General features: G+C 39.1%; 5 protein-coding genes across 13 annotated transcripts in view; 3 read left to right on the top strand and 2 right to left on the bottom strand.

Annotated features, from left to right (window-relative positions):
* Window positions 1-2,449, bottom strand: part of tspan5a (tetraspanin 5a) — an 8,497-nt gene extending 6,048 nt beyond the window's left edge. Inside the window, exons 1-4 of one of the 2 annotated variants that reach the window (XR_004542645.2) lie at window positions 2,074-2,445; window positions 1,107-1,157; window positions 792-938; window positions 542-712 (exon numbers count right to left, since the gene is read on the bottom strand). Coding sequence is in view for 1 of the 2 variants with exons in the window: in XM_033983501.2 (XP_033839392.1) it covers window positions 542-712; window positions 792-938; window positions 1,107-1,157; window positions 2,074-2,154 (450 nt within the window). In the remaining variant the exon portion in view is untranslated. Of the gene's footprint in view, window positions 1-541; window positions 713-791; window positions 939-1,106; window positions 1,158-2,073 lie in introns of both variants that reach the window. The other variant, XM_033983501.2, reaches the window with a different exon arrangement.
* A 2,047-nt stretch (window positions 2,450-4,496) lies between these two features.
* Window positions 4,497-35,200, top strand: frem1a (Fras1 related extracellular matrix 1a). 2 transcript variants are annotated; one of them, XM_055228994.1, is made up of 37 exons: window positions 4,497-4,567; window positions 14,428-14,777; window positions 18,149-18,243; window positions 18,330-18,640; window positions 19,186-19,421; window positions 19,950-20,273; window positions 20,743-20,851; window positions 20,937-21,068; window positions 21,474-21,818; window positions 22,685-22,827; window positions 22,978-23,174; window positions 23,250-23,340; window positions 23,477-23,644; window positions 23,718-23,926; window positions 24,296-24,389; window positions 24,472-24,724; window positions 24,790-24,984; window positions 25,798-25,983; window positions 26,072-26,268; window positions 26,346-26,565; window positions 27,245-27,389; window positions 27,478-27,619; window positions 27,867-28,062; window positions 28,537-28,801; window positions 29,518-29,935; window positions 30,318-30,519; window positions 31,302-31,446; window positions 31,524-31,653; window positions 31,742-31,814; window positions 32,251-32,400; window positions 32,478-32,683; window positions 33,023-33,070; window positions 33,146-33,316; window positions 33,510-33,641; window positions 34,054-34,166; window positions 34,244-34,329; window positions 34,753-35,200. In XM_055228994.1, exons 2-37 carry the CDS (start codon window positions 14,535-14,537, stop codon window positions 34,959-34,961), a joined length of 6,579 nt encoding a protein of 2,192 aa, XP_055084969.1. In that variant the 5' UTR covers window positions 4,497-4,567; window positions 14,428-14,534; the 3' UTR covers window positions 34,962-35,200. The 2 variants fall into 2 exon arrangements, with proteins under 2 accessions (XP_055084969.1, XP_055084970.1); XM_055228995.1 differs by having other exon boundaries at window positions 19,186-19,382; window positions 34,753-35,000.
* Window positions 35,201-35,821: 621 nt separating this feature from the next.
* LOC117386186 (leucine-rich repeat-containing protein 72) lies at window positions 35,822-39,458 on the top strand. The gene is made up of 5 exons (XM_033983514.2): window positions 35,822-35,881; window positions 36,636-36,850; window positions 37,416-37,607; window positions 37,825-37,902; window positions 39,237-39,458. Exons 2-5 carry the CDS (start codon window positions 36,690-36,692, stop codon window positions 39,412-39,414), a joined length of 609 nt encoding a protein of 202 aa, XP_033839405.1. The 5' UTR covers window positions 35,822-35,881; window positions 36,636-36,689; the 3' UTR covers window positions 39,415-39,458.
* A 13,377-nt stretch (window positions 39,459-52,835) lies between these two features.
* Window positions 52,836-54,813, top strand: paqr9 (progestin and adipoQ receptor family member 9). Its single transcript, XM_033983497.2, has one exon. The coding sequence runs from the start codon at window positions 53,651-53,653 to the stop codon at window positions 54,800-54,802; it is 1,152 nt and encodes a 383-aa protein (XP_033839388.1). The 5' UTR covers window positions 52,836-53,650; the 3' UTR covers window positions 54,803-54,813.
* Window positions 54,814-61,110: 6,297 nt separating this feature from the next.
* LOC117386160 (ankyrin-2-like) lies at window positions 61,111-135,678 on the bottom strand. Of its 7 annotated transcripts, none has more exons than XM_055228991.1 (46): window positions 135,594-135,678; window positions 129,752-129,850; window positions 128,154-128,252; window positions 127,957-128,055; window positions 126,952-127,137; window positions 122,831-122,929; window positions 121,068-121,166; window positions 120,877-120,975; window positions 120,195-120,392; window positions 119,568-119,666; window positions 119,255-119,353; window positions 119,068-119,166; window positions 118,808-119,005; window positions 117,269-117,367; window positions 116,857-116,955; window positions 116,262-116,459; window positions 115,634-115,732; window positions 115,435-115,533; window positions 114,722-114,820; window positions 114,549-114,647; window positions 114,392-114,464; window positions 114,175-114,225; window positions 113,161-113,302; window positions 112,860-112,871; window positions 112,549-112,636; window positions 112,363-112,466; window positions 111,832-111,867; window positions 109,232-109,456; window positions 106,871-107,025; window positions 106,249-106,460; window positions 105,465-105,669; window positions 104,955-105,051; window positions 104,656-104,884; window positions 88,427-88,552; window positions 88,238-88,360; window positions 87,327-87,348; window positions 81,044-81,121; window positions 80,843-80,974; window positions 80,594-80,740; window positions 80,295-80,508; window positions 80,109-80,172; window positions 66,296-66,385; window positions 65,780-65,863; window positions 65,521-65,685; window positions 64,957-65,145; window positions 61,111-63,017 (listed from the first exon to the last, which is right to left on the bottom strand). In XM_055228991.1, exons 2-46 carry the CDS (start codon window positions 129,806-129,808, stop codon window positions 63,003-63,005), a joined length of 5,301 nt encoding a protein of 1,766 aa, XP_055084966.1. In that variant the 5' UTR covers window positions 129,809-129,850; window positions 135,594-135,678; the 3' UTR covers window positions 61,111-63,002. The 7 variants fall into 7 exon arrangements, with proteins under 7 accessions (XP_055084966.1, XP_055084965.1, XP_055084963.1 ...); XM_055228990.1 differs by lacking the exon at window positions 66,296-66,385 and adding an exon at window positions 64,411-64,502; XM_055228988.1 differs by lacking the exon at window positions 111,832-111,867 and adding an exon at window positions 64,411-64,502.
* Window positions 135,679-144,179: the final 8,501 nt, after the last annotated feature.

Below are 144,179 nucleotides of genomic sequence, written 5' to 3'. Positions count from 1 at the left end.
TAATGTTATTTATAAAGACAAAAACAATAACCAAGCCAACCTATTCTGGATAGTCTGTCAAGCTGTCATATTCTTTCATTTGTACTTTAACTGTGTTTTAAATAGATGTCTTGGCATATACAGGGACTTGGAAAAGGCATTTCCCAGAATACACACAAAACTATTCTTCTATAACTCCCTGGTTAAAAATCCAAAAAAAAAAAAAAATTAATTAAATAAAGAAACGAAAGACTGCTGAATGCAATTTAATTCTTAAAAATGTACCATATAACACACAGTATAAAAGCTATACTACTGTACGTAATCTATTTAATATAATATCATTCATTAATATTGTATTTTAAGAGCTGTCAAAAGTGTCAGAAATCACAAGTGAATTCCTCCACTGTGAAAATATAAACAGTTTGTATAGTTTCTTAAAGCCAACTCAATTAAATTTATCACGTGAAACAATTATATATAGACTGGCAGTTTGGAGAGTTTATAGCACAAATTGCTGAGCTCTAAGAATAAATAACTACTGAATGTTTCCCAGACTTACATATTCCTGAGTGAAGTCGATGAGGTTCTGTAGGTCTATGTCATCTCGATAGGCGCGGATGTTGTTGTTGATAAAGAGATTGAGCTGATCTTTAATCCAATCCTTAAAGACGAAGGCTAGAACTCCCGTGGTCAACTCCAAGAAGAAGATGATTCCCAGGAACACGGAAAACTACAACCACAAGTAACGTTTTCTATCAGACTGTTATTAGATCCTTTAAAATTTGCTCCAGACAATAATTTGAACGTACAAACTTGAGTAAGAAAGTATTCTCCCGCAGTGCACCGATGCAACCAGCAAAGCCCAAAATGAACATGACCCCTCCCACTACCATGAAGAGCCAGACTGGGTCCAGGCCTCCCAGGTCAGTGATGGAGGAGATGTTGGACAGAACACCCTAAAGCAGACAACAAAATATGGAGTCTTAATTCAGCCTGACCGCTTAAATATCATACAATTATATATATATATATATATATATATATATATATATATATATATATATATATATATTACATAATACAAGAGTTATAATGCAGTAATTGTTCTGAGTATTTCTGCTTACCTTCTCACTCCATGCCCACAGTCCAATTCCAACCAAGGCCATGCCCAGGAGCTGTAAAACACACATAATCAGATCATACATGTGACACATATGTTGATGTGAAATGACATGAAGAGAGTGGCATTGTTCCAACAAGGGCACTGTCTCTTAGGTCAAGGTACGGTTGCTTGTAATTTTCCAGTAATGTTTTAATGTGGTGAAAAATGAAAGACATCATTATATTAAATAAGTTATACAATAGGTAGATTAGAATAATTAGGTTACTGCTTATACTTGTTTTCCCAAGCATGTTTTTTCAAGGGCTTATGTCGCTCTTTCCAAACAGAAGGCAATTTCCTTTGTTTACGCACAGAAAAAAACAGACTGATCCTGACCCTTTCAGCCCAAACATATATTGGCACTGGCATTAAATGTTATACAAAAACATACAAATCAAAACATTAAAACTATATTTCCCCTGTCATTATATCACATCTGGCATTTCATTTGTTTATTCTTTTCTCCTATTTTGTTCATATCAGGAGTGCGTAATGACGCATTTCAGACGCATCTCTTTCCCACGCTCATGTTCCTTTAAGATAAGTTATCTCGGGTCTGTCTACTTGTGTTTGGACGATAGTCTGTCTATCCTTCGGTGTCTCTATCTGTACACTGCTCAATATATTATTTTGTATACAATATGAATGCAGCAGCTGATAGTGAGACGCTGAGCTGTCATTAGTTCACTACAAAAAGCCGATTAGCTCTCAGCTGAGAGGCGGCCGCAGCTGTTTCCGTTCCTCCGCGTTATTCCCACGCAAATATATCTGTGTAAGTCTGTAGAATTGTAAGAAACGTACAGGAGAGGAGAAACAAATAAACTTGGAACGAAAGATAACGGGCCACTGGTTAGGGCCTCCCCCTCCCTTTTGGAAAACGGACGCGTAATTGTAGACGAGGCGCAGTGAATAGAGCGGAAAGGCCTTACCCAGAAAAGGATGTTGAATCCAAAAATAAAGTACTTGATGCAGCAGCTGACTTCGTGGCCCTTGTAGTGGTTCCCCGACATGTTTGCTCATCGTCAGCGCGCTGGACCAAGGAGGAAAACACGGCCTGCTTCACAGGCTTTGTGCGGTGGATGGAACAGGTTCAACGTCCCGGGGATGCATTTCACTCCCGATCCTGTGCCGCCTCGACCCCACAGCGGGTGGACCGCCGTTAAAACACATACACCAAGCCCTATGGACGAGGAGAGCCGACGTCCGCTCAAGAAAAATGTATAATTACTCAATATTGCGAAGAAATTGCGCCCACTGAAGAAGAGGTATCTGCTGCCCCCGAAGCTCGTCTGCGATTGGTTGTTGAAAGACTTGAAAGACTGAAAGAACGGCCAATCAGATGGAAGAGAGGATGGGTCACTTCCGCTCTGCTCTTTTTACAAATACAATCTTCAAGTTGTAATTTTAAACCCTCTCCACCAGATGACGCCATACATTTCTCAGTAAACAACTTGAATTGGTCTGTGCAAGACGTGCTTTAGTGCGAAGAGTTTGTGTTTCATCTAGATCTATACCTAAGCCTATTTCACGAGATATTAAATAGGGCACATGCACGATTCATGCATTTTTGGGTCCTGTATTGTTCTGCATTCAAGGCCTGAGCGCACAGAAAATGTCTGTTTTCACCTTCCCCCTATCCCTGCCCACATATCTATGAAAAAAATATTAAGGCATTTTAAATCAGTACTGAATGTAAAACGGACGCTGGTAGAACGATATGAAGCATAAAGCCTTTGTTTTGCTTGTCTCCCTCTTGCCTCGGAATAGAGTAGCAACAAGTTAAACAACAGATGCAAAAATTATCGTGGTTAGTGCAAAGGCATTGTTAGTGCAAAAAGAGGTTTTAGAAGTGCGGCTGTTTCGTAGACAGTAAAGCACCTTTTGCGTGAAGAGCCCCGGAACTGTCAGAGCATATAGAGAAGCACGCCATTCTGAAGCACGAAGAGCCTTCTATTGACAAAAAGTTCCTAAAAAACAGCAATGAGCCACGTCCTGAGCTGACCCGGTCCAAGGACACAAACAGTCCGATACTGAGTATGAACCGAACGATATGCGTGACGTCACATTCCTACAGTCAATCTATATGTGCCCGAGGGACGCACGAGGTGTGGCAGCTGAGGAAGTGCCAAAAGGATGCCAGTGTTTGAGGATTTTGTGAAATATGACGTTTATTCCGTTTGAATAAGGTACATTTTTCTGGTTGTTTTGTCATGTTAAATAGTTTGCTAAACTTGTGACCATGTGCAAGTCTTTTTTGTAGGCTGATTATTAAGCCAGTCAAGTGTGGAGTGGATGCGCAGCATGTTCTTATTAAATCGTTCTATATGTATTTTCCCCCACATTAAGTGATACAGGCCTACATTTAAGAGCGTTCATTTAACTTTTGCTGCCTATTTCTTTTCCATAGTTCTGACACATGGGCATCATTTAGGCCTACATCAAGACATGTAACAAGTCTGTCTGAATAAAATGCCAGTTAAAAAAATAGAACAATATTGAGCCTGACTCAATATCACAACTGAAGAGGAGAAACAGATATTATGTAGGAGTGTTAAAAACACAATAAAGTGCACTGTACTGTTTCCTTATTTGCAAGAAAATAATCATTTACAAATATTGCATTTAATGTTTAAACCAGTTGACGTGGCTCGGGCATCTGCTCAGGATGCCTCCTGGACGCCTCCCTAGGGAGGTGTTCTGGGCATGTCCCACCGGGAGGAGGCCCCGGGGAAGACCCAGGACACGCTGGAGGGACTATGTCTCTCGGCTGGCCTGGGAACACCTTGGGGTCCCACCGGAGGAGCTGGAGGACGTGTCTGGGGTGAGGGAAGTTTGAGAGTCCCTGCTTAGACTGCTGCCCCCGCGACCCGGCCCCGGATAAGCGGAAGGAAATGGATGGATGGATGTTTAAACCTTTAGGCCCAAAGACCTATATTAGTGATAGAAGTTTGATCATGTAGCCTAGTGTGCTTGGAAATTCTGTTAGTTGTTTGTAACAGAGTGGTGTGGAGCACAGTGGCCTATGTCAGAAGCATTTTAAACAGAAATAGATAAAGTCTGCTTTCCTCCTTGTCTTTTCTTTATACTACTGCACCTTTAGCCTTTTATCTTGTGTTCAATAATGACAAAGCTGCTACTAAAAACACCAGGCACTTTGGTCCAGACTTTGATCTTCCAGCCCTGTGTTTGTCTTAGGATTTTTGAGCTTTTTTCCTCCGTCCAATCCCAGAACAGAAACAAGCAAAGGAAGGCGTCCCGTGTCCTGTCTCCCTGCTGCTCCGCTCTTATACTAGGCTTATGGGAGGAGTCACTGAGAGGGAATCCATGCACAAACTTTGTCAATGAGCTAGTTGGCTTTTGAAAGCTGAGGAGAGTGGACAGGTAGAGGAAAGTCAACAGCCAGTCCAGATGTGAGTGAATCAGGTAAGGGCATGTAAACCTATACACAAGCTGTTTTGTTGTTTGCACTATAGCTTTTAAACAAAAAGTTCATTCTGTCCGCTGTGTTTTTGTTCACTAACTTCAATGTTCTGTAATCCCAATGTTAAAGATGCACGAGTGGAGGGTCTGCCATCATCTGTTTGTCTCCATGGACATGTTATTTGCCTGTAATGTTCCACAATATGGCTTTAAAACATATATATATATATATCCATATAGACAAGCAGTTGACTCCACATGGTCAAGTTACAGGTCAGACCTGTGGAGAGGAGCACAGCACAGCATAAATGCATTTTAAAAGTATTTCTGAACAAAGGAAAACAGGTCTAATTATTAAGATATTTATGTTTAATGTGCAACTTTAGGTAAAGCAATTGCATATCCATGGAGGCAAGCTGATAACACACCAGAAAAGTTGCATAGTACATCTTTAACAGCTAATAATTATGCTTGATTTTAGTATTAACATTGGCTGTGTTTACTGTTAGCTTTAGCATAATTTCGCAACACACTTTTCTTAAATTAACTTGGGTGCCCTTTGGAGTAGTAAGACATATTGAAATACTGTTTCCCATCCAAAACAAGGCCTCTGGACCTTAGCCAACAGCATGTCATGGTCTTTCCTGTTGCCTCTTCCCTTGTTGAAAATTGCTGGCTGAAGACCCTATCATTATTAAGATTAGAAGAGGAGGCCGCGCTGTGAGTGGATGGTGCAGGAATTCCCAGCTGTGGAGCAACTATAGGCACTTGTTACATGACACATCGCATTTTCCTCACCGCCAACAGTACATGGACGCACACTGATTTGTGGTTTGAGTTTTGGGAACGTATATGATGAAGAGAGAGTGCAGAGTCAACCCGTAACCAGATGTGTAACTATCATCAGGCTAAACAGTAATTAACTAACCTTGAAATCTACAAAACAAAAAAAAAAACCTTTGAAAGATGTTTAGAGCTATAAAATAATGTCATATGCAAAATAAAATTGCTTACTAAGTAACCTTTTTGAGGGTCCTAAGTAACCTGGTGGAGGGTCTTGCACCTTTTGGTTACTGTGGAGGTGTTTATGCTTTGTCTGGAATGTTTACATTACATAAACAGTCTTTCTAACTTTGAGTAGTAACTTGGCATGGATAAGTTTTAATGCCATATTGGGCAGCATTTCTGGCAAAGCAGTGACATCTCCAATAATGTATAACTTGTTAACTTGAGAATGCCTCACATTAGTTGAGAATAGGATTATACAGCAATGCATGTTTATATTTTTATTTGTGTGTACTAGTACCTCTGGCTTGTTTGTAGAAATTTGAGGGCAGCCTGCTGGCTCTCACCCAACAGATGTTAAAGCTCCAGGTGAATGACATGTCAGGAAGATATGTAAAACTTCTGTGGGCAGCAAAGGTTAATTTGAGATGTGGTTGTTCTCTTTGAGCTAAATGTGAAAAAATGTAATAATAGAAGTAGTAGTAGTTGGCTGTAACCTGAAACTAAAGCAAAATAGGAAGATGATCTACAAATATTGACAGAACCCCAGAGCGCTCCAGGCAACATAATCAGAGGGCTTTGTTATGGTACCTCTCTGCTGTTTCTCCTAATCTACTCTGGAACGTCTGTATCCCATAAACTGACCTGCTTGAAGGTAGTATTATCTATTGTCAAATGAACAGTTTAAAACTTGTAGGGTGGAGATGTTATTGCTTTGCCTGGAATGTTCCACAGTATAATATTAAACACATCTATCTAGCTTTTATTTCATTATGAGTGTTAAAAAACACATTGAAAAACACACATTCTTATTGAGAGCAAAGTCACCTCTCCACAGAGATCACCGGTAACTTGGCCTGGTAGCACCACCTGTTTTTCTCCATGGAGATAGAAAGTAGTTTATTGCCATCCTCTGTGGGCCATTCTAGGCTAGCACAAATAATAGTTAAATAATACAAAGAAAAGAGTATATTTTTTACCTTGAGAAGAAACAAGGTAAAGTGAATACAAAAGCAACTGATATAAGCTCTTAATTAAAGCGTAGTAAGTACTTCACTTCTTGATCCTTTACTAAAGTTATGGCATAGTTATATTTCCATGTCTGGACTGTGCATTATATTCTACTGCTGCCCAACTGTGAGGCCAAGACAAAGCTTGACCTAGCTTGGACAACTTTGCTAGCAGAGTCTACCCATTGTTTTGACAGGTTAATGAGCTTCTCAACATGTCCCAGGACAGGTTTGAAGCACTCCCAGCTACCACCCTGACCATTAGGTTCCTGTTTTTGCTCCTTGAACATGATCTCCGGATCTCCTGGTACACAGGCATTGTTCACCACGACAAGCTAAAACACGCTCTACCCTATCCGCACACAACCTGATTATAAGGTACTTTCTGTGAGGTCTCACCTAGTTGTCCACAATTTTGGGAAAAAAAACTGTTAATTGCTATTTTTCTGACAAGTACTGCATTAATATTTGCAATATATGGATACTACAATATATAATACTGGTATTGAAACTAGACACTCATTTAAGCAAGACTAAATACTAAAAAACACATTCACATTCATAGGACAGAAATGAACCTTTCCTGAATAGCTTTAGAATGATCTTGAGCTGTATCAGAACAAGTACAAGACCACATAGATTAGTATACGCCCATGGACTAGCATGTTCCATGGACCTGGATGACTGAGACAAATATAGCACCACCTGATAATATAAAAGAAAGTGCTATATTTATTGTTGAAAATGTCATTCTATTGTCTAAAAAAGAGTCTTGTTGATTATCATTGTGATATCTGGATTGGTATTGAGTATCAAGTCAAGTCAATTTTGTTGTGATATATTGTGGAGCTCTAATATATGCCCTGCAGGTTTGTTATCAATCACAAAAGTAGACACTAAAATACTTCCGCACTACCAGCAGACATGATTGGAGTGAGTCTATAAAGTCAGAGGTCACTGGAAAGCCGCATGTTGCAACCACAGAGCTTTTTTTGCTTCAGGGAAAGGTCCGCATTTGTTTTTCATAAGCAGATTTCCTGACAAGCTGAGAGGAGAGCAAATTCTCTTTCCCCCATGAGGTCTCCAACGCCTCAAGCCACTTCAAAACTCCAATTAATTCCTCTTGTGCCGTTTAATGACACTCTAATGAAGTGCTTTACCGGCTGGCGGTCGTCATAAACTACCAATGTGGCCCTGGTCCGGCTTTAACTGAGACTTTATGCATCTGTTGATATAGATGTTCATTCTTGTGGTTTTTCATTACAGTTTAACCACAATGACAACAACTGCAAACAGCTGGAGAGTGAAACAATAATGTGTTCTGTATTTTTTCAATTACTCCGTTGAATTTATAGGAATACAGCAAAAACACAGACAACTTAACAAGCTGTTTTATTAAGTCAGTTTTAGTATTTAATATTCCTTTTGTTGAACAGTAGAGCTGAAACAGTATCTAACATCCAAGAGACTGAAAACTAGAACATGAACTGTTAAACGAAAGAATCACATGTCTTTCACAACATGTCTGTGGAGTTCTAAATTATTAGGCCTGAGCCCCTACAGGGCGTAGGGCCTATTGCTTCAACAGCGTCAACATCGAGTCAATGGGCGAAGCCCATTGACTCGATGTTGACGCTGACATGCGTTAACAGGAGTCAATAGGAGGAGTCGTCCCCCTTCGCCCCCTTGCACAGACTCCTGTATCCTAGCAACCCATGCCGTAGGCATGGGACATGCATATTTGTTCTTGCTAGCTAGTGTGTTTGGGGACATGAGCGAAGCGCTCATGTCCCCAAACACACTCCTGGCATCGAACCCTATCCAAGCCCCCATGCCGCAGGCATGGGCCATACTTGTTACTGCTAAAATGAATGGAAGTCAATGGAAGGTCAATGGCGGACCCCGACGCCATGGCGAATGACGAGCGCGTTAGCGCTCGTCATTCGCCATTGACCCCACGGTCAGGAAAGTTGAGAGCTTTCAAAAACGTATAATATGTCATTGTAATGTTATCAGATATATTGTTTTTGCTAAAAAAAAAAATATATATTATTATTATTTTTTAGGCCCGAGCCCCTACAGGGCGTAGGGCCTATTGCTTCCGCAACGATGAGTGCATGGGCTTCGCGAAGTTGCGCACGAAGCGCGCAACTTCGTGGCAGCACCGCCCCCTGCACAGACTCCTGTATTCTAGCAACCCATGCCGTAGGCATGGGACATGCATAATTGTTTTTGCTAGCTTCGCCCATTGACTCAATGTTGACGCTGACGCAGCGCGAAGCGCTCATGTTCCCAAACACACTCCTGGCATCGAGCCCTATCCAAGCCCCCATGCCGCAGGCATGGGCCATACTTGTTACTGCTAAAATGAATGGAAGTCAATGGGAGGTCAATGGTGGACCCCGACGTCATGGCGAATGACGAGCGCTAACACGCTCGTCATTCGCCATTGACCCCACGGTGACGTGAAAATTGAAAATTAAGTTTTCCCAAATTTGACACAAAATTCCACTGGGTCATCCCAATCAATAAAGTCAATCAGACCTATGTCGTCGTTTGCACCGTGTTGCCATGGCAATGCGCCAAACTGCCAATGTTATCCTAATGGGAATCCTCACAATTTTTCCCATTCATGGGAATAATATTAGTTTCATGGAATAATGTGAAATTTGGCACCATGACTCTTCATGTCATCCTGATCCAAAAAAGTCAATCAGACCCAAGTCATATTTTTCACTGGGTTGCCATGGCGATGCGCGAAAGCGCCCATGTTATCCTAATGGGAAAATTTCCAAATTTTCGTACATTTCAAAATCTTATAACGACTTATTACCATCAACGACGAACATAAAATTTGGCACAGTGATTCTTCAGGTAGTCCCCGACAAAAAAGTCCAAGGGGCCAAGTTTGTATTTTACACGGTGTTGCCATGGCGATGCCTTGAAAACCCATGTTTTTGCATTTTGTGCATCAGCACTTCCAATGTGTTTTGACTTGTTAGGTGACAAGTGCAGCCCAAAGCCGCTATAAAAAAGGGAGAAGTGGCGCGTCAGCGCCACCCACAGGGAGTGCCGGGTCGGCCGAGTGCGAAGCACGGCCCACGAGGGCCGTTCGATGCCGCTTGCGGCTTTAATATTATATTTCAAGCCTTATTTAAAGCATGAAGTCAAAACTGTTACTGTCGCCTTCTGTGTCAAATATTTTTAAGATATGGGCCTCAGTGAAGACTTTGTGCCCTGCTTCATAAGATCTCAAAATCAGCTAAACAATTTTACTTTTTACTCTTTAAATACACTTTTAAACAGGTACTTTAATACTTTTACTTGAGTATCTTTTGGAATTTTACTTTTACTTCAGAATTCACCAGTGTCTTTCATAATAGTGACCAGTTATAGGTTTGGACTGTAAAACAATAAAACACAAATAACAGATATTTAAAAGTTTTATTAAGTCTTAATGCAGGGGTCAAAGGTCATGTGTGGAGCCGCCTTAGCGCTGGTAACGCCGAGGCCCCTCCTCTGCTTCTCCACTCCTCATTAGTCGAGCGGGTCGCTGTGCCTTTTGCTCCAGAGCAGATTTAAGTTTGATCTTCTCCTTTTTTAGGGAGCTCACCTCCTCCTTGGACGACCGCAGCTGTGATGTCGAGCGTTCTTCTTTCTCGACTTCAGTAGCATCTCCGGTAGTGTTGATGCTTGCTCGGTTGTCCGTTGTTAGAGGGGTTTTGTCGTCCCTCTGCTCCTTGGTTTTGACGCTCGTGCTCTGGACTGTCTCGCGGCTGCAGGCCTCTGGATCAGTCCAGTGTCGGTGTTTCAGGGCAGAGATCTCAGTGTCTTGTTCTTTCAGTGTCCTGCTCATCACCTCCATGTTCCTCTGTGCAAAGGTCAGTGCGAGCTGTGTTTTCTCCCTCAGTGCACTGTGAAACTGCTCTCTGATATTGTTCTGTGCACTGGTGACACTATCCAGCTCTTTCTCCTTCTTCTGGAGCTTCTCCTTGACTTTATAGAACTCCAGCTCCATTTGAGCTGTAAAGTTGTTGGTGTTGTGAAGCTCCTGTTTCAGACGCATGTTCTCGTGCCCTGCCATGATGTAGAGGTTTCTCAGCTGTTTATGGGCGCTGACGTGGGAAACCATCTCCTTCTCTTTTTCTTGGAGCAACGCAGTGACTTTTTCTAACTCCAAGTCTGTGTTTGCTGTGGCCTTTTTGAGCTTGTGGAGCTCCCTTTTCACCCCCATCATCTCCTGCACTGACCCGAGATGCTTGATCCTTCTCTGCCGATGGTCCTCAGCCTCTTGACGCAGCTCTTTGTCCTTCTGTTGGAGGGCCTCAGTGAGGTTTTGGATCTCCAAGTCTTTCTCTTCATCAATCCTCTCCTGAGTCTTGAGCCTCAGGTCCAGTGATCGGTTCATTTGGACCTGATTTGCGAGCTCAGCCCTCGTTCGCTCCAACTCTTGGCGGAGCGCCCTGACCAGAGCGCTCTCGTCCAGGGGTACCTTATCCAGGGGTACCTCGTCCACTGGTACCTCGTCCAGGGGTACCTCGAGCAATGGTACCTCGTCCACTGGTACCTCGTCCAGGGGTGCCTGGGCCGGACCTCTCGCCTCTGGGTGTGAGGAGTCCTGGATGGTGGGAGACTCCAGGTGGGTCTCCTCTGGCTCTTTACCGTCCCCTGTTGTTGTGGGACAGAGCAGAGCGTCCAGGTTGAAGTCCTCATCATAGAGGTGAGTGTCGTCCTCAGGCGTGTACAGGTACCAAGGCTTCATGGTGAAAGTCGTGGAGCGATCGTTTTCTGCGTGTGTTTCCATCGGTGTCTGAGAAGTTATGAGCCAAAGCTGCGCGGGAACTTACACCTACAACAAACCTCTGATTCCCATTGATGACCATGTGAGTGAAGGTCTGTTAAATATGTGAAAATGAAAGAAAACACAAGTGCAGTTTGTAATGAAGAAACAACAACAGATCAGAAAACAGAGTAAAATGGAACTTTCATATCAGTCGTTTCTAAAGATGATTGTTGCTCGATCTGTTTGTTCCTGCTTCCTCCATGACCGGCCCCTCACTCTGGAACATTCAGCCCACCTGAGTCTCATGTTACCTGGGTTAAACCTGACTGGCCTCTCCCTCTCTCTGAAGGAGCACCAGAGACAGAGAGAAGGAGAAGGAGAGAAAGAAAGAGAGAAGGAGACAGAGAGACAGAGAGAGAAAAGGAGACAGAAAGAAACAGGAAAAGAGAGGGGGAGACAACAAGACAGAGAGCGAAAGAGAGAGAGAGGAGAAGGAGATGGAGACAGAGAGAAGGAGAAAGATAGAGAGAAAAAGACAGAGAGAGAAAGGAGACAAAGAGACAGAAAGAGAGAGGGAGAGACAACAAGATAGAGACAGAAAGAGAGAAAGGAGAGGGAGATAGAGGCAGAGAGAAGGAGGAAGATAGAGAGAAAGAGACAGAGAGAGAAAGGAGACAAAGAGACAGAAAGAGAGAGGGAGAGACAACAATATAGAGACAGAAAGAGAGAAAGGAGAGGGAGATGGAGGAAGATAGAGAGAAAGAGACAGAGAGAGAAAGGAGACAAAGAGACAGAAAGAGAGAGGGAGAGACAACAAGATAGAGACAGAAATAGAGAAAGGAGAGGGAGATAGAGGCAGCGAGAAGGAAAAAGATAGAGAGAAAGAGAGAAGGAGACATAGAGACAGAAAGAGAGAGGGAGAGACAACATGACAGAGAGCGAAAGAGAGAAAGGAGAAGGAGATAGAGGCAGAGAGAATGAGGAAGATAGAGAGAAAGAGACAGAGAGAGAAAAGAGACAAAGAAGGAGAAAGATAGAGAGAAAGAGAAAAGGAGACAGAGAGACAGAAAGAGAGAGGGAGAGACAACATGACAGAGACAGAAAGAGAGAAAGGAGAGGGAGATAGAGGCAGAGAGAAGGAGAAAGATAGAGAAAAGGAGACAAAGAGACAGAAAGAGAGAGAGCGACAGGGAGAGAGAAGGAGAAGAAGACAGAGAGAGAGACAGAAAGAGAGAGAGAAGGAGAGAGACAGAGAAAGAAAGAGAGGGGGATGAGACAGAGAGAAGGAGAAAGAGAGAGAGAGACAGAAAGAGACAGACAGAGAGAGGGGAGAAGGAGAGAGAGAAGGAGAAAGTGACATTAGATAACACTGGAGAAAGAGAGAGAGACAGAGAGAGAGAGGAAGAGAGAGAGGGAAGAAGAGAGGCGAGAGAGAAGGAGAAAGTGATATTAGATAACACTGAAGAAAGAGAGAGAGAGAAGGAGAAAGAGAAGAAGAGAGGCGAGAGAAGGAGAAAGTGACATTAGATAACACTGGAGAAAGAGAGAGAGGGAGAGGAAAAGAGAGAAGAAGAGAGAGAGAGGAAGAGAGAGTGAAGAAGAGAGGGGAGAGAGAAGGAGAAAGTGACATTAGATAACACTGGAGAGAGAGAGGAAGAAAAGGAGACTGAGGGGGAGAGAGAGAGAGAGGGACAGAGAGAAGGAATGAGAGAGAAAAAGAGAGTGAGGGAGGGAGACAGGGAGACCGAGAGAGAAAGAGAGAAAAAGAGAGAGAGTGAAGAAGAGAGAGAGAGGGGAGCGGGAGGGAGCAAGTGAGGAAGAAAGAAGGAGATACAGAGGGTCAATGGTGAACCCCGACGTCATTGACCCACGGTGACGTGGGGAAAGTCGAGAGCTTTCAAAAAACGTATAATATGTCATTCTAATGTTATCGGATATATTGTTTTTGCTAAAAATATTATTATTAGGCCCGAGCCCAAGGGCCTATTGCTTCCGCAACGATGAGTGCATGGACGAAGCCCATGTTTTTGCATTTTGTGCATCAGCACTTCCAATGTGTTTTGACTTGTTTGGTGACAAGTGCAGCCCAAAGCTGCAATATAAAAGGGACAAGTGGCACGTTAGCGCCACCCACAGGGAGTGCCGGGACGGCCGAGTGTGAAGCCCGTGAGGGCCGTTCGATGCCGCTTGCGGCTTTAATTTATTATTATTATTTATTAAAGGTGCTCTACCTGATTTTTACTCTCTTAAAAATGTAAAAACAAAACTAGTCTATTTTAAATGTTTTCCAACCGTCCAAAGTTATTGCCCACTTTCTCAACACATTCCTAGCATCCTAATTTACAGTGATGACCTTCTAAGAGCTAGGGATGGGATGAAACATAATTTCCACAAAACAAGAGACGAGACACAATTTCCACAAGACAAGACTAGACATGAAATTGGGTTCACAAGAATGACAAGGTGAGATTTTGACATAATTTGTAATAAATAAATTGCCAGGTTCAGATCACATTTTTCTCGTCACCTTTTTTATTTACTTAATTTTATATTTTGTAGTCATTGTAAAATTGCTTTTTGGAACCACAGCTTCACAAGATATGGAACTTGCTGGCACTTAACCTCTTTTTTGTCCAATCCAAATGTGAAACAATTCTTAAATCTCTTTTCACTACTTTAAGAGCAGAGTTTTGCCATCACGGTAAAGTTAAAAACAACAAGCAAACTAAAAACATATTTCTTGGTTCTCAAACAATAAAACACTTAACACAATTATATAGCTGTACACACTAAAGAGACTTTAATACAAAATACTGTATTACAAAGATTGTAATTTGCTATCATTTGTCTGTGATGTAGTGAGGTAAAGCATTGCACAAATCTGGTTTTGTGGCTTTGCCTCCTTGCTTCGCCCATGTGCCGAATGTCTCTACCCACTCTCTCTGCCCCCATTTCACACATGTCCAAGAAAGTCTGACGAGTTTGCCATTATGATTTGATTGTAATGTTGTACGGTTCAGTGCTTACTGCATTCTGAACAATTTCAATGATTGTGTTTTTTATAGGGTTTCATGTGAAGAGTACAAACCAAAGGCAGAAGAACATATGTACTACTTAGAGCTCCACCATTTCTCACTGACAAGATCTGTGTCACTCTTTGAAACTTTTGAAGATGCACTCACTGGGACAAATATTAGCCTGGACTCTGCTTCCAGTTCTTCTCCCTGGACTAACCTCCTCAGCTCTGGGCTCTCTCGTCAAAACCAACAAGGGACTAAAGGTCAAACGGGGTCAGTCAGCCTACCTGCAGGACGGAGACCTGCAGTTCCACATCCCCCGTCACAGAGATACATGCAAGGTGGAGGTGGTGCTAAATGAGCCCATAACTCAACGCGTGGGAAAGCTGCAGCCTCAGGTCAGACTATAACTTTCCTCTCACAGAACACACAACATGTTTCAGACCATTTACTCACGCTATACAACAAGCTGTTGACTTTAAAGGCCCCCATTACACCCCATAATAAACATTAATGTGGTGCAAGGCATCCAATGTGTCATTAGCCTAGTGCTATAGAACTTTAGCTCTAGTTTTTGTTTTGTTTTGATTCTGTGAATTCCCGTTACACATTAAAATGAGAGCACATTTCACAAAGACAATATTTAACTAAAACAGATAGGGTTTTTAAGGTTAACCAAAAGTTCCACTGGATAACATAATGTAAATCTGGTGACCAGTTAGTGATAAAGGTAGAGGAGTTATAGCTCTCTATTACTTGTAATAGATATTTGAGAATACAAAGCAAACATCTGGATAATGCATTAAGATTTAATTGTATTTGTTCAGTAACAACTGAACAAATTGGCTTATTGACCAGAAAAGTTGATATCACCTCTTCTGCATTGTACTTAAATCAGTTTGGTCTATTTTAATAATGATAAAATAAGTTAAGAGACTAGCTTTTTTGTCAACCTCCTTTTGTAGTATCTTATCGTAGGTGCATATCTAGAGTTCCCTTTGTTTTCCTGCCAGACCACTGTCTCCTTCCTAATGGCTTAGTGTTGACAGATATTGCCTCTTGCTAAATTTCCAGATGACGTGAATAGTAAATCAGAATGTAATAGGTGTTGTGATTTAGTAATGACAAATATAGTACAAGTTTTAGACTTACAATAGGGAAATACTGCCTTTACTACATCCACAGAAAACATACATGAAACAGATCTCCTTTATCATGTCATGCAGGGCAAACATTCCAATAATAAAATAACTAACCATGTAGATTACCGTTTGTTGGCATGTTCTATGCTGCAGTACCCTCTGGTGTTAGTTGCCAAACAAAACGTTGAACAATAATCGGCACTAATCATGTACTAGTCACTATGCAATGTCCTATATGTGTGTGTTGATAAGACCAGGGCTTATTTTGAGCTGGAAGAGAATCCAGAGAAACTGTTTTTTCTCTGATACAGAAAATTACATTGTCTGATTGTCTGATGAAGAATTTATTTGCAAATTATTGTGGAAAATAAGTATTTGCTCAATAACAAAAGTTCATCTCAATACTTTGTTATATGCCCTTTGTTGGCAATGACAGAGATCAAATGTTTTCTGTAAGTCTCAAGGTTTTCACTCAATGTCGCTGGTAGTTTGGCCCATTCCTCCCTGCAGATCTCCTCTAGAACAGTGATGTTTTGGGGCTGTTGCTGGGCAACACGGACTTTCCACTCCCTCCAAAGATTTTCTATGGGGTTGAGATCTGGAGACTGGCTAGTCCACTCCAGGACCTTGAAATGCTTCTTACAAAGCCACTCGGGCGGTGTGTTTGGGATCATTGTCATGCTGAAAGACCCAGCCACGGTTCATCTTCAATGCCCTTGATGATGGAAGGAGGTTTTCACTCAAAATCTCATGATACATGGCCCCATTCATTCTTTCCTTTACACGGATCAGTCATCCTGGTCCCTTTGCAGAAAAACAGCCCAAAACATGACGTTTTCACCCACATGCGTCACAGTACGTATGGTGTTCTTGGGATACAACTCAGCATTCTTTCTCCCCCAAATACGACAAGTTGAGGTTTTACTTCTGACCATATGACATTCTCCCAATTCTCTTCTGGATCATCCAAATGCTCTCTAGCAAAATTCAAACGGGCCTGGACATGTACTGGCTTAAGCAGGGGGACACGTCTGGCACTGCAGGATTTGAGTCCCTGGCGGCATAGTGTGTTACTGATGGTAGCCTTTGTTACCTCCGTGTGGTTCTGGGATTTTGCTTTTGTTCTTGTGATCATTTTGACCCCACAGGGTGAGATTTTGTGTGGAGCCCCAAATCGAGGGAGATAATCAGTGGTCTTGTATGTCTTCCATTTTTTTTATAATTGCTCCCACAGTTGATTTCTTCACACCAAGCTACTTACCTATTGCAGATTTTGTCTTCCCAGTCTGGTGCAGGTCTATAATTTTGTTTGTGGTGTCCTTTGATGGCTCTTTGGTCTTGGCCATAGTGGAGTTTGAAGTCTAACTATCTGAGGTTGTGCACGGATGTCTTTTATACTGATAAGTTCAAACAGATACCATTAATACAGGTAACGTGTAGATCAAACAGGAGCCTCTTAAAGAAGACGTTACAGGTCTGTGATAGCCAGAAATCTTGCTTGTTTGTAGGTAACCAAATACTTATTTTACCGAGGAATTTACTCAATTAATACTTAATTAAAAATCCTACCATGTGATTCCCTGGATTCTTTCCCCCCATTCCATCTCTCATAGTTGAAGTGAACCTATGATAAAAAAATTACAGGCCTCTGTCATCTTTTTAAGTGGGAGAACTTGCACAATTGGTGGCTGACTAAATACTTTTTTGCCCCACTGTATAGCCAATACAAGGAGCACATGAAGGGAGGGCTGCACTCTCATGCGGGGTTGAGGTGGGACCATGTGGTAGGGCATCCATCAGACTTAGAGTTGTAAAGACTTTTGTATGAATGAGGTGCTTTTGCACCAATCCAGATTTGTTCCAAACTGTAGCAACGTCAGACTGAGTCAAAACAGGGTGCTGCCCTCTAGTGCGGGGAGCGAGCACCTGGGAGGGCATCCGCATGATGTGTTTACAGAGGCAAGTACCGCTGTGACTTCAATCAGAATGAATGAACATCTCGGTGTGATACATGTATAAAAACGTACCCTGACAAATAAAACAACCTTTTATATAGTAAGAGTGTTGTGATGTTCAGTTGCATTGTAGTTTGGCATTTCTGAGTGTCTATTGTGTGTGCTCCATTAACGTTTTGATCTTGTATGTACCCTGGTACCAAAGCCACTTTCTGTTCTGGAAACATCTGATTTACAAATTACACTGGATAAGACTTAACAGGTTTATTGTGTACTTTGTAGAACAGTTTTTTCAAGTGGTTATGCTTATATGCACAGCAAAAATCATTCAGTCATTATTGGAGTTCTAGAGTTATCAGATTATTCAAATGTCATGTAAAAAGTGACATTTGATGTGAGTAATCTGATGTCTTTCTGATTGTTCACACCTGTGCAGGCTTTGACATTCACAGTAAGTGGAAAAGAAAATGTTAAAGATGTTGATTTAAAATTAATTACGCTATGTCTTCCACACACAACCTTTCCTCTAAAAATTCATTTTAACCAACACATGTCACCATGTGTTTTTGACATTTCCCTCACCCCAAAATCAGATCAAATTATTGGGTTATCTGATTATTGTAGTTAACTAATGGTTTTTTTATGTGAATGTATCCATTGCTCCTCCGCTAGGTGTTTGATTGTCACTATCTCGCTGATGAGGTGAAGTATGTTCACAACGGCTGTCCACTATTGCAAGAGGACACTGTTAATTTGCGACTATACAGGTATTCAAACTGCAAACCACTGAATAGCTTTTTATTGTGTCTTTTTGGTTGTATTTATGTTTAACCAATTCATCATTTCGTTGTAGGTTCACAGACAAGCACACGTACACTGAGATCTTCACTCTCCACGTGGACATCATAGAACCTGATTGCAGCATTATCCGACTGGGCCCCAAGTCTCTGGAGGTCCCAGAATTCTACAGCCTTTCTAACACTATAGATGGGAATGTGGTGTCCTTCCATTATGAGAGGAAATCCAGTCTGGAGTGCACTGTCCACCTGAGTAACCATGACAACCAACTGCCCACTCATGGACAACTGGTCACCGGTGAACCACAAGAGGCTACCAAGAGAGGGGACGAGCCAGAGAGCTTCATTCACCTCCGCCAGCAACTAGGTCAGGACAAATTTAAATAATACTTTGTGTGAAGTTAGTAATGCTATTGTTGTCCACCTGTTCGATAGGTTGTGTTCACATGACATAACCTTAACCCTATTGTTTCCAACTGAGCAGGTCAGGTTCAGGACAGGTCAGAATTCTATACTAGAATTTGCTGTTTAACTGTCAAATTGCAGATTGACCTGGTTTATGGTTAATATCTCTGTAATTATAGAGGCTATTCATACAAACCAAAAATGTGTTCATCATCTTCTTTGTTAGCATAAATAAACAAAAGGGAAATACTTTTTTTTCAATAGCTTCAGAAAGAGGTGCCATTTTTCAGCCGCAAAGATGTGATTGAAAGGACTTTTAACACAAGAGGTTTGTTGAGCAAATCGCAAATAATGAGAAAGTTCAGCATTTGTGGATCACAAGTTTGTATATTTCTTTCAAAAACAGTGAATGTCCCATATAGTTATATAGGCCCTCCATCTGAGAAATCACCAAATTCTAGAACCTGAATGCAACCTATTATGTGCTGTGCTGTGTTTGGTGTTTAGATAACAAAGAGCGGGCTATTTGTAAATCTGAAGACTGCCTGAGGGGTCTGAAGCTGGTAAAATTCTCAAAAGTTCCTTGTGATGACTTCCTGGTTATGGGCCTAAAGTACCAGCACATTGATCCACCATCCCCCGACATAGACTACATCCAAATCAGACTGGACCTCAAGGACACACGAAGTGGCAGCATATACAAAGTATGTTACTATGACTTTTGTAATTTGATGGTCTTTACGGTAAGTTTTACTGTTGTCTGTAGACATATATGGGCATCATCAGAGAGTTAAATAGAAACAAATGAGCAACAATGCTAAATAGATAGCTGTATTTTTATACAGCTGTCAAAAATGCAACACATTTTATTACATCCTGATTAATACATTTGTCTTTATCTTTACAAAAGGAAAAGTAATTTGTAAACTTCACTACAACTACTATAATTTGTGGACCTGGCTTTAGGTTTTAAAATATTGACAAATAGACCTATACATTCATGTCATCACACCTTAGCATTTTCAGTTAGCCTAATGTTAAATCAATGGAGATTTAAAGATGCAAGATGCAAGTGATAATTCTATGTCTCGTCAGTGACTCAAGACCTTATTGGGATTGTCCATGGTTTACGTTTTCATATTGTTTTGGCTAGTACATTTCTATGGACTTTTTATCTTTTTCCAAGCTATGTAGTGTCTATGTAAAAAATCTTTATTTATCATATTTTGTTGATAATATTTCAAAAACGTGTATATTGTAACTTGTTGTAGATGGAGCACGCCTGGATTCCAGTGCGGATTCTTGGAGCGATGCCAAACCAACCTCCCAAAGCCGCCTTTATGTCCATGTTCATCTTGGAGGTGGACCAGTTCATCCTGACCCCCCTCTCTACGGGCACCCTGGACGCAGAGGACGAAGAGACCCCCAAACAGCTCCTTGTTTTCAACATCACCTCCCCTCCCTCTGAAGGCTTCATCACCCACCTGTCCGACCACACCCAGCCCATCTCTTCCTTCACCTGGCTGGATCTCAATGACATGCTAATCGGCTATCAACCTCCAAACTCCTCCCACAGCCAGCGTAGGAATTACGAGGCCAGTGTTTATTTTATTACATTAGTGTAGTCTAGTTCTAGTTTTAGTTTACAAAAATGTCATTCTACATTAGTCAGCAAAAGGTAATAATTTGTAGTCAACCATAAAATATATATTTTATTTGCGCTATGATCAGTTGTATTGCATTGCTTTATTAATGGTCTGGTTTGGGGATCTGGAATTAAAAAGTGAAACTTGGATCTAGTCTTCGTAATTCATTTGTATTAGTTTTAATTATTTAATGAAAAGATTAGTACTTTTAGTCAGAAAAACTCTACTTCATAATTTTAGTCATAGTTTTAGTCATGGTAACTTTTTATTTAGTTTTACTCAGTGAAAGTTTGACATTGACAAAAACTATAACAAAAATATTTTACTCAACAAAATGAACACTGTGCATGGTGTTTTTGTTGGTATTTGCTCTTATTTATTTATTGCTATGTTAAAAGGTTAATATTGTTGTCTGCAGGTGGAATTTGAAGTTCATGATTTTTACTTTGAGAGGAGCTCATCCATTACAGTCCACATGTCTGTTAGGAATGCAGACACCAACGCACCTAGAGTATCCTGGAACATGGGTAATCAATGTTTGATTAAAAAAATGTAAAAATGTAAATACATATTGAAGCATGATTTCTTTTTTGTGTGTGAATGCATTTGCAGGCCTAAGTTTGCTGGAGGGTCAGTCTCGTCCAATAACGTGGGAGCAGCTACAGATTGTGGATAACAACAACCTGAATGCTGTCCGTATTATTACTGTGGATGGCCTGCTGCACGGACATCTAACTGTCAGAGGTAGTGGAACAACTAACAGTGTACAATTTTGAATGTTTTGTACATATTTTCTGCAAATCATTACCTAAATATTTCCAAGTACATAGTAGGCTGCAAGATGAGTAAATCACAAAAATTATGTTATTTAAAGGTCTATTTTGTTACTTTTTTTGGTAGGTTTGGGGTGACGGTGTTATTCCTTTGCCTTTACTTTGCATTTATTCAAATAGAGATGTTTTATTGCAGAAGAAATGCTTTGAATAACATGAGTTCTTACCACACATCTGACCTGTAGCTATGCCTGCTGGCATCACTTGCTTGTTTCCATGGAGATTTAGAAGTTTATTGCCTTACTGTCGAACATTCACTGGGCATGTTTAAAATGCACACTCCAAACATAATAAATACAATGATTACTTTTTTCAGGTGGAAAGGGCTTCATGTTTACAGTGCAAGATATAAAAGACAGCGTGGTTTGCTATCACCATGACGACAGCGACTCCACCAAAGACTTCATCATTTTCCGGATCACGGACGGCCTACACCAGACCCGCCACAAGTTCCCAATCAAGATCCTGCCCAAAGACGACAGCCCCCCCTTCCTCATCACCAACATGCTCTTGGAGGTGTCAGAAGGACAGACAGCTCTGCTCCCAGGCTCCACCCTCCAGGCCTCAGATATGGACTCCAGCCATGACTACATCCTCTTCAACATCACCAGACCCCCACACGCAGGGGAGCTCATGAAGATACCAGGACCCGGGGTCACAGGTACATTTTAGATACTGTATGTAAAGTTTGCACTGCACTATAAGTCCTATATTTTGGGGAAATTTATTTTAGAAAATCTGAGTCCAAGTACAGACATTTTATCTTTAAAGGCAAGTTATAATAATAACAATAAAATAAAGAACAAGAAGCTGAATGGCAGTAAATCATGCTAATGTAACACATTTATATTTATTCAGCTACATGAAGCACAGACAACAAACTGAATACGTATCCGGTATGGTAATGTAAGATATTAACAGTTAATCAGATAACTAAATTATGAAAAACAAGTTTCCTCTTGATCTCACTCCAAATCGCTAAATCCATTGAACTCTTTATCCTCGGTGTCGCTGAACTTCTCCAGAAGTAGATGAAGTGCCGCTTCCGTGTGGCTGTCATACTGGTACACTAGCCAAATGTGACAATAATGAAGATGTGAAATTATATATTTTAATAATTTCACATATAAGTTGCATCTAAGTATAAGACGTACCCGTGGCCAAACTATGAAAAAAGTGTGACTTATAGTCAAGAAAAAACAGTAATTCAGTTGTCTGGTATGTTTCACAGCATGACATTAAATATACCAATTTGCATTTATTGAATTTCAGGTTTCAAAACCTTGCATTCTTACAGTGAGGGGGCTTGCCTCTGCATAAATCTGACCTGTAATTTGACCTGGTGGCGTCACTATCTTGTCTCCATAAAATATAACTTTAATGCTATGCAGTGAAACATTCCAGGCTAAGCAATAATATCTGCATGGAGGCAAATATACGGTGGACTCTCCAGCAGAAAAGTTACATATTGCTCCTTTAAGTTCAACACATATTGGTGATACCAGTGTTCTTCTCTGTTGAGTTTAGGATATCCTGTCAGCCATTTTCTGCAGAAGGACCTGTCCCAGTCCCTGGTTTACTACAGACACCGGGGACACGAAGTGTTTGATGACTCATTTGAGGTGGTGCTGTCTGATTTTCATGACCCCCCAAACCTGTCAGAGCCTCAAGTAGGTAACATTAAATTGCTTATTATATGTACATTATCTGTAAGGAAACTTTAAAAACTGCTTTCTTTTGCATGTTTTGTTAATTATGATTTCAGATTTGTTTTGTCTAATTTTATCTTTAGTTTTTTGAAGAATGCTATGGTTTTACAGGTTGTGATGGTCCACGTTGAGCGTGTGCCCAACCAGCCCCCTAAAGAGGTTCCTGGCACCAGCCGCTGTCTGGTCGTCAAGGAGACAGACGTCGTCCATATCACGCGACAACAGCTCCATTTTATCGACCAGGACTCCTCTGACAGTGAGCTGACATTTACTGTCACCACCCCTCCCTTCTACACTGGCCCACACAAGTAAGTGGCAGCCTTTTCAGACAGTGTGCTCACATAAAAGATTTCCACTGATCTGATTTGTGTTGTGATATGAAGTAGTGTGGATGCTGGACGCTTGTTTCTAGTGGACAGCATTCCCAAGTTTACCAAAGATGCCAATGCACCAGTGCTCAGGCTTTTCACACAGGTGACGTTGAACACTTTCAGTAAACATAAATCTTTACCTAAAAAAACATAGATAAATCCGTAAAAAGTGTATAGTATTGATTGTAAATATAAATTTGTACTTCTCAAGGGTAAAGCCATTTTTCTTTCATTTCCAGCATGCGGTCAACTTCATGAAAGTGGCCTACATGCCTCCAATTGTGGACATTGGTCCATACCCTCAATATATCCAGTTCATTCTGTCTGTAACCAACCATTTGGGAAAAACAGTGACTGGAATCTGCTTTAATGTCACAATTTTACCACTGGACAACCAGCCGCCACAGGTGAACAAAAGTATGCGTAACATGACATCAGCACATTGACTCTAGTGTGACTTTAGACATGTCTCTATTGCAGGTTGTCACAGCGACCCTGTCTGTGGATGAGGGAGGGGAGAGCTGGCTGGGCCCTGAACATGTGATGCTGTCAGACATTGACTCAAAGATAGAGGCTTTAACACTGAAGCTCCAGAAGGATCCACAGCATGGGTTTTTGCAGCTCTCTGGCACCCCCCTCAAACCAGGCCAAAGCTTCTCTTTGCAGGACCTGAAAAACATCAAAATCAGGTTGGACATGCACTTTGTTATCCAAGGAAATTATTTCTTGGATTACTTTTCCCACATATCATAGACTGGCTTTTTATGACAAGTAATATACAGGGTCCTTCACAGTTTGATACAATACGTGGCTCGCAATACAATCATTTCACGATGCTTCTGATCGATATATTGGGCATGATTGTAGTGCCATCACAAAATAAGTGTTTAATTTATACTAAAAATAGTCATGACATTGTAGTGATACAGCAGCCCACAATATCAATATTTAACACCAAATTTGTTATTACAATACATCGATATTCATTGTGTTTTGCTACTGGCCTATTACTTGTCAATTAAAGCAGTTTAGCATTAAAAATGTGTTTGTTGTTTAAGGTACATTCATGATGGCTCAGAAACTTTAGAGGACAGCATTGAACTGATTGCCACAGATGGCACAAATCCAGTCAGTTTTGTTCTGCCTGTTAAGGTTAGTAAAATATAAGACCCTATAGACCCTATATGCTTTAATTAAAGTGAAAAAAATCCTGTTTCTCGTCTGTTCCCTCCAGGTGACCCCTATTAATGACGAGGTCCCAGTGCTGGCTGCAGGTTTGAAGCCTCTGCTGAGCTGTGCAGAGGGAGAGGAGGCTGTGATCACTGCAGAGTACATCTATGCCACAGACATAGACAGTGACAACAGCAGCCTGGCCTTTCTCATTGCACGGCAACCCTATCACGGGGTAGTGCTGCGGAGTGGGGTGGTGGTGGACCGGTTCACTCAGGCAGATATCACTGCTGGCATTATTACATACAAGCATACCGGTTAGTTAGAAAAATGTACAGATTGAAAAAATATATATATCACCAAGTTTATGTTTTTGATTTAGGACTTGAAATTGGACTTACACCTCGCCAAGACACCATCACCTTTGTGATTTCTGATGGAGAAACAGAGAGCTCTATGTGCTGTGGTGGGAGGAGCAGGTCAAGTGGTTCTTCTCTGATCCGGGACAGTCTGCCTGTGTATGACCTGCACATCACTGTGTTCCCTGTGGACAACCAGCCTCCTGCGCTGACTACAGGTGTTCTCTCACTGTCACTTTTTATACCAAATAATGTTAGATTAGGTCAGAGGTGTCCAAAATATGATCCAGAGATCAAATGCAGCCCAATGTTCACTGGCCCTCAGCCCCAGTAAACAAAATTACCATTGTAACTTGTTGGCCAATTGAGAGGTTTTTTTGCAAGTTTAAAATTCCTTTATCTTCATTAAAAGCACAATGACATTTTTTGTATGAGACAGACAGACAGACCAAATATGAAGATCTCAAGTCAAATCTCCATTACCTATCTGAAAGGTGTCACCATCACTGAGACATCTATGATGCAAAATGTTGCTAGTTAAAGAAACCAATGCACATTGTAACAAAAAATACATTTTAACAAAACAAAATGTGTACTGTATGTCTGCTAAACATTGAAAAAGTATGCATAGTTTAACAAACACACACACTAAACATACACATTAAAATGAATCATGTCTCTCCAGCAAAGTTCTAGGTTTCCTGAAAAAGAAAATACTAAAGAATTATGCAAGGAATTTGTGTATGTGATTACTTTATTAATACTGTTTAATGTAGAGTCTTTTCAGTTGCTACATTTACAGCTGAAAGGAGGTTCTTTATGGATCCATTAACAACAAGCAGCATATGTCACAATATCAAATATGGTTATCCCAAATCCAGTTGATGTGTCCTGCTAACTTCTTGACCAGTTGAGATTTAAATCTCAATCTCTTCAATCTCTTGAAATTTCAATCTTAACTGATGTTTTTTTCTACTTAAATGAAGGTTGAAATAAAAAAAAAAGCAAATCCCTGTGTTATGTGTTTGCAGGGGGCATCTTTGTGGTGGATGAAGGTGGGACAGCATCCATTTCTGCCTCTCATTTGAAAGCATCTGATGAGGACACGCCTCTGGATGAGCTAGTCGTCAGCCTCGTTTCCTCTCCTCAGTTTGGATACATAGAAAATGTCCTTCCCAGCCCTGGCTTTGAGAAGAGCAACATGGGCATCAGCATAGGTAATTATGCTTTAAAATCTAAAATGATACTACTTTTGAGACTGACTACTGAACCAACACACTTTTAATGTCCAGTTTGTGTCCCCAGCTTCTTTTTTGTACAAAGATATAATCACGGGCCATGTGAACTACGTACAGTCAAGACATGAAAGGATGGAGCCTACAGCTGACCAGTTCATGCTAAGTGTATCTGATGGCAAACATACCTCCGCTCACGTGCCTTTTTACATAATTATTAACCCCACAAATGATGAAGCCCCTGAGTTCATGGCCTTTAATATCACTGTAGGTAGATTAAAATGTAAAATATTATGTTATCTATTGCTACGGTTACATTTGTTGATTCATGTTTCTGTTTCCAGGTAACCGAAGGGGAAATGAAGCCGTTGGACTTGTCTGTGTTAAATGCAGTGGATATGGATGTACCAAAGAATTCTCTGCAGTTTAGTGTTGTCTCTCCTCCTTTGCATGGAAACATTATGCAGCATTTCAGTGACAGAGCAGCCCATGGGAGAGGGGACACCTACCACTCTTACCCCCAAACTCAAGTGTTTGACTTTACCATGGCTGAGCTAACAAATGGTACTTAACTTAAATAACTACTTTATTTATATGTGTTGTAGAACAAAATGTAGTAGCTTGAGAGTTCAAGAGAAGTGGCATGATGCTGGAGTTCTAACAAAGGAGAAGTTTATTTACCATATCACTTTCAAGACATTGTAATAGTGTTATCCATTCCAGTCTAATACAGTCCAGACTGCCTATGCTTCCGATATAGGGTGTACTAAACCTCTAATGACGTAGGCCAACATAACAAGGGTGAGCTGACAGTGTGTGCCTTCAGTACAGCACTGAAATAGAATTTTTCTAACAATATACATAGCTACATTTAAACATACTGTCTTCACTGCTAGATGGTATAGGAATTTTGAAGATCAACAAAAATCTTGACCATGAGATTCCTTTCGTTTGCTAGTTTACTACATCAGTGGTTCCCAACCTTTTAAGCACTTCCTAAACTTTGTCTGACACTCACACCCAATCCCCCAACTCACGTACTAGGCAATCAATTTCTTTGTACTACTATATTGTCAGTTATTACTATTAATTTTTTATTACATTCAGTTTCACTTTCTTTTAAAATCTGAAACCATCGTCCGTACCTCTGTTGGAAACACTGTATTACACTTTTAAAAGGCTTATTACAAGGGTAATTCTCTCACAGTGTTACATAGATTTGTTTTTATTTAATCATTTACAGGCTTAGAGCTGATGTACATGCATGATGACTCCGAAAACATGGAGGACAGTTTCACCATACAGTTGACAGATGGGAAGCACAAGCTACAGAGACAAGTGATGGTTAAAGTGCTGCCAGTCAATGATCAAATGCCTCAAGTCATAAGGTACGCATAATATTACTCTATAATAACTGTATGTCCTTTATATTCATCTTTTGTAGGTAAACATAATGCAATGAACCTTTACTTTTAGGAACAACGGTCTTGAAGTGGAGGCAGGGGAGACCAGGCTAATATCCAGCATTGTACTGTTTGCTCAGGACAGTGATACCCCCTCTTCAGAAGTCATGTACATTTTTGAAAGTACTCCGGATCAAGGATTACTTCAATTTAAGGTTTGTCCAAACTTAAAAGTTTTAGTTGTCCAAACACTAAAAATACTGTACTAATCTCAAATTAAGGCACATTTCTAGTTTATGTATGGATTTACTTTGATCTTTACACTGTGTTAAACTTCTTTTTCCACAGTTATGGCAAATCAAAGCTTGCTAATGCTTATTTAGTCATAGCACAGTTAATACACATGCATATGCAGTTCTTTATCTTGAACCTATTTAAAGTATATTTGACCATATTCTCCAGGAAGGACATGACTGGGTGACAATGACAGTTGGAAGAAACTGCACCCAGGAAATGATCAATATGAACCTATTACGCTACGTGCACACAGGCATGCATAAGGAGGAGTTACATGACCACTTTGTCTTCTACTTGTTGGACGGAAAGAATCGATCACCATTGCAGCATTTTCACATCTCCATCAGGGATCTCGAAAAGGGTATTGGTATTTTTGGCCTGGCGTGCTCGATTAGATATAGTTTTCACATTTATCCCGTGACTTAAAGAGGACATATTATGCTGTATGGGATATTTAGTATTAGTATATTAGTATTAGTATTTAGACACTATAACATATGTAAACTGAAATATTGAGCTAAAATAGGTTAAAAATAAGAATTCAAAATCTCAGAACTGATAGGCTTGACACTGACATTATTGTAAAATAGCTTCATTTTTACCTGGAATCTGAATTCTGTGTCTGAAGAGAAGTCCATGGGGATAGAGGGTAGGTGAAAACATTTATTTTAGCCTTCATGTCTCAATTGCACAACAATACAGATTACTCAAACATGCATGAATCAATTAAAATACAACTTTGAGTAAGCCAATGAAAACTGAAAGTTGATTTTGTATAATATGTCTCCTTTAAGAAATGTTTTACTTGTCTTGTAACATCTCCTTTGACTTTTAGGAAACATAGCTATCTTTGTGAAGCCAGTGAACGTGACCCGCGGGGACCGGGTGGTCCTCACTACAGATGCACTCTTGGCCACAGACGGGACAGACATGCCCGAGGAACTTCTCTATGTGATCATGGCCCATCCGACCCATGGGCACATAGAGTACATCAGGCACCCCGGGCTGTCCATCTCCACCTTCAGTCAAATGGATATAGCTGCTAATATTGTAGCTTATGTCCATGATAATCGGGCAAGTGCGGCAAAAGAGACGTTTGAGTGAGTCCGCAGTTTATATAGTGTGTATTTGCTTATAGATAGTTAAATCTTGTTATGTCGAAATAATATGCATCATTTCACAAATATTTAACACTGTAAATGAAGTGTGTGAGTTTTGATTAGATAAATATATAGGAGTATATATATAGTATATATATTGACCTACCACATAACCAATTACATTGAAATATTAAATATAGGATACTATGTGACTTTTCTGGTGGATGGTCTACCAACTGCTTGTCTCCATAGAGATGTCATTGCTTTGCCTGGAATTTTCCACAGTATAGCTTAAATGTTTCTCTATGGAAAAGTCTGCAAGTCCCTGCTTAGACTGCTGCCCTGCGACCCGGCCCTGGATAAGCGGAAGAAAATGGATGGATGGATGGGTTTCTCTATGGAGACAATCATTTTATCATACCAGGCCAAGTTACAGGTTACTGGAAAGTGACCCTACTTACATTAAGAATGCTGGTCTTTCGTTTTTTTAGTAATTAAAATACTTGCAATTGAATAAATATTTAATGCCATACTGTGGAATATTCTAGGTAAAGCAATAACATCTGCATGGAGACATGCAGGAGGCGGACTCTCCACCAGAAAATACATTGTGCACCTGTCAGATGTTCTAGGATTAGGTTTATGTATTTCTATTTCTCTGTAGAGAGTATAAGTTGCCTCTGCATTATTGCCATTACTCCTTTGCATGTTCCCAGGTTTGTTGTAAGCAATGGTAAAACCAGCAGAAATGGAAGCTTTGAGATCTCCGTGGAGATGGTAGACCGCATTCTGCCCTCTCTGTTCAATAACAAAGGCCTGATAGTCCCCCGCGGGTCCTCCATGATCCTCGGTCCGGACAGTCTCTCCATGTCTGACCCAGACACCCCACCCAGCGATGTGACTTTTTCTCTCCTGCAACCTCCCCAATATGGCCGCCTACTGTTGGATAGTGTAACCCTCAGTACAGGATCAAACTTCACACAGAGGAACATCCAGGACTTGGAGCTGATGTACAAACATGATGGAGGTCCTGCTCTGATCGATCGATTTGCATTCACTGCCTCTGACAGCACCCACCGAGGTTTCCTATTAGATGGAAAATTACAAACTCAACCGGAATTCTTCACTATTCAGGTGAGACATACAGAACTTTGATTCCGATGTTTTCATTAATGCTGCACAATTTATTTCACTTTTTTTTTATTATGATATTAGCTGACAAAAATATTAAAGTATTCCATTTCACCAATAGCTTAAAATGAAACAAAGTTCTGTTAAGTTAAGAATTTTAGTTTTAAATTATTGCTATAACAATAATAACAATCACAATAATTTGTTATACAAATATTGCTATTCATGGCTTTCAGTGTGATGAAAATGTTTCCCAATTGCCATAGTAATTAGCAATTCAAACCAAAATATCTTTTGAATGATAAAATGTTGCCTATTTGCTATTAAATAATAAGGCCTGTGCAATTTTGTTGTGTCACCTAAAATATTTTATCCTCATATGCAGATACAATCGTTGGACCAGTCATCTCCTGAGGTAGTGAAGCTGCTTCCCCTATGGAAGGTGGAGGTGTTAGTAGATGGTCGCTATGGGATCTTTCTGTCCTCTCGAGAGCTGAAGGCCCAGGATGACCACAGCAGAGAGGAGGAGCTGTTGTTCTCCATTGTCCGACAGCCGTACTTTGGATACCTGGAAAACATTACGACAGGTTTGTTTTGATTTTACTTTATTTGTTGAAGCAAGCATCAATATATATACAGTTATTATTCCAATGTGTGAAAAGATATATCAGAATATAAAATCACATGAATAACTTTTCAAACAATAAAGATAAAAAATAAATAATATCATAATTAGAGGATTTCAACATTTAGGAGTAGCTATTGATATTAGAAGATTCCCAAAATGTTCTTTTTACTCAAACTACATTTTGTTGTGTGACAGAATAATTTACAGAATATGTTTTTTCTGCTACTTACTGTTAAACTATAACATAGGTATGTAGATTATATTATATTTTGAATGTTGTACATTATAAACTGCAATATTGATCTAAAATGGCTTAAGAATATATATAGGTACATTGACTTCCTATTTAAAACTGCAGAACTTCAGAGGGGAACGTAGTAAGCAGCAGATTTTTATTTACATTTTTATATTTTAAAAAAAAAAAGGATGCAACATTTTTTTAACACTGTGTATGCCATTTTTGTAATAATTGCAACAAAGTACAAAGCAGTGAGCGGAGATATGGGTTAGGTGAAAACTAAATTTTCTTAGCACTCAAGTATAGGCAGGAGAATACAGGATTTCTCAAACATGTATGAATCAATCAAAATACAACTGTGAGTAAGTTCATGTGTAGGGAACAGCATTATGAAATAGCTAAAATATCATAAATGTCAATTTCACATAATATATTCCTTTTAAGGATCTTTTATTTGAGTTAAATTCAACATTAACTTGTATTTCGGTTTTATGCCTTGTCAGGGGGCTTTTTACCTCCACGTTTTGCCCAGACGGAGCTGAACAAGAGGAACATTGTGTACATTATAAACCCAGACATGGAGTCTCTATCAGACAGCCTGGACTTCAGCGTGTCTGATCCTCTGGGGAACACTGGGCCCTCTCACACGTAAGGACTAAAGCCTGACCTGCCTCTGATAATATTCTAATAATGTGTGTCACTATAGGATCTACTTTTTGTTACAGACTTCAATTGAGCTGGGCCCGGCTAGAGCTCTCTGAGGAGCGTTTTTCTGTCTGTGAGCAGCAGGGGGCAGTCTCTCTGGACATCATACGAAAGGGGAACCTAGCAGAGTCTTCATATGTCACAATCAAAGTGAGAAACTGTTATGGCTTCTCTTTGAAACAATATAAATACAGTGGAATTATGTATGTAGTTTTCATTATACCTTTCTTTATTAAAGGTGAAGGATGTGACAACCACCACTGGGAAAGATTTCATTATAAGCCCTTCATCCCTAATTCAGTTTGATCCAGGTATATATCAATCAGACTTAAAAAATATGATGCTTTTTTCTGGTACTTAATTTGCAAAGTAGATTCATTCATGGTGATGAAAATGGTCTTAATAATAGAAATGAGACCAATGACTTTGACCGAAAAGCCAAAGTGGGCTGAGAAGCCAAAATGGGATTTCAATGCTGCAGGCAGCATATTTTCAATTATGGGATTTTGTTTTTGAAGAATGGCTTAACATTTCTGAACCATCTGAGCACTCAAACCTCAAATGCAGGACAATGCAGGATTTTGATTAAAAGATTTTACATAACATGTCCCCTTGAACAATAAGGCTGATGAGATACAATGCCAAATTGGATAAATTCTATTAAGGCCACCAGATTAAATAAGAAGAGGACAAAAACAGGTGTGTAATGTTGAAATGACTGAGTAAATAAAAGGGTTTTATTTGCAGGAGTTTCAAAGAGGACTTGGCAGATAAAGGTAGTCCAGGATCATCTTGAAGAGGCTGAGGAGGTGTTTGAGGTGCATCTCGTGGCCCCAGAGAGCTGCGTCATCGGCAGAGTCAACAAAGCCCAGGTCACCATCAGAGATTCAGGAAGAGGCAAGAATGAAAAATGAAAAAAACATAAAATCATAACGCCCCAATTATATATTTTACATGTGATTGTGTTTTGATAGGATGTACTGGAAAACAGCCCCATGAAACCCCTGCTTTAGGAGGTAGAGAGGTGGGGCCCAAGCCGTACCCTGAACATGGGACCATCACGGTGGAGAAGCTGCCTCTCGATCCCGAGTCTGTGGTCTGGACTCGCGGTGACAGCCTCAGGAAACCTCAGTCTATTCAACACAAGAAGAAAATTAGAGTGACGGGGAATCCCAAATCTGTAAGGAAACAATTTGCATTAAACATTAAAGGTGCACTATGTAACTTTTCTGGTTAAGGGTCCATCACCTGTTTGTCTCCATGCCTTGTCTGGAGTGTTTCGCAGTATGGTATTAAACATCTCTGTCATCACATTGCAGATTTGTGGAGAGAGTCAGTTCACAATAAAAATGCATGTTTTTAATGAATAAATGTTTAGTTTAATGTCATGCTGTGGAACATATCAGACAAAATAGGAACATCTCCATAGAGACTAGCAGATGGCACAAGTTACATAGTGCATCTTTTCTAATATAATGTCATAAATTCCTGGTTTTGAGTTTTTTTCTTTGACTTTCAGATTGCACCATCTTCAGTTTTTCACAATGGGACAGATACAATCTACACTGTAAGTAGACAGTCACATATATCATAATCAAATCATAATAAACCACCAAAATATTACAATCTCAATGTTCTTCAGTATCATGGCATAATGACAATGCAAGTGGAAGATGATTCAACCCCATCCAGAAAAGGCAGGAAAGCGAGTATCCAGGTGATCAACCAAGGAGCACACCTACAGGCTCTGACCAAGAAATCTAAGAACAGTGTTAGGAAGAGCAGCAGTGTAGTCAAACCAGTCAATAATCAAGTGAGTACAAAATATGTTATACTGTTTGTTTTGTGCTGTAACTTCACAGTCATTCAAATTTCATTCAAACATTTTTTCATTTGGACATTTTTCAAATCTTATTATTATTATTATATTTTTTTTCAAATCTTATCTTATTATTATATTTTCCCATGAATTGCTACATGTAGTTTTAATATTTTTTTGCCTCCAGAATGAAACTGAAATCTCCGTTCCTAAAGTGTGTGTGCCTGAACTGATGGGACTCCTGCATTTTAACCAGAGCACAGGCAAGCTGTATCACTGCAATGGGGTGTCATGGAAACTCTGGGCTCCTTCTGAAGCGGTATTTACTGTAACTTTCCATATGGTGTAACAAATTTTAGATGTACTAAAACTATGTAACTTTCCACGTGCTTATTTCCATGGAGGTGTTAGTACTCTGTCGAGAATGTCCCACTGTATGGCCTTATACATACCTATCTTGTATTTCTTCAGTTACAGGTGTTTTTTATTGCTAAGGCTAACTTGCTTACTGTAATATTGCTCGCCTCTCCATGGATCTGATCTGGATTGGAGACAGATATGTTTAATGCCATACCTTGGAACATTTCAGACAAAGCCATAACATCTACATGGAGAAAAACAGGTGGCAGGCCCTCCACTAGAAAACTTACATATTATGTAAAACTTGCAAATTTAACATAAAAGGTAGGGTGACAATTAAATAAACAAATTATCTCGTTTGCTTGTTTCAGACGGTGAGTGCTCAAAAGTGCGCTCGAGGTTGGACATTTCATGGTGGATACTGTTACCTGAACTTGGAGCAAAGAGCTACATGGTTCACAGCCAACAGGGCCTGCAAGGAGAGGTGTCTATTCTTGTCTATTCTTTTTGCAGCATAACATTGAATTTCTGTCATTTAACCATTTACAATTATAATTTTAGACATAAAGGAACGCTAGCAAGTGTGCTCTCCAAAGTAGACATGTACTGGTTGTGGGATTTCAGTGGACGCAAGCCATTTTGGATCGGTAGGATATTACTTTTTCTGTTGATATTATATTATGTGAATATTGTTAGGGATGTACAATATATTACAAAAATATATTTTTTTTGTTATGTATATATTTTTAGCACACTAATCAATATTGCAATAAAGATAACACTCAAAACAATATCAAGTCAACTGGATTTTGTAAAATTTAAATAAATATATCACAATACAACAACACAAAGTTCTTCTTATGACAGAAATTGTCCTACTTTAGCCCTGTTTAGTCTTGAATAAGTCTCTGTTAAGTTTTTGCTTTGTTGTTTGTCCAGTAAATTAAATAGATTTGTATCAAAAAGTAAATTAAATTGTTCATAGCTATCAAATATTATCTTTATATGATATTGTGCAATCTTATAATGTAGGTATGTAGTTTAATGAGTCTTATGTGATTGTGCAACAGGTCTGAATGACAGGGAGGGGAGGGGCCGTTGGGAGTGGAGCGGTGGGGAGCCTGTGACCTACACCAACTGGAGGAAGACGCCTCCGAGATCCAAGATGAAGAGTGACAAAAAGTGTGTTCTTGTGTGGAAACGAGCAAAGTGGCAGATCAGGGACTGCAAGACAAGCAGAAACCACCGCTATATATGCTCTATAAAGACATCAACATAATATCTACAATAATGGCAGAGCAAAAGTTACAGAAGAGAAGGACCCTAAGGATTGTGGGGGAGTTTGAATGAGTTTGATATGCATGTTGGACTTGGCGATTTTGCAAGAATGAATGAATTACTACTCCTGTAAATATAATAATATAATTTTTTTTCAATGTTTGTGTAATAATGGTCATATAATGATGTCTTTAAGTAATATTTGCTCCGTTTTATCTATTTTTTTGTTCTTTGTGGGTAGTTGCTTAGTTAAAATAATTGATGATGTAACGATTTTACACCATTTAGATCTGGAATACTCCTATTATAGACCTGGTTTATATATTGTGGGTTCTGAAAGCCATTTTTTTCTTAGGTGGTACTTGGTGTGAAAAGTTTGAGAACCACTGCACTGCTCTGTTGATATTATCTTGCTGCTTTGTTTTTAAAGAATGCAGGCTTTTCATAGGTTTCAGTTTCCTTTTGGAAGACAGCTAGAACATACAATGGGTAATAAAACACTGGACAACTATCAACAGGCTACCAACAATTACAAATCTGCACTTCTTAGTCAAATTAAAATCAGTTAGTTGTATGTAAAAACTTGTCTGTAGACTTAACCAAAATGTCTGCCAGGCATCAGTGGGAGGGAGCTGTAACTGGGCCAGACTACTGTCCCTCTGTAATATTTTCCATAAGCTTATTATCATGTTTATTTCTCCCACAAATTGGAGTTAAAATGTATTTCCTGTTGCCTCTTTTAGCTAGCCTTCTTCAGGGCAGAGCTGTTGTTCAAATGTGGGCCAGGAGATCCACAGGGTTACGTAGCAATGCGATTATCCCCATCATGTGATCTACAGCAAGTATGAAAGAGGGCTTTTTATTTAGTCTGTACGCAGTCGTTGTGGTTTGCAGGGAGACATGCAACTTCTCTTCAGCTCGGTAAGTCATGCTAAAATTTGGATTAACAACCTCAACTGAACAAAATGTAATATTTGGGTTTAGTAGTTTTATCTAAATTATTACATAAAATTAGGTTTTATTAAAGCAAATTAGATTCAGTATTATATAAAAAATAGATATTGAATTTAGAATTTTGGTTTTTTTGGTACTTCTGTTGCCCTTTGTGTCAAGCTGCTTTCAATATTTTGTACAGTTTATGATTTTCTTCCATTAAATATGTTACTTGACAGGTTGTTTTGTTTCTTGTTTTTTATGTTAAAATTGTTTATGTTTATGTTTTATGTTTTAAATATAATTTCACAGACAATATTACAACATTTTAGTATTAAATCTTTTTAGATTTAATACTACTTTAGTATCAGTATTAAAGTATTTAAATATTTAGTATGCATTAAATCTTTTACTTTTTTTCAAATATGCAACCTTTATAGCTACTATTTGTGCTACAATATAAGCTATGCCCTATACTTAGACTGCACCAATGCTTGCTGCTGCAACTGCTAGTTTTACGTCATGCTGTACTACTATGTAGTATGTAACTTGTCTGGTGGAGATCCACCACCTGCTTGTCGACATGGAGATATGATTGCTTTGATATTATTGCTTAAAAACTAATTCTTACAGTGAGCGGACTCACCTTTCCAGAGATATGACCTATAAAGTGGGTTGGTGGCGTAAAATGCTTTTCTCCGGTTTCTCAGGTTTTATAAAACTTTCGTTATATTTTTTACAGAGTTGGATCATGCCATAATCATCTGACTGGGAGGTGGGCAGGAGAAGTGACTGGATGTCAGACATGGACCAGAACAACTCAGGGCCACAGGCTCAGCCCAATTATCAGTGGCTTTCTTTTGCCTACCAAAGCCTCACAGAGATCCCCTATGACTCCATCCTAATGCAGACTGAGACGCTAGAGGTCCTGGACTTAAGCTACAACTTGCTCCAGGAGTATCCTTTGAAATTACTACTCATTACTACTACATTTAAGTACAGTGCTGACATTTATATCTCTTTCAAATATCGACATTATAAACATATTTGCGTAATTGCTTTCTACTTTCATGTTACTGTATTAATCTGTTACATATTGTAGTTAGTGTGCTACTGTATTACAAGCCAAAAGTATGATAAAGCAATGATAATATTTTTGAAAATGTTATCCTGCTGTATCAAACAGGTTGAATTTTGCAAGGAGCCATTCAAACAAAACTGTCAAATGAGAACATTTACTAATTTATATTTCCAAATATATTATATAATATTTATTTTGTGAACTTAAAGTGAATTATTTAACTTTTCCTGTGGGGCGTTCCCTACCTGTTTGCTTCCATGTTATTGCTTTGCCTGGAATGTTCTACACAGATGGTATGAAATGGCATATTAATACTGTGGAGCATTCTAGGCAAAGCAATAACATCTCCATGGAGAAAAATTACATAATGCACCACTAACTCTGAAGACAGAGCTCAAATTCAATGTGAGAAACTATATGAAAAAGTTGTCCTTCACCGAGTCCCTATTGGAACCCGGCTCTCCTGGGTCATCTGGAGAAGCTCAGTACTTTGATCCTGGATTGTAACAACTACACGTCCCACGTCAAGTTCCCCTACATGGACACACTCACCACCCTGTGCATCAACAAGAACAAGATCAACAACTTGCCTGTGTTTGTGGAGGAGGTCAGGAAGAAGTTCCCAAACATTAAGTAAGAATCAATTGTTGTTGATAGTAACTCAGAAATGGCATTAAAATGTATAAATAACAACTCTTAATTGTATTAATAATTGTAGAAATGTATTTAAAAAAAAAGGAAAATATCTACAAATGTTACAGGACACAAAATCTACAAAAATATATCTAATATATTAAGTATACAATATTTTATTATTTTATTTTTATTGTATGTGTTTTTATAAATGTAGAATTCTGAGTATGATGAACAATGAGGCTGCCCCAAGTTATTTCAACGGGGGAAGTCTGACACAGTACAAAGACTACAGGTGAGGAAGAGTGCTGTTTATGTGAGCGAGTACTGTTTGTGTTATGTCGCCTTCATGTGGGTAAACACAGTATTACAACATCTTTCAGAAAAGCAAATATTTAGGATATGTACTGTATGTGGGCTGTAATACAGGCGGGACACTTGGACACACTTGGAAAATCCACAAGAAGATAGCAAAGAAAATACAGTACAGACTAACTGTATCTATTATATTACAAAAAATAGTGCCTTTTTTTTTTATTTCAACTAAACTATGCACATATGAGTATTCATCCTATGCGATTAAATAGCTTTTTCTTTTACCATTATTAAGATACATTTATTTATAGATTTTTCACATTGTTTTCGCCCAGGAGGGAAACAACAGGCATGTCTATCTGGAAACATGTCTGGTGTATTTTTTCAAGTATATTTAACCTCTTAACTCTAGTGGTTAAGTGGTTAAATATACTTGCTCATTCAAGAACATTAAAGGTCCTATATCACACAAAACAGATTCCTGTGAGCTTTAAGCCATGTTTGAATGTTGTTACCTCATCAAAAACATACCTGGAGTTCTGTTTTGTTGCATCCACACATGTTTGACTTATCCTTTATTATTAGTCTGTCTACATCTTCAAAGCTCAAAATGCTCAGTTCCACCTTGTGATGTCATGAAGCAGTAGTTTTCAAGTTAACAGCTATCTTTTATCTTAAGTTTGGCAGAGGTTGGCTATTTCAGAGATAAAAATATCCAAAAGACTCCAGTGAAGGTGTATAGAGTTTAAACAGTGGAGCACTTCCTGTATTACCACACGACATCACAAGAACAGTGTTTTCCGTAATGAAAGAAAAACTCAGCCTCAATATGCAGGGTTTGTGTGTTAAACATGTGTGAATGAAACAAAACATCACTCAAGATATGTTTCTGATGAGGAAAAAACATTATGACATAGATTAGAAAATAGCGTTCTATGGGCCCTTTAATGTTAGTCTTGATTAAACATTGCATTTTCCAGTTTGGAGACATTATTATAGTGGCTTGGCAGAGGTATCAGAGCTCATTAGTTCTCTCTGCTTTTCAAACCCTAATTAAACAAAGCCACAACAGGTGCAACTGTGTACATTTGTCATAATATCCCTTTCCATTGTGTTATTGAGTATTATTTGTTCAGCTAATGAAATGCTTTCCAATTGCTTTGTGGAAAACTAATTATGGTCAGTTATGCTGCGTACAAAGCATGTTCTACAGGTCTTTCCCATCTCCAATTTCTCAGGCAAGATATCAAGAGGCAATGTGCTCTTACACACACATGTGCTACTACTTTAATCTTGTATTTGAATGTTCCACAGGTTATATGTCATCAGTCAAATTCCAGGGTTGGAGATCTTGGATGACACAGAGGTAATGGAGAAGGAGAGAATTCAGGCCAGAAAAACGTATCGACTTCACCGAGTGAGCTATAGCAGCAAGAGGAGGAAGGAGGAACTGTCAAAGAAACACATCAAGAAATCAAATTCTGTCATCTGATATACTGCATGAACAAATGTTTTCAGTTTTTACAGTATGGGAGAGTGCTTGAATATTTAGTATGGTTTATTTATGAACATAAAAAGTAAAGTACTATTAAGCTACATTAGTTGAATTCAGATTAGCTCTAGTTTTATTCTATGTATTAAAATAAAAACTCCACAAAGCAGTCATTTTGTATTATTTTGCAATTAGGTATGATTAAACCAGAGAGATTGTGTATAATGCCTTATCTAGACCAAAATGTGAATTACAGGAAATTAATCTATTAAGTAAAACTGATTTATGTTATATTTTTGGTCCTAATAATGTAGGTTCTGCAGATGTCTCTGTCAAGATGTATTTACATTTTATTATGTTGAACTTATTATGCATAATACTTAATATTGACCATAATCAGTAGAGCTTATCAATCACTTCAAATATCTCAGCCTCATACTCAGGGCTGCTGAGTATGAGTATATATGTGTATATATATATATATATATATATATATATATATATATATATATATATATAGTATATATATAGTAGCAACATATTTGCTGCCTACATTTGTTTTTGAGCCAGGCATAAGTGTTTACACCCCCAAGGTGCGCTGAAGTCGCTGAGATACTTTTGAATGGTTTTTCCAATTACATTAAAACATTTCAGTCTTTATACATAGTCATATAAATAGAAACACACATGGACAAGGTGATGAGAGCCTGATCATAATGTTGTCAAATGTGAGTCACCAATAGCTAAGCCCAGGTACAGTCACTGCCAAGGGGCCCAGAGACAACTTCTGCTTAGAGCCCCGTGAAAGCTAGGGCCGGCCCTGCTCATACTAGACCATACCTTCGACCAACATCTCACTGATATCTAACAGATATCAGTGACATATTGTTCAAAGGTATGGTGTTTTACATCCTCTGCATGTTTTACATCCTCTGCAAGCTCCGTGGCCTCTCTGTCACCCCACACCTTCTGTTACTGTTGTACACCATCATTATTCAACCCAGTCAATAAACTCCCCAAAGGTCACGCATACAGCATCCAAAATGATCAGTTTGCCCATCACGGATCGCTCTCACCTCAACAATAAAGTCTGAACATGAATGTCCCGGACAGTCAGGAGGGACTCTGTTACCATGACGATTATTTCTCTAGTTTTCTTTGAGATTACTATTGTTGCCATGGATAATTTTGAAAAATAACTAATAATAATTTTAAATTTATTTGGCCTGCTGTTAATCATCCTGCAGTGGTGTTGCGGTTAAAGAAAAAAGATAATTAAGGTAAGGTTCAATTGATAACTTTTTTAACCATCATTTAGGTTCATTATAATGGCATTTATAATATTCTGCTTGTAGTTACTAGGCTATCACCTACTTTTACACATGGATGAGAGAGAAGTTATCTCGGGTAACCGTGACCCCCTGGTGGAGTTTTCAGACACCATGTTTCAGTGGTATCTCAGTTATCATAGCGCACGGACTGCTCCCAAGGGACCCAACGGCCCCAGCGCGGAGAGACCGGAGAGCCAGACCCCGCTGGACAGCTCCCCCTACTGGATCATACATGTACTGGACAGCACCGAGCATCTGCCTGGAGCGAGAAGACTGCAAAGAGCGAACATCAGGCCCTTAAAAACAGGTGAGGGCGAAGGAGAGCAGGGTCACACTTTTACAATCTATTTCTATCCACGAAGTAACATTTAAGATGCGGGAAACGCTTACGAAAGTCAACATTTCTTGTTTGTAAACGCTGTGAACGTACCAGCTAACTTTAAGCCAACTGTATTTGCAAAACAAAAGAGATCAAATTATTTATTCATATTAATATGGTTGAACATCAACATTAGACAAATGTCTCTTGCAAAAAAGTCATTTGTTATAAAATGTGCTACATAGGCCTATAAATTAAATGAAAAGGCTCTGCGAAAAGTTGTCATGTGTTATGTTGTGAGATATTTTTAATGTGATATTTTGGATATTTTTTTTTAGAATTAATTGACTTATAGTTTCAGGATTTTATTCATCCAGGCTATTAAACAGTCCATGAAATAGTCTACTGCAACTGGTGTAGGTCTAGGTCTCTTTTTTCCTCTAAGCTAGTTTGTGTAATTTGTAGTGCAGTTTCTCTAAACCAAAATGACCTACTTTTAAATGTGATCATACATGACTGTCCATCACATTATAAGAATCTTGTTTTTTTTTCCTTTCCTGACCAGATGAACACATAGGAAAAAGTATAGTCATGGTAACAGACGCATCAGGACTGCCTCTTGGGTTTGGAGTATTGCCTCGGGACTGGCACTGGTACTGGTACAAGGCGAGCAAGGAGTCCAAGAAGTCCACCCAAATCATCTGTACTATTCTCAAAGTGCTACAGAGATGCACTGAAGCCCCCATGTATGGTGGTCCGCCCCGCAGACCTAACAGACTAAAGACTACTGACAGGTTAATTCACAGGTGAGACACACATATTAATATAATTAGAATAAACTCATTAGCAAACCATTAACTTTCGCTTTCCCATTCATTTGTAGACTGTTTTCAATCTTCAGTGACAATTGTAAGGACCTTCAGAGGTCTTTGCCCACCCCTGCCTTTGATCAACTCAACCCAAAGCTGAACCAGAAGTGGGCCCGAGGCTTAGGTCTGCACTGGCCTCCTGTTTACTACTGCAACGCCTGTAAAACTAAGTCCTTTCCCACACAACTCAAGGGATGGTATGAACCCAGGGCTCTCATCCTTTATCCTCTCAGTGATTACGATAGTTCACTGCAGGTTAATGTTTTAGTTTTGACAATATTACTTAGGATTTGGCAATGCTAGTGTTTGTAGGTAACATTTGTGTATAAAAATCCTATGATATCAACATATGGTTACATTTTTGTGTTAATTTTTACTCGTCTTTAGTTCATAAATAATTTCAGATAAAGCTCTATGATACCCTTAAAAAGAATTTGACATTCAAGTCAGCATATAGTTTTCAAACTGTATGTTGCATGGTGGGATCATTTGTCACCAAAAACAGTCAAGAATTTTCTCAACTATTGTCAAAGCTTACATCTTTTTTAGAGCATATAAAAGCAAAACAAATAATATACACCTAACTAATAACTTATTAACTTACTAACCACTATAGAAATTATTTTTCAGTGTAACATGCACCTTTACAAAAAAAATAAAAACAACACTTTGTAATTATTTCTCTGTAAAAAGTATAATTTAAATTAAAAAACAATTATACCTAACTGACTTAATGCTGTCATATAGAAGTACTATCAGGTCAAAAGTTCTCCATTCTCCCTCACAAAAAAGTCAATTGCAAAAGCCCAGATACAGAAGCTTTATCTTGCTTATGAAATGTCAGCCATTTCCTCATATTGTTTGCCAGTGTTTTGTTCTCCTTTCTGTGCCTCCTAATGGCTCAGAGTAGACTCATATGACTCCCTGGCTGTTCTGTATGCCCTCCTAGCCCTCAGTGCACTGCAGTGTACTTCTGTGAAGAGGGGTGCGCTCCGAAGGAAGAGCATAAAGCCTGGTGTCATAGACTGGGCCTGTACATGAGGAGAGAGGCCCAGCTGGCAGACATGCCATTCAGCTACACCCCAGGTACACACACACACACACACACACACACTCACACACCTCCACCCCCTGCTGAGAGCGCATGGGTTATTCAGGAGAGCCATGTGACTATTAGCAGTCCCTAGTGTCATTGAAGTGGATTGTTGTAATTACACACATGGGTCTGCAGAACTACTCAAGAAAATAATGCACAAAATTAAAGTTACAAAATTAACTGCATCCAAAAGTGCACAAGAATATAAACTTTTACATTGACTTGAATTCACGGTTCTGAATTTTGAACATTCATTGAATAGTTTTGACTAGATTAATTTGCTGAACATTAGGAGGGTAGAAAATTGTACTTGAAAGAGGAAACGTTGCATTGCTCATACCTGTTTTGACTAACATTAAAAAAGCGTCAGTAATGTGCTCACTGGCGGTATACCACTTCGGCATTGTGGGTTTGTCTCCCCAGCACAACCGTTTGCTAAATGTCTCTACCCTCTCTCCCGATTTCATTCTACATCTGCCCTTTCCAATAAAGCATCAGGGCCAGAAAATCTCCAAAAAATCATAAATGTCATGAAACAAGTTAATAGTAAAGAGTCTATGGTACTTGTAAACCTTTATAGTGATAATTCAAAATAAAGACAAATCATGTCTTTTAATCTATTGTTCTCATCTTTGTGCAGAGGTGACATCCAGAAACTTCAGTTTGGAGGATTTCTTGTCAGCTCATAGACTGGACAGAGGCTACTGGCTTCACTGGAGCATGCTCTTACGCCTCCAGCCTCAGGTCATAACAGCAGAGGAGGAGGAGATCGGACAAGAACTAAAGTGGATGCAAAGTAGTAGCATAGGATCAAAGTCTTAAACCTGCACTATGTAACTTTTCTTGTCAAGGGTCCTCTAAATTGCTTTCTTTAAAGATAGAAGTTTAATGCCCTACTGTGGAGAACTGGGGCTGCAATATTAATCACAATTGAATGAAATTCTCAATATCAGATCGCAAAAGCTGCAATTTTTGAAGTACCATAATCTCTTCCACAAACCATAAAATCTCCTGTCTTATTCTGCATAAAAATGACTAACCCTGTGGTTTAGATCCGTACAAACATTTTCTGAAATGTAATTCTTGTATTAGTTTTGTCAGTTCGTATTTAATTTGATCAATTCTTCTGGACATGTTTAAAATGTGAACTTTGAACAGTATTCTATCATTAAAACAAAAATCACAGATCTAATCAATAGACTTCATAGAGAAAGCAGGTGACAGACCCTTCACCAGAAGTATTGAAATCAAATGAAATTGAATAGAATACAGAGGATAAGAATACAAAAATGTCTTGCTAAAACTATCTGTATTGGCTGTCTATCTCATTTTTATACCTTGTAAAGGTCATAGTGAAGCATACGGACCACTAAAAAATGAAGAAGCCATTTTAATGTCAATTACCAATTCAAACAGCCTCAAGGAACCTCTAGGTGAAGTATTTATACTTTTCCTACACAAAAATATATAATATAGATATAAACATTAATTTGTTTTACAGTGTCATGGTGTAAATACTTCGAATGGAGAAGACTCAGTCTGTCATCTGTGGTTGCTCCTCTGCTCAGCTCTGCCCTCTCAATCTACTACATTATCACTTCACTGGTGCCAAAACATTGTAAGAACTTTATTCATAACCTGCTATAAATATATGTATTATATGTAGTTTAATTGACCTATCTTAGTTCCAGATTGTAATATTTTGACTAAGCAGTTCTTGAAGATACACCTCATTGAGTCATACAGGGAATTGCACACCATAGCCACTCTCTGGGTATGTTAATTATTCATGTTTTTTATAGGCTAGTAGGTAACAAAGCTACTGTTTGATCCTTAACCTTTGTGTCCTGTGTTTTTCCGACAGGAACTGACTGTGCTCCTGCCACATATAACCTTTGACTTGGTGTTTGTGGGTGCATATCTTCCGTCATGGTTTCACAACATGAAACTCTACATGCACAAAATGGTAAATAAGATGCATCACTGGAAATGCATTATTTCTTAAATATGTGGGACTTTCATTTTACTGTTTTTATGCAAATTACTCCTGAACAACCACATCAATCCTGATCAACCAAAGTTGCTTGCTATTGAAATGCACATTTGTCATACTAAGTCTCTCATTCTATCCATTAGGAATAGACTTGATACTCAATACTGATTCCGATGCCACACTGATAATAAAAAAACACTCTTTATTTAGACAGTAGAATGTCATTTTCACCATTAAATTGTAGTACTTTCTTTTACATTACCATATGGTGTTAAATCCGTATAATCCCTCAGTCATCCAGGTAGTTTCCATAGTGGTCTATGGACATATACTCTATGTATGTAAAGCCATTTTCACATGTCACCACTGGACAGTGCAGAGAATTCTAGCCCGACAATTTAATTCACACACACTGCCATAGCAACGAAAACATCAAAATAACCAAACAAAACAAAATAACTACATAAGTCCATATGAAACATAAAAACAGGTGCAGGTGTGAGTATAAATGTTTATCACCACATTATTAAATTGCATTTGTGGCACCAATGTATCCAGTTTTGCTTGTCCTTGAAATATATTAATTTTTTTGGGAGGCAAAATAACCAAAAGCTTTTTTCTCCCCATTTCAGGCTGGTGTGGCCAATTTTTAGACCAGTTTTAATCCAGTACAGAAAGAAAGATTGCTCGAACAGTTTCTTTTCTGTGATTCAATGGGAAACAGTTACATAATTCCAAGATATCTGTTTTAAAGGATACATTTTTGTCAATGGAAAACCCAAGATATTTTTAAAACAAATCATATACTTAGTTTTATTTGCATTCAGTGATTGCAGAAATAATTTAAGATTTTTGAGGGAATTTAAAATTTCATTAAAATCTTGTTGCAGTTTTAAAATCATCTGATCAGCAGGGAGGGAGCACTTGCATACAAAACAGCATTATCTGTATAAAAATATATGACTTGGCTTTCTCTTAAATTGCAGTCAATCGAATTAATAAATATAGTAAAAAGTAGTGGACCCAAAATTGAGCCTTGGGGCATTCTTTTGCTTAAAGTTAAAAAGATTTGTATGGATGAGGTTGTTATTGAGCTGAGGCTTTTGATGCGCCAGTTACCACGTAAACTGAACCATAAAGTTACGCAGTGAATGGTGCATCAAAAGACAGCAGGAGATAATACGATGTTGTCACACGCTGAACATGCAGGCTCCTGCATAAAAAGATTGTAGCCTTCTAGCACTGGTAGTAAAAACACACTTTACTTGCATTTCACAGCAGGCTCCTGTGCAGTGCTGCTTCCAGTGTACCATCCATGCACGCATTGTGTCTTAGTTCGTATCCTGTTATTCCACCTTGAATTCTTCTAATTCTGCTTCAAGTAGTTCATAGTCTGTCCTGGACTCGGCAGCACTCATGCCTTCACTGAGCAGAGTGATTTAACAATGGTCTGTGAACTAGTTTCATGGTAGGTCTGTTAAATAAATGAAATTGAAATGATCAAAATATTAGGTCTTTTTTGTCTCGCATAGCAGTGCAGTAAGAAATAAATTAGGACACTGGTCACAACTTTCAATCACCCCTTAAACAGGCTAAATATACACGAATGTACACGTACAAATCACGTACACGACACAGCAAACACTGCAACTTTTCTGGCTATTATGTGCGTCAGGCAGCTGTGCAGCACATCCACGTAGGTTTGACACTGGACCATAAACCTGCCTTTATGCACTGCTCACTGGATATCTGTATAGCGCCATCAACGCCAGGGTGGTAATTTGTCCACTTGTTGGTCAGAGTTCATCTTGGTTGCCTTTGTCTTTGTATGTGCGCCTCTTGTTGACATGCCTGTTGAACTGATTAGCACACCTGATGCACACCACTGTTAAACCTTGTATCATGACTTTTTTAGTATATTAGTATTTTAGTACAAATGAGTATTTAGTTTCAATACTAGTTTTGGTATTGATCAGTATCTGTAGTATAGGTTGCAATATGTTTTAATGCAATTTCTAATAAACAGTGGCCTGCAAAAGTATTCATCCCCCTGGAACTTTTTCATATATTGTCATATCACAATCACAAATTTAAATACATTTTCTTAGCACTTTATGTGAATGAGCAACACAAAATGGCACACAAGTGTGAAGCAGAAGGAAATATTTTACAAGATTTCCATTTTTTTTTTTTTTAATAAAAAAACTTAAAAGTGCAGCCTGATGATTTTGGAAAGATTGAATGTTGCAGAGATCCACAGCTCAGGTGGGGGAATCTGTTCACAGGACAACTATTAGTTGTGCAGTACACAAATCTGGTTCTCTGGAAGAGTGGCAAGAAGAAAGCCATTGGTGAAAACCATCCATAAGAAGTGTTGTTTACAGACACAGCAAACATGTGGTAGAAGGTGCTCTGATCTGATGAGACCAAAATTGAACTTTTTGGCTTAAAAGCAAAACGCTACGTGTGGAGGAAAACTAACGCTGCACATCACTCTGAACACACTATCCCCACAGTCAAACACGGTGGTGGCAGCATCATGCTGAGGGGGGCTTTTCTTCAGCTGGAACAGGGAAGCTGGTCAGAGTTGATGGGAAGATGGATGGAGCTAAATACAGGGCAATCTTGGAAGAAAACCTGTTGGAGTCCACAAAAGACTCCAGCAGGACAACGATCCTAAACATAAAGGCAGAGCGATAATGGAATGATTTAAAGCAAAACATATTCATGTGTTAGAATGGCCCAGTCAGTGTCTGTACCTAAATCCATTTGAGAATCTGTGGCAAGATCTGAAAACTGCAGGTCACAAACGGTCTCCATCAAATCTGACAGAGCTTGAACTGTGTTGCCAGGAAGAATGGGCAAAAAATTCAGTCTGTAGGTGTACAAAGCTGGTGAAGACATACCCCAAAAGACTTGCAGCTGTAATTGCACCAAAAGGCGGTTCTGCAAAGTACTGACTTAGGGGGTGGAATACATTTGCACGCTGCACTTTTCAGTTTTGTATTTTTATTTTAAATCTGGAAATGATGTATACTTTTCTTTCTACTTTTTTTACATTCACTAGTCTGTTTTTTGTGTGAGGCTGACAACAGTTTGCTGTTTTAGGATGAACAAGGCAGTGTCACCATAGCAGCAAAGCAGCCAGAGAACAGTGGCATGAAGACGATTGGGGTCAAAGTTCACTGTGGGGAGTACGAGTCTCTGCAGGACCACGAGCCTGACCTCCTCATTGGTGCGTGCTAATGCTAAAAACACTGAGAGGAAGCAGGATTTCCTCTTTCCAGCAAACGGTATATTGTGAGACCTTACCTTTAATCATTTCCTCATTGTGTATGTGTTCATTCACAGGATTCAGGCCAAGTTTTGTGAGAAATGCTTCAACATGGAGCAGCATTCTACCCAAACTCCAGGTACAGCTAAAGGTCACATTCAGGATTTATTTTTAGAAAAGTTTTTAAAATTCCTTAAAATTAGCTCCTCTCTCCTCATCTATTAGAATGTTTTATTATTGAGGATTGTTAGCCTCTTAAATTTACACTGTTGTGATTTTCCCATTTACAACATTTTAGTGGTTGTGAGAAACTGAGGCAACATTTCAAACTAATTATAACATAGTGCCTGTATTCTTATTTACTACAGATAAGATGTTCACAGTCTGTACATATCAAAACACTTGGGTAGTCTGTGAAGTGTAAAGTGCCACAAATGTGTATTTTGGCAGTTAGTTACAATAAGGTGGCTCATATTGGTTGTTCTCAGACATTTGATGATGTTGTACTCCCAGATATGGATGGCTGCATTTTTGCAGTTGATTACATTGCAGTTTGATATGAAATATTCAAAGGGTACATCCACAGAAATCTGCATTTTAACAATATGAATTTTAGCTGCGCCCATTTGTATTAAATATTATTGGCCTAAAAAATGTTGTGAAGTCATCTGAAACGCAGCAATATATGGTGACATCTGAGGCCTTTTATACAAATCACAATTTATTTGTGTAATGTAGAATGTATTTTTCCAAGTTTTGTTAATATTTAGAGTGTATTTTAAAACAATACAAATAACTTCAAGCTGTCTTCTCTGCTTACATCTGTCCCGAATCCTTTATCCTTGTTATGTTGTGTCCAGTCTGTGGGTGTGCCGACATACTTCTGTGACATCAGTGAGTACAGGTGTACCAACAGTGAGGGGGTGGTAAGCACTGCCATCAGAGGAACTGTGTCTAAACCAACCCTCAACCCATTCCACTGCCCTCTGCGCATCACAGGAGGGGACAACAAACTGCCAAAGTGAGTGACTGCCACAACATCTCACCAAATCTGGGAATATGGTTTTGCACTGTATCGGGATGGCAAGATGTAAATATTTTTGTTACTTAGAGTAGAATTTGCAGTTTATTTAAAGGGCCAATATTACGCTATTTTCTGATCTATATTATAATGTTTCCTCATCAAAACTATACCTGGAGTTGTGTTTTGTTTTATTCACACATGTTTAATACTCAAATCCTGCATATTTAGGCTGAGTTCCTCTCTCTGTCAGAAAGCACGTGCAATGTCAAGTACAAGACATACAAGAAGTGTATTACCACTGTGTTTTTAAACTCCATACACATTCACTAGAATCATTTGGTTAATTTCAGTCTTGGAATTTCCGAACTCTACTAAACAAAATTGTAAAAGGTAACTTTTAACTTGAAAACTGCTGCTTCATAAGATCACAAGGTGGAACAGAGCATTTTGAGTTTTGGAGATGTAGACAGACTAATAATAAAGGGTTACATTTGTGATATGATGATACGATGAAATGGAGGTGGCTGGAACATACTCAGGATGGAGACTGTATCTTAAACTGTGTTGATGGGATAGGCCAGTAAAAATAGGCTTCTGGTTAATTAGAGGTGTGACTGAGGTGAGCTGTGGTTCGCTGAAGAGGAGGAGAGGGGGATTGAGGCATGGTCCTGCTCCCGAATCTCAGTTAATCATATTAAAATTTCCGAAGGAAGTACGAAATGTATCTAATACAACTGGTTAACTCCTTTATTTTCTTATTAGTTGCTGCACATTGTGTGTGGATGTGTGTGTACTTTCTGTTTATTTATATACTAAATATATATTCATAGTACTTGTTTTTCTTTTAGGTACAACAATGCCTTTATCTTCCATCTCATCTTTACGCCAAATCAAGAGAAAGTATTTCCTGTATTGTTGGGAGAGAAAGGATGTGAAAAGAAAAAATAAAAGATTAAAATGGTTCCACTTCGTCAAAGCGTGTATGGTTATGTGAGAGAATTCAAAATGGCAAGTGAGGACCAGAGCCACTGACCTAATGCACGTTATTAGCCATAAGGAACATCTATAATTTAATAAATGCATATTAAATAAGTTTAATGTCATACATACAGTTCAGACCAAGCAACACTTCTATGGAGACAAGCAGGTGCAGGGCCTTCCATTATAAAAGTCACATAGTGTACCTTTTATGTTGGGTGGTGTCTTTGTACTGTAGATTGACCCTATCTTGCAATTGTCCGTAATGCTTTAAAAACCTGTTAACATACCAATCAAACACTACCACCTGTAGATAGAGGTAGTTATAGTGACCAAATTCTGCACCACTTTTAATTACTACACCTTAATTAGCCTTCATAAAACATGAGTAAGAAGAAGTACAAGAGAAACTCATAATAAACTTAAGGTTTATGTAAAAATATTCAATAACTACATAATTAAGGGGTTAGGTTAGTTATAAGCGTTATCATTTTCAGTAAATAATTTGTTCATTATGACTTAAGCCTTTGTCCATGCTTTATTAAGGCTAATTAAAGTGTGTTATAAAGTGTTACCTAAAATCATAGTAGATTAACCCAATTATAGATGATTTCCCATCCTGTTTGCACATCTAACCACTGTCCATTATGTCACTGTAACAGCAGCGTGCTTGACTGCTCACATCTATTAAATCTCCAGTGCTTGTCTGCCACTAATGAAAAAGGCCTGTTGCCGCTCTCCTGCATCGAGCATTACTGCCTGCTTGTTATTCCTCAGGGAGACATGGGAAGTGCCCCACCGCCACCAGCCCTATCCTGCCAAGAGGAACCCGGCCTTCAAAGACTTCCTGACATCTGGCCACAAGAGCCATCCTGGAAGCTAAATGCTTGCAATACAAGGGCTGGGTCACCTCTTGCCCAGGCCTGCTCTGGTCTCATGCACAATATGAAAAACCCACAAATGAGCAGCTGGCTTGTTGGTAAGTAGTTCACGTCCCCTATCTTAGAACAGAACTCTCATTGCATTTCTGGATGACTATTAGTACCAGCAATATATGTATAGATTGCTTGAGGCTATTAAATATAACCCACAGTACCCTATAACCCAGAAGCAACCCTGGTAACCCTGACCCAGTCCTGTTTCATTCTGATTCAGCAAGTCAACAAACCAGGCTTGTGATTTATTTTGCATGTACTTATTTTTGACGTAGGTCTACTTTAAGTTCCTCATTTTCATACCTCTGCTCTGGTAAGATATTAGTGGCTAAACTGAAAGTAGAAAATGACTGAGCATTACTACAGTCTGTGCACGCAAAGCTCAAGTAGAGGCTGTTATTCAAGGCCTTACAATTCAAACGTAGCACAATTGGTCCACGGCTGTGTGGAGTATAGCACTGAGGAGCGAGAACACGGACTGCAGTTCTGACCAATGACACGGCCAGAAAGCCCGGTGCGTACGCGCATCTTAAACTGTTCACGTGAGAGTTACGTAGGTCTGCGGCTCTGACTGGTGATGTGCCAGGACCGAGCACTGCCAGCCAGGACAAAGTGCACTTCTTACCGGAGGGTCATTCTTGAACGAGAACAGAGTCCGCGGCTTAAAGCGCGCGAGCCACGCAGTTATCGGCAGCCACAACGGAAGTGCATTCAAACCACTTCAAAATAAAAGTAAATTTGTAGAAAAAGATTTATGTGCCATTATTACGCAATACGTCTTCAGTTCGTTATATAACCTTAATAATATGACACTGCATGCTTAATTATTATGTGCACCCATAGACGTGTGTGTATATATATATTTATGTATGTATATATGGAGTTTATGTTTGCATTGGCTTATGGTTTATTCTACTGTTTATTCCAATTCTATATACAATATTAATGTTTATATATATATATATATATATATATATATATATATATATATATATATATATATATATATATATATATATATATATATATATATATATATATATACTATACTATACTATACTATACTATACTATACTATACTATACTATACTATACTATGCTGCAAAAGAGAGGACAGTTGATGAAAATGTTTTAATCAACAAGATGGGCATCTCTTATAAGGGATAGGCCTAGGCCCTATATGTGGTGTTATTACATTGCCTGGAATGTTCCATATATGACATTTATCTATAGGCCTATATCTATGCATTCTAGCTTTTGACCTGTCCACATTACAGGGCAAATCTGTAGAGCGGTGACCATAAAAATGTACGTTTTACAAGGTATTTTTAAACCCACGTGTAGAGAGCCACATGAAGATAGATACGATTATATTGCACTTTAAGTCTGAAGAGTAAGTGACTCCACTGGTTTCTTTTTATTCTAAAAACACAAAATGACGCTCATCTTATTATAAAGCCAAATAAGCGTGAGAATAGAGGGCCAGTGTTACGTCACAGTGCTCTGGCTTTGTTTTGTAGCCCTTGGCCGGAAATGGCTGCGTCTGCACATGTAGCTTTTCTGTGGTACCTGTCAAACACTCCGCTGCTCGTCAGTGCTTGAGCCGCAGCTCACGCAGCTCATAGCGGACACCAAACTCTAAAGCAAAATGCGTCTGCTCTTTGCTGTCTTCTGGTAAAGACGGCACGGCGTGAGAGGACATCACTGTGAGCGCACGGTGTTCTCGTGCTTGAGAGCTCCGTCCTGCGGCACAGCGGAATGGAAGCCGGTAGAATTTAAGTAGACCCTTGATATGGACCCGGGACAACGGCACCCGCGAAAGACACCGGCTGCAGCGTGGACAAAATGGGCACAAGAGCAGCATGACCTACTTCACGCGGCGCCTCGTGGACACGTCTTCGGGACATGGATACGTTCCTGTCAACTACCGCGCTGTCAAAGCTCGTAACGGGAACAACTGACCTTCAATCGGAGTTCGTGGTGCAGGACTATGCACAGCGAGCCGTGAGAATGCGCTGAGGACTCAACCATTCATTTATGCTCTCTATGTCCTATGCAAAGACAAGAATTGAAACCTGAAGGCAGCTGACCTTTACGGACTCTTCAGGGTAAAAGAAGAAACCAAATGAAACAATTTAGCCAATTTTATTTGAGTTTTTATTTTATGTAACGCATAATAGCCATTCTGTGATCTCCTCCACTGGATTATAGACCAGCTAAGCTCTTTGGATTATAGCCTGTGCAGCACAAAAAACATGTGCTAAAAGCCAGATATAAGAAGTCTGATTTTTTTCTTTTTCTGAGCCTAAATGCCTTATTCGTGAATGGATGTGCAGTGGTCAGCAATAAAGCCAACAAGCAAATAATACAATTTAAATTCACCAATGCCTGTCGCACTCTAGCTTTAGTTAATCATCATGCTTCTCAATTGTGGCCAGCCCCTTCCCCTTCTGAGACACACAGATGTTCCACCTCGGGTCATCGAGAACTTCATCCTGACCGGCTACCGTTTTCCTAACTATAGCCTAAAAGACTGCCTCTTGTCTGCTTTTAGACCCACCAACGAAACTGGCAACTTCTGGACGCACTTCCTCCCAGTTTTTGTCTTTTTCTACCACTTCGTTGAGGTGTTCGGTTGGGAGAGCACACCCAATGGTGACGATCCCTTTTTCTACCCACTATGGAACTACTTCATTGGGGTGTTCTGTCTACTCATGGCTAGCAGTTTGGCCCATCTCCTAAATTCAATGTCTATAGTGGTTAGAGAAGTGTGTTTCTTTGTGGACTATGGGACAATAAGTGCGTACACTGTTGGATCATCTCTTGCTTACTATTACTATATCCATCCCCAAGCTGGGTTGGGTGAAATGCGAGAACAAAATGGCTCCCTGATGGATATAAAACAAGAAAATTTGAAGTCTTCCTATGCAACGTCAGATTTGAGTATTTTCTTTGATACCTTCTACATTCCGAGTGCGTGTGTGGTTGCCATTTTTTGCGTCATGTCCTGTTGCAATACTCGTCAAAGATGGAGACAATACCGCTATGTTATTCGAACCTTGGTTTTTCTTCTGCCTTTCTTCATCTCCTCAACACCAGTATTCTACCGACTTCTCACCAAATCGCCATATTCGGTGAAGTCATCCTCATTTGCATCATCGAGCACCATGGCGATCTACTTTTACCGACATTGCTTCTGGTTACTGCTATCAGCCGTTGTCAACATCAGTAAAATACCAGAACGCCTGGCCCCTGGTCGGTTTGATATTTGGGGGCACAGTCATCAATGGTTTCACTGCTTTACCTTTCTGTCTATTTTGGATGAACTCCACATGATCAAGGCAGAGGTGAAGGCCATCATCCTCAGTCCATCTCTGCTCCTTCCCCCTGGCATCCCTCCACGACTCCCTGGTCCCACCATAGTCTCGACCTATGGCGTGATGCTCCTGCTCCAGACAACCATAGTCTCCATTATTGTGTGGTTCTCATGGAAGGCCAACTGCATCTATGGACCTCAGAAAGACCAATTAGAAAAGGAACATATGAAGAAACATGCAAAATGTCACTGATTGGCAAAAGTACTTTGCGATAAAAATCAAATCGTGATTTTGACTATAAGCTATATCGTCATATTCTAATTAATAAATTCTTGATTTAATACTGCTTATAGGCTCAATATGTGGGTTTAATTAATCAGAACAGTGACAACTCAAGAGCAGAAGATGATTAAAGTTAGGTCTTGGAGCAATAAAAACATGAACATGAATTGTGATAGAATCAAAATCGAAATCATTCTATACATTTTTTGCCCACCAATAAATAGGGCTAATATTCAAAGTGAAACATGCATTTCTTTAAGAGCTACCCAAGACCAACTTCTAGATTCTAAGAGCAGCATACTAATTGAAAAAACACAAGTAAGCAGTAATAATCAAGAATTTACTTAGAAGCAAATTTCTAGCATGATTCAATTCAAAACTATAATTTGCATATATTTTGAACTAAAATCTTTATTCAAGGTAATTCATTAAAAATATTAAGTAGCCTATATAAGCAAGCTATGCCACAGAACGTCCTTCCTTTCTGACGCTAGAGAGCAAATTGTAATGTCAAAGAGGAAATTGTGGACCCTTGTGATAGATAAAAAGATCTAGATAGATCAGATAATTGGAATACCATAGAAATACTGTTCCCTACACTGCTGATGCATGTTGGAACAGGGAGATAATGGCTACCTTCAATGTCTGAGATGTTGGAAAGGGAATGTTCCTTTTCTAAGAATTTTGGTAATCTCACAAATGTTAGCAAAACCACTCTGATCTGCTAGCATGCTTTCACACCATACTTCTTCTTTCACTTCCACTTTCTGCGACCTTGTTCATAGTAATTCTTTATCTTGTCTGTTTAACCTACATTAGCCTTTGACACACAAACTTGTAACCCTTGTTTTGTTTTGTTAAGTGGTGCACAGGAAGTGTGGCGGCTTGCGGTGGCCGTGTGGAGCTCTATCAGTAAATGTGAAGCAGTTTTAGGAGCCCACTGGACCTCCCCTGCTGTTTAGAAGCCATCTTGCTCTCAAAGTTTGTTTTTGTAGACTAAAATGATGTCTTTGCTATCCATAGACTAAAGATTATCAATGTATCCATGCTGCAGTTATTATAAGTGCTCTATTATCATTGCCTAGTACTGTATTTGAACTACATAGTCAGCTGTTTTCTACGGAGACATAGGCAGATCACAAAAAGCTCCGGGCCTGATGCTCTTAGATTCTCACTGGTTCTTCTTTTTGCCATTTAAAGGTGCATGATATAACTTTTTAGGTGGGGGGGTTTGACACCTGACATCTCCATGGAGATATCATTGACTTGCCTGGAGTGTTCCACAGTACAGGATTAAACGTATCTATCTCCACAGAGACACGCAGAGGACACTACCAGACTAAGTTACAAGTCAGATCAACGGAGAGGCGACACTGCTCACAGAAAGAATGTGCGTTTTTCAAGGTATTTTTAAGCAATAAGAACACTTGTAAAATTTTAATGCGAGATGATTGTTTAATGCCATACTGTGAAACACTCCAGGCAAAGTAATATGGAGACAAGCAGGTGGTACCAGAAAAGTTACATAGCATATTTTTACACTTGGGGAAAGAAGTTTTTTCCTTGTAAATACACCATACATTTTTACTTAAATATGTAATAGACTAGTGTGATTTGAACGGCAGCGTTGGTGAAAGAACTGAAAGACTATACAGCAGATGCAAACTTGTGTGATTGACAGGGCATCCCATTTAAAGCCATAGTTTATACGTAAGATGGGGTTATTTTCCCATCCATCTTGAAAGGAGCTTTTAAACTGTCCCAGAAATTTGCAAAAGAGTGTGATGGATTATGGATTTTCCCTAAAGACCCAGGGTTATCGAGGTAAATGTTTATCTATCTTAAAGGTGCATTATGTAACTTTTGTAGTGGAGGCTACTGCGCATTTTTGTCGCCAGGAAGATGTTATTGCTTGTCTGGAATGTCCCACAATATACGATTAAATGTATCTATCACCCTAGTGCTAAACAGGAGGCAACATTAGGTCAATTTACAGGTGTCAGATTAAAATGTATTTTCCAAGGTATTTTTGAGCAATAAAACACCTGTAATGAATATCTATATTAAATGCCACAACATGGAACATTCCAGGCAAAGCAATAACATCTTCACGGAAAACAGCAGGTTTCAGACCCCTACCAGAAAAAGTTACATAATGCACCTTCAATGTTTTGTAAAATGAAGAGGAAAAGTTTTTTTTCTAACTGATATATTTTATGGTTCAATCTGCTCAGATATGATATTGGGCCAGTACTACATGTTGTGTCTTGATGTGTTTTAGTGTTGGCTGTGGACCTTAGAATGAGATGGTGATCCAGTATTTTCACAACAGCTAAGATGAAGGCAGATATTATGGATGCTACTTGTTTGTTAATTTAAATGCATTCACTTGCACAGTATTAAAGGACCTTATAGAAGTTTGAATTATAGTGCACTTTAACTCGGTTTTTCTTACACGGTCAGTTCTCTAGTACTGTGTAGTTCGGACTCTCTTCAGGTTAAGCTACTTTTACCATGAATGAATCACTTCTACTGAAACATAGTCAGTCTTATAGGATGTTTGGATGGATACATAGTGAAATAGTGAATGTGAGACCACTGTACCTACCTGTAAGAACTCAGGGGTGACGGAGGAGTGGTGGATGATTTGCTTTTAAACAATGCAGAATAGTTACAATGTGTATTAGATTATTTGAGTTTGTCATTAAAATAGCACTGGTGATGATTTCAATAAATTATTTAAGAAACTTTAAGCGCTGGCATCTGCATTTATTTATTTTCATTTGTATGTTTTCTACGACAAATGATATGAACTGCACCATCCACTCTACAATATTACAAATTGTAGACTAATTGCAATAAAGCATAGCATAAAACCATGTTAATAATTAAAGGCACTGCAATATTGTTAACAATGTCTTAAGTATTAGTGCCTCAAAATTCCAAATACTATTACTTTTGCTTAAATCAGAGGCATACATTGCAGTACTTGATTAGATAATTTAGACCTAGAGAGAAAAATTGAAAACACAGCTCTTATGGTGAGTGCGAGTGTCATTTTTCCTTTTTTAAATTAGTGATATACAAATGTATAACAAGCTAGTTTAATCCCATGTCACGTTTTCTTTTTTTTACGCTACAATATATTGCTACTCAACATGAATGTGTTATAAGTACTCTGGTTGGGCTATATAAGGAATACATTACAGAATACACTTCATTGCAGTTATTGGGTATTCTGTAACTAAATATATTTTCAGTCCTGAGTTTGCTCTCATTCTACTCTCCATAACCTGCTGCATCAGGTGTCATTGGCTCCCTCCTCCACCAATCAGAAAACATAGAAAAAAGACTTAGGCAATTATGCTGGAAAACTAGAGCCAATGCATTTGTATTAGTTAATCACTTCCTTTAAATTCTGAGGCACAGAATAATGTACTTTTAGTTGTGAATAATTCAAATTGGCCATCTTAAGTTGCTTCTGTACAGCTGCTGTTTGAGATATACAGGCTTTGGCAGGGTCGTGCACTTTTTATATATGTCATAATCCTCCTCTCCCCCTCCACCCTTCTTCTCTTCCTGCACTATCTTTCTATCTTTCTCTCCTTCTCTTCCTCCCACATGACTTTTGCAATCCCACTGTCTAGTTTTACCCTGACCTGGAGCAGAACAAACCACAGCTGTAACTTGAGCCTTGGAGAGAGGATCTTTCCACAAAACACTAGTGCTAACTCAATGTGTTCTATTGATTCAGCTTGATAGCAGATCAGATAACATGTGGAAGTGGCTTGCTGGGGTCACATTACTCCATAAATGTATCTGCTAGCATAATAATTTATGAGATCCTGTTAAATCCTGTCACAAGTGCAAAATAGTTAAGATTAGACTAAATGACAACACCTTTATTTTGTTAAGTGAAAGCTTAAATGTGTAAATTGACTCTGCATTTTGGATGGAATTTTTGGTGTTGATAATGTAGATAGAGGAACTTAGTTTTAGAATTCAATACTAGGTTATTTCCTGCATTTTTGTACTTTTCTTCCCAACATTTTTTCCCACAAACTGCCACTTGACCGATGTGAAATTACAATAAACATTAACCACATACTATCCCACCAAACCAAGTAAGGATTAGAAAACCTGTCACATGTAGATTACCTTAATGTTAACCATGTTTGCTATCTTTTTTAACAGATGCAGCAAATGTCCAGTATACAGTATTTATTATTGATGAACACAGATAAGAGTCACATTGCTAATGATTTATTTATCTATGTTACCATCTCAATTTTCTTTTGACTAGCCAAGTTGTAGTTTCCTGTGTTGACATTTACACAAATGACATGCAAAATCACGCTTTCCGGCAAGCCCTGTAATCATGCTTTTACTTGGAAATGAACGTATTTTTGGTCCCTTAAGTTATAGTGCCGGTTACCATCCACTAGTAATGTAAAAATGGACTATATTCTTGGAAAGAGCTGCATTAAACAATTTAATTACTAATGACTTAAAGAGCCCATATTACATTATTTTCTGATCTATGTGATAATGTTGTTTCCTCATCAAAAACATATCTGAAGTTGTGTTTTGTTTTTGTTTGAGATTCTATTGCTGTAATGTTCTACATAATGGCATCAAGCTTATCTATTGTTCATTTATTAATTACTAGTTTTTATTGCTAAAAACACCTTTAAAACAACCATTCTTACTGTGAGCGGGGTCTCTCCACAGATCTAACTTGTCACTCGGTCTTGTAATGATACCTGATATTCTCCATGGAGATAAACACATTTAATGCCATACTGCCCTGCAATCCAGCCAGAGCAATAACATCTCCATGGAGACAAGCAGGTGTTGGACCCTTCACTAGAAAAGTGCACCTTTGGGTAGCAACCCACCCACCTAGAGTTCTTCCTCATAACTGATTATTCCCAAAGACATTTATGTGGCCTCTTGAGTTACTTGCAGCTCTATGTGTGTTTTCAGTTCGGCATGTCTGCGCTTGACATTTATTACTCCAGGGCGTCAACAACAGTGGCACCACTTCCACCATTACATGCCTCAAATGCCATCTCTAGAAAACAGGTTTTCTATTTCATACATTAGTTATAATTTGTGGCGTTGCAAACAATTATTTTAGTGGTCGACTTGTCAGCAATTATGTTTTTGATACGACTAGTTCTATTGCACATTAAGATTTTTAAACCAAATATAGTTTGAAAGATATTGACTGAAGACTTCTAGAAGAATGATTTATATTGATCATATTTTGTGATACAAAAACATATTTTGGCAAGTGTTTTAGACCGTATAGTATAGTCCAGATAACAACAATTAAGAAAAATCAAAATATGATTATAATTATTTTAATAGTCGTCTAGTCTAGCGGTTGATTATTCCCATTAAAAGTTGCAGCCTTAGTAATTTGTATGGTGATTTCCATTCTTGCATCTGGACATAAAATTCATAAAAGTTCTGTTGTATTTATTGTATTTATAGTGTAAATGCATAGGCCTATTGTCATTTAACATATTTAAAATACATGTGATTAAGGCATTAGCAAAATAAAAAGCCAATAAATTATTCAAACTTAATTGAGTGTTTCACGATAATGGAATGACGGATCATGTGCACTCTGACCTCTAGTGGCCACTTTGCAGCGTGACATCCACTTCTTTCTACTCGCAAAAATGTAAAAATAAACACATTTTCAGAACATGACGCGGCAGCAAAGAATCCTTTCTATTTATGGACACCAATAGCTTTTAGATGCAGTATTTAGCTGATATCTTGTCTTTAATGTGTTATTTTTAGTGTGGCAAAAAAACAACCAAACAAAAAAACAAAAAAAAACAAACCCTATTAATATTTGACTGACCTGATTCAGTCGCACACTGATACCAAAATATCACTTTATAAGACATTATAAGAGGACATAGGAAAAAGTGAAGAGCTTGTTTTATTTCATCTGTGATAGTCACAGTTGTTTCTAACTCTTTCAAATAAGTGTCTAATTGGACAAAGAAGTGTCCTTGGTAGCTGGAAACTGCCTAATGCAATCTGCAATATATATATATATATATATATATATATATATATATATATATATATATATATATATATATATATATGAAACTCACAAAATGTGCTTGATTTCTGGACAAATATCAGGGTTGTATTTCTGGTCATAGCTTGTTATGTTTCTATTTCCCATTTTTTGCACTGCTATAATAATACATTTGACTAATTTATTTTAAAGGAAGACTCAGAGTCTGGAGTTTGACACATGTACAGTTTTATTTGTCTGCCATGTACACACTGTAGCTGCTAAGGTTAGCGTTTTTAGTAGTCATTTGATAAAGTTGTACATGCCCGCATAGGTATTTGCACTGGTATTATGATATAGTGGAAACAAGATGCTTTTTAATAAACCAATTAGTATTTTATTCTCTTTGTTCACATCCAGTAAATGGCAACATGAGGATCGTTTGGTTCCTTTTTAGCCTGACCCTGGAGATTCACACCAAACATACTTATGACATTTGAGCATAATTCATGTTTTTTCTACAGTGATAAAAATGTTCCATTGTCTATACTTTGAAACACATTCAAGCACACACGCAAACATTGTCACAGCCATCACGTGGACAGCAAAATAAATAAGATAAGTGTAGAGGTGATCTGAGGGCTCTGGGGGGGAGGGGCTTAAAGCGAAGTGTCTCTACATCTGGAGTGCTTTGGACAAGGACTGGGCTAGCTGAGCGTACAACTGGAGCAAAGGCCAACAATGTCCTACACCAGTTCTAATCTTTGAGGATTATTGCAAAATTGTTCTGACTACGATCTAAATATCGAAATGCAGCTAAAATGTTTTTCTCATAATTGTGGGATGCTACAAGTGCTATCCAGTCAAGATGTCATGTGTTAGAGATGTTCTCCTTGGTCAAAGTATTCTGCTTATTTACATATCTAAATGACTAAAAAATAACTGAATAATTGGAGCTTGTGTTAAATAGGGCTGTAGTTGACTAAAGAAAGTGTTAGCAAGGGATGGTGCTGGCAAATGTTTTCAAAATTATTAGGATCTCATGCGAAAAAAAACAACAACTACTATGTAATATACAGAGAAATACCAGCAGACAGCATGTGAAAAGCAAAATGAAGGCAGATTCTATTGTTCAGTCACTCCCCAAACTGCATCTCCTTTTTGCCGTTGCCAATACAAATCCTTATGATATTAAGAAAATAATTAGTCAAATAATATATGTAATTACTAAGACTCCACTGACCGATTAAATAACTAAAGGACACAGCCTGAATGTTTTTGCCATTAGGTAAAACAACTAGTTAACATATTTCAGATACAGTACTGAAACTAGTGGACAGACCTTGGCCTTTGCTAGCAGCTAAACTCAGCCGGCTTCATCCATTAAAGGCTTGAGATCTGAACATGGAGGTTAAGTGCTTATCCTGCTTTGAATCTCAACACAACATTCATTACTTTTGATCATGTACACATACAAATGACTGCTCCATATGACCCAGTCGATGTGAGCGCACAACACGAGGACACACACACATACGAGAAGGGCTGATGCATTATGGGAAGACTGAAGGTGTCCGGCCCGGTCTCCAGCTCTGATCCGTAACAGTACAGCAGCTCTATGGGGCAAATGTAGTAAATGCTTCTCTCCTTTTTTCAAGCGCAATTCCCTCTATGTACAAATCTTTACAAAAGTTTTTACTTTTTTGTCATCCAGAAGAGGTCCATGTGAGGCAAAGTTCATCCAGTGAAGTCTACTGTCCCCAACACCCTGCTGTCAATCAAACTGGAACTGAAAACATCATCCACTCACAAAAAACTATCTTTGGTCACAAAATGGACAATAATGACATTCAGGAATTATGCTCCTTTCACTATGATGCTTTAGAGAGGCTTGTAGTTCACTCAGAGCTCTCCTCCTCTTCCTCTTCCTCTCTCTCTGATTGGCTCTGGTCCGTGTGCCCCCGTCCCCTTTGTTCCTGGTCCTGGCAGTATTGCAGCAGCAGCCTATGGAGGTGCTGTTGTAATACGTCTGGTTGCAGGGCGTGGGGGGTGTCGTCTTCTCTCTCTAGGTGCACCTGCTTGCCTCGCTCATCCCTCACCACGGTCCTCTTCTGGGTGCGCGCCTTATGCATTTGGCTTCTGTGGGAATGGACATAACAGAGTTGGTTTAGGTACATCAAAGTATAGTATTGCATTAGGGCTGTGCAATTAATACAATTTTAATCAAGCTCATTGCTAATAATCAGTGATCAACTTGGGTCTTTTTAATGGAGAGGTCCACAGCCTATTCTCTATCAGTAAAAGTATATGGTTTGGACCAGAGTTCAGGCTTTGGAACAAGAAATTTGACAATTTTTTGTAGTAATTGCAATTATTAAAATATAGTGTTTTTTGGGGAATCAATATTGAAAGCTGTTTTTATTTGATTTTAATAAAACAGAACATAATTTCATCAAAGATTGTGTTCAATCAATATGAAAAATAATAATAATTTGTCGTATTGCCCAGCCCTAACTAGTATAGCAGGAATGTTAGCATGAACAGGTCAAATCACACAATGACAGATTATTTGAATGATGTATACAGTGAACTTAATTTCACACAAGGAAGTATTTGATCAAATGGGACTAGTTGCACAATACAATCCTCAAAATAGTCACTGAATAGCAACAACTTGATATGAATACAATACAACAGAATTCAAAATGTTTATTTACAATGCTAACAGAAATATATAAATAGAAGTACTGATCCACTATTGTCTTTCTTAATGGACTAGATCAGATTGCTCACTCTAGTAACAATGCCCCATTTTACAAGTCAGTCCAAAATGTATTACCGGTAATTTGTTAAAGATAAGGTATTATGGAAAATCAACAGTTTGGAGTGCCATACTGTTACATTATTCTCTCATCCAAAAACATGCCTGAAGAGGTTTCATATATCATTCACGGATGTTTGAAATCAAACCCTCCTTACAGTTAGCGGTAGAACTGTCCTATCCAATGCTCAGCCCACAAGCCTAAATCCCCACATGCTCCTACATGTCAATTTTCCGTAAATATACAAAGCATGATACAAAACAATACACTACAACTTCACAAACCTGGCGTTATGTGCATTAGTTTCATTAGCTAAATGCAAGTCTATTGTAATGTGATAGCGTTCTGAAGGGGGAATGATTGAAGGGAGGGCAGACTCAGAATGAGGGGGAGATTCAGAGTGTCAAAGTGTAACTTATTAAACATGTTAATATAGATTGGTTTCGAGAAATATAGCACTTTCAAAACAATAAAAAGGGTAGCATGGTGATCTAAATAAGATATATGTTAGCAGTTAATACCCTATAGAAGTGTAATACCCCTCTTTAATGTTTGTTCTAGAAGTTCTTAAGTGAGAGAAACATATTTTAGTGACTACAACAGTTAGTGAAGCCCTAAACACAGCAGGCTAATTGTAGACATATATAGGTAATTCATTTGTAGGGATTCGGACATGCTTTGAGCTCTGTTAGTCACTTCCATGCTCAGACCTTTTGACCACAGAACCGTCCTCTTGTACAATCTCCCTCTCTCTTACATGAGGGAGCTGCACTTTCCCAAAGCCCCCTGCATAGACCAACGCCTGGGGACAAATCAGGAACATGTCATAAAAACTACACTAGTCAGAGATTCAAGAGGCTTTATTACAAATGCCTTGAAACTTAAAAAAAAAAGTGTATTTCATCAGAATACACTTGGGCGGGCTGCAAGATTAATCACAATCAAATCAGGTGCAAAGACTGTTGTTTTTGAAGTTGGATCATTTTCTCAATAAACAACAAATTTCCTTATTCTTCAAAAAACTGCTTAGATCTGTATAAATATATACTGTGATTATTGTATTAGTTTGTAGTCAAATTTCAGTCATTTTTTTCCTTTCTACTGGACAAGTTTAAAATGTGAACTTTGAGCAGATTCCTATTAGTAAAACATAAATTGCAATTCTAATCGCAATTGCAATACTTCAAAGATCTCAATTAGATACGTATTTTTCCCAAATCGTGCTGTCTTAAAACACTGCATGTGGTATGGCTGACCTTCTCAAAGTCCTCTCTGGCTGAGGGCAGATCTGAAGCCAGGGAAGACTCTCCTGTCTGCTTCTCCAGTCGCTCTCCCCGCACCACCGTCGTCTTCACCACCTTACTGACCTTTCGACCCTGCACTGGCTCTGCCTCAAACTCTGAGGCTGTGGCAGCGCCCAGAGGTAGAGGCTCGGAGAAACTGAACTGTGGACACAATGGAACTACTGTTAAAAGGTGCACTGTGTAACATTCTAATGGAGGGTCCGCTCATCTGCTTATATCCGCTTTCCTTAGAATGTTCGAAAGTTAAGCATGATACAAAATGTTACTAACTTGCGTTTCTTCAAGTACAGATGTTTATATAGCTAAAAAAATTATACTATGGTGGATAAGTTTACTACCATACTGTGGAACATTCCAGACAAAGCAATAACATCTCCATGAAGACAAGCAAGTGGGAGAATGTCCCCCTGAAAAGTTGCATAGTACCCCTAGCGTCTGAAGTTTGTCTCCTGGGATCACTTTTTAAGACAACTAGTTAGGAGTTCATATAATGTGTGTAAGCAAATGCCCACTGACCTCTCTCTGCTCCCCTTCACTGTGCAGGACTGTCCTCTTGACCACCCGGGAGACTGCGTCTCCTTCTTCTATCCGTACCATGTCCTGCTGAGACCCCTCCATTGTCACTTCCTGAGTCTCCAGGCCATCTGGAGACACGTACTTCCGAATCACCTTCCGTGTTATCTGATGTGATGAAATCCAATCGGTAAATTTGTATTTTTTTTGTCTAAATTATGTAATATGTAATCACTGCTGTCTATAATATGAAATTAACTACCTTCTTGACCACCATGTTTCCATGCTCGTCCGTGTACTTCTCCTCAGTAACAGTCTGTGGTGGGATAACTGGTAATGTGTCAGCCTGTCAAAACAAACACAAAGACAATCAGTTTGAAAGTACAATGGAAAGGCCTGTATTTTCTTTCTTAGCATACTTTTCTGTATATTTTCTAGTTCAACACAAAACATTCTCCAACAGTTTCACATAGTCACCATGATGTTACAATAACCAACCTAAAATCAGCTGCAAAATGTGGAACTATTTGAAAACCTATAAGTAGCTTCCTAGCCATAAATGCCCAAAAGCTACCAGGAAAGGAAAATCTTACTTTTACAAATTAGAAGGCAAAACAAGTTACTTTTTAAATATGTAACTCATGCAGTACACCAATAACAAATAAACAACAAAATCTTAACATAAGATCCACAAAAATCAAAAAGAAAAACTATTAAAAGCCAAAATTCCACAGCAGTGTTGTATTGCTGGACAAACGGCTCATTCCTGTTTGTTTACCTGAATGATAACTCTTCTTCGGACCACTCTGGTGGTCAGTACCTCTTCTTCTGAACTATCAGACAGAGCCCCTAGCTCCTCTGCTATCTCCTGGAGACAATGAGATGTCAATGACATTCTACAGGACAGAGCAAGAACTCCCTTTCTCTTAACCTCACAGTGACAGCATATAAAATAAGGCAATGACAAAGGTGAACATGAATAACTGTAGTGAGATGAAGAGAATGGAGTTGTATGTTAGAGCACATGCATTGTGGATCACCAAGCAGAGCGCTCAAAACGCATTTTGTCTTATACCTTTCGGGAAGGATTCAACTTAAATGGCACACCAACTTGGGAATAATTTCAGCAAAATGTTATACTTTTTGACTTAGACCAATCATGCATCATTAAAAAGCTCTCCATTTTTTATTTGTAAGAACATTCAAACAGTTAAGTCTTTTTCATTGTTGACAGCCTCAGCTCAAACCCCATAGAATTCCAGTCCACTTCATCACCTTAAACAACATAACTGTCACAGCACACGATTTCTGTAAGCTTCATTGGCTAATTCAATTTGCAATGCCAGTTACTGTAAGTGAATTAGTTGTTTTACAACTTGAACTGGAAAACTTAGTTGTGAAAATGCCTTGTGAAAATCTTCATGTTTCACAGTCCAAATCTCACATGCACAAAGAAGCCATTATTAGCCACACCTTTGAGTATTCCATAATCAAACTTGTATAAAAATTTCAGCCCCAAAGCCACAAACCAGTGCACTATGCTCATGCTCAGACCTTACCCTTTCTAAGTCATCGTCATCATCATAGTACCCTGCCTGGCCTCTAGGGGGCAGCTCCTCACACCCGGGAAGCGCAGTCTGTGAACCCCCCGAATCATATGCATATTCACCCAGACTTTCACTTCCAGAGGAGAAGTGCTTGAAGTCTTCCGGCCGTAGGAAGTGATGTGTGGCGAACTCATGGCCTTTGTGATGAAAACTTGTATCCAGACTGCTTCCAGGCATTGGGGATGGTGGTTCTGAAACATGATAGGCAACTGGTGGTTCCGCTTTAGTGTCTTCAGGCTCAGACAAGTCAGAGAGGGCTTGCTTGCAGTCAAAGAACTCAGAATCTGAATCTGAGTCCATTCGTGGTATTGTTTTTGATGATTCAAATTCATATGCGGTTTTGTCAAATTCTGCAAGAACTTTGTTGAAATCAGGGGAAAATTCCAACTCTTCAGGAGATTTAACCATGCTGCTTGTCGATTGACTGAGCACTGTTTGACCACTTGACGAAGACTCTGACACCTTAAGGCTTTGCTGTCCTGAAAATATGGCTTCGTAATCTGGGGGTACCAGGAAGTGGCTGGACATGGGTGAGAAGAGCTCAGAGGAGATGGAGGTCTCAGTTGGAGGCAACACAGGAGTGACAGCCCGATGTGTGGAGTATGTCGCCTGCTCCGGGAGCTGCAGTGGAATTTGTGGGCTTTTATTTTGAGGGACCGTTGAGGTGCCACCAACTTGTAGTACCTTAGCAGACATTTGTAAACCCTGCATCTCATCTTGTGCTTTAGAAGCCTGGAGATGAATACACTGTAGGTCAGCAGGGTAGTAATGTATAGGTAGGCACATAGAATTTAACTGCATCCAACACTCAAATTGCTTGTTGTCACCTAGCAAGCAATTACACATGCAGCTAATATCATACCTATAGCTTAACTCACACTAGAGGTGGGCAATATACATTTATTGAAATATAAACAAAAGCATCAATGTTATTTTGAAGACATGCAAAGTCTTAATATCACGTATAAAGTTTATTGAAAAAAAACACTTCAAACATAGAAAAGCATGTGATGTAATATTTCTGTCTTTTTATATTTGTCTGATACTTACACCTCAAATAGTACATTTAAAAGCAAAGTCTCTTGATACTGTTAGATCTGAGTGCTGCCTTTGACACTGTGGATCATGGGATCCTCTTACAGAGACTAGAGGACTGGGTGGACATCTCTATTACGGCACTAAACTGGTTCAAGTCCTATTTAGAGAACAGGGAGTTCTTTGTTGAAATTGGAAAATGTGTCTCAGATAAAATGTCCCTGACCTGTGGGGTGCCTCAGGGGTCAATCCTGGGACCCCTGTTGTTCAATCTCTACATGCTGCCTTTAGGTCAGTTAATACGCAGCAATAATGTGTCCTACCACAACTATGCAGATTATACACAGATCTATGTCTCACTAGCAGCAGGTGAATATGGACCAGTGGATTCACTCTGCCACTGCATCCAACAGATCAGTGTGTGGATTCAAAACAACTTTCTCCAGCTAAACTCAAACAAGACTGAAGTCATCATCTTTGGCCCATAGAAACATAGAGAAAGTGTTAGCTGTCACCTCCAGTCGCTTTAAAAACTTCACATCAGGCAAGAAATCTAGGGACTCAGACTTGAACTTTAACAGCCACATCAAATCAATAACATCTGCAGCTTTACCACCTTAAAAACATTGTAAAAATCAAAGGTATACTGTTAAAGCCAGACTTAAGAGCGCTTTGTCCATGCATTTGTCTCCAGTAGGTTAGACTACTGTAAAGGCCTGCTCACTGGCCTCTCCAAACAAGAGTTAAGACAGCTGCAGTACATCCAGAACACTGCTGCTTGGGTCCTGACTAGAACCAGGAATTATGATCACATAAGTCCTGTGTCTCAGAGAACAGACTTTAAAGCAGCTCTGCTTGTGTACAAGTCTCTCCATGGTGTAGCATCTCTGACATGTTAGTGCCATATGAACCATCTCACACTCTGAAGACTTCAGGGAGTGGCCTCCTGCTGGTGCCCTGGTGTCAGAACTAAACATGGAGAATCAGCGTTTCAATTTTATGCAACTAAAACCTGGAATATTGTGCAGTCTTCTGTTTTAATGTTAATTTTTTGATGATTAATTGTGAATATTCATGTTTTGATTTGTGTGATTTTAATGTCTTAAAATCCTTAATGTCCTTATTCTGTAAAGCACTTTGAATTGCTTTGTGTACAAATTGTGCTATACAAACAAACTTGCGTTGTGTTGCTTTGCCTAAAGACCCAAAAATATTGAGATATTCATTTTTCGTAAATATTGCCCACCCCTGATGCACACTCATTAAAAAAAACAACACATTGTTTAAACTGAACATAACACATAATATTCCCATGCTATTAGAGGTGCTTGATGTCTATGACACAGCATGTAGTACCTTTCTTGGAGAAAAGATGCATGTTTGTCTGGTTAGTTGATCAAAATAAAACTCCAAGCCCACCAAACTCGTGTGGTTAATTGTCCAAGAATAGAGCCACAGTCATGCTCTTTCTCTTACCCATTGAGAGGTGTCATCTCCTTTAATGACTTGCTCTTGATTGGCAGCCTCCTCATCTGGCATCCTTTTTTCTGACTGAAAACTTGTTGTCACTTCTGTTTTACCATCAAATCTTTCCAACAGAACCTGGCTTTCTGGCTCAAAGGGTAGATCTTCAGTCAAATGTCCAGTTATATTGCAACTGTCCAACTCCTCATCAGAGTAAAGAGATTGTGGACTCATTGGCCTTGGGCTGTCGTCAATCCAATACTCAACAGGTAAAGCTACAAATTCAGAGTCGGAAGTCGCGGACACAGGTGAGACTGACCTGAGTAAAGGACTACCCTCCATGAAATAGGATGACAGTATTCTCATAAATTCAGGTACAGGTGAATCAGTCATTAGGCTTCTGTGTTCACTAGACTCTGGAGAGGAATGCCTGTCGCAATCTGACATGCTCAAATGTGCTGTTAGCTCAAGATCTGAGTACGACGCCTCAGACTCTGGTGATGATGACCGAAAAGATTTGGCAAAAGGGGAATATTCCTCCGTCAACTCCAATGTGAATTGAGGAACTGGGGAGTCTGGGGATAGATGCCTGTATTTACTTATTTCTATCAGTGAATCTGGGGAAGATGCTCTATTGTCATCAAGGTGCATTGCTGATTCCATGGACATTGTGGTATCTTCTGTGAGTGACTCAGGAGACAAAGGCCGGTCTTTTTCATCTAAATTCTCTGAATGTGTAGATTCTGGAGATGAGGTTCTGCATTCTATATGGTGAGGTGAATCATCTTGAAGCATGTATTCAATATCAGATCCTAAGGGTTCTGGTGAAACTGATTCAGATCTCATAAATGTGTCACACTGTGGAATAGCTGTTCTAAGATCTGGTACAGGGGAATCTGGGGACAGAGGTCTCAGCTCATTCACTGATGTAACTGATTCTGGCGAATAGGCTCTTTCTACTAACATGGCGGATTCATGGGATTCTTGATATTCAGACAATAAGTCAGAGGCAAACATATATGCACTGCGATTATTTATGTCTAGTTCCTCATCTGAATAAGTAGATTGTGGGCTAGTTAGTCTTGGCCTGTGATCTGTCCAATAATGAACAGGTAAAGCTATAAATTCTGAGTCAGAGGAGAATGAAACAGGGGAAGATGATCTATTTAAAGCACCCCTTTCCATAAAATAGGAAGACAGTATTCTCATGAATTCTGGCACAGGTGAATCTACCATAAGGTGTCTGTATGTACTGACAGAGTCTGTAGATTCTAGGGAGGAAGGCCTCTCATAATCAGCGATATCTGAAGGGCCTGTTTCATCAAAGTCTGAATATGAGGCCTCGGACACAGGAGACAATGGCCTATAGTACAGGGTATATTGTTCTATTTGGTCTACTGTAAACTGTGGGATAGGGGAGTCTGGGCTTAGGGGTCTCTGGTCACTGTTTTCAGGCAGGGATTCTGGGGAAGATGTTCTGCCAGCCATGTTCATTGCTGATTCTAATGACATAGGGCTGAATTCCGAAATAGACTCTGGAGATAATGGTCGGTCTTTTTCATCTTCTGATTGTATGGAATCAGGGGATGACCCTCGACAATCTACTTGGGACTCACTATCGGGCTGAAAGTACTCTACATCAGAGCCTATTGATACAGGTGAAACTGATATTGACCTTAAAATCGTCATGAATTCTGAGTTTAACGTCTTAAATTCAGGCAAAGGAGAATCTGGCAACACCCCGTTAGATGCAGTAGAGTCAGGGGAGGAGGTTCTCTCATAACTAACTCTTCCTGATGTAACTGTTAGTTCATAGTCTGAGTGAGAAGCCTCAGATTCGGGAGAAGATGTCCTACAGTGAGGGATATACTCTTCCAGGGAGTTAACTGTAAATTGGGGGATAGGGGAATCTGGAGTCAGGGGTCTGTGCTCACTGTGTTCAGGCAGAGAATCTGGAGACGATGTTCTTTGTTCTACCATGCACATTGCTAAATCTAATGACATAGCTGTGTATTCTGATAGAGACTCAGGTGACAGTGGTCGGTCTAGATCAACATCCTCTGATTGTATGGAATCTGGAGATGAGCCTCTACATTCTACTAAGAACTCATTATCTGACAGCATGTAGTCCTCATCAGATTCTTGAGGTTCAGATGAAACAGACACTGATTTCAAAACTGTTGGTTGGAGAACTGTCCTAAATTCAGGTACAGGTGAATCAGGAGATAAGGTTCTGAATCCTCTGTTAGATGCAGTGGAGTCAGGGGAGGAGTTTCTGTTATAGCTACCCCTTCCTGATGTAACTGTTAGTTCATAGTCTGAGTGAGAAGCCTCAGATTCGGGAGAAGATGGCCTACAGTGAAAGATATACTCTTCCAGGGAGTTCACTGTAAACTGTGGCACAGGGGAGTCTGGAGCCAGGGGTCTGTGCTCGCTGTTTTCAGGCAGGGAGTCTAGAGATGATGTTCTTTGTTCTACCATAAGCATTGCTGAATCTAATGACATAGGTGTGTATTCTGATAGAGACTCAGGTGACAGTGGTCGGTCTAGATCAAAATCCTCTGATTGTATGGAATCTGGAGATGAGCCTCTACATTCTATTAAGGACTCATTATCTGACAGCATATAGTCCTCATCAGATTCTTGAGGTTCAGATGAAACTGACACTGATCTCAAAACAGTTTGTGGGAAAACTGTCCTAAATTCAGGTACAGGTGAATCAGGAGATAACGTTCTGAACCCTCTTTCTGATGCAATGGAGTCAAGGGAGGAAGCTCTCTCATAACTAACCCTTCCTGATGTCACTGTAAATTCATAATCTGAGTGAGAAGCTTCAGATTCAGGTGAGGATAACCTAAAGTGACAGGTATAATCTTCTATGGAGTTCACTGTAAATTGTGGAATTGGGGAGTCTGGCGACAGGTTTCTGTGCTCACTGTGTTCAGGCAGAGAGTCTGGGGAAGATGTTCTTTGGTCTACCATGTACATTGCTGATGTTAATGACATGGGTATATATTCTGACACAGACTCGGGTGACAATGATCGATCTTTTTCATCTACATCCTCTGAATGCATGGAATCTGGAGATAATCCTCTACATTCTAATGGGCAGGATTCATTATCTAGAAGCAACTCTTCTATATCAGAGCCTACAGGTTCTTGTGATACTGATGCTGACTTCATAAATGCCTCACACTGCGGTAGAGTTGCTCTAAATTCAGGCACAGGAAATTCTGGTGAAAGGGATCTCAGTTCATTCACTGATTTGACAGATTCTGGTAATGATGTCCTTTCATGTAAAATGGCTGAGTCAGCCGTCATAGCTCTGTCATCTAAAAATTCAGGGGAATAGCAAACATTGTCTGCCTCACATCTTACTTCTATGCTTTCATGAGGACTCATAGAAGTAAGAACAGTATCTTCAAATAAGAATTTTGTTTCTTTATAAGAATTGTCCTGCAAGTCCTCTTGTTCACTTATTGCTAATGGGTATTTAGGTGCTTGGTCCTGATCATTTACAAAGGCTGTAGTTTCTTCTGTGGAACTAAATTCCTCTGAAGATGCCTGCTGATCTTTGCCTAAATATTCTATACTGGAACCGATATATTGCATAAACCCTGTTTTACTTTGAAAGGTCTCTCCTCTGTACTGGGGATCATGTACTTGAGAAATGAGCTTCCATAGCTCAACATCATAAATTAGGTTATACTCAGCCACTTCATTAGCTTCAACAGATTCTTTCTCTGTGCTAGAAATTTGTACAGTTTTATCATCTGTGTTTTTTGATGAAGTTACACCATCAGACTCAGGATATGTTCTTTTATGATGTGGATAAATGGCTTCTATAGCTAGTAAACCCAAACCAGCTTCTGAAGGAAATATTTCACTTTCTTCAAATGCTTGTATTACATCCACCACTGGAGATTGTGTATATTGATCAGATATAATTGCCTTAAGTGATTGCTCTACTTTTTGCTCCTGTAACTCTATAGAGTCAGGTGAATTTGTTCGATTATCACTGCCATCATACAGTATGAGATCTTCAATATAATATTCAACATCTGATACAATTGATTCAGAAGAGGATGATCTATAGCTAGAATTGATGATAACACGTTCAGTAGCTTCAGGTGTAAAATCAGGGATGGGTGAATCTGGAGACAAACCTCTGAATTCATTGTCTGTGCCTCCTGATGCTGGTGAAGATGGTCTAACATCATACAAGTGTAAGTGAGGGCTTATAACAATGTATTCCACCTCTGAACATTCTGATGACAATGAAGACACTGATCTATTGCCAAATACTACATCAGACAAATTACACTCAAACTGACAGAACTGTGGTATGGAAGAATCAGTGCTAAGCCTACTAGATGCTTGAGATTCAGGAGACAAGGCTCTGTTTTCTAAGTCTGTTTGGCACTGGAAATTCATGTCTACAAGGAAATCTGATAAAACAGACTCAGGAGAACTGGATCTAAAATCAACTATGGGCATCTCTTTAAATATTTGTAAAAATTGAGGAATAGGTGAGTCCGGTGGTTGGTATTTTTCTTCAGATGCAGGCGAACCTGGAGATGATGCCCTATCTTCTAGTATCCAATATGTCCCCAAAGAAGAATCAAAGTCTTCTTCGGCGTCTGTCAAATCAGGGGACATTGACTCGGGAGAGACAGACCTGACAAAGCTCAGCTCTGGAGATGTGAGGAGTGGTACGAAGTTAGGAATGGGAGAGTCAGGAGAAAGCCTGGTGGAGCTATTAAATAATGGCGCTGACTCAGGAGATGATGCTCTGTCCTCCAACCAATCACATGAATCAAACTCAATTTCCACTTCAGAATCTGATGACATAATTTCTGGTGAAGGAGTGTGTCTAAACTCTGGAATAGTCAACTGCACTGTATGTGGAGACAATGGTGTGGACCTTCTCAATTCAGGCGATGATGATCTACATTTCAGTTTTAGGGGGGCTGTAGGAACGTGACTTATTAAGGCTGCACTGTCATATGTTTGATAAGGTTTTTGGCGTTCTGTCTTAAAACCAAAAAATGAAGGAAACCGCTCTACTAATTTACTTTCAAATTGGGGAATGGGTGAGTCTGGTGACAAGGCTTGCTCTTCATTTCTTGAATATACTGAATCAGGAGAGGCTGCTCTCTGAAGATCTAAGTCCTCAGGCAAGTCTTCCCCATATTCTAAATCTGAATAGGAAGCAGAATCAGGAGAGCTGGATCTGCACAGCATGGAAAAAATTGTTTCTTCACCAACAAATGGTTCAAATACAGGTATGGGTGAATCAGGCGGAATGGAATCAAATTCATAATCTGAGTTAGGCGTGAGAACTCGTGACTCATCAAAAAATGGGCATTCTACATCAATATTTGGTGTTACAGAGATAATTGAGGATGACCTGCTTCCTTGGAACATTAGATTTACAATAACGTTCTCTTCATACTGAGGTATAGGAGAATCGGGTGATAAGGGCTTAAATTCTGTCAGTGATGTTACTGAATCTGGAGACACTGTTCTTTTTGGTGTTAAGAGTGACTGAGGTGACATAGGTCTATACTCTGACAGTGAGTCAGGTGAAAAAGGCCTAGTTTTGGTTTCACTTTCTGGGCTTGCTAATTCAGGTGATTCTGACCTTTCATTGCAATTAAATTCCTCCAAAAAATATTCTGACAGTAGATTATCTTGAGAGGAAATTGACGCACATGAGGATATATGTTCTCCAAATACGCCAAGTGGTCTCTGAATATCCTGTCTAAAATCTGGTACTGGAGAGTCCGCTAGTGGTCTAGATTCACTTACTGATTCTACAGATTCAGGTGGTGATGACCTTGGCATGATAGTAACATCATGTAACTGTGGTTCAGAATCTGTCTCAGAATTTGGGGATGGTGATCTACATGGTTTCAGTGGACACATGTCAGGTATGGAGAGTTCAAACTGGGGTATTGGGGATTCCAGAGGCAAAGCTTTGTACTCATTTATAGACTCTGCTGTTCCTTGAGAATCAGTTCTTAACAGAATTGTGGACTGTAAGATTTGTGGTGAAAAATGTCTGTATTCTGTTTCTGAATCAGGTGACAATGGTCTTTCTGCCCATGGCTCAAGACATTGTTCCTGTTGGCTCTCTAGAGACAAATCAGAAACATCCCCTAACCCAGTTTTATCTAACTGTTCCGTCATCACATCTGCATCTTCCATAACATATTCAATTCTTGTTCCAGCATACTCAAATACCCCAGTCTTGCTGCTATACATTTCCCCAACATATTGAGGGTCACGTATATGTGAAATAAGCCTCCAAAGTTCAGCATCATAAATTAATCTAAACACTGGCACTCTGATAGCTCTTAATGTTTTGTTTTGATCATAGTTTTGTTCCATGTGTTCTGAAGTGTGTGACTCAGGTGAATCTGGTCTCTGAAAATCTAAATCAACAATGGTTTGGTCATATCCGTCATCAGATATGGATTGAGGAGATGGGGTTCTGTCTGCGATAGGTGAAATAAATTCTGTCGGTTGGGGCACTGGCTGAAAGTCAGGTAATGGCGAATCAACTCTATGCCTATCTCCAGAATCAACAGATCCAGGAGAGCTAGGTCTTGATTCTCTAAAGTGTAGTGAAGAAGCAGATGAAAATTCCAAATCTGAACCTACTGAAACTGGTGAGGAGGTTCTTTCTTGAGATGTTAAAATTCCATATTCATGTAAAACATTTTGAAATTGGGGAATGGGTGAATCATGTGGGTGTGATTGGTTTTCATCTATAGAATCTGGGGATAATGGTCTATTTTCAAGAGATAATACAGAGATCTGGTCTTGCTCTACTTCAGAGTTCAATGAATCAAGAGATGAGGACCTATCAACTCCACACATGACATAAGATTCTGTTAAGCTTTGCTGGAAGTCAGGCAGTGGTGAGTCTGCTGACAGAATAGCCGAAGACATTGAAGATGGTGATAGAGCTCTCTCATTGAAAACCACCATATTATTAAGTTCACTAGAGTCCTCCAGATCTGATGCTAGCAATTCTGGAGATACTGAAATGGGATGTTGAAAAGAGGCAGACTCTGGCACTGAGAATTGACAAATAGGGGAGTCTGCTGATAATGCTGTGTGACTGTCTATAGACTTTGATGACTGGGGAGAATCAGATCTGTATTGTCTGGCTTCTTCAAGTAATGACAGTTGAGTAAATTCACTTTCTGAGTCTGGTGAAAGAGGTCTTTGATTCATCTCTGTTTGTAAAATAGCATGTGTTTTATTAGTACTTAACTCTGCCTCAGCGAATTGAGGTACTCCTATTTTGTATGATTCCCCTGCGTACTGGGGGTCATGTACGTGAGAAATAAGCTTCCAAAGGTCTACATCATATGATAACACTGAATTGTCTGTTGAACTGACCTGAGATTCAAAAACTGGGTGTTCAGACATTTCTGGCAGACTAGATTGTGTTTCTTGTTCCAAAATCGATACTTGCTGATATTCTAAAGTGGGCACATCATTATCCTCTTGCCTTGAGTCAGTCTTTTCTTGTGATTCTTCAACTCTACTATTGTCAAGTGAAATATGTCTTGTCTCAAATTCTACTAACTCGGGTGATGACAACCTCTCATCATAATTAAAATCAGCTACTGAAAATTCTGCCAAATCTTTGTTATCACTAGAATTTGACTCCGGCGAAGAGGACCTACAAAAGTCATCAGTAAATAAATTGTCATTACTAAAGTCAGGAACAGGAGAGTCTGCAGAGAGTGGCCGATTTCTTTCAGATCTAACGGAATCTGGAGATGATGTCCTTGACTTAGCTGCAGAAATACTGTAATCAAATAACTCAGGTTCGGACACAGAATGAGGAGATGGTGATCTAGATAGGGAAAGAGGGTAGAAATCATGTATAGTGTTGTCAAAACATGGGATAGGGGAATCTGGGGACAAAGGATTGTAATTGTCAAAAGAATCTACAGAGCCCTGTGAATCAGATCTCAATAGGCTCATAGACTTTAGTGTTTCCGGTGAAAAGGCTCTGAATTCTGTGTCAGATTCAGGCGATAATGGCCTTTCTGTATGTGATTCTACAAAACTAACTTGCTCTCCTGCTAAAGATTGGTCATGCATTTGACTAAAAGGCCAGTCTGTTTCTGCCACTGGTTTACCATCCATTTGGAATTCACACGCATTTAGATGCACTCCATGTTTTTTCTGTGATTCCAGCTTTTCTTCAGATAAACCCTCTTCATGAGACAGTTTCTCTGCGATTTCTTTTAATGTTGTAGTTTCACCTGCTGACAAACTAGCACATGGATCTGAGTGTGTAAGTACTACTGAAGATTCTTCCAAGTTCTTTGATTCATCTTCCTTTCTAAGATGTTCACTTGGCATTGTGTCTGACTGTTGTGCATCATCAGTAAATGCATGGTCCATGTCCATGATGAAATCTGTATTTGATTCAGATGTTAAATTACTATCAGAAACATTTACAATGCTTGTGTGGCTTGGAAGCAACTCTGCAGAATTCTCATGTGCCGATAAAGATTCTGTTATTTGAGTATCACTTGAGACAATGTGCTCAGTGAATGACATTTCATGACAAGTTATAAATTGTGGTGTCATGGATTCATCTCCAGAATCAACCGAAGAAGGTGATAATGGTCTGTCAGAATCCTGCAATAAAGGAGAGTTTGTGCTGAATTCTACCTCTGAACATACTGACTCGTGTGAGGTTGGTCTCTCGCCAGCGAGTGCTAAAACAGAATCGGGCCAATCTTGTCCAAATTCAGGAATAGGTGAATCTGGAGACAGTGGTCTATGCTTATTGACCGATGATCCAGATTCTGGGGAGGATGGTCTATCCTGACAAGGGGAAGGTGATGTCAGTTCAAGCTCAAATTCTAAATCTGATAAGAGGGACTCAGGTGATGAAGACCTGCATGCGGCGTACGAAACAGTCTCAGAAATAAATCGGGAAAACTCTGGGATAGGAGAGTCTGGAGGAAGTTGACCGTGTGTACAGGTAAGATAAGTGGATTCAGGAGAGAATGACCTTGACTCATGATAAGTTAAAAAGGTTGATTCCTCACAAGGACATGTCTCTAAAATTGTAGATTCAGGAGACGATGCTCTGTCTTCTATATCTGTGTATGACTGTGCTGATGATTGTGCTGATTCAACCTCACCACTACAAACACTGCTTGATGAAACTGGCCTTCCAAATGGGGTCTTATTTGAGATCATAGGCGTCAATGGCCTTTCCTCAGCTTCTACCTTTATGGCACGAGTACAGAGAAGAGACTGTGCCTGACTGGATGACCATGTCTCACCAGATTCCCATGGCAACACTGGGGGCGGTAAGGGAGAAAGAGGTCTAATAGGGGGAATAGGAGAGTCAGGTGAGAGCAGAGCTAATTCATTTACTGAAGAAACTGACTCGGGTGAAGAGGCCCCACTCTCAACTAAAATTACCTCCTCTGCATCAAAAACAAGTGGACTATGCAGTCTTAATGGTGCATCGCATAAAGAAGATGATCTGCTATAGCTAACATCTAAAATATCAGTCATTTGATTTGTGTCTTCATCCACAGAACCGCCACAAGCTCCAGACATATATGTTTCGACTGTGAGACTATAAGTGCACGTCCTTCTATGGTCACTTTCAGGAGTATTCCCCTCTACCAGTTGAGTTGCAACTTCCTCATCAAAATAATCTATGTTTTGAAAGACTGACTCATGTAATATTTCAGAGTAGATGTCTCCTGGGTGTAGAGGCAACAAATTTAAGGTAGTTTGCTTAGTATCAGGTGAACATATTTCAGAAGGAGTACCACAAATGTCTTCTTCCCCAGGCATCAGTTTAACCACATTGTCTTCTACAAAAGTGTCTGGCTCAGACTGAATAGTTTGTTCAGCAGTTAGAGCCGTGTTGGTGGAATCACTTGGATCCACATCAAATCCATACAGTACTTTGTAGAGACGTTGTGAGACTTCCTCCATGTGCCTTGCCTTATTTGGGTGATCCATGGTAGTTAAAGGACTGGAGGCGATCTCACTACATCCAGTTTCTTTACTGGATGTACTTTTTGTAGCCTCGCAACTTTCAGTGAGCTCCATAGACAGTTTTCTGAAGTCTTGTTCCACTTCTTCACATTCAGTCAAAGTATCTCCAAAGTCAGTTAGTGACAGTGGTCGACTTTCACAAACACCAGTGCGTGAGATGTTGGCAGACTCTCTCCAAGTTATTGACAAATTCTGCGGATTCTTTTCTGTGCTGCTGGTTCGCAAACATTCAAGACTCCAATCTTCTTCCCCCTCCACTCCTTCATATCCCTCAGCCCCTTCAATTTCACTTGAATCAGTGGTGATGTCTGGAGATGAAGCAACCTGGGCACAAAGCTTGGGCCCGCCTTTATACACAGGGTCAATGACAAGGGATCGGAGGTTGTAGGGGGATGTTCGGTAAACTGTGAAGAAAGGACTTACTTGTTTCAAACTCCCTGTGTGTAGAGATGGGTTTGCCACTTCCTCATATATTCCTTGTGGTGATCTGTAGTAATAAAAATAAATAGTAAGTAATAAAAAGCTAAATTCTATGGTTTACAGTCTATTTACAGTCTTCTAAACATACATCAAAATCAAGCATATGGGTATTTATGCAAAAGTGCTCACATTTCCATCTCCTTTTGTATTCGTCCTTTCTGCACATTTCTAATAAGGTTTGTTTCTGATCGCCCCGGTGTCTCTGGTAGTGATGACCAGCTGGAGGACAGGTCCTCTGAGGACACCACAGGTACAGCCTGTCCCGTCTGTGGACTTTTACAAGTTGTATCTGTACGGCGACCTGGCCTTGGACTATCAATATCTTCATGAAGAGCAGAGAAACCTAAGAATCATAAATTGGGTGGGCAAAAGGATAGTTATGAAAGTGGTTTGTGTTAAATGATTTATATTTTTAAAGTATGATTTACCTTCACTGTGATCTAGGGCTATGGTTTGTTCTATTTCTGCGTAGGTGTGTGATGTCTCATCCCGAGTGGATTTCATGATTTTGGTTTCGATGAGATGTACTATGTCCATACGGTTAATTGAAGTAAGTCTTTTGATTAATGTAGTTTCTGTATTAAATAAGATTTCATTAAAAGCTTATCAACAACTCTTAGTAAATCTCCAATGCTTAAAAATCCTTCACCGACATGGTCTCCTCTACTTAGGTTTACCTGGTGTTTGGCTTCCTTCCTGCTCTGCCCAGAACCTCAAAAGGGCATGGCTTTGATCTTGAAGTGAGTTTGGGTATTCCGCCCTGATTAGGTTTATCCTATCTTCACTGAAGTTGAGTTCACGTGCCAACTCTGTACAAACATGATGTTAAAATATATAAAACATATAGTAATTTAAATAAGTGTCACAATATTTCCCACCTGTCCAACTAAAGCCCAAATGATCAGCGATTAGGGCCAGCCGCTGCTCTTGTCTCTCAGCTTCATCCTGTGGATCTACTGCAAATTCCACCAGATAAGCCATCAATGCCAGTCTCTCTTACAGCTAACACAGAGAAACATGATCTTCACTGGCTTTCTTAACCCTTAGAGCATCGTGGGGCCTAAATGTGTACTTTGTGCAATTCTATTCATATGAGATTGAGCTAAACTAGGAAAAGGTACTAGAACTCCTTCTTTAGGAAGCAGTGTAGGCCTTTTTCTACTTTGGAATCCAAATTCCAAGAAATAATACTCAAACCACTAAAATTAACCTTTTGAAAAGATAGACTTTTAAAATTTATTTTTTAAATTCTTGAATTAAAATTCTTTTTGAATTCTTTCAACCAGCTCCAGATTTTAAGAAAGCAAACTTTTCAGATACATATATTGGTAGCAGTATGAGTATACTATAACACATTAGTAGAATTTTTCATGTTTTATTGGATTGCCAAATGGGATCCAAAGTTTTAAGTGTAAGCACATTTCTGAGATGCCCCAAAGGTTAAACAACTGAGTGCATTGTTTAAGTAGTGAAGAAATGTCTAAGACTACTGGCAATGTTATACTACAGTATATAGTATATATTAAACAGATAAACCCAATTACTATAAGCCTTTAAGTCAATCTTGAGATTTTAGCACACAAGGAAAAAGACATAAATACAAACACAGCTGAATGGACAGCCACAAGGATTCTTCAACTACAATGGGAATCAACTACAAGAGACAGAGAGGCAGCACCTTTACAGCTAAAGTAATCTAATGGCACAAGAGAGAGAATAGCCCCTTAAACAGGGGGGATACCTTGACTTGAGACTTTATCATCTGGGATTCGCTGCATCTGTGTCTCAACAGGGTCATCCCAAAGAGGTCTAATAGGAAAGACGGCTCCTGAGGGAGGGAACTGCATCTCAGTGAAGGCTTCCCTCTCTAGGACAGATGCTTCGATGAGACTACTCTCATCATCTGAGTTGGGTGCAGCTGCCTCTAGTTCCTTTTCTGTTTGAGCCTGTGCCAACCTCTCCACAACTTTTGCGGCTTCATCACTTATTTCTTCAAAGAATTCAAGAGATTGTTTGCCAGCCGTATGTTTGTCTGTACTTGGTGTCGTAGAATGTGATGACTGGCCACTTCTGCCTCTGACCGGCAGTTTAGATTGGAAACCTTTGGACTTGGCTGACTCAACACTTACAGGACGACCCTGTTCTTTTTTAGGACATGGCTTGGTAGAGTCTCCTTCACAGAAGCTCTTGGCTTTCGGAGAGGTCTTTGTTTTCAGCTCTACAGAGGGACCGGCATCTGTCTCAGATTTCCTTCTTGAATCCTTCTTTACAGGAACCTTGAGCTTTTTGTCCTGCCCAGTTTCTGTGCGTTTTGCAGGGGGGTCCGCCTTTTGACTATTTGCTTTGATAGGAATTCTAGATTTGGACTCTGATGATAGGGCTTCTTTTTTACCAGCTGAGGAGGATGGGGTAGTGGTTTTAGCCCGAATTTGTGAGGCAGACTTAACCTGTGATTTTACAGGAGTCTTTTTAACACTTAAAGTGTTTCCTTCTTTTGATTTGGCTGAGGTTTTGGTACTTTCTACTGCAGCCTGCTGCTCTTCTGGAGAGGAATCTGAGGATTCTTGTCCCTGCTCTGAGTAAACAGATCTAGTAACAGTAGTTTCAGCGGTCTGTACATTTGCTATCATTTGACCAGATGAGCTATTATCTAATTCTAAAGATGTTTCACTTAAATGCTTGTCTGTTTTGGTCTCTAAATCAGATATTTGATCTTTCTTTGACTTGGATGAAACGGATACCCCCATTTTAGGTATTTTAGATTTTGAGATATCATTTTTACTGGTGGTTTCGTCCCCTTCAGGCAGCGATGAAATAAGATCACTACTTTTTTTAGTCTTTGCACCTTCCTCAGTCTTAACCTCTAGTGTTAGATTGAGGCCAACATCATCCTCTGCAGCTGCCAACCTTTGCCCTTCTTCCTCTAAAGGTTGCTCACCAATTTGAAAAAAGGCAAAACCACCCCCTTCCTCCTCGTAGCTCCTTTTAGTCATATCAATTGCCCCACTGCGAGTCATCTCAAAGAGCTTTCCCTCTTGGAAGAGGAAAGGGTTAGGCTCACTGGTTGGCGTGCTCTCTTCTGTAGGTGTTCTATCAGGTGTGGCTTGGACAGATTGACGATCTACAACCAGGTTCAATATCTTCTGTTCTTCTTCTTGAACACGGGCAACAAAAGCATCATCATCCTCACACACAGAAGTCCATGAGTTAGGTTCAGCTTTAGCAGTAACACCCTTTGACTCAGTTCTAGGTGCCTCAGCTGTACACCTTTGATTCTTATCATCAGATGTAACTAAATTGCTTGACGGCTTAGTAGATGTGTTTAGTTCTAATCTAGTGATGTCTTTGATTTCAATTGATGTTCTTTCACAGTCTTTCTTGTCCTGGGCTTTGCTGTCAGTAGTTGCTCTACTGACATCTGAGACAGACTGAGGTCCCTCTGATTTGGTGGATGTTGTGTTTGTGACTTCTTTGCTCTTGGATCCATCATGCAAACCTGCTGAGAAAGGAGAGGGAGGTTGTATTTTAATAGTAGGATCAACAAATAGTGCTAACTCTGCATCGTCTGTTGGTCTGTTGAGACCATAGGCACTTTGTGGTAGCTCCTCACTTTTGGTTTCTAACATTTCATGGCTGCCATCCCCTGTTTTAGATTCTGCTGTGGTATACAAATCTTTTCTAGCATTCTTTTTGTTCTTTGCTTCTTGTTCCATTTCCTCAAATGTTTTTATTTTGGCTGCCATTTTAAACATTTCTTCCTCTGGGGTGAACTTTCTCTTAGCTTCTGAGCTGCCGTCCTCTTCTCCGTCTTCGGGGATGACAGCAGCTTTGATTTGAGCTGATAGTAATGTGTGCTCGGGGGGGTTGGGGGTGACCTCATAACTTACCTCTTCATAACTAGGGATTTCAGGGGTGATAAGATTCTTACCAGAACTGGTCCTCTGGGATGTCTGCTCACAACTGTCATCATCAGCACTAGGATCCTTTTGCAGTCTACACGGTAAGGCATCTTGGAGGGATTCTTTAGGTTTAGAAGGCTCTGGCAGTCTAAAAATGGCACTAGGTGGATCTAGTGTTTGAGAAAAGGGTGGGAGAATTTTATTTTCTACAGGGCTGCTCTCTAAGGAGTCATGAGGTGGGGACTCCTTGGTGGGACTAGGTTCTATTGAGTCAGGGGACTTATGGGAGGAGGCCTCTTCCATGAGGGGGCTACCTTCTAGAGAGTCTTTGTGGCTTATTGTATAGGAGTCATCGCCTAATGGGCTGAGAACATCTGAGTCGGTTTTTAAAGGCAGCTCTAAACTGTCATGGCGCTGAGAGGAGGATCTAGGCACTGTATAACCAAATGGCATGTCTAGCTGGCGATCTGGACTCTCGTCATCACTAAGAAATGATTCTACCGTCTCTGATATTCGTTTTGTGAGCTTGTGAGGTTTACTTGGCTTTGATTGGCTCTTCATAACAGATATGGACTCACTTGTTGTGTGATCATCTGCAGCCTCGCTTGACGACACAGGTAGGGTCAGCTCAGCAGACAACTGGTCAGCAGTGGTTCCTAGACCAGAGTCTCCAGATTTCTCTGTGTCTTTAGGTTCGTTTTTCTTTGTTGTAGATACAGAGGTGGTACAGATACTCTCAGGACTGGTGCCTGGAGAGGCCAGACCCTCGTGTTTGCAGCTCTCCTCTGAACTGAGGTGAGGAGTCCCGTCTGCAGAACTGGCACTTGTAAGTGATTCAGCAGCACCCTCATGTTTGAGGCTGTCAGAGCTGTCACCACTTCCAAAGTCTACAGTTCCTACCTGCTCTGAATGGGCACTTTGCCTCTCTTTATCAGCCTGTACAGTCTCTTTCTTAGGAGGTTTTGAATCCAAAGACAGTTCTTTTTCTTGAGTGGTATGTGAGGTTATTGTTTTGGTTGTGGTTTTGGACTGTGTAATTTCGGATTTTGCGGTTTTCTCTAATTTTGATGATGAATTGGTTTTGACCTCAAAAAGCCCAGACTTTCTCTTGGAAGGGTCCTGGCCCGTCTGGAATGCTTGCATTAGCTCCTTCACCGACATGGTCTCCTCTACTTTTTCATCTTCAGCTTTAGGAGATTTAGGTGGGCCCCGCTTAGTTTTAGGGCTTTCTTTGGCTTTTGGTGAGGGTTTGCTGACAGGTAGTTGAGTCTTGACCCCAGCAGTCTTTTTGCTTTTTTGTTCTGCCTCAACCTTTTGCTGTAAGGCTTTCACTTTGTCTTTGATTGAGCCAATGGGTGTTTCTTCCACCACAGGAGAGACAGGAGATGTTTGACTGGGGGCTATAGGCACACTTAATTGATCTGTGCCATCCTCTTTGCCCTTCTTTCGCAGTGGCTTTTTTATATCAGCAGACTTATTGGCGTCTTGCACTTTCGTTGGTGTACTTTTGTGTAACACAACATCAGTGAATTTTTCCTGTGAAGCTGATTCTCGTTTAGCTTTCACTTTGGAGCTGACTGGTGCGTCAAGAAGGTATTCCTTAAGGTCACCACAGTCCTTTATGGCTTTGGGCCTTAGAGCTCCTCTGTTGGCTCTACTCTCACGTAAAACTGGTTCCTGTATGTCTAGAGCTGCCATCTTTTTAGCCTCTGCTATCTCACTGTCAGACAGAAGAACCCACTCCTCGCTTGTTCGAGTGACTTTGCCTGCCCCTGCCTCAGTTGCATCGCCTTCATATGTTCCACTCCTAAGGATTTCACTGACTTTCTCAAGGTCCTCCTTGACCCTCTCCAGGTCTTTCTCCATAATGTCTAAGGGCTCTCCAGAAACCTCCTCAGCGCCTTTTTCTAGACCACATGGCCTTAGGGAAGGGGACTTTCCAGTGGAATCTGCTGTCAAGATGGCAGTCATTTTGATCAAATCTTGTTTCATCTCTGACACGTCGGATAGAAGGTCTGGCTCTCGCATCAGCTCTGATTTCAGCACTGTCTCTTCATCTTTCATAAGGAAGACGGACAAGTAAGGAGTAAAGAAAATCAAAAATTCAAATGAAAGGACAGACAAAGGAGAAGTGGGTCAGGATAAGATCGGAGCACAAGGGATTCATAGGACAACAGTCACAAGGATCCTAACATCCAGGCATCAAGGTCTCATGTACTTTATTGTGTCTGTGGTAAAGCAAAAGCAATATTTAAATCAAATCAATGGGAAAGGATGACGGAAATAACTTGCTTTTACACAACACAATCACACCTACTCTACAAACCAAACTAAATAAACCAAATAACACCACATAAAATAATGAAATGAGACAACAAAATCTCAAGATTGCTCAAACAAATGACAAATGTCTAAATAATTACAAAAACACTATGCAAAGAAAGCCAGCGAGGGACAAAATATTGAAAAAGACAAACATAATGTAAAAAAAAAAACAAAAACCCAAAACTACTTGTTAATTCTATTTTTCACACAATGAGACAATCAAGCACACATCCATCGGTTAGGCAAGTTATTTCCATGCAAAGCAAAGGAAGGCGGAGATGGAGAGGTCAGGGAAATATGAGTGATTAAGTGTAAATACCAAAGGAAGTAGTGTAACAAAACAAAATGCAAGGTGATTAGCTAGCTGCATTTTTGCTTTACCATTATACAAGATACTAATAATACTTGTTACGTAACTACAGGAAAAAAGGCTTGGGGATTTTGTCTTCTTCTGTTTATAATAAGAAAGGTATGTTCACAGACTTTAATGTATTTGCTAGCTTTCTATGGAAAACACAGTATTTTATAATCACCATAATATGAATGATTTGTGTTATGTTAATAGTACATACGTAGATGGGAGCGTTTAACTCTTTCTCCAAATTTCCCATCTCAATTTGTGAACAGTAGAATGTTGAGTATTTGGAGAGCAAAATGCAGAGCAAAAAGAACAAAAATTCAAATGATAAAATAAAGTGGAGTGGGGAAGAAGCAGGTCTATGCCATCTGTGACAAAGACAAACTAGGAAACTTAATAGGCTTTGGAGAGATGAATGTGTGTATACACTGGACTTACTATTTCACAATATTAATAGATTATTACTACTACTATTACTGTTATTTTATTGTTATCTAGATTTAGCAATTACATGCATTAAATATTAGTACAGAGTGAGATAATTATAATATGAAAATTGTAGAAGATTTGGTGTCTTACATTTCTCCTGCGTTCTGCCATTCTGTAAAAAACAAAACAAAAAAGAAAACAATACATTAGGTGATTATTATTCAATACAACAAGCATTATATCACCATCTATAGGTTTAATTGCTATACAATGAACACAGATGATTGAAAGCAAAGGCAATTCTTATGTTTGTATCTAATGTTATGGCTAAAGCACTTATTTTAGCATTTGTGATGGGAAGCGGGGGCAAAGTTTACCTCTTCGTCTTGGTCAGAGTCAGAATCCTTTTGACGCAAGAAGCAAAAATGCACAGATAAAATAACAAGCAATATTAGGTGATTAAGAAAAGCAGTGATAGCAAGAGGGCATTCCATGGAACAGTAACAAAACTAGGGTTTAAGCTAGGGTTATTTAAATGTTGACCCTATTTTAATCTATTATGTTACTTTTTTCAATTTACATTTTTATGTTAAATTAACCAATACATTGAATAATCTTAAAATCTAAATTATTTGATTTGTATCAACATAAAATAGTTAAATGAAAAACATGACATTTACATAAGGTCAACATTTTATTTTTTGAGTGTTTATTGGATAATAGATACCACTCTATTTCTTGTTGGATGCAATACATCATTTAAGTAAATTGTAATTGAAAGAATTGTATTTTGATGTCATCTAAGGCGACAATTTTTTAGCTAGGCTTGCCTCATGGAATACCCTAAAAGTGAGAGCAGACATTGACTTAATACCCTGGTTTTGAGCATATTATTTAACATAAAACCATACTATCACATGTTCATTTTACAAATCAAAACCAAGTAAGCCAAGTCTATGGACTAAAAACTATAATTAGATTCAAAGACAGTTAGACAATGCTTAGTTAACTGTAACAAACACGTGAATTCTTAAATGTTACTATAGGATAAGAGCACTGACCTTGGAGTATGATGGGAGGGTGATATTAAGGTTACATATGGCATTTTGGGTGAGCGATCTATAATTCCTGGGTTCTTTCAAAAAGGAAAGGCGTCCACATGGCTCCTGAGTATTGTCTCGGATCTGAAAATATTGGAGTTAGGAAAAATAAAATATAAAGTACAAACACATGATTTATATTTGACTTACTTTGATAAAAAGAGCTAGTCGGTTCTCCTTAAAGGCAAAAAAGCTGAAAAGATGATGCTGGCCACTTTTGGTGAGAGGGACAAGGTTGCCGAAGCACTCTGCATAGATAGGTTTACCCTCCAGAACCTGTGAAAAAGGGGTGCACAGTTATAGTATTTGAAAGGCATATGCTTACAGTTCCAGTAGATAAAATAGTTTATGAAATAACCATAATTTTATTTATGGATTTAGAAGGAGATCAAGACTAAAATTCTGGAAAGTCTGCATTTCCGAGGAGGAGTGGAGCGAGCGCCGACCATGTAGGACATGTCCGCAGTAGCTCCGCGGGAATGTGACATTTCGATTATATTTTGCACCTTATTATCTTCTAATAACCACCGTTATTTGCAATTACCATCCACAATCAACCCGTGTTCAGTCAGCTGAAGGTTTTTTGCAGAATTATGGAAACCCGGGGAAAAACCGAAACTACGAGAACAGGCCGCGCCAAGCCCCCACTCTCACCTGAGCCAGAAGCCGACTCTGAGCGTGACGCTAACGAGCGTCTGCTATCGCGCATGGAGGTAATGATGAAGAATATGCGTGCGGATATTGTCAAAGAGTTTGAACAGGTTGTTTCTGGGGTAGTTAAGAAAGAGATTACGGCTGCTCTTGAGGCTTTGGAATCAAAGATAAGTGCGCAGAGTGACATCATTGGAAGCCTTGAGCAATCTGCTAATGATCATGACAGTCAGCTAACTAGCTTACAAGCTACAGTGACATCGCTTGCGGAGCGAGTTGACTTTCTATCGCAGAAGTGTGAAGATTTAGAGGGACGCTCGAGACTGAATAATATACGTATTGTGGGGGTCCCTGAGGGAGCGGAAGGGACCCGTCCAACAGATTTTGTCGCCACATTATTAAGTGATCTGCTCGGGCTGGATAACAAACCCGTTTTGGATCGGGCACACCGCACGAGTCGCTCTAAGCCGAAGGATGGAGAGCCGCCTCGCCCCTTCATTGCGCGAATCAACCTGTTTCAGCAACGCAATGAAATTCTACGTAAGGCTGGAGCGTCTGCCCCCCTACTCTACCAGGGAAAGAGGGTCTCCGTCTTTCCGGATTTTACTGCTACTGTCTCAAAGAAAAGGTCCGCCTTTGCTAAAGTGAAGAAAGAGCTCCACTCATGTCCAGGTGTTAAGTTTGGACTTTTTTTCCGGCTGTGCTCTGTGTTACCCTCCCTGGTGGACGAACTCATCGATTCGAGGACCCATTACTTGCTATGGACTTTGTTGAAAGTCAAGTTAAGTCTGTGGTGGCCCCGGACACCATCTAAAGTCTGGTTTGATTCTTTCTGCAAGGGGTGACAGGTGCAGCACTATGGGTTTGAAAAGATCCTTTCTGTGTTTTCATATACCTAATTACTCTTGGTTTACAAATTGGGTTTATTGTGAATATACACATTAATAATTTAGTTTTTTGTGGTGGTTTAATTATATTTTAAGTTTCTTTTCTATCTTTCCCTTATTATTATTGGTTGCTATTATTATATATATATTTTTAATTTTTTAAAATTTATTTATTGGTTTATTCTATTTATTTAATTATTGTTTTATATATTATTTTTATTAAAGTAGTTTTAGTATACTTTTAAATTGTTATTGTTGGTAGCATGAGAAATTATTTGTCCTTTTTTGCTCTTCTATTGTATAGTTACAGCTATATTAGATCTTATTTTTACTGACTTTGGTACTGGTAACCACATGGTCATATTTATAGAATATCATTTTATTTTATTCTATTTTATTTTTATTATTTATTTTATTTATTTATTATTATTATTATTATTATTTTATTTAATCTTATTTTTCTTTATAATTACTTTATTGTTTTGTTTTACTTATTTAATTTTATGGTGCTTATGTTAAATGTTGAACAAGGTGCATTTTTTTTTTCTTTTTGTGTAATATTTCTTGTCACATTCTAGATGGAGGAGTCAGTTTAAGCTACCTCCGGTGCCCTTTGAGGGACAGGTTATGGGACATGTGGGGGGATTGGGCATCGCGCACTCCGTTTGGGGGAATGCTTCTGCGATTTGTTCATGTTTTTTTAAGTTGTTCTGTGTGTTTTATAGCCACATCTCCAACCAGCTTTCTTTTACATCACTCCGTCTACAAAATGTCTGGATAAGTCTTTATGATAACCCATGTTTATATACTTAATTGATTTAATATCATGCTGTCTTCAGTAGGAAAGGACCTTCGATTTACCAGTTTTAACTGTAAAGGGCTCAATAATCCCATTAAACGTAGTAAAGTGCTGCACCACCTACAGCAGCTGGGGGCTCAGATCATCTTTACGCGTATCGATTTATTTTTAGTTGATAATCGGTTACTTTCATTTATATCTATGTGTAGATATGATGCCTTCGTTCTTTCTGATCATGCTCCTCTTCTGATGGACATTAAATTTAGCACCTCACTATCTGAACGGCCACTTTGGAGGCTTAATGTACGTTTATTGTCCAATGACAACTTTGTTAATTTTATCTCTGGGCAGATTGACTTTTTTTTGAGCACCAACAGAACTCCAGGGGTGTCTGCTTCCCTTCTCTGGGAATCCCTAAAGGCTTTTATTAGAGGGGAGATTATTTCTTACATACATTATGAGAGTAAATTGAGACGTGAAAAGTTGAATAACTTGAGACAACAAATCAAGCAATTAGATACGCTATTTGCAATTTCATCTAGCCCAAATATCTACAAAGAACGCCTTCTACTCCAAGCGGAGTTTGATTCTCTCATGACTCATCGAGCTACTGAACTCCTGCTTCAATCTAATGCCCAGTTTTTTGAACATGGTGATAAGGCCGGTAAATTATTGGCACATCAGATACGACAGGTGACTTCTTCTCGCCAAATTTCCAAAATTCGGACTACTCAGGGTGTAACTACAGCCGATCCCTCACAGATCAACCAAGCTTTCAAAGCATATTATATGTCACTATATGCATCTGAAACTACGCCTACAGATGAAGACTTTGACCATTTTTTTTTACCATTAAATATCCCTACTGTTAATCAGGACACTGCTAATAAATTAGGAAAGTCCATTACCTTACTGGAGCTTGGCTCAGCGATACAGTCCCTTCAAGGTGGGAAGTGCCCAGGCCCTGATGGGTACCCATCTGAGTTTTATAAAAAGTTTAAAGACAAACTTGTCCCATTGTTACTGGACGTGTATAATGAGTCCTTTGCACAAGGTGTGTTACCTCATACACTAAATCAAGCCACCATTTCGCTTCTCCTAAAGAAGGGAAAAGACCCTCTCTGTTGCTCCTCTTATCGCCCTATAAGTTTGCTAAATGTAGACTTTAAACTTTTGTCCAAAATTCTAGCTAGGCGTCTTGAAACATCCTTGTCTGATATTATTAATCCTGATCAAACTGGTTTTATTCAAAATAGACACTCTTTCTCCAATTTAAGGCAAGGCAAGGCAAGGCAAGTTTATTTGTATAGCACAATTCGTACACAAGGTAATTCAAAGTGCTTTACAGAATAAGAAAGACATTAAAATCACACAAATCAAACATAAATAATCACAAATAATCATCATAAAATCAACATTAAAAGAGAAGAGTGCAGAATAAAAACCTGTCAGTCATATGCACAGCTAAACAGAACTGTTTTGAGTCTGGATTTAAACATTGTCAAAGTAGAGGCCTGTCTCACATCTTCAGGAAGACTGTTCCAAGTTTTAGCTGCATAAAATTTAAACGTTGATTCCCCATGTTTAGTCCTGACTCTGGGCACTAGCAGGAGGCCGATCCCTGAAGTCCTCAAATTGCGAGATGGTTCATATGGCACTAACATGTCGGAGATATACTTTGGACTTAGGCCATGGAGAGACTTATACACAAGCAGAGCTGCTTTAAAGTCTATTCTTTGAGCTACAGGAAGCCAGTGCAGAGACCTGAGCACAGGACTTATGTGCTCATACTTCCTGGTTCTAGTCAGGACCCGAGCAGCAGCATTCTGGATGTACTGCAGCTGTGTTAAGGCTCGTTTGGAGAGGCCAGTGAGCAGGCCGTTACAGTAGTCTAACCTACTGGAGACAAATGCATGGATAAGTCTCTCTAAGTCTGGCTTTGACAGTATACCTTTGATTTTTGCAATGTTTTTTAGGTGGTAAAAAGCTGCAGATGTTATTGATTTGATGTGGCTGTTAAAGTTCAAGTCTGAGTCCATTATTACCCCTAGATTTCTAGCCTGATTTGAAGGTTTTAGAGAGAGAGACTGGAGGTGACTGCTGACACTTTCTCTATGTTTCTGTGGGCCAAAGATGATAACTTCAGTCTTGTCTGAGTTTAGCTGGAGAAAGTTGTTTTGCATCCACACACTGATCTGTTGGATGCAGTGGCAGAGTGAATCCACTGGTCCATATTCACCTGCTGCTAGTGAGACATAGATCTGAGTGTCATCTGCATAGTTGTGGTAAGACACATTATTGCTGCGTATTAACTGGCCTAATGGCAGCATGTAGAGATTGAACAGCAGGGGTCCCAGGATTGAACCCTGGGGCACCCCACAGGTCAGGGACATTTTATCTGATATACATTTTCCAATTTCAACAAAGTACTCCCTGTTTTCTAAATAGGACTTGAACCAGTTTAGTGCCGTACCAGAGATGCCCACCCAGTCCTCCAGTCTCTGTAAGAGGATCCCATGATCAACAGTGTCAAAAGCAGCACTCAGATCTAACAGGATCAAGACTGAGACTTTGCCTGCATCAGTGTTCAGGCGGATGTCATTTGTCACCTTGATAAGAGCAGTCTCAGTGCTGTGGTGGGGTCTAAAACCTGATTGGAAAACATCAAAGGAGTTGTTCATTTCAAGGAAGTTAATAAGCTGTTGGTAAACAACTTTTTCAAGGACTTTGCCTAAAAATGGCAGATTTGAGATTGGTCGATAATTGTTCAATATTGTGGCATCAAGACTGCTCTTCTTTAGGAGAGGCTTGATAACCGCAGTTTTCAAAGCACTTGGGAATGTTCCAGATTGAAGTGACATATTAACTATGTGAGTGAGTGGTGACAGCAAACTGTTGAGCACAGACTTTAAAAATTTAGTGGGTAGCACATCGAGGCAGCATGTAGATGAACTCAGACTGGTGACAATCTCTTGGACAGTTTTATCAGTTACAGGTGTAAAGTGAGTCAGCTCTAAGTGTCTAGGTGGGTGCTGGGTTGTTATTTGTGTTGTGGAATTTATGGCATTTTTAATACCCTGAACCTTGTCATTAAAGAATACTGCAAACTCATTGCACTTAGATGTGGAAATTAGTTCTAACGGCAGTGGAGCTGGGGGGTTTGTTAATCTGTTTACCGTTGCAAACAGGATACGAGAGTTGTTACTACAACTTCCAATAATGTCAGAAAAATACCTTTGCCTTGTTCTACATAAACTGTGGTTGTACATGTGCATCTTTTCTCTGTAAATTTCATAATGAACCTGGAGCTTTGACTTGCGCCATTCCCGCTCGGCCCTCCGGCACTCCCTTTTCTGTGCCCTGACCGAGTCATCATTCCTCCATGGCGCTTTCTGCTTATCTTTAACCATTTTAACCTTCATCGGGGCAATGGTGTCCAGAACATTCAAAACACTCGAAGTTACAGAGTTCAACAAATCATCAACATCAGAACATGAGGCATTTTCAAAGTGTATCATTTCCATGAACAGTGCACCTGTTTTATCATTTATGTGTCTCCTTCGAACAACTGCAGGACCAGCCGCTGGTTTGGGAATAACAGACAGGTCAAAGAAGACACAGAAATGATCAGACAGAGCAACATCCACCACATTGACATTTGAAATATTTACTCCTTTTGTAATGAGCAGGTCCAAGGTGTGTCCTCTGTTGTGGGTGGGCTCGCTGACATGCTGAGTCAGGCCAAAGGTTTCAAGGACAGAACTGAGCTCTTTAGCGTTCCTGTCAAACACATTATCCACATGTACATTAAAATCACCTGTAATGACTAAACCATCAAAGTCTGTGCATATGACTGAAAGCATCTCAGTAAAATCATCAATAAAACTCAGACAGTGCTGGGGAGGTTTGTATATGACTAAGTAGAGTATGGAGGGGGATTGTTTTAGCTCCATTTTGAATGAAACATACTCAAAAGATGAAAACACTCCAAATGACAATCTGTGAGTAACTAAACTATCTCTAAAAAATGCGCACACACCTCCACCTTTTTTGTTTACTCGTGTTTCAGATTCAAATTTGAAGTTGGGTGGAGTTGATTCCACTAGAATTGCATTACCTGTGTTTTTGTCGAGCCATGTTTCAGTTAAAAACATAAAGTCAAGACTAAAAGAAGAAATAAAATCATTAATTAAAAAGGACTTGTTACATAAAGATCTGACATTGAGCACAGCAAGTTTCAGATTAGTTTCAGTAGGACTGGATGTTATCTTCTTACAGGGAATGTGAACTAAATGTCTCTGATTGGACAGTCTAACTGTCCTTCTGTTAATCAGTCTACGCGGTGTAACTGTAGATACAGCTCCATCACAGGGCCTCAGCATGATATTATCTTTATCATGACTGTATGTCCTGAGACAGCAGAGGCCCTGTGTGTCCTAGCTCTTGTTGATAACAGCTCTGGGGGAAGGGCGAGGAGGGGGGAGTTTGGGTGAGGGACCAGGTGAATGAGCAGGGGGGAGTTTGGGTGAGGGACCAGGTGAGGGCCGAGGAGGCGGAGCAGGGGGGAGTTTGCGTGAAAGACGAGGGGGGATAGGTGGGTACGGGGAAGAGTTCAGCATAGTTGATGCCAGAACTCTTGATCGCTCTATATTAGGTGTGAGAGGAGCCATCTTAATTCCTGATCTGATGAGACTTTCTAGATGGTCGGGAAGGGCCATAGGTGAAGGTGGGGAGGAAAAGGAGAGTGAGGAGTCCCTAGAGGGAGTGGATGTAGCAAAGGGGACCCAGGGTTGGTCTGTGGGCAGGGGTGACTTGTTCTCTTGGGGAGGTGGTGGTGCAGCTGAATCCTTCGCTGGGGGAAATGGTTGTGCTGCTGGTGGTGACTCCTTCGCTGGGGGAGGTGGTGGTTGTAGTTGTGGTGCTGCTGGTGGTGCTGACACATTGGCTTGGTCTGTGGTTGGTGCAGCAGGAATGCTTCTCTCATTCCTCTTTTCTCTCACTGGCCCAGGACCCTGTCCAGGCCGGTTTCTCAGAGCGTGGAGGAGGTTATCCGTCAACACTCTTACTCCACCTCTGCTCAGGTGCGGGCCATTTCCCTTGAACAGGTCCTCTCGTTTCCAGAAAAGATCAAAGTTCTCAATGTAGTGCAGTCCTCTGGCTGCACATTCGTTGAACAGCCATGTGTTCAGCTGAAGCAGCCGGGTAAATTTGTTCATCTTCCTTCTGTCTATGGTAGGAAGAGGTCCACTGATGAAAGTCTTAACCTCCACTTTATCAAGCTCCTCAAATAATTCAATGAAATGCTTTTTCAAGATTTCAGTTTCATTCATTCTGGTGTCAACTGCACCCACGTGCACAATCAGCTGTTTAGCTCCTTGGTGTGTTGACAAAACTTTTGGGAGGAGTTTTGTAATCTCAGAGACAGTGTGACTGGGGTACGAGCAAGTTTGGATTCCTCTGTGAGTCACATCTCTGATAGCACCGTCTCCTAGCAGCAGCGTATCTCTGACCTTGACGTTTGGCACAGACCGCCTGTCTGCCGCCGCTCTTTTGCCAACTTCATTGCTCTTGTTTTGCGACAAAAATCCATTTTCTGTTTGTATATTAACATCAACATCAGTCTGTGACAGTGGTAAAAATCTGTTTGTAAGTTGTATTTTGGGTGATGTAACTATATTAGCATTGTCTCTTATCACTTGTCGCGTTGGCTTGAAATTCTTGTCTTTACAAAGTTTTGGAAAAGACACCGTATCACTCAGGTTTAAGTTGAAAGTAGCAGATTTTTCACTCTCTTCTCTGAAAGTAACTGTGGGTTGCTTACCACTGGAGGTCACAGGAAGCGTTTGGTGAAGTCCTTTTTCAGATTCTAAAACAAATATCCGTGCTTGTAGCTCAATAATTTGTTGTTGATAGTTCCGACAGCGTTCGCAGAAAGAATTCCTTTTGTTTCTTCCCGCGGACATGTTGCTGGCTCGTCAAAAATTTTGTTTAAAAAAAAAAAGTGAAAATGGTTTAAAAATCTTTGTCTACTTAAGAGAAAATCATAACTAAACAAATCTCCCAGCAATGGAAGAGGTAAAATTATTTAAAAAGCAAAGTAAGGAGGAAGCAGCAGGAGCAAGCAAGGTTTGCGTCTGCACTCTTCAGAAGCAGGAAAGGAGACTTTTCAATATAATTTACAACCCTTCCCAGAGTAAATCACAGGAAGCCTTAATTTCCCTGGATGCCGAAAAGGCCTTTGACCGGGTGGAGTGGTCGTACTTGTTTCACACGGTTAAAAGATTTGGTCTGGGTCATAATTTTTTAACCTGGATTAAGCTTCTTTACTCTAACCCCATAGCTTCCGTTAAGACCAATCATTCACGTTCTGCATACTTTTCACTGCACCGCTCCACTAGACAGGGGTGTCCTCTTAGTCCACTGCTCTTTGCTTTGGCTATTGAGCCCTTGGCTATCGCTATTTGTACCAACTCAGAAGTCAGAGGCATACATAGGTATGGTCTGGAGGTGAAGGTTTCACTATATGCAGATGATCTTCTTTTATATTACACTACTTCCTGCTTCTGAAGAGTGCAGACGCAAACCTTGCTTGCTCCTGCTGCTTCCTCCTTACTTTGCTTTTTAAATAATTTTACCTCTTCCATTGCTGGGAGATTTGTTTAGTTATGATTTTCTCTTAAGTAGACCAAGATTTTTAAACCATTTTCACTTTTTTTTTTTTTTTTTTTTTTAAACAAAATTTTTGACGAGCCAGCAACATGTCCGCGGGAAGAAACAAAAGGAATTCTTTCTGCGAACGCTGTCGGAACTATCAACAACAAATTATTGAGCTACAAGCACGGATATTTCTTTTAGAATCTGAAAAAGGACTTCACCAAACGCTTCCTGTGACCTCCAGTGGTAAGCAACCCACAGTTACTTTCAGAGAAGAGAGTGAAAAATCTGCTACTTTCAACTTAAACCTGAGTGATACGGTGTCTTTCCCAAAACTTTGTAAAGACAAGAATTTCAAGCCAACGCGACAAGTGATAAGAGACAATGCTAATATAGTTACATCACCCAAAATACAACTTACAAACAGATTTTTACCACTGTCACAGACTGATGTTGATGTTAATATACAAACAGAAAATGGATTTTTGTCGCAAAACAAGAGCAATGAAGTTGGCAAAAGAGCGGCGGCAGACAGGCGGTCTGTGCCAAACGTCAAGGTCAGAGATACGCTGCTGCTAGGAGACGGTGCTATCAGAGATGTGACTCACAGAGGAATCCAAACTTGCTCGTACCCCAGTCACACTGTCTCTGAGATTACAAAACTCCTCCCAAAAGTTTTGTCAACACACCAAGGAGCTAAACAGCTGATTGTGCACGTGGGTGCAGTTGACACCAGAATGAATGAAACTGAAATCTTGAAAAAGCATTTCATTGAATTATTTGAGGAGCTTGATAAAGTGGAGGTTAAGACTTTCATCAGTGGACCTCTTCCTACCATAGACAGAAGGAAGATGAACAAATTTACCCGGCTGCTTCAGCTGAACACATGGCTGTTCAACGAATGTGCAGCCAGAGGACTGCACTACATTGAGAACTTTGATCTTTTCTGGAAACGAGAGGACCTGTTCAAGGGAAATGGCCCACACCTGAGCAGAGGTGGAGTAAGAGTGTTGACGGATAACCTCCTCCACGCTCTGAGAAACCGGCCTGGACAGGGTCCTGGGCCAGTGAGAGAAAAGAGGAATGAGAGAAGCATTCCTGCTGCACCAACCACAGACCAAGCCAATGTGTCAGCACCACCAGCAGCACCACAACTACAACCACCACCTCCCCCAGCGAAGGAGTCACCACCAGCAGCACAACCATCTCCCCCAGCGAAGGATTCAGCTGCACAACCACCTCCCCAAGAGAACAAATCACCCCTGCCCACAGACCAACCCTGGGTCCCCTTTGCTACATCCACTCCCTCTAGGGACTCCTCACTCTCCTTTTCCTCCCCACCTTCACCTATGGCCCTTCCTGACCATCTAGAAAGTCTCATCAGATCAGGAATTAAGATGGCTCCTCTCACACCTAATATAGAGCGATCAAGAGTTCTGGCATCAACTATGCTGAACTCTTCCCCGTACCCACCTATCCCCCCTCGTCTTTCACGCAAACTCCCCCCTGCTCCGCCTCCTCGGCCCTCACCTGGTCCCTCACCCAAACTCCCCCCTGCTCATTCACCTGGTCCCTCACCCAAACTCCCCCCTCCTCGCCCTTCCCTGCCTTCCCCCAGAGCTGTTATCAACAAGAGCTAGGACACACAGGGCCTCTGCTGTCTCAGGACATACAGTCATGATAAAGATAATATCATGCTGAGGCCCTGTGATGGAGCTATATCTACAGTTACACCGCGTAGACTGATTAACAGAAGGACAGTTAGACTGTCCAATCAGAGACATTTAGTTCACATTCCCTGTAAGAAGATAACATCCAGTCCTACTGAAACTAATCTGAAACTTGCTGTGCTCAATGTCAGATCTTTATGTAACAAGTCCTTTTTAATTAATGATTTTATTTCTTCTTTTAGTCTTGACTTTATGTTTTTAACTGAAACATGGCTCGACAAAAACACAGGTAATGCAATTCTAGTGGAATCAACTCCACCCAACTTCAAATTTGAATCTGAAACACGAGTAAACAAAAAAGGTGGAGGTGTGTGCGCATTTTTTAGAGATAGTTTAGTTACTCACAGATTGTCATTTGGAGTGTTTTCATCTTTTGAGTATGTTTCATTCAAAATGGAGCTAAAACAATCCCCCTCCATACTCTACTTAGTCATATACAAACCTCCCCAGCACTGTCTGAGTTTTATTGATGATTTTACTGAGATGCTTTCAGTCATATGCACAGACTTTGATGGTTTAGTCATTACAGGTGATTTTAATGTACATGTGGATAATGTGTTTGACAGGAACGCTAAAGAGCTCAGTTCTGTCCTTGAAACCTTTGGCCTGACTCAGCATGTCAGCGAGCCCACCCACAACAGAGGACACACCTTGGACCTGCTCATTACAAAAGGAGTAAATATTTCAAATGTCAATGTGGTGGATGTTGCTCTGTCTGATCATTTCTGTGTCTTCTTTGACCTGTCTGTTATTCCCAAACCAGCGGCTGGTCCTGCAGTTGTTCGAAGGAGACACATAAATGATAACACAGGTGCACTGTTCATGGAAATGATACACTTTGAAAATGCCTCATGTTCTGATGTTGATGATTTGTTGAACTCTGTAACTTCGAGTGTTTTGAATGTTCTGGACACCATTGCCCCGATGAAGGTTAAAATGGTTAAAGATAAGCAGAAAGCGCCATGGAGGAATGATGACTCGGTCAGGGCACAGAAAAGGGAGTGCCGGAGGGCCGAGCGGGAATGGCGCAAGTCAAAGCTCCAGGTTCATTATGAAATTTACAGAGAAAAGATGCACATGTACAACCACAGTTTATGTAGAACAAGGCAAAGGTATTTTTCTGACATTATTAGAAGTTGTAGTAACAACTCTCGTATCCTGTTTGCAACGGTAAACAGATTAACAAACCCCCCAGCTCCACTGCCGTTAGAACTAATTTCCACATCTAAGTGCAATGAGTTTGCAGTATTCTTTAATGACAAGGTTCAGGGCATTAAAAATGCCATAAATTCCACAACACAAATAACAACCCAGCACCCACCTAGACACTTAGAGCTGACTCACTTTACACCTGTAACTGATAAAACTGTCCAAGAGATTGTCACCAGTCTGAGTTCATCTACATGCTGCCTCGATGTGCTACCCACTAAATTTTTAAAGTCTGTGCTCAACAGTTTGCTGTCACCACTCACTCACATAGTTAATATGTCACTTCAATCTGGAACATTCCCAAGTGCTTTGAAAACTGCGGTTATCAAGCCTCTCCTAAAGAAGAGCAGTCTTGATGCCACAATATTGAACAATTATCGACCAATCTCAAATCTGCCATTTTTAGGCAAAGTCCTTGAAAAAGTTGTTTACCAACAGCTTATTAACTTCCTCGAAATGAACAACTCCTTTGATGTTTTCCAATCAGGTTTTAGACCCCACCACAGCACTGAGACTGCTCTTATCAAGGTGACAAATGACATCCGCCTGAACACTGATGCAGGCAAAGTCTCAGTCTTGATCCTGTTAGATCTGAGTGCTGCTTTTGACACTGTGGATCATGGGATCCTCTTACAGAGACTGGAGGACTGGGTGGGCATCTCTGGTACGGCACTAAACTGGTTCAAGTCCTATTTAGAAAACAGGGAGTACTTTGTTGAAATTGGAAAATGTATATCAGATAAAATGTCCCTGACCTGTGGGGTGCCCCAGGGTTCAATCCTGGGACCCCTGCTGTTCAATCTCTACATGCTGCCGTTAGGCCAGTTAATACGCAGCAATAATGTGTCTTACCACAACTATGCAGATGACACTCAGATCTATGTCTCACTAGCAGCAGGTGAATATGGACCAGTGGATTCACTCTGCCACTGCATCCAACAGATCAGTGTGTGGATGCAAAACAACTTTCTTCTGCTAAACTCAGACAAGACTGAAGTTATCATCTTTGGCCCACAGAAACATAGAGAAAGTGTCAGCAGTCACCTCCAGTCTCTCTCTCTAAAACCTTCAAATCAGGCTAGAAATCTAGGGGTAATAATGGACTCAGACTTGAACTTTAACAGCCACATCAAATCAATAACATCTGCAGCTTTTTACCACCTAAAAAACATTGCAAAAATCAAAGGTATACTGTCAAAGCCAGATTTAGAGAGACTTATCCATGCATTTGTCTCCAGTAGGTTAGACTACTGTAACGGCCTGCTCACTGGCCTCTCCAAACGAGCCTTAACACAGCTGCAGTACATCCAGAATGCTGCTGCTCGGGTCCTGACTAGAACCAGGAAGTATGAGCACATAAGTCCTGTGCTCAGGTCTCTGCACTGGCTTCCTGTAGCTCAAAGAATAGACTTTAAAGCAGCTCTGCTTGTGTATAAGTCTCTCCATGGCCTAAGTCCGAAGTATATCTCCGACATGTTAGTGCCATATGAACCATCTCGCAATTTGAGGACTTCAGGGATCGGCCTCCTGCTGGTGCCCAGAGTCAGGACTAAACATGGGGAATCAGCGTTTAAATTTTATGCAGCTAAAACTTGGAACAGTCTTCCTGAAGATGTGAGACAGGCCTCTACTTTGACAATGTTTAAATCCAGACTCAAAACAGTTCTGTTTAGCTGTGCATATGACTGACAGGTTTTTATTCTGCACTCTTCTCTTTTAATGTTGATTTTATGATGATTATTTGTGATTATTTATGTTTGATTTGTGTGATTTTAATGTCTTTCTTATTCTGTAAAGCACTTTGAATTACCTTGTGTACGAATTGTGCTATACAAATAAACTTGCCTTGCCTTGCCTTGCCTATATGTCTCAGATGTAACTACGTCAGTACCTGTGGTTTTGCGTCTACTTTCAGTCTTTGGACAGTTATCCGGATACAAACTTAATTTAAGTAAAAGTGAGCTCTTTTTATTAAACTCTCCACTTAATGCTCCACAAGGGTTACCTTTTAAAATGGCACAGGATAGTTTTTTATATCTTGGAATTCAGATTACGCGCAAACCAGAAGACTTGTTTAAAGCAAACTTCTCTCCCCTGTTGCTGAAAATTAAGGAGGATTTTGAACGATGGTCTTTACTTAAATTGTCCTTAATGGCACGTATTAACTGTGTTAAAATGAATGTCTTGCCGCGATCGCTTCCTGTACTTATTCCAGTGCATTCCCCTTTTTCTGCCCAGCTCCTTTTTTCTCTCAGGTAGATTCACTCGTGGCCGAATTTCTTTGGGATAAGAAAGTTTCTCGAATATCTAAGCAGTATCTACAAAGGCCTAAAATGTCGGGTGGGATGGCCTTACCAAATTTTAGGTATTACTATTGGGCCTCCAATATAAGACTTTTTAAATATTGGCTTCAATCCGAAACAGCTCCCCTATTAGATTGGTTAGTTATGGAAAAGAACTCTGTAAAACCAGTGTCCCTTGCTGCACTGTTATATTCACCCATACAATCCCCTACTAAAAAGTACTCAAGGAACCATATTGTTAAAATATCTCTTAAGATTTGGACTCAATTCAGACGTTACTTTGGTTTGCAAATTTATTCACACAATGCCCCTTTAGCAGCTAATCATTTCTTCCCTCCTTCTCTTGTTGATAAATCCTTTTTGAATTGGTCAAGTCTTGGAATACAGACTTTTAAGGATTTGTTTGTTGATAAGATATTTGCGTCTTTTCAGCAGCTATCTGTAAAATTCTCTCTCCCAAAACAACAGTTTTTCAGATACCTGCAGGTTCGCAGTTTTGTTAATAGCAATTTCCCTTCATTTCCCAACTTACCCGAAGATTCTGCTATTGATTCTTTGCTTTTACCCACTTTTCCCTTGAAAGGGTCCATTCGTTAGTCTACAATCAGATATCAGCTATTCGCTCAAATTCTCTTGACTCAGTGAGGGCCCTTTGGGAGGGAGATCTGGGTGAGACTGTCTGATGAGACGTGGTCACGAATTTTAACACGAGTACATAAGTCTTCCATTTGTGCTAGGCACAGTCTTATACAGTGTAAACTTGTTCACCGAGTTTATTATACAAAATCACGCCTATCCAAAATATACCCCAATATTTCTCCAATATGTGACCGGTGCCAACAATCAACGGGAAACCTTATTCATACATTCTGGCTATGTCCACGACTCTATGGTTATTGGACCAAAATTTTTTCAATAATCTCAAGTGTTATTGATAAGAAAATTCACCCAAATCCTTTGAGTGCCTTATTTGGGATTTTTGTAGGGCCACTCTCTCTTTCCAACTCCCAGAGGAACTCCCTTGCTTATATGACCCTTCTTGCAAGGAGGGTAATTTTATTGAAATGGAAGTCCCCACAGCCTCCATCATTTATACAGTGGCTCAGAGATATACTCTATTTTCTTAAACTTGAGAAGATAAGATTGACACTTCGCGGCTCCTCTGATAGGTTTGCACAAATATGGCATCCACTGTTCCGAGTAGTACAACAAATTAACTTCCCTTCTATTCCTGATTAACCCTTTTTTTCTGGAGGTCCTTTTTCTTTCTCCAAATTTATCCAGCTATTGATATAATTCCTCATCTCCTATGTCATCTAGGTTCATGGGTTCTCACTTCAGTATGTATATTTATGTATATGCATATGTACGTGTATCTATGTGTGTATGTATGTATATGCATGGTCAGGACTGGTAACTGCATTTTTTTTCCTTTTTGTCATTTGGATGGAGAATGTTAGTGTGGTGTTTATGTTTTTGTGTGTGTATCATTGTGTTATAAAAGGAAATTGTGCAGAATATTTTTTTACTTTCTCACTATTTGTGATATGTGAATGTACATTGTACAATTTCTGCATATGCCAAATAAACAAATTTTGGAAAAAAAAAAGTCTGCCTTTCCTACTTATTTCCTACTTGTTCCTATGTATCAGTCACCTCTATGAAAAATTTTCTGTGCCATCCTTTATCCTGCAGTTCCCACCTTCACCCTAATCCAATTCAGTAACAAAAACCACCAGTGTTCTCAGTGTCTCCATCTCCCCCCACAACCCTATAATACAGTCCTTATAGCACCAAGCTATTTATTGTGCCTCTCTCATTTGTCTGTTTCAAGTTAGACCATGTAACATTTTTGATGGGGTCCGCTATCTATTTGTCTGTGTTTGGAATATTGCACAGTATGGCATTAATCTGTCTTGTATTTATTCAACTACATGTGTTATTGGTCAAATTACCTTACCAGATTTGACCAGTAACTTAACCTGGTGGTGTCATCTCCACAGAGCATTGGAACATTCCAGGCAAAGCAATAACATATCCATGGAAACAAGCAGGTAGCACACCCTCTACCAGAAAAGTGACACAGTGCACCTTTAAGTCTCTCCTGCTTACAGTATTTAGTTACTTCTCCTTCCTGTTTTCTTACCTCTACGTCCCGGCTGCGGGCCACCTCAGTGAAGTTCTCCTGCTGCTCCAGAGTTTTGTCGATCTTGTCGTCAGTCATGCAGAAGCAGCGCAGGCGAGCTTCAATGGGGTCATGGGTCTTGGCGAAAATGACAAACTTGGCCATGTACGGGACACAAATGATATCTCGGTACACCTGAGTGGAGAAGTTGACCGACTCCTGCACTTGCCGACAGTCTATGAGCCAGAACCTAGTAGAACGTGTAATGATTAATGATATGCTCAAATAAAGTGGTGAAAAGTACAGTGGTGTGGTGTTACCTGGCAGAGACATTGGTGGTGAAGGAGACACAGTCATTGATAAAGGTTAATGGCGTGGTTCCTGTTATATCCTCCCATTGGGCAGGTGTAGTCCCACCTAAAAGGAGAGAAAACAATACAAACACATAAAAGAGTTACTGGAAAAGTAAGTCTATGGGGAAGAAAGGGGAATGCGTGTTGAGAGATTGATTAAAGACACAGCAAGAGGAGGACTCACTCTGCCACCAAGATTTCATAATCTTAGACACTGCTTGATATAAATTGCAGCTTTGGTCCTACGACTGTCCCATGTTTTTGAAAAAGAAGATTAGTAATTAGTACTCTTGAAGATGGTCAAAAATTGTGTTTTATTGGATCAGACACAGCATGGTTTGTAGTGGTGAAAATGCAGTGCAGGAATGCTAAACAGTAAGAGTCTATGTTCAATCTGACAATAGGAGAGTACTCTGCATATGCACTACAGCTTTACCAAGAAGCCTCAGGTATGTCTTTTATGTGATGGGCTCTCACCAGTGATACTACAGAGCAGCCGCAGGGTGGGTGTGTCTCCTCCGAACCCATTGAGGATGGGGTCCACGTTGGTCTTGGGGACAGGTATCGTCATGGTAATTGGTTTGTGGAACTTCCTTCTGCGGGGCTCCAGTGTGACGATAGGGCTAAACGTGGCCTTGTTCCCCAGAATCCTCCTCACGACATCCAGAGGCACTGGTTGGGACTAGCACACACAAAAGCAAAGAATATCAGTTTGGATTAATATTTAGTAGGGCTGAAACAAGTTTACTAGTTGATTACAACTAGTTCTTGAAAAAAATCAACTAATTTAGTAATCGAATAATAGTTATCTGGACAGTTCACCGATTCCCAAGAATGTGCTGAGAGAATTACACCAATTGCACACAGGAAATATGCACAAATGTGTTTTTGATAAAAATGTGTGTGTATATATATAAATACTTTCAATTAAAAGTATAGCACTTGGGAGAGGTCATATGCATTCAATACATTGAAGTTTAAATCTCTGTTCTGAAATGCATGTTCTTTTCTTTCTTACTTTTTGTTCAGTTTAGCAGATAAAATTTGTCTTCTCACAAATGTTAATGCTCCTGGACCAGTTTAAAATGTACAATATAAACAAAATATGATTTCAAAACATGAAGCGCAAATCAAATTGAAAAATAAAAAAAAATTAAAAATCATATTTACAAATGTTCAGCTCATGCTCAATACTTTACAAAAAATTATCTTAAAACAAAAAATTAAGCAAGCAAACAGCAATCTATTTAGCATTTGTTACCTGCAGCCCGACTCTGATTCTTTTGGTCAGGGCTCCTTCGGGAAACACAGCCTGCACTTGAGGGACCACAGTACTGCTCAGGATGCCCCCTTCTGGCCCGATCAGGTTACTGTCCTGCTTCACCCGCGACACCACAGCAAAGTACTGCGGGAAGTCCCTGGTAATGATACGACAGATGCGCTTCCTCTCTAGCTCCTCAGGTGGGTCCAGGTCTGTATCAGAATAACAGGCTTAAAATGAATTGACTCCTAAATTACCCATAGTTTAAATGAGCTTTAAACTAGGATATTGCGAATGTCTTGACCTGGTTTAGGATTAATATATCTGTAATTACTTGCCCTGTTCACATAAAACAAAAACTTGGTTCTGCAGCATGGCATTAAACTCTACTTTGCCTTTATTCAAAATGTTACATTGTGGACCTTTAACATTAACTATATAAAAAGAGGCACAGACCTACAAGCCACATAGACCAAACCAAGTCTAAATGGGGACCAAAATGGGCTTTGAATGCACCCTCAGCAAGTCACCCTTAGAGCTGTCTAGAGCCCTGCCCACCCAAGTTATGACATGTAACTGCAAGCTGTTTGCAGATGGGTACATATGTTGTGGTGAGTCTGACCTTCATCCATGCCATTGAGGATCTGATTGAGCTCCTCCTGGGTGTGTTCACATGTGTGCTCCTTCCAGCTTTCTCCTGTCTCACTCCTCAAGATGACCAGCTCTCTTTCTCTGCCCCTCAAAGCGGCAAAATGAGGGATCTCCACAATCACAGGGCTACAGGAACACAGGGAGGGCGGACATTACATCACGTAGGTTTCAAATCAAGATTTTTTGGGATGTTTCGTGATTTTGCACAGTTCAACAAATTGAATTGAATTGTTGCTTTACAAGTGATTGCTAGGTAACTGAATTTGTATTGGCTTTATATTTTTTAACAAGAAATGGTGGCTCTTATAAACTTTACTTAACGTGTACTTATACTGTATAATGTATTAATTTCCCATTTTGAATTCTTAACTTCCAGTCATTGCATTCCCTGAAGCTTAGCATTTTGCAAAAGTATTATGCAATAGTTATTATAGTGTAAAAAATTGTTTTTTGAAAACCTATCAAAATGATCACTTACCTGACTGAATTATGCTACATATATAATTATGTCAGTGTACAAAAGCATGCTATGGACAAACGACTAATGATTCAATATGTATAATATATTTCCATGTGATACTTGTATGGCTGAAATTACAGAATCTTGAAAGAGTACAGTGCCATTTGTGCACACATATATTCCAAGCACACATGGGAACATATTAATAATATTATTTCATACAACATTGACCCTATCATCTACTAGGCTGGTTGCACAGAGCAGAAAAATATGAGCACAAAGCAAAAGCAGAGCAAAGACAAGTTTGTACGACAGCAGAGTTTGACTATGAGGCAGTTTTCAGTCATGACAGTGGGACACAGTACTATGAGGAGTACACAGACAGCACCAACACAGACGAGACAGGGACAGCATCCATGGATGGTTTCATATGCAGAGGCCTACCCCAGAAATTTGGAGCCCGGCGGACCGAGCTGCAGGATTCGGCTAACCAGGCTCTCGCCCTCATTTAGAGGAGGGGGGGCACTGGGGAGATGCAGTTTACTGAGAGGTGAGAGTCCATGCGCAGCAGAGAGGAGAAAGAGCACACAACAACTTTGGACTGGGCCCAGCAGACACCAGACCACACCGACTATCATATCTGATACTGTTTGGTTTACTTTTCATTGTACTATTAGGTAGTAAGGTAGATGTTATAATTATTACTTCAAACAATTACATCAATGGTATAATTAATCTGCTCCTTAAAACCTGGAGCTAAGCCACCACTACTAAATAAATACTGATAATTGTATTCTGTTGTATTGTATTCTAAAGTATTCTCCCTATACAAGTTAACTTTTGACAGTACATTGATCCTTGTTTCATATACTCATTATTTCAGTTATGACCCAAACTGTGTTCATTTTAGATTAGTTTACTTCACCCAACCAAAATTTTATTTACTGGATTTTTCATTGAGACAAATCGAATATCAAAAAAGCAATAAGCTGAGGCTGAACTTATTTTGGACTTTTTTTTTTCAAAATTCTATTCTGTGCTCATCGAGACACTTTCAAATATAATATGTTGTTGTTTTTTGTATAACTGATCAGCTCTAATACAAGATGTATTCTGACGTTGTGTCAAATTTTATTTTAATGCATATGGATTTTAAGACATATAAAACTACTCATGGTGCATTTGAGCTGTTAATAAGAAAAGCGTAAGTAAAAAGTGCTGTTAAAGAAAAGGCCATGCTGCGAAGACCTGTCGAGCAGAAACCATTTTAGTAAGGCAAGGGCTCAACATAAGGCAGCACTGTTATGCAAAGTCAACCTTTGGTATTCAAATAAATACTTGCATATCAACAAGCAAGTCAATTTGTATGTACTTTTTCCAGATGTATAAGCATCAAAATTTGCTACATATGTTATTAAAAGACTTAAAAACCTTTAAAACCTGTGTCATATCTCACATCTTACCTTTTTTTGTACATTTCATTGCATTTATAGAATACAGTATTTCAAGTAGGGTTGCAGCATTAATTGCAATGAAATTGTGAAGGCTGCAACCATAATTCCATCCAAAAACATCAAAATATGCTGTTTTATTCTGCATAAAAAACTGCTAACCCTATAGTTTAGATCAGTAGAAACATGTTCAAAATGTGATTCTTGTATTGGTTTGTCAGTTAATATTACAGTCATTTTGTCATTTCTTTTGAACGAGTTAAAAATGTGAACTTAGATAAAAACTTAGATTAAAATACTATATAAAACCTAAATTGCTAATCTAATCACAATTGTCATTCTTGCCAATCCCAATTAGAGATTTTTCCCAAATCGTTCAGGCCTAATTTAAAGAATAGCTCAAATCGTTCTGTTGCCTTACCCAAGGAACTGTGCTCCGGAGGGCCCCACCTCAATGATCCTGCTGGCCAGTCCCTCGCCCTCCACCATGGGGGGCATAGAGGCCAGCCGGTGCCTTTTGACCAGGCGACAGGTGATCCGAGTGGGAGCGCTGCACTTCTTTGGAGGTATGATAATGCGAAGACCGTTGTGCCGACAGCCGCGCATGGCACCACCCCGTGCATCCACCATAAAGCTTACCAAGAAACTAAAGGAAAAAATTAAAAGGTTCAATATAACACAAAAAGGTAAAAAGAAAATAGTACAATATAGGGCTGCAACGATTTATCAACTGATCGTGACTTTAAAAAAAAAAATCATAGTTGTATTTTGATCATTGTAATTGATATCTGGATTATACAAATATACAAACACATGCCAAACCAAGTCAAGACAACAGTATTATTAAATCAAAATGTCAAAAAAGAAAGAAAAAAACTATTTCAGATTTTTATCAATAATACATTTTATTATGAATATTCTCTAGTTAGACACTGTGAGTCATCATGTTTCAACCTATATTTGGTTAGAAATGTCTTTTGAAAATTGAAATTTACAATAAAATTAATCATTTAACTAGCTGACTAAATCAAAAATAATCTAAAATAATCGTTAGTTGCAGCCCTAATATCATATGAAGAAGGTGTCACATTTCACTACTTGAATGGATGATATGAAAAACATACTCAGCATTTTTTCAACATGAAACAATCCAACTTTAATTTGGATGGATTTCATTGTGAATGCCATGCTTTGTCTCACCACATGCACACACATGTGAAGATGGACCATAAATATACTGTGGGTGTATCATGTACACTGTCAGGGATGACCACCATTCCACATACAAAGATATGGACACAAACAAGACAACTTAATCTAACCCTCTGAGAGACAGTGATTTTGAGACAGTGTCATACACCGAGGCAGAACTGAAATATCACCCGCTATCCTCTTGCCTCATAATAATCAGACATAAAAAAGTGTTCCAAAGTCATTTTTCTCACTTACCTTATGCATTCCGATCCTCTTTAATTATTCACCACAATGAGTCTATAAGCGTTTTTCACAACAGAGGCAGGAGCAGAATTTGCCTTCATGGTAAAGCTAACAACAACTAGCACTTCCTGATTCTCAGACAATATACAATCACCTGAAGGATTATTAGGAACACCATACTAATACGGTGTTTGACCCCCTTTCGCCATCAGAACTGCCTTAATTCTACGTGGCATTGATTCAACAAGGTGCTGAAATCATTCTTTAGAAATGTTGGCCCATATTGATAGGATAGCATTTTGCAGTTGATGGAGATTTGTGGGATGCACATCCAGGGCACGAAGCTCCCGTTTCACCACATCCCAAAGATGCTCTATCGGGTTGAGATCTGGTGACTGTGGGGGCCATTGTAGTACAGTGAACTCATTGTCATGTTCAAGAAACCAATTTGAAATGATTTGAGCTTTATGACATGGTGCATTATCCTGCTGGAAGTAGCCATCAGAGGATGGGTACATGGTGGTCATGATGGGATGGACATGGTCAGAAACAATGGTCAGGTAGCCCGTGGCATTTAAACGATGCCCAATGCTCATTTGTAGAGGAGATGAGTGGTACCCGGTGGGGTCTTCTGCTGTTGTAGCCCATCCGCCTCAAGGTTGTGCGTGTTGTAGCTTCACAAATGCTTTGCTGCATTCCTCGGTTGTAACGAGTGGTTATTTCAGTCAACGTCGCTCTTCTATCAGCTTGAATCACTCGGCCCATTCTCCTCTGACCTCTAGCATCAACAAGGCATTTTTGCCCACAGGACTGCCGCATACTGGATGTTTTTCCCTTTTCACATCATTCTTTGTAAACCCTAGAAATGGTTGTGCGTGAAAATCCCAGTAACTGAGCAGATTGTGAAATACTCAGGCCGGCCCGTCTGGCACCAACAACCATGCCACGCTCAAAATTGCTTAAATCACCGTTCTTTCCCATTCTGACATTCACTTTGGAGTTCAGGAGACTGTCTTGACCAGGACCACACCCTTAAATGCATTGAAGCAACTGCCATGTGATTGGTTGATTAGATAATTGCATTAAGGAGAAATTGAACAGGTGTTCCTAATAATTCTTTAGGTGAGTGTATATTTATTGGATTTATAATGGGATCCACACACTACACAGCAGACATATTTTGATTTCAAAAGCTGCTTAAACAATCTATCTTTACTAGGGCAAGACAGAGTTTTCTCAAATGTGTGGAAAGAAATCGGGTACAGGCCCTTTAAAAAGTGAAAACATGTTGATTTTGGTGACTCACTAGAAGACAGTTCCTGGCTGTAAAATGCTTGCACTATAGTGTATTATTGTTTTGCTCTTGCTTCTAATCTTGTCCTGTCAATACTGTATTTGGAAGTTGTGACACAGTCTTTTGTAGACAGACATGAATAATGTAACACACACGTGATCACCTCCCCCAGAGGAGAGCACACTGTGAGAGGAGGGTTGGGGTGAGGGGGTGAGGAGGTGTGAGAGGGGGAGGAGGGTGAAGTGGGGGGCGGGGTCAGGGGTTGGGAACACCAGGATGCAGAGGGTCACCTGCTGTGGTCTCCATGGTGGCACGGAGAAGAGTGACTACAACCAGAACAACAAGAGATCCAGAGAAAAAACACGCTCACTTAGTAATAGTACTGTCCAGATGTATTTTAGTGCATTGTTAAAGTATTATATAATTTAAAAACCATTCTTTTTTTTTCACTAACCACCAAAAAAGGTACGAAAAAAAAACTAAAAGATTTTAATCAAATGCTTTGCTTACGTCTATTACATAGTTAAAGGTAATAAAAAAGACAACTTTTTACACTATATTAGAAAAACTCTATGTTTACTACCTATTCAATGAGTCTAATTAAGGTAGTAAATTAGAGCCTCTGACGCATACATTAACCAATTAATAATTTTTTTTGTAATTGTAAATTTTTTTCTCATTAAAAACTAAATTGTTGAGATTAAACCAATATTTTCATTTATTTTTATACAACATATATAACATATTTTCTCTTGCATATTAAAGTAGTCATATTCTAATTCATAATTCTATGTTGATTATCATGTATTCCTTGGACTCACCCAGAGTGGATGGGGCTAGAGGACAGGGCCACATTGTCCAAGTTCTCTGTGCCCCAGCTCAGCCTGTAGTTCTCTCTGTCATTCTCTCTGGCCAGGGAGGACATCTGAACAATAATAATAAGAATAAAAATAATAAATCCAATATCTAAATAAGTTAATACTAAAATTTGTGTAATTCAACTGTACCTGCTGACTGTTGAGCAGCTCCTCCATCAGACCCTCATGTTTGGGGGAGTAATAGCTGTGGTGGGTTGGGGTGAAGGACCTGTCCGAACTGGAGATCACAATTCAGTTAGTGCTGCTATGCAATATGGCCACCATTTAACAAACACATATGGGGACAAAATTAGATGATGGGAGCAACTACTCTCATTGTAACTTCTAAAATAATCTGCAAAATATTTAGTAAACTGCTTTGAATATCTATTCTGGTACGATCAAGATACTACTGTTACTAAGGCCTCATGTGTAAATGGGCCAGTATTACCGGTGCATACCTTTGCATGCGACTATACAGAAGATACAGAAGACATGAAGACCAACGATGAAGAATGAGCAGGACAGGTCATACAACACATATAACAGACAAGAGGTTAGATTAGTGAGTGGACACAGACAGGTTTTGTGAACATATTAGACTCAAAAATAATAAAATGTTGACTTTAAATGTGTTTACTTTTAATAAACATGACATTTTTAGGTGTAAAACAAAAACTACTGCAATGACTTAAAGTCAACATGTCATCCTAGTAGCAGTACTAAACAAACGATTGTAATGTTATACACTTGTGATGGTACCTATCAGTGCGGCCCCCCTCCAAGCTGAAGCGTAGGTAATTCATCCCGTCCAGATACTGTCCTGGGAGGGAGTCATCCCCCAGCTCCCGCAGGTCCTCCGCTCTCAGGTATTCCCCTCCATCACCTGTCATTGTGTCGTCTCCTATTGGGCAATTACAAAGGTATAATTGATTTTAAAAATATAGGGCTTTGGGAAAAGCACCAACTGAAATAGTAATCCATCTAATCTGTCATCTACTTGACATTTGCAAAATTGAGGCTGAACTAGGACTGATCCACGGGCTTGCTGTACATGTTTTTTTCTGTCTTAAAAATGTGAAAGTCAGAACTAGGCCAGTTTTAACAATAACTAGCATATTTTCTAATTACATACAGACAGCACACAGCAGACATATTTCAACCTCAAGACTGGGGCTGGTTATATAATAGATCTGTACTGGGGCAAGACACATTTTTCTCAAATACATGGGAAAAATAATTTACATGACCTGTAATCTGGACTAGACCAGGACAAAACCAGGACTAGTACAGGACTGAACCAAGTCTATACCTGTATAAAACTACACTCAAACCAGGATCAAGTCAGCCAGTGTGAATGCAGCCTTACTCTCAAGATGTTCAAATATTAACACACTCAACCAAAAGGTGGCAGTGAAGAGCGACATGCTATTCTGACCGTGGTTATAAACAGTGAAGAGCTGGTTTATGCCTTGGTTCACTTTCACATTTGAAAGGCAAGGTATTACAATTATGATCTTGTTGTAGAAAAAGATAACATGTAAATATATCTTACGGCAAATGTAACCAAGTAACTTGTTTTTCTATTTTATCATTAGTAATACAGACAAGTCAACACTACATGCCTAATGACTGTTAGAACATATTCTCCACTCAACAGGAAAAACAATACTTAGAGGGATTATTTGCATAGCCTTATTTGCCTTCTGATTTAAACAAATATTAGTGTTGAACAATGCTAACCACACAGCAGATCTCCAAACACATGCCCTGTACCTTCTAGAGTTTCCAGGTCTGATATGACATCATCATCAGTGGACCAAACTGCTGTGTGTGTGAATAGAAGGGTAATTTCTCAAGTCTAGCATTTAGAATAGAAATTTCACCTCAAAATATTGTCTGAACTTATTGCAGATTGAGTAAATTCTATCCAATAAAGTTGCATTGTAAAAATTTGGAAAAATCGATTAACTTGTGTGTTTTGACTACTTACCCTCTTCATCTGATACATCCAAGACTTCAGTCATGGTTTCTGGTACATTGAGTTTATGCTTCTCTGTCACCGTCTGCAAAGTTAGATAACACACATTTATTATAGGTAACGTTTTATTCATTTTATAATCAGTATTTTTTTTTGCATAATTCCATACTGTAGTGGTGGTGATGATCTCCTCCGTGATTACTCTGAGTGTGTCCACCACAGAGATGTAGCCAAGCCTCCGGGCAATTCCCAGAGCAGTGTTACCATTCTGACAAACACCACAAAATTATGAGTGACTGACCAGAGAAGTGCATTTTATCATATTGTATGCAAAACATGTACCACAGTGATGGCATTGGGCTTGGCTCCGTACTGCAGCAACACATTGATGATATGTGTATTTCCCTGCTGGGCTGCTTGGTGAAGGGGAGTGTATCCATTCTGAAAAGGGAATGGTAAAAAACATTCAGTTTATAAAGGATAGTGTATGACAGAGTATAAGGGTCAGTTAAATAAAATAAAGTAAGTAAAGTAAGTTAAGTAAAATAAAGTAAATAATTTATTTTATTTAAGTGACCCTTATACTCCGTCGTAATAGTGCAATAATTTGACTTGATTTGAAAAAAAACAAAACAAAACAAAAAAAACAACAAATTTCATAGTGAAAAACCTTTTGGCTCAAAATAAGGAGGTAAAGCTATTCCTTTATGGCAAAAATCCTGACTACAATGATAAATATTTCCAACTATTACATTTTGTACTATCAAAATGTTCCTATAGACAAAGTATAAACCTGACCTAATGTAATTTATAAGTAACATTTTGTGACATTTTCTTTTTCAAAGTCTATGTAAATTGTAGAGTGGTTTTGCTCTAGGTTTTGCAAGGTAGAACGAGCAGATATATTAATTAATATTTAACAGCTACAACATTTTTGTAATTGCGCAGGTAAGGTAAGGTAAAACAGATTGGGGACTTTCATAAATTTGCTTACATTTTGTCTATGTTTTATATGATACCACAGTTCATATTTATGAGATGCTGAATAACAGTACCTTTGTTTTGGCATTCACACTGGCTCCATTCTGTAACAGGAAGTTCACCATCTTGCCGTTACCATAGTGACATGCTACAATAAGTGGCGTGTAGCCCAACTGCAAAACAACAAATGTTTTATTATAGGCTATATCACGTTTACATAATAATATGTCAAGAATATAATGGAGAATCCCAACTGAATTATGCTCCTCATACTTTGGTTTGTTGGTCGAGGGTAGCTCCGTGTCGAACCAGGATCTCAGCCACAGACACTTTATCCTCCTGAGCCGCGAGGTGAAGGGCAGTCAGGCCACTCTGCAACAAATACACACACATTTATCAATATAAAACACATTACATGTACAAAATATCTTAATATAATTTCATTTTCCACTGTTTTGCATTGGTTGCAAGGTTGCATTCACATCCTCCCAGCATTCTTATAGTTAAAATCTGAGCTAGTTAGAATTCTATGTTACAATTTGTAGTTTAACTGGTTTATGGTTAATATCTCTATTATCACTATCCAAAACTCACACAAAGTTCAACATCTTCTCTGTCAGCAAAAACAATAACTGTAGAAAGTGTTGCCACTACTCAACCACACAAACGGGATTTTTGTCAGTGGAAAAAACTTGAAGCTATAGGATTAATATCAAAAGTTTGTGGAGTCAATTCTTAACAAACAATTATAAGACTCAACATTTCTGGATCATAAGTTTGGATATTTCTTTTAAAAGCAATGAATCTCCAGTGCCCAATGGCCAATACCCTCCATCTGAAATTAGACATAATTGAATTCTTAAACATGAGCCTAACCTATAGTCACTTATCTGTACAGTACCTTGGTGGGGGTGTTGACCTGCGCCCCCTTGCTGAGCAGTAGAGCGGCCATCTCTGCATGCCCCTCCTGAGAGGCTAGGTGCAGAGGGGTCACACCCTGTTTGGTCAGGATGTTGGTCTCTGCTCCATAGTCCAGCAGCACTGTAGCAATCTCCATCTGGTTCTTCTTGGCCGCGATGTGGAGAGGGGTGTAGCCGTTCTGGAGCAGGAACAAACAAGAAATAATTCAAGGTAGAAGTGAAGTTTTAGAACATATTTTTAATCGAAATAAGGCTTTCAGGAAAATTTCTGAATAAAAAAAGAATCTCCTTAATAAATTGGACACCAATCATGCATGGCATGTCACTTGAGTCTTGATTATTTAAATTAGAACTCTTCACATGACAACATTAAATAAACTACTATTATTTCGTGTTAAAAATTACACTCAATTATCGTTAAAGTGTTTACAGTATCATTACAATGTTGAAATCAAGAATATGTCTTTTCCTTAGTCAGAAATCAAGTTTGAAATTTTGCTAATTTGGAACAGGAAGTCCATTGTATAAAAATACAATGGACTTCCTGTTCATGGCAGCTTGAAGTGACTCTCTCACCTTGGCCATGGTGTGGGGTGATGCATTCTTATCCAACAGCAGAAGAGCCACCTTCTGGTTATCATAATGAGCTGCAACATGGAGCGGAGTGAGTCCATTCTGTGGAGGATGGAGAAGCGGATTGGCCAGAGGTTAGTGCTGAGGTCAGACAGTTAATGTTAGGATGAATTAGATTAATATGAAATTCTTATAAAACTGGAAAAAAATAATACAATAAAATAAAAAGAGGAGCAATGTTAAGTACTTAATTTTGTTAATCTAGTATCTATCCTTATGAATCTATTCTTAACTGCAATCACTATAACCTAAGGACATAACAGTATACAGAACAACTGAAGTAAATAAGGCCTTTTTGAAAACCTTATATATATTTAACTTGTTTATATACTCTATATTTTGTTTTGCTTAGTACCTTTCCAGCAGAGTCTGGTGGGGCACGGCGCTGCAGCAGAAGTTTGGCCACATCCAGGCTTCCATACTTCGCTGCCACATGAAGGGGAGTGAAGCCTTTCTGTAGGTAAAAACAAGGCAAAAGACTCCTTAGCATATTCATAATTTTAACATTACTGAGTTTATGCACATGTTTGCAATCATTTAGTTTCCAAGGATAAAACCTCTTCTGCTCTGAAGCTCCTAACCTAAACATATCCAGCAGAGGGTGCTCTATAGCCATTTTCATTCATCCTAATATGGGAGTGACCAGTGTTGACGCCCAGTTGATGGATCCTCCTTTGTTTTGAGCTGGGATTATATCAGATGTGTTTAGGTAGAGGAGTAGGCTATATCATACAAGCAGCATTAGAAAATAGATATGTATAATTATGATGATAGACTTATGATTCTCCTGTAGTTTCCATAGTAACACCAGTGAACCCTGACATTGTTCATCATGGTGCTGCTGTTTAATTTCTGTGTGCTTGTGAATAACCAATCATGTGGAAATGTGGTTTAAAATGGTTATTTTAACGTAATGAGTGAAATGATTAAAGTCAGCTATTTTGTTAACTGTGCACTTTTTACATAAAGGGTGTGGTGCAGTTACAAAATGATTTATGTTTTGAATAATTGTTTTTTTTTGCATATTTCATGTAAAAGATGAAATTTCAAATCCTATAAAAACAATGATTCTCAAAATAGTGGGACCAAAATCATTAGGATCTTTAAGGTTTACTAAGATGCATTGTTTATCATAACTTAATCTAAATAAGGCATTAATGGAATGTATAGGCTGAACACATTATATTTTTTGCCACAGATTATTCTAATGAAACAGTTATGTAGGTTAACTTGTTTACAAAGAATACAGCTGTTAATGGTGTCCCACAGTGAACCCGGCATAGGGAGGAGCATAAATCACTAAAACCACTGGTGTTTAAGCCTCATGCACAATTCAGACACAGCAGCAGCTGTACAGTCTCATCTATCATTTATCCAACTGGGTCAGGCACACACTTTTGCAGACCTTTTACTGCTTAAATTGGACAAATCTTTGTGTTTGGGCAGTTTAAAATGTTTAACTATTTTATGACTGAAATGAAAATGTACTGTACCAGCATGTATAAGTTATAATATGAGCTACTGTACAGGAGAATAGATTGTGTGTGTGTGTGTGTATCAAAAAAATCAAAAAATTTGAGCATTTATATTAGTGAGTTTCTCCATCATCCTGCTATTGACCTTATTCTGGAAATCGCCATGAGAGCAACTATTATTGTGCATTGTTGACTTGTTGGTGCACATGCGCCTAGAACATTTTACACAAATCAGTCTGCTTTAAATAATATTTTAGTGGCCAGAAATGACCACAAAATCAGTGCAACTCAGTAGTAGTCAGAGGTAAAAGTGTGTGGGCAGAATAAGATGAATGCTATACTGTATTTACTCAACCACTTCCTCTCACCACTGCACGATAGAATGTCGTCATACCACGATGCAGTTACCCTCCATGTACCTTAGTGGCAAGTGAGTGTGACGCCCCTGCCTCCAGCAGCACAGAGGCAGTCTCCACCTGCCCCTCACGAGCTGAGATATGGAGGGGGGTGTAGCCATTGGTGGTGGCAGCGTCAGGGTGGGCCATGTGCTGGAGCAGGAGCTGAACAATCTCTGTTTTACCCAGTCGTGATGCGATATGTAAGGGTGTCTGGTCCTCCTGTGCACACAACAATAACATCAACATTTGAACTTTTGGGCAATGTTAATTTTGATACTGACCCGTGCCCGAGCATCCACTATGGCACCATTCCTCAGCAGACATCGGACCACTTCGACTTGGCCTGCTCTTGCTGCCATATGTAGTGCAGTCTCTCCTCGCTACAGATAAATATAATTACCATCTTTATTCACAAACAGATGCATTATGATGGATTATATATTTCTATACAGCTATTTTTCTACTCACAATGTTGGAGACATCCGGGGAGGCTCCATTTTGCAGCAGCAGCAGGACGATGTTGAGGTGGCCCATGAAAGCTGCCACATGTATTGGGGTGAGACCAGACTGTGGAGAACAAGCACAAAGCAGTATCTGGTAAATTAAAAGATTGGATAACAGGATTTACACTGAGTCTGGTAGGAGCAGAAATCAGGTATGGACAGATAACTACTCCAGAAGATTTAAATTGGTATCGCAACAGAAAAAAACATTGCCTTTTCAATATGTCATATTTTTATACTCTGCCTAGTAAATGATGATTAACTTGTGTATTGTGTACCTCCGTGATGGCTTGGATAGAGGCTCCATATTTGACCAGCAGCTCCATCACCTTTACTCTATTCTTCTTACAGGCGATGTGTAGTGGAGTGAAGCCATTCTGAAAAACACAGGGCAACATATCCAGAATCACTAATCATTTATAACTGTTTGTAGATGACTGCTCACAAAACATACTTAACCAGTTAGTTAAAAACAAAAAAAAGTTTAATAGTTAATCATTTTACATCCTGCTTATATATGGGCAGCAGATATGACACATGTAGAGTTAATTCCATAACTGTTAGCAAGCAACAGTTATGACATAATAGTTGTAATTACGCTAATTAGGCTAATACAACTGATAATACCTCTATTTTGTTCAATGAAGGTTTAAACTGTCAGAAAATGTTGGATGGAATTTCCATATTGATGACATAGGTTTTGCTTTTTAGAACTCCGAGCTACCTCATGTATTGTTATGCTTTTCCTCTCATCTTTTCTCCACAAACTGCCACTTTACTTATATAAAACTATGATAAATATTTACCACAGGTGCTATCACCACCAAACCAATTTATAATAAAAAAAAACATGCAGACCTGTCATATCCCATTTAAGCCTATATCATCACTATTGTATATGGTACCAGGGCACGTGCGTTGGGGTTGGCTCTCTTGTCCAGCAGTAGTTTGGTGACTCGGTAGTGTCCACAGTGAGCAGCTACGTGCAGGGCAGTCAGGTAGTCCAGCGTGACATCATCAACAGGTGCCTTGTGCTGCAACAGGTGTTTGACGCACTCCACGTGGTCACCCTGAGCCGCCATGTGCAGAGGGGACAGACCGTTCTACACAGGAGAAGAGACAAAATTTATGGTTCACTTCACTTAATTGTTTTACATTTGGTTTAATCAGACTTTAACAATTTAAAGGTGCACTATGCAAGTTTTGTGGTAGGAGTCCACTACCTTCTTTTTATCTATTTTGCATGTACATGTATTTTTATTGCTAAAAAATACCTTGAAAAAACGAACATACATGACCATTCACACAGACAGTGGCTCCCTCTTTTCTGCATCACCCGAGGAAAAACTAAAACTAAAACACAACTCTGCCCATGGTGACTAGCACCTTCACCAAAAAAGTTATCCTGTGCAATGTCTCAAAACTTATGATAGACAGAAGTAAAAGTCTAGAATTGATCTGAGCTAATTTTCCTAGATAGTTGCTATTCAGCTGGCTGTTACAGAAATGCATTTAGTATGACAGATATACTATAATTTCAATGCTTATTCAATGCATATATCAATAGATGGTGTGTGCTATGTCCACCTTGGTCCTGGCCAGCAGGGGGGCTCCCCTCTCCAGCAGCAGTTCCACAGCTGTGTCATGTCCACTGCGAGCTGCACAGTGAAGTGGAGTCAGACCGTCCTATAATAGAAAAATCAACAATATATAATACTTATAAAATATATAAATAGAATTAAGATGAGGTTTATGGTGTTTGTGGTTGTGGTACTTACCCTGGTTTTAGCATCGATCTGAGAGCCTCTGTCCAATAGGAGGCGCACCATGTTAGTGTTCCCACGCTTAGAAGCCACATGAAGAGGAGTAATGCCATTCTGCATGAGACAAGCAAATAGAAATAAGTGTATAGTATCGGACATCCTTAAGAAACAGTACAAATAAATTAGTCTTGTCATGATACAAAAATGTCCAACTCAATTTTAATACTAAGTTATAAACTTGATACTCAATGCCGATTGTCATACCACAATGCTAACAAAACCACTCCTTATTTAGACAGTAAAATGGGATTTTCAACATTTAATAATAGTACTTTATTTTATATTATCATGTGATGTTATATCTATGTAATGCCTCAGTCACCCAGGTAGGTTCCATAGTGGTTCATAGTCATATATTAGTCTATGTGGTCTTATACTTGTTCTGATTCAGCTCAAAATCATTCTAAAGTTATTCAGAAAATGTTAAATTCTGTCCTGTGAATGTGACTTTTTTAGTATCAATATCTGCTCAGATGAGTATCTAGTTCCGATACTAGTTTTAGCTTTGATAAGTTTCTGATTTTTGATATATTTGACAACCCAAGCTGTAGATGGCACTGATGCAGATATGCAGCAATATTTGGCCCGATATATTGGCCAACTGATATGTTGTGCCAAGTACAGGGTACTTTTAATTTCTTGGACTTTTGCTAATGGAGATGCCCCTTGTTGATCTGCATTATAGGCCCTGCTGTAATGGAAACACACATTATTAAGTTCTACTGTTCATAGCGTTTTAGCCAAATATGTGTGTGTAGCTCTTAGCGTAATTATGCTGCAAAGGCGGAGGTGACAGTGCAGTTATTTTTATCCATGCAGCTGGTTAAATATAGCACATCTAAAGCTGTTTTGTGGATGCTTGAACCTTATATCATCAAAATGTGTCAATTTCTACACTTTAACACATTTAAATTGTATTGTAATAAATGTGCAGTGGTATCTACCAAATCATTCCCACTTATCAAGCCATTTTAAAAGGGATATATTCTGCCATGTAATCATGCAAATTTTGACCCTACTGCCATGTCATTCCAGAAATCAAACCTCATCAGACCATTTTTCCAATTCTCTGTAGCCTAATTTTAGGGCCTGTCGACTGAGATCAACTCTATTTTGATGATATTCATTTGTGTCTTTATTCCACCTTTCACCTCTAGTATTAACAAGGGTTCATGGGGTATTTTATTTTTAAGCACACCTGCCTCTTGTGTTTTCTGCAATAATTGAGATGTGTTTAAAAATGTAAGGATAATTTCTATGCTACATTCCAGTGCTTATATATCTGTATTTAAATACATCAAATTGTGAATATTGTGATATTGTGATAATTAAATGTCACTTTTCTGGTTTCATTATACAAATCCATTTACATTTTTTTGTTTTTTTGTATAAAATTATTTAACTTGAAACAAACAAACAAACAAATAAACTGTCAGAAATGCATTTTTAACCTTCATATTCTGAATTCAATGTGTATATATATATATATATACCGACATGAAAATATTGGGTGAGCATATCGGGCTTTAAATTCTGGAAAATCGGTATCAGCATCAGCCATGGAAAAGCCCATATTAGTCAATCTCAAGTATCTGTTCTATCTATTAGGGGAGGAGTCTACCAATGCATTCCAAAGACATGAGATTGGATTGGTGGACTTCCATTTTGCTTATGTCTCCAGACTTTTAAGTACAAAGTAAAAACATGTCCAGTCTTACCCGCGCTGTGAAGTCCACCACTGCTCCTCTGTTTAGCAAAAGAGTGGCCACGTTTACATTCCCATAGTGAGCCGCGATGTGCAGGGGGGTGAATCCACTCTACACATAACAAACAAAGAATACAACATATATAATTTCACTTTGAACATTCCTTGTGCTTGAATGATAAATTGTCCCTAGCATGCAGCCATAATGCATCACAGGAACACCAAAACTGAAAGAAAAACACAGTGAAAAAAAAAAAAAAAATACATCGTTGGTTGTACGCATCACCCAACCACGACCCAAAACCTTTTCATGCGGTGACCAATCACAAAAGAGGAACAAGATAGTTGGCTTCACAAAACTGAAAACAGAAGAATAACATAAACAATAAAATTAAAATAAAAGACGTACAGTACACACAGATATGACAGATGGACAATACCAGCTAACCCTAACCACCAAACACTCGAATCACATTATAGTTTGTGGAAACATCTAAGTGCACTATGTCGACTGTACGTCAAAAAAGTTTTATCGAGAAGAAGAGTTAGGAATGAGGAACGATGAAGAAGTTAGAGATTGCGGAAAAGGAAGAGCAGATTTAGGATTAGCTGTTCAAAGTCTGGCCTTACCTTTCCATTCTGTGACAGATGGTCCGATTCAATGTGAGAGAGGTGTGTACAACAGTGTGAAGATACAGTGACTAACGTGATGGTTTTCAAAACAGTCCAACAAAGCTCAAGAATGTGGCAAATTAACATTAGCAGGGACGTAGCATGCATTGTAGTCTTGTAGTACAGATCAGAATTAGCAAATTAGCCTTGCATGCTAATTTATTTATGGGATAAATAGGGTTGCATTAAAGTTATATTTTGAAATCACTGTTTAACAAAGGAAAAGTACTCATAGTAATTTGAAATGAAAACTAAGAAGTCTTGGCATTACTCAACTTTAAACCACAGTAATAGCACGGAAATAAGATGGAAACAGCATGATAACTAAAAGTGTAAATATGGTAAGTACATTATAATAACTCATAGAAACAGGAAACATCTAGTATTCTACTTTGGTAATATGATAAATCTAACTCCTAGCCTAGCATGAAGACTGCAAATGAACAGGTAACATAGTTATTATTGTCTTGGTAAAGGTTAAGGTATACTTAATTAATTCCTTGTGTGGGAAATTCAGTCTTTGCATTTGACCCAGCCATCAACCAAGTGCTGCCGAGGAAATATGTCAGGAGCAGTGAGTTGCTGCAGTGCTGCGGCTTTGGACACATCTCCAGATCTTGGGCTAGTCTTGGTCAGGACTACCTTAGCTCGAGACTATTGTGCATGTTTTGGGTTGATGGGGAAAACCTGAATGCCCGGAAGAAACCTATCCGGACACATGGAGGTGCTAGTTAACACAACCACTGTGCTACCCAAATTACATAGCACCAAATAAATACATTACCTGTTATCTTTATTACCATGCTATTACTGTGCTGGAAAGTAAAGTGTGACCAACGTTCTGACTGAGAAAATGATTTATAGCAAGACATGCAAAAAACATAGATATCATACAAACATATGACAATAATTAGACAGTATCACATTCATAACTAAAGAGAGACACAAGTTTAGAAAAAGCTTCAAATCCGTTCATCAGAAGCATGAAGGGTCACAGATGACAAAGAAATTCTGAACCAGTCACAAAATGAAAAGTTAGTGTATAAACAGAAATAAAGTGTTATGAAGGAGGAGTCAGACATGGCGGTAACAGCTTCCTGTGGTTAAAGCAACATTAAGAGGTGAGAGAGGGTGAGAGAGGGTGTGAGCTCCAGGTCATGGAGGGGTGAGAGAGGAGAGGAGGAGGGACAGCACAGTGTTAGGGAGTACCTCAGTCGTCCTATTGACCATCATCTGGAGCAGGAGGATGAGGAGGAGACAGCAGGTCAGTTAGCTACACCACTACACCACTGCACACAGCCCCACTGGCCCAAGTCATGTGGCTCTGCTCTCTCAAATTTACTCTACAAACCCTATAGAAGTTTGATTGACTTCTCTGTGACTTCTCATGTTTTTCTTTACAATGGCCAGGGAACTGAGATTACTAATGAACATGACACTATAATATTCACTTAAACATAATTTAAAAACATAGCAAAGCATATTTACAATGTTGGCAAATAGACAGCCAATTAACCTCTATCATTTCTACTCTTACTCTTTTTTACTCTTAGTAAGAAAAGAGAATTTTATTTTAGGACTCAGGAGTGCTCATACAGAGTTAATCTTTAGTGCAATAGCAATGTACAGCACAGTATGTAATTTATAGTTAATATGTTTTGTACGAGTTGCAAGCAAAAGACAATTGTAGATATCAGTTAACTACTAATTCCTTGTCAATAACAGCCACATAATTTAAAGCCCCACTGCATTCAAACACAGTTCTTGAATGCATGTTAAAACAAATCCTTAATACATAGAGCAAAACATGACTGTATACATCTCTCATAGACAATAGGCACTAATAATCCCCCCCCCCCCCCGTCTTATCAGCCCCAGGAGCATGCTAGCCTGACCAGCCAGAACCACTTTTGTATTTTATATAGAGAAAGACGGTCTGGTACTGCTGCACAGACTTTGCTGTTCCTCAAATCCAGTGTGAAAGGAAGGGCTTTGTGATGCAGCAACGTTTCTACAGTCAGATTTTTTTAGTCTTGCCTTGAAACTACATTTAAACTAAGCAGTATTAGTCTGAATTTCTCTACAAAACACAACAAGTAAGTAGTTCGGGCTGGCCAGGCTAGTTGCATGCAGCCTACGCCCGGACTGCCATACAACCTGCAGACAGTGGCACACTCCATGCAGTGGACACTTAGACAGCGGTGCAGCGGGAGGAGGGAGAGAACACACACGGTTAGTAGCACAAACAGGACAAGTGCACACGGAGACACAGGGAGATTGGGGGGAGGGGGGCAGAGTGGACACATGATATCATCAAGGTGAGACGAGGATGCTCTGCCTGGATACTATCAGGAAACACATGCACACTAAAGGGTCAGATTAGAATGTTACAAAAAGAAATTATGGTCAAACACCACAAAATATTGACAGTCCAACTAGTTTCAATTTTTTTTCCTATAGATCCGATAGATATAAAGGTGCACTCTGTAACTTTTCAGGTAGATGGAGCACTACATGCTTGTCTCCATGGAGATGTTATTGCAGTTCAGACCTGTGAAGAGAGGTGCTCACTTGGAGTAAAATTTTGCGCAGTAAAAACACTCATAATTAAGAAATTACTAGTTATATACATGTTACATGTCGTGTATGTCCCTGAATCTGTCCACTTTCCCCCATGAAATCCTGGGTGCGTGAGCCCTTGTTGATGATTGGAGGATGGTTTCCCAACATCGCCAACCCTGGGGCCCACCTGGAGCTGCCTCCCCCCATTTAAGAGGATTCAGGACACCTGTTTGTGGCTGCTGGCCTTGGTGGCCAGTATGTCATTTTTGTGTGACTCTTTTGTTATGTCACTACAGTGGTAGTGACTCAGTGTTCTGAGAGACTTGATTGTCAGTACCAACTGTGTTTGTTTGTGAAGATTTTGTTATGTTATTGTAAAATGTATGTCTTAGTCAAGTTAACCTTTTTTTCTTTTGTTTAAAACCTTGCAAGTACCTTCTGTTTTAAATATTTTAGATTCCTTTTGTCTAGTTTACCTTCTACAATCCTGCTCATTAAATTACTTCTTACTTTACCATTTTTCCATCCTGTTTTTTTGACTGACTTGACTGACCCTATATCCATACCTGACCCTATACAAGCTGGGTTGTAACAATATGTTTAATGCTATGGAACATTCAAGGCAAACCAATAACATCTTCATAGAGACAAGCGTGCGGTGTACCCTCCACCAGAAAAGTTACATAGTACACCTTTAAATGCTTGGATTTTGTGCCATTCAATTCCAGACAGGGATCACATTGCTGTAAACAGTGAAAATTCTTGGTCATCTATACCCATGGAATTTTTCTGGGATACGTTTTCATACTTCATATATTTGAGCACATAGTTAATTCATGAACACAATATGATCACAGACATTTATAGCAACACAGGTTTCACCCTTCACAATTGCTGTACCTTGGACTGTACATCCGCATTGTGGTCATTCTGGAGCAGTAGTGCGGCAGATTTGGTGTCGTCTTTGCGCGCGGCAATGTGCAGGGCAGGCAGGCGCACTTTCCCCTTGGTGTCATTCTCCAGTAAAATGGACACCACCTGGTTATGGCCCTGTTGCAAGGCAATGGCCAGTGGGGTGAAGCCATCCTACACCGGGACAGAGGAGAGAATTTTAAAATGTAAAGAAGACAGTGAAAATCGCAGTCAGTTTGCATATAAATATAAACAGATTGGAAAAATTAAAGACATGCTACAGAATCAAACTTGCTATTGCATTTTTGTACCAGAAAGTTAGACAATCTTAAAAAGGTGAATTGCAGTGCTTCAAAGTTAGAGGCTACAATGGAATTTAGCCAACATGCTAATACTAACAACAACCAGCAAGCTAAAAGTGGAAGATAAAACACTGTATAATTAGACACTACACAGTGGTCTCATTTTGACTCTAAGAGCTGCTTTTGTCTGTACAATTGACAGACAGATTTTACAAAAATCGGGTATAGCATCTTTTACGTACGTATAATAAACTGTACTCACTTTAACTGCTATTTATTCTGTCCACATGCTGTATATGCACAGTCATATAAAATAAACACTTAATGTAATGTATTTTCATACTAAGTAGTTTATCTTTATTGTTAGTAGTAAAAAAAAAATAAATGCATGTTTTTTAAACATGTAATTCTTAGTCTCTTTTCTAATAAACAAAGTTTCTGATGATCATTTCCTGACTCATTATGATGCACGGGAACTTCCAAAGATCAACCTTAGAAACAACATGGTGGGTGGTAAACATCCAGCTAAGTGTAACCTTTCAAAACTTTACACAGAGAATAAAAAGAAGTATTCACAAAGTTCCTGCGTGGGCTTTAATACCTTACACCTTAAAGTAAATGTACTTTCTGAAGAGCTAAGCTAGTGAGGATAATTGTGCAAAAGTGCAGAGTATAGCACCCCCTGCTGTACCTCTGTAGCTGTGCTCTGGTTGCCTCCGTTCTCCAGTAGGTACCGCACCACGTCCAGATGGTTCTCCTGAGCGGCCATATACAGTGGAGTGAACCCATTCTATAAAAACACACATATAGGCTATATTAAACAACTGCTTTCAATCTTTATTTATTATACCGGTATATTGAATTTAATGTCATATATTTCAGTTGTACCTGTGACTGTGAGTTGATGTCCGCCCCACGTTTGACCAAAGTCTTCACGACTTCTCCCTGACCAGCCAGAGATGCGATGTGGAGGGCTGTGTTTCCTTTCTGCATTCAAACACAAAACAACCAATACTGTTATTATTCAAGGAAAAAAAGAATAACTTGTACATAATGATAATTTTGACAAGACATTTTTATTAATTTTAGTCTTAGTCATTTGACTGTAATGATTATTAGTTTAAGCCAATTATTTTTAGTTCAAGTCCAGTTTGAGTTAATAAAAATGTCATGCTCATTTTGGTAACTAAATCCATAATATTTTTCGCCATGCAGGAAAAATATTTTTGTATATAATTGTTTTATTTATTTTGAACTATTTTAAATTGTATGCATTGATGTGTTCCTTGGGTGTTGAGTTTGTAAATAATAGTTTGGTGTTCTGGGTTTAAAAAGATTAACTTGGATCTAGTCTCCTCTGTTGTTTTTATTATTCACCAAAAATATCAGTACTTTTATGAATTGTATTGTTTATTGAATTGTAGTCATAATTTTACTTATTATGATTACTTTTTATTTAGTTTTTATAGTTTTAGCTATCAAAAATATGACATATAGACAAATATTTTAGTTGACAAAATTAACACAGCACAGTTGACATTTTCACTAATCCAAGTAGATCATAGGTCATAGTACTTGCAGTATTCTGGACTTAAGCCAGAGGGCTGTAAAATCACTTCTAGGCATACTATAGCCGTGACTTTCACAGTACTACTTCGTGTATCACCTTCCTTCATGGCTCTACTTTGACATCAGCTCATGTTCCATACTGTCAATCAGATGCACTTCAGTGGCAGAGAATATCTCAATGAATGATCACAGCCGATAAATAGGCCCACGCTGCACTTATTAACATGTAGTTATTACAACTATTTGAGCTGACACTTTTTTTAATATATATAAATATTTAAATGGTAAAATGTCATTACCTAAATTTATAAGGGCTCTACAGATGACAAGCCTGACTGCATATGAGCAAGCAGTTTGTTTACATTGTTATTTAATGACAGATGATATATTGAAAATGATTTTGTCTCTGTGTCATACATATAGAGTCCATAAACCTGTTTCTATAATTATGCCATTTTAGATCAATATTAAGATTTACAATGCACCTGTCAGTTAGTCCTCATTAGCAAGATGTTCCAGACTAGAATGATCTTGAGCTGTATCAGAACAAGACCACATAGACTATTATACGCACAAGGACGACTATGAAACCTACCTGGACTACTGAGGGATTACACATTGTGTCCTTGGGTGTTTTGAAAGGCGCTTATAAATAAAAAGCATTATTATTATTATTACACAGAAAGAAAGTACTGATTTAATGTTGAAAATTGCATTCTATTGTGTAAATAAAGAGTGCTTTTAATTATTGTGGTTTTGAAATTGGTTTTATATATAAGACTCTTCCTTAGTATCAAAGTTTTACTACTATGACAACAGTACAGTAATGTCAATGTGGACGCAAGCTGTTCCAGACTACATCTCTTTGGTGCTAGAAGAGCTGTGTCCTGGGACCTGTTAAACTAAAAGTGCAGTACCTTAGTGGCTGCGTCAACGCTGGCTCCCCGCTCCAGCAGCTCCTGAACCAGATCCATGTGGCCTTCTTTAGCCGCCAGATGCAGAGCGTTGAGTCCATTCTGAAAAACACAGGGTCACAGTCACTCCATATCACACTAGACCTGTCTGTGTGATATGCCATGTCTTTTCTGAGGAGGACAGACCAGATATCAATGAAACAAGTGAGATCGACACCCATGTCATACTGATAAATGCTAGACACAAAAACTTGTAAATAGTGTCTTATAATTGTTCACATATCTCTTTCAGTATATCTTAGATATTAATATACTCTCTGTCATCAATAATAATAAGACTGTTTCATAAAACAATCTGTAAGCTCCTTAAACAAGTAATTTTCACTATCACACTATGAAAATCACTTTTTTTGAAGGAGGTGTCACAAAGACGAAATGTACAACAGGACATTTTGTTTTTGTTAAAAGAAAGGCATAAGAGGTCAGCTCCGTGTTGAGGGATTAAATCTAGCTAAAAATAGATTGTGACATCACATCACAAAGCTTTATGGGATACCCCTTAGACAAACATAAAACAAAGCCAGTATTACCTCCTCCATTAAAACAACCTTCTCAGCTGCAGTACTTCCAGAACACTGCTGCTCGGGTCCTGACTAGAACGAGGAAGTACGAGCACATAGGTCCTGTGCTCAGATCTCTGCACTAGCTTCCTATGGGTCAGAGAATAGACCTTAAAGCAACTCTGCTTGTGTACAAGTCTCTCCATGGCCTAGCACCAAAGTACGTCTCCGACATGTTAGTGCAATATGAACCATCTTGCACTCTGAGGACTTCACTAAGCGGCTTCCTACTGGTGTCCAGAGTCAGGACAAAACATGGGGAAACATTTGGGGTCTTCCAAAAAATGTGAGGCAATGTTTAAATCCAGGCTCAAAACAGTTCGGTTTAGCTGTGCATATCACTTAAAGGTTTTTATTCTGCACTCTTCTCTTTTAATGCTAATTTTATGATGATTATTTATGTTTTCATTTGTTGTATTGTGATATGAATGTCTTTCTTTCTGTAAGCACTTTGAATTACTTTGTGTACAAATTGTGCTACACAAATACACTTGCCTTGCCTCTTTTCCAGTTCTAACATTCTATGATATTAACTTGTTTTTTCATACACAAATTGTGGTTTTAGTGTTTAAATGGAGAATTCTTGCCATGTACCAGTTTGTTTGTCTATAAAGGGAATGTCACAGTATTCATTAAGTTATACCAAGATTCTCCAACCAATTCCTGGCCAAACAACTTGATAAAACAATTCAAGATTCCTGAGCTTGGCACTGCACAAAACCAGTGGCTGAGTCATTTAGAGACACATGTAGAGTCCCCCCCTCCCCTTTCTGCTTCCCATCTACTCTCTCTCCCCCTCGGCCTGTGTCACCCAGTGCTGGCTGCCTCCCATCGGCATGTGTGATGTAAACTGTACACCTGAGCGTACACTGCAGCTGCACCAGTGGAGGAGGAGAGGGAGAGAGACCCAAGACTCCTACTGTGAAACAGGTCTAGTATGCCATCATTCTAAACTATGTGCAATATAAATAAATTTGAATTAAAGTACGTAATTATAGTAACTGCATTTATATTAGCAAAATAGAATCTGAAAGGTACTTGTCCAATCACAAAGTAGTAGTTTTATCTAAAAATAATTATGCTCCATTCTTACACAGCTATCTATCAAGAGAGGCATGTCTATAAAATATGCATAACAGAATATGTGAATAGACATTTCATCGGGATGGACTGGATTTTAGGTCACTCCGTTCAGTAGCCTAACATAATGACATAGTTTATTTGTCATGTCAAAAATAAAATTAAAAACTCTACCAAGAGCTAATATGGTACAGTTAAAATATGCATGATTATAAGTTTCCTATTTATAAAAATATACACAAAAGCATACACTGTAAAGGGCTGGATGCATTATATTGCTTTATTGAGCCCCATTCAGCCTACAGCAAACTATTTAAGCTAGGAAGACAAACTACACTTCACCCAAATATTACACCCATAGGCTAGAGCTGGTGGTCACCAAGGCAACAGTGTTTACTTTTAGAAGAGCTCTGCAGCATCCTAGCACACCAACGGAATACAAAATCTAGATAATAGCCTATGTCGATCTTTTATCTTATAGGCTCGATATATGCACATTTTTCATTCTATAACACACCACATTAATACAAGTCACCTCTAGCTTCACATGTAACCTCTAGAGACACATTCATCAATGTACTCAGACATATCCATAACCTGTTCCCTCATTCTGTCAGACCACCGTGAGATGAGAGACCATTAGCATTAGCCTAGCTGGCATTCATTAGCAGTTTGGAGTGTTATTAAGGATAGTAAAGTGCTTTTTAGATTAAGCATAACCAAAACTATTTTGTTTTAATAACAAGTAGCATCACAAATCTCCATCTATGTTTGTTTTTATAAAGGAGAAGTTCAGTTTTGTTAAGGGCCTAACCAGTGTGTGTGTAATTGAAATGGGACTTTATTAAAACAAAGATAGTCCCACTGAAATTCAGAATCTCTTTTTCAGGGGAGTCCGGTCTCGAGAGGGGAGCCTATTGCAGATGTTTGTAGTGCTAGGGGACTGTGTAGCATTTGGAGGAAACCTTTGCCCAAACAGCAGACTACTCACACAAGCACAACTTCAATATTAGTCAGAAAATGGGCAATGAATCATTCAGGACATGAAGAGGACCAAACAAGTCTATATCAGGACTAAACTGGACTCAAATGGGACCAAACCCAGTGTGAATGCATCCTAAAAGACAAGCCCACATGTTGTATATGTACATATAAATACATGGCATGGTGGAGATATTCTAGCCCTGTACATTCATAAATATTTAAAGACTCCTCTAGACAGAGTTCATTTGTTGCTTTCTCTCTGTAGTCATGTGACCTACAGCCTGTGTCAAACATGAGCGATGCTTTAGCGGTCGCATCACAAATATCAATGAGAACCAGCTCTGGCAAGAGGTTCCCCAGCAGCTGTCAGCAGTAGGTCACTGGGTTACATGTACTCCATCACAGTAATGGAACTACTATAGCCTATTCCTCTGAGCCTCAACTGCTGTAAAACTATATATCAGTTGCATGTGGTCAGGGCAATCAAGGCAAGCAGTGATTTTCCAATAAAAGTATAATTAAATAGTTTTCAAATCCTTTTTCCCTTCACTTCTGTTTATTTGAAGTATAGTTATAGTCATGGTGTACTTTAGTTGCTGTCCTGTGTTACGGAGTCCCTGCCGCGCCACACTCAGGATTTCACAACACAGCACTGAATAAAACCACATTATAGATCCATGTGAATCGGACATCTGAAGTGATTTCTACTGAGTGTGCATGTACAGCAAGAGACAACAACAGCAGCGCCAACTTTCAACACAAATACTAAAATAACTCACTTTCAGCTTCATGTTTCTAGTGATTAGATGTTAGTTAGTAATAGTCATTTAATCAAACAGTGAACTAGTTTTGGGGTTAATTTGTATAAAATAGAGGATCCTGATTGTGCAGTGGAGTGACAGCAGCTGGAGAGGAGACTGTCTGTTTATAAAGAGACAGCATTAGTGGAATAACAGGACCACTAGGCATGTGTGGGGGAACATGTGACTGTTCTGGACCTACTCCGCTTCAGGAAAATACAGGACGTTTCAACTGGTTTCGAGTGTGAGCGTGCAGGGATGTGTTTAAGGGGAAGTTTGTGACACATGAGGACTTATTATAGCCTACATGAACCTGTTTGACCAGTGCACTGTTGTTAGTATCTCTTTATGAATGTATATTTTGTAGAGCTGTCATATGTCATTCATATGGTTTCAAGATGCATAATAACAACAATAGTGCTAAAGTAGTAAACAATAGCATGTCAGTAAAATTAAATATACAAACTTGCAATGTACTTTGTATAAAAAACTGTGTAGTTAATTGTTATCAACAAAATACTGATGCCCACCCCAAATCCGCTTCCGTGCTCATAAAAGTTGCCACACACTATAGCTACATATGATTTACACTTTGTCCTATAAATAATATATAGAGATTAAACTGCTCCAAAAAGTGAAAATGCTGTACAAATTTCAGAACTTTGGTGGAAATTAAAACGTTGAGAATGGCCTCTGACCCTAAGGTAAAGCTCAAAATTGTATGACCTCATTATTGTTCCTGTAATGACTAACAGTGAGCAGTGAGTAGCTATTTGTTGTTAATTAATAATACATTTTCTACCCACACAACACAACGATTTAGCTAGCTGTTCATATGGTCTGAGAAGGTGTGGGAGGGAAGGAGAAAAAGAGACAATTGTACTTAGAATCACATTAGCTAATATAGTACTTTTAATAATTGGAAAAACATGTATGCAATTGTATAAGTCCAATTTAAATGCAAAGTCAGATTTTAGTTAACCATGTCTTAAATAACGAATAATCTGCAATAAGTTAATAACAGACACAATTTACTGCAGTGAAGAAAAGCAGCTATAATGAATCATAGATGTCAATTATTCAACCACCTACAGCTACAAGAACAAATAATGGTACATACAGTAAATATTGAGCATAAAAATATTGCAAATAAGCTAACAATGTGTCAAAATACTAGCATAATTTTATAGTTGGATTCATTATTATTAGTCTATGTTATACTGTAAATCAAATTTCAAAAAGACAAAAAAATATAATTGATTTAAAAAATAAAAATAAAAATAAAACATTGCTTTGGTGATTTAATCCATGTATCAGATTAACTAGGGCATATGACTAGTGTTGACTGCAGTGTGTTGTTGGGACGGGCCCTTCACCTCTGAGGCTAGATTGCTAATGAGCTTAGAGGAGACAGATAATGGCTAGCTCTAAATAAAGACACAAGCTAGCAGCTACACAAATGCACAGTCATCCTATAAGCAGCCTCTTAGTGTTAGTAAATAGAATAACATGGTTGCATATGTTTTTTGGTGCTATTCTGTGATGTGGGTTTGACAATTAAGCTATTAGACTATGTGTTTGGTGTTAATGACTGAATAGAGAATGTTAGCAACTGGATATTAGGTTGGTTTATGCTAAATGTTAAATGGGAGCAATAATATTATGAAACAACAGCAAAACATAATATTAAAAATAGCTACAGTGGGAAACTTTACTTATTTTCAATAGCCAAACTGCACTGCAGTTACTGCTACTACTAGGCCTGCTACTAATACAGTTGCCACAACTAACATGCCCACTTCTTGACTTAAAATTTAGTTTAAAAAAATGTAGCAGTTAATGTGTTTTTGATGGGGGCTATCAACAACTACCTAAAATGTGTTAGATGCTTCCATTCTTGAATTATGGGCAGCTGACATAGACTGTATAAAGAACCGGACTAAGGCAGTGTGACGTCACCAATAGTTTTCAGGTCCAGTCAAATGAAGCTCATCAAGGCTAGCAGCTAGCAACACTGTCAATCAAACCTGTTGCTAACGCTAGTGAGAGCGACCTTGGGGAAAGAAGGTGCTTGATTTGTCTCTTACTAATCTTCATATCTTGAGTGACAGAAACAATAGTGAAATAAAAATACTTGTATCATGTATAGTGGGTTAATACGAACACTTTAAGACCAAAAGGATGAGCCTGACAGTAGCAGTTACGGAGTGAGGGGCATCAGTTTTGTAAAGTGAATTGGAGTCCAAGTTGATGGAGCTGTAAGTGCGCACATGCTCACTTCCTATTAGGAATGCGACGGCTAGCAGGTTAGCTATGTCCATTTATATACACAGTCTATGGTAGTTGAGTTCCATAGGCTACCTGATTGCATGTGCTGATGTCCACTCCACCTTTCAGGAATTCCAAAACCTTGTCGATATTCCCTGCTCTGGCTGCTCGCAGGAAACTGGTGTTACTGTCCGACTGCAAAAGACAAAAAAATAAAACAAAAAACACAATTATTACTCATTAAATCATTATATTATTATACAAGTCAACTACAACATACAATACAATGACTCAGAATAAAGTGGTCTACTTGGTAACAGCGAAATGATTTTATAACCATTTTCAACAGGCAAATAAAAAGTAATTCCTGAATGGCCGTTAAACATTATGACTATCATATTTCTCAAGTTCACTATACAATGGGCAGTGATTGTAAAATCCAGTGCCCCCTCTCTTTGAAGGACATGTCCCATTGGAGGATGCTGCTGACAGCTACAGTTGGACCAGGCCCAATGCAGAGAAGTGAGAAGAGCAGAGGAGAGTGAATCAGCATTTTTCTCTAAGGCTGAAACTAAACTCTGGTAAGTTTCCAGACTAGTAAATAATAGATTCATCACACAGAACAGAGGTCAGATATGAAAATGAATCATATGCATATTTCTTATTGCCATTTCTGATATAACAAGCCCCTTTATGATTTCAACATCCAAACTCATGGTACATATGAAACCACCAAGAAGTTTATATTAACACATTCAAGTTAGCATGTTATTCCTGGATAAAGAGATTACAACAACATTGTGATTTTATTTTTTTCTTATGGCTCATTATACCATAGTATACCATATACTGTACCATGTTATCTGAATTCAAATTAAGCATAAGGTTAAAGCTTAGTAATAATGTAAACATACTTAGATCATCATTTTGCATTTAGCTCATTGTAAACCACAATATTCATCTAAAACAGAAACAAGTAAAGCAAAAGTGTACAACCTATTTACAGTAGCGGCATGTTTTCCTTTACATGTTCCTTTGAGCACTCAAGCAACTGACTTAATATTCACTTAAAGGTGTTCTAACAGTATAGTATGATAAATGTATTTACTCTATTACTATTTTATATTATTTAGTCTAATGTATCTCTAATGTGTCAACAAACATGGCATATCTTAAAAAGGGGGTATTATGCAAAATGAACTTTTTGCAGCTTTCTACGATGTTATAACCCAATAGAATTATAATACCCCCTCTTTAACGTTTCATTTATGATGTTATAGCTATATATAAATTATTTCAGATTGTCCAATACAAATACCAAACCCCCGCATGTCTATACAGCATATTACGATTGTCCCAGCTGTGCACAAAGCCCTCATTACTATCTTGACTGTGTCCAATGGTATCTTCACATTCCCTGAGTCACATTATACACAACCTGCTCCTAATTCGCCTTCCTGCTCCGTTACCATGGTGACTCCATGGCCACCATCGCTGTTGTCAGACAAGTGGGGCTTTCAATGGAGAGTACTTTGACAGAAAGGCTGAATTGTGCCTGCAACTGCCCTACAGAAATTATTTCATAACTCCGGTGCAAAAGAAGTTTATGGGTTTGTCACTTGGTTTGATACATGGAACAAAATAGTGATTTTAAAGTCTTTGTCTTACATTTTGATTTTTTGTTGCTTTAATAAGTCAATGCTTCATTGCTTCTTTTCAAGCAAGATGGTTAGGTGCAAATTTTGTAAGCACATTAGAAGAGACACATCTGGGGAGGGTAGAATAGAGATTCGTATGTCAAACGTCAAAAATATTTTAGGCAACATAGAATCATTAGCCAAAACAAAAGTGTGAAGTAAGCCTGCTAAGGCCTAGTTGCTAAATGATTCTAGTGAATTAAAGTATACAAGTAAGTAAACAATATGGCAATGCTTAGTCTAGGGATGCACTGAACCAGGTTTTTCAATTTTGTTACTGAGGATGATTCATTGGCTTTAAGTATCTGCTCAGAAATGTATGTGTTTGTAACTACAGAACTTTGTAAAAATGCATGTTTAATATTATGACACATTTTGGACCAACACTGGCCAGTAAATAGTCTTATTACACTAATTTATAGACCAAAATAGGAAATCGACAGAACTGATATCTTGGAAGCTGATCCACCAAATCTTTCGATATCAATATCGTATCCAACACCAGTATCGTATCGGTGCATCCCTTTCTCAATCTGTAAATGTTGTGGACATCATAGAACACATCAATCTGCATATTGCAAAAGTAAATATCAAGAGTCAGACAGACCTATTACTCAAAAGGAAAAATGTTGTTTACTAAAATAAGATTATTGTTAATGTGAATTCATGCTAATGACTGGGCTAGCCTTAATGACTGTGTATGTGTCTAGACAGCAGCATTATTATCAAATGTAATCAAAGCTGCCAGCCATGACAAAGCACAGGCCTGAAGCTCCTCCGCCAACACATTACATCAAACATTCATTTAGTAAGTCTTAACTCCATCAATAATATAAAACACACTCCATCAGTAACAGTGCTGAGGCTGGGAGCATCCTCACCCCTTCCTGTTACCACGGAGACAAGCACTGCCCACTGAAGATCACCATGACAACGAGAGTGGACTTCAAAGTTACAGGAGAGAATGGCTGGTATTTGCATATTAACTTTAAATATAACTTTGGTAAACACATCTGCTTAAGCCAAAGTAAAAGCCCACAAATAACACTATAGTGAAGTCTTTAATAAAAATGCTGTTTCAATGCAATTTCCAATAGAAGAAAGTGGAGAAAATAAAAATAGATTTTTTCCCAAACAAATCGATTTGAACTTCATATTTGATTAATCAATTTAATCAAATTTTTCCCCAGGCCCACTACTGACTATCTGACTTGTGATGTGACTTATTATTAGCACTATGTTGTTAATGTGGTTATGTTTACTAGTGGCTAGTGAACCCGTGTTTCACTAGCCACTAACTAGTTAAATATTTCAACAATATTAAATGCAGGCTATAGGTGTTTTCTGTATTCTTTTCCTTGTGTATCAGATGGAAAATATGTATTTACCAGCGCTGCACATTTCCCATTAGTGCAGCTTGTGTTGTGTGCATGTTTGATATTAAAAGCTCCTCTGGTTTTGCCATCTGTGTGTTACTCGATAAAGCAGCACTCAGCTCCTCAAACAAGACACTTTGGAAACGAAAGCACCCAGCAAGATTCAATTAGCTGCAAAAAACCCCAACAATTTATTTGATTGAAGCCTGTGAAAGAATGTTATCCCATTTAAACACTTCCCATTTTTTTCACAAACTTAATAAATATGGTTGCTAAGCAAAGACTTATTTCTTCAGCATCTTTGGACTCACTGTATGCTTTTATCCTTTTTTTATGTCACAGGGTCATTGCCCTACCCGCCTACACATCAGCAGCCAATTACTGCAGTAACACTCATTTTACAAGCCTATACCAAAGAATTTGAATTTTTTTTTCTTTTAAAGGCCGATGCAATATAGCATAATAAAACATATGGAACTATGGAATCCCTATACCGACTTATCCTTCAATGCATGATAGATGGGAGCAATATTTATCATGGATACTTTTTTATGCAATATTGAGAAACCTTTTGTTATTTTTACTGCTACTATGATAAGATTTGAGCTGTAGAGAGTTGAATAAATAACTTTTCATTTATTTATTCCAACTCACGTTCATTAACAATAATGTACAGAATATATTTTTTGGGGAAATCCTGCTTTATGGTGACATCAGTGGCATAATGGCATGCAATATTATTGTTTATTGTCTACATTCAAAATGTGTTATTATGACAGGTACCATGCATTATACTTCCATATAGCATTGTGCTCTAAGAGAAGATTTCCCGATTTAGCAAAAGCTACTTTCCAGCCACAGTTCTTGGGCAGGTGTGTACAAAAACTAAAACATCACAAAAACAGAATAAAATTTTACTATAATAAAAATAGAAAATAGAATTCTATAGAATAAAGAAAATAGTAAGTCTTTGTCTATGTTTCCAATTACTCAGTATAAATGACCTAACAGACTTTTAATTTTGTGAAAAACTCACACTGTACAAGTTGATACAACTTATTGTTGCCAACTAAAAATAATAGCTAGCTATACAAAACATTCCTCTTTGATCATGTCACTAGGGGAAGCCTCCGCGGCATGTTAAGTGACTGATATTTTAGCCATGTGCTCCCAACAGTGGTCGGGCATGCTGTTAGAGTCATTAGCCGGCCTTTCAAATTAGCCCCAAGAGTCCACACTCCACTGTCTGGGACACTTTAGGAGCAGGAATGTCACACAGGCCTTTAAAGGGAGAGGAGAGCGACTGACAGCACGGCCATAGTAACACAGCAACATGCTAACACAAACTAAGCTACCAGGAGGTGTGTCCTGCAGGAATAACACTCCTATGACTACACATGGCATTTTAATGTTACCTTTAAAAGTTGTAAAAACATCACTGGATGCACCACGTATTGAAGTATTGTATTGTCAATTTTTAGGTAAGATTGACAACGGCAAAACACTGACCAGATGTTGCTAGCTTTCAAATGCAAAGTAAATCTTATTTCATACAGATATAAATTAGCCTCATATTAAATTAATAAATGGGGTAAAACACTGGGGTTCATAACTAAAAAGAGGTAACAAACAGTTAAAATCAAAATGTACCTTTTCTCTAAAAAAAAATAATGCTTCAAATAAAAATGTCTGGTTTAAACTATGTATTTGCTATTTTTGCATAGCATACTGCCATTGTGAAAAATATATATTTATAGGTTTGTGTCCATAAAATTAATATTTCTAAAACAAGCTTATGCTACTGCAAGCAATGTTAACAAGTCTGACAAAGCTATACATAGAAGTGGTCAGCACAACCATAAATTTGAAAACCTATTTCCAAAATGCCAAAGTTCATCATCTCTTACTTAATACCAGTCAAAAACTGCCCCTGTAGGTCAGTGGTCCAAACTGCCCTTAGCCTGTGCACCTGTCTGTATGGGTCTTACCAGCATCTGAGGAGGCTGCTGTGGGTAGTGCTCCTCACAATAGTACTCTGGAAAGGCATTCTGGTCCAGGTTGGTCTGACTGGTGGCAGCTTTCAGACCCTTGTCTGTGCCACACACTTTACACATTGCAGTGTTGCCCATACTGCCCAGGTCCCAGGTCTATCCCATCAGTACGTAAAGGAATCTAAGTGCTTTTAATCACTGGCTAATCCTCTCACTGAACTTCCCCTACCCTCCCCCTAAAAAACTAATGCCACCATCCAAGGGGGCACCCGGACCTACCCTGAAAATCACACTTCTCCTGGCCTAACTGTCCTGCCACTACATTCAGCACTATCCCAGGGCTTCTACTATTCCCACTCGCCTACCATTGACCAACATCTACAACCCGCCCCCCACCGCCTCCCTCCCAGCTATTTTTACACCCACCAGTCCAGATATGCATGTGGAGAGCGGGGAGGGAGGTGGGCAAAGGCCAGCATGCCAAAACAGGAAGGAGAAGACGCTGTCTCTTGAATCATTCAAGAGACCACAATTCAAGAATCACATGAAGAAGTCAAAATTGTTTCTTCCAAGTATACAAGAGTTGCAAGATATAGAATTTAAAAAAAAACAGTTTTAATGTTCAAACGCATTACAATTTCAACCCCTTTGGAACACCAGTGCCAACTGCCAACATGATTACTCAATAAAACAATTCAAAACCCGCCATGAAAATTTTTTGAGCTATGCTACCGTAGACCCCCTTCTGGGTAACTCTTACTTCAATACTGTATACAGAATGTTTTACATGACCTTTTGTAAATGTCTTCACCCAGGAGACTAACAAACCCATGACATACAACACATATAGGCATTGCTTTTCCAATAGGCATTGCTTTTCCAAAAGTAATGTATACAGCTTGTGTTGATTACATTTGTTACATTTGTTAGATAATATTAATTTATGAAATGTTACATAGCATATAGCATTCTATCTCCCACTGGGCTTGTCGTGGCTAGATTACTAACACAATGTTTAGCTAATGCGGATATGTGTCAGCTGTAGCCCAGAGCAGAGGCCTATTGATTTTGTTGTAGCTAATGCAAATTAAAGTCACACCAACCTTTTCACTGCACTTTGTTGGTTCAACAAGCTAATTCTAACATCCCAAACAGAAGACTATAGCCCAGCCTTCTTTCATTCATATCTGTTTGGACCCAAGCTCTGTGTTTTTGTCAAGGACGTAATGTCTGCATTCACTTACACAATACTCTTACTGTGCAAAATATCATCACATCATTTCTCATTCACAGAATACATTAGCGTAGGGAGAGAACTGTCTTTTGTCAAGGAAACCACATGAAACCTTCAGAGTCTGCAAACGGGAGGAACATAATCTGAGTAAGCAAAATTATTGACAGAATGTGAGAAATAGCCATGATAACCATCATAATTGAATCTTTGTATTTACATGCAACAGGAAAGAAACAAAACATAAACCACCCGGTTGTGTGTGATGGTTGACTGGTAAAACTAGTAGTGCAAATGCATTTTCTGACAATCAATAAAATCCAGTTGCTATTTGAACTACAGGTATACAGTGGTTTGCACTTAAAAATGATGACCCTTGTAAAACATCCAATTGCTCACTGCATTAAAAAATAACACATTTTTAAATATATTGACCATTACACTAAATACTGTATGGCAAATGTCATGCCAAAAAACATATAATGGATCAAGAATTATTCTTGAGCAACATCAAAGCTGCATTTTTGGAACTAATTTGCAATACTACAGTAAGAGATTCATAATGAGCTTGTACATTAGTCAGTGTCTATGGGCTCTGAAGCTTACATGATACACATGCACTCCAAGTGCACCCAAGTGCAATTACTGTTATCTGCATCATTTTGAAAACAATAGGTTTAATTTACCTTTGTGTAAAATGTATGCACATTGTAACACGACATGATCAGCAAGCATTTATCTGTAAGAAACACTACTGGTGTGAAGTAGGTGTTTGTAGAACTAGCTAAAAAATCTCAGGTTGGTTATGCATGTGTAAGCCAAGAAGATTGACCTCCTTCTCTTTCAAAATACCTAGCATCTCCAAGTGGTCAGATTTCATAGACAGACAGTAGTGAGACAGATCACAGACTACGGTTGCTAAGTACACTGAATTTCAAAATAACGTTTAATCAATGCATAAACAGATACCTAGTAACCACACTTATGTTTCGCATGGCAAAGATTTCCTAGACTTAATAAAACAATTCCACAGACCTTTGAGTCTCATTAACCTTCACTGGATCTAATTCATTTAGTGTTCTATCCAATATTTTTTTCCACCTTCATCCAATTATAGAGGCAAAAGCACCAAAACATGTGCTGAAGAAAGTGGTCCCTGTACTTCAACATTGCAATCTATTACCCTGATACCCTGATGTCTCTCCTGGCAGATACTGAAGTCCCTCCCAAGCCAGTGTATAATAATCCACTAGTGGGGCAGACATACACAACAAACCATTTAATCTGTGATCCACCATATGGCCTGCTGCCCGGGGTGGGGGGCTGGATGCTGGGGATGGGGGTGGGGCTTAAATTCTGGTAAATAGTCAGATTCTAATTCTATCAAAACATTTATATATATCATATACTATATTAATATATATATATATTATATATATATATATATATATATATATATATATATATATATATATATATATATAATATATATACTAATATTATATATATATATATATATAATATATATAAATGTTTGATAGAAAAATGTTTGTTAGAATCTGACTATTTACCAGAATTTAAGCCCCCCCCCCATCCCAGCATCCCAGCCCCCCACCCCGGGCAGCAGGCCATATGGTGGATCACAGATTAAATGGTTTGTTGTGTATGTCTGCCCCAACTAGTGGATTATTATACACTGGCTTGGGAGGGACTTCAGTATCTGCCAGGAGAGACATCAGGGTATCAGGGTAATAGATTGCAATGTTGAAGTACAGGACCACTTTCTTCAGCACATGTTTTGGTGCTTTTGCCTCTATAATTGGATGAAGGTGGAAAAAAATATTGGATAGAACACTAAATGAATTAGATCCAGTGAAGGTTAATGAGACTCAAAGGTCTGTGGAATTGTTTATTAAGTCTAGGGAAATCTTTGCCATGCGAAACATAAGTGTGGTTACTAGTATCTGTTTTATGCATTGATTAAACGTTATTTTGAAATTCAGTGTACTTAGCAACCGTAGTCTGTGATCTGTCTCACTACTGTCTGTCTATGAAATCTGACCACTTGGAGATGCTAGGTATTTTGAAAGAGAAGGAGGTCAATCTTCTTGGCTTACACATGCATAACCAACCTGAGATTTTTTAGCTAGTTCTACAAACACCTACTTCACACCAGTAGTGTTTCTTACAGATAAATGCTTGCTGATCATGTCGTGTTACAATGTGCATACATTTTACACAAAGGTAAATTAAACCTATTGTTTTCAAAATGATGCAGATAACAGTAATTGCACTTGGGTGCACTTGGAGTGCATGTGTATCATGTAAGCTTAAGAGCCCATAGACACTGACTAAGTACAAGCTCATTATGAATCTCTTACTGT

The sequence above is a fragment of the Periophthalmus magnuspinnatus genome, chromosome 18 (assembly GCF_009829125.3).
Source record: "Periophthalmus magnuspinnatus isolate fPerMag1 chromosome 18, fPerMag1.2.pri, whole genome shotgun sequence".
Classification (NCBI taxonomy): domain Eukaryota; kingdom Metazoa; phylum Chordata; class Actinopteri; order Gobiiformes; family Gobiidae; genus Periophthalmus; species Periophthalmus magnuspinnatus.
The sequence above is the reverse complement of the archived record's forward strand: the minus strand, read 5'-3'. Positions and strand labels throughout refer to the sequence as shown.

What these genes read in the sequence shown, in the direction of transcription:
- paqr9 (XM_033983497.2), top strand. Translation starts at nt 53,651, where the DNA reads ATGCTTCTCAATTGTGGCCAGCCCCTTCCCCTTCTGAGACACACAGAT.
- LOC117386186 (XM_033983514.2), top strand. Translation starts at nt 36,690, where the DNA reads ATGTCAGACATGGACCAGAACAACTCAGGGCCACAGGCTCAGCCCAAT. An exon ending in AGCTACAACTTGCTCCAGGA is followed by an intron (nt 36,851 to 37,415) that starts GTATCCTTTGAA and finishes TCCTTCACCGAG; the next exon opens with TCCCTATTGGAACCCGGCTC. An exon ending in AAGAAGTTCCCAAACATTAA is followed by an intron (nt 37,608 to 37,824) that starts GTAAGAATCAAT and finishes TTATAAATGTAG; the next exon opens with AATTCTGAGTATGATGAACA.
- frem1a (XM_055228994.1), top strand. Translation starts at nt 14,535, where the DNA reads ATGCACTCACTGGGACAAATATTAGCCTGGACTCTGCTTCCAGTTCTT. An exon ending in GCGGCAAAAGAGACGTTTGA is followed by an intron (nt 28,802 to 29,517) that starts GTGAGTCCGCAG and finishes GCATGTTCCCAG; the next exon opens with GTTTGTTGTAAGCAATGGTA. An exon ending in CCTAATTCAGTTTGATCCAG is followed by an intron (nt 31,815 to 32,250) that starts GTATATATCAAT and finishes TTTTATTTGCAG; the next exon opens with GAGTTTCAAAGAGGACTTGG.
- LOC117386160 (XM_055228986.1), bottom strand. Translation starts at nt 77,795, where the DNA reads ATGGATGGTAAACCAGTGGCAGAAACAGACTGGCCTTTTAGTCAAATG. An exon ending in ATGACGATGACTTAGAAAGG is followed by an intron (nt 66,386 to 67,076) that starts GTAAGGTCTGAG and finishes CATTGTCTCCAG; the next exon opens with GAGATAGCAGAGGAGCTAGG. An exon ending in GAAGAAGAGTTATCATTCAG is followed by an intron (nt 65,864 to 66,295) that starts GTAAACAAACAG and finishes TTGTTTTGACAG; the next exon opens with GCTGACACATTACCAGTTAT.